The 124,318-nt window shown below is 43.5% G+C and overlaps 2 protein-coding genes across 4 annotated transcripts; both read right to left on the reverse strand.

The window, feature by feature from the left end:
• Positions 1–22,192: 22,192 nt before the first annotated feature.
• pex6 (peroxisomal biogenesis factor 6) lies at positions 22,193–52,283 on the reverse strand. 3 transcript variants are annotated; one of them, XM_038714768.1, is made up of 18 exons: positions 51,768–52,283; positions 50,080–50,697; positions 49,296–49,465; positions 45,064–45,147; positions 42,677–42,791; positions 40,126–40,259; positions 39,942–40,044; positions 38,266–38,468; positions 37,888–38,074; positions 37,549–37,625; positions 37,354–37,471; positions 34,799–35,004; positions 32,470–32,531; positions 30,520–30,628; positions 30,206–30,322; positions 29,744–29,821; positions 29,367–29,506; positions 22,193–22,565 (listed from the first exon to the last, which is right to left on the reverse strand). In XM_038714768.1, exons 1-18 carry the CDS (start codon positions 52,257–52,259, stop codon positions 22,429–22,431), a joined length of 3,150 nt encoding a protein of 1,049 aa, XP_038570696.1. In that variant the 5' UTR covers positions 52,260–52,283; the 3' UTR covers positions 22,193–22,428. The 3 variants fall into 3 exon arrangements, with proteins under 3 accessions (XP_038570696.1, XP_038570695.1, XP_038570694.1); XM_038714767.1 differs by having other exon boundaries at positions 39,942–40,047; XM_038714766.1 differs by having other exon boundaries at positions 39,942–40,065.
• A 2,462-nt stretch (positions 52,284–54,745) lies between these two features.
• On the reverse strand, positions 54,746–117,858 carry ttbk1a (tau tubulin kinase 1a). Its single transcript, XM_038714809.1, is given in 16 exon segments — positions 54,746–55,908; positions 56,025–57,484; positions 76,690–76,871; positions 78,136–78,476; positions 79,045–79,218; positions 79,600–79,836; positions 81,496–81,650; positions 81,744–81,869; positions 83,740–83,832; positions 84,063–84,128; positions 100,573–100,677; positions 103,259–103,399; positions 104,549–104,622; positions 107,792–107,939; positions 110,575–110,733; positions 117,732–117,858. Coding segments are annotated over 15 exon segments (3,813 nt in total). The 5' UTR covers positions 110,683–110,733; positions 117,732–117,858; the 3' UTR covers positions 54,746–55,505.
• Positions 117,859–124,318: the final 6,460 nt, after the last annotated feature.

A 124,318-nucleotide genomic window follows, 5' to 3' on the forward strand; every position in this document is an offset into this window, starting at 1 on the left:
CCCCAGCAAAAAGGGAGTACAGTGACCGAATGTGTCACTACTTTGGTCATGGGTTTCAGATGGGGGACCCTGGGACAAAAGTCCTATCAGATGGGGGACCCTGGGACAAAAGTCCTATCAGATGGGGGACCCAAGTCCTATCAGATGGGGGACCCTGGGACAAAGCACTATCAGATGGGGGACCCAAGTCCTATCAGATGGGGGACCCTGGGACAAAAGTCCTATCAGATGGGGGGACCCAAGTCCTATCAGATGGGGGACCCTGGGACAAAAGTCCTATCAGATGGGGGACCCAAGTCCTATCAGATGGGGGACCCTGGGACAAAAGCACTATCAGATGGGGGGACCCAAGTCCTATCAGATGGGGGACCCTGGGACAAAGTCCTATCAGATGGGGGGACCCAAGTCCTAGCAGATGGGGGGGACCCAAGTCCTATCAGAGGGGGGACCCTGGGACAAAAGTCCTATCAGATGGGGGACCCAAGTCCTAGCAGATGGGGGGGACCCAAGTCCTATCAGATGGGGGACCCTGGGACAAAAGTCCTATCAGATGGGGGGACCCAAGTCCTAGCAGATGGGGGGGACCCAAGTCCTAGCAGATGGGGGGGACCCAAGTCCTATCAGATGGGGGGGACCCAAGTCCTAGCAGATGGGGGGGACCCAAGTCCTATCAGAGGGGGGACCCTGGGACAAAAGTCCTATCAGATTGGGAACCCTGGGAAAAAAGTCCTATCAGAGGGGGGGACCCAAGTCCTATCAGAGGGGGGACCCTGCGATCCAGTCCGCGACCTTCAGATTCTGTCGGTAAACCTCGGGAGCAGATTGCCAAGATTGGCAGGAGGGCGAATCGAAGCCAACACGGGCCCAGTTATCCTTCATTATACACGGTCCTGCTGTTGGTAGGAGACAGGTTGTGGTTTTTGGTGTCAGGGACCTGAAGGATCAGCAGGAACATCATGTTCACACTGAAACATGACCTCTGTCACCTCCCTGTTCCTCGTCACTCTGCACTGATGAAGAAACAGGAACTATATAATAAATTATAGTAAAACAGGGAGGATAAATATTCAGATCAGTTTCTGTTCAGACTGAAGTGAATTTTACCTGCTCGTCTCTGAAGCTCCCAGCTGGACTCTCCTTCTGGATCTTTTCCAGACCAGCAGGAATCCCTGAACCTGAAGCTGAACCCCTCTGCAGCTTTCTGCAGAGCTGTAGCTCCCTCCCTCCTTTCCTTTCTCTCCACCCTCTGTTCTCCTCCCTTTCTCCCTCCTTTCCTCTCTGTTTCCTCCCTCCTTTCCTCTCTCCCCCCTCCCTTTCTCACTTCCTCCCTCTCTGTCTCCCTCTCTGTCTCCCTCTCTCCCCACCCTCCGTTCTCCTTCCTCCCTCCCTCCTTTCCTCTCCCTCCTTTCCTCTCTCTCCCCCCTCCGTTCTCCTTCCTCCCTCCCTTTCTCCCTCCTTTCCTCTCTGTTTCCTCCCTCCCTTTCTCCTTCCTCCCTCCTTTCCTCTCTCTCCCCCCTCCGTTCTCCTTCCTCCCTCCCTTTCTCCCTCCTTTCCTCTCTGTTTCCTCCCTCCCTTTCTCCTTCCTCCCTCCTTTCCTCTCTCTCCCCCCTCCGTTCTCCTTCCTCCCTCCCTTTCTCCCTCCTTTCCTCTCTGTTTCCTCCCTCCCTTTCTCCTTCCTCCCTCCTTTCCTCTCTCCCCCCTCCCTTTCTCACTCCCCCCCCCCCTCCCTCCCCCCCCCCCCCTCCCCCCCTCCCCCCTCTCTCCTCCCTCCCCCCCTCTCTCCTCCCCCTCTCTCTCCTCCCCCTCTCTCTCCTCCCTCCCTCATTTGATGTTCTGCATTGCAGTGCCAGACCACCTCCCCCTCCTCTCCTCCTCCAGGTTGATCTCTGCAGCAGTGAACAAACAGCAGGGCGATCCTCTCAGCCTGAGACCAAACATGCTCCTCCTCCTCCTCCCCTCTGTGCTCTCCTGCAGCCACAGCGCCCTCTACTGAGCAGACAGAGACACTACAGCCAGCTGCTCCTCAGCACCTGTGTACTTTTACTACTGATACAAAACTACATGAAGCTGAGAATACTTCAGTACTTTTACTGCTGATACTTTAACTACATGAAGCTGAGAATACTTCAGTACTTTTACTACTGATACAAAACTACATGAAGCTGAGAATACTTCAGTACTTTTACTGCTGATACTTTAACTACATGAAGCTGAGAATACTTCAGTACTTTTACTGCTGATACTTTAACTACATGAAGCTGAGAATACTTCAGTACTTTTACTACTGATACAAAACTACATGAAGCTGAGAATACTTCAGTACTTTTACTACTGATACAAAACTACATGAAGCTGAGAATACTTCAGTACTTTTACTGCTGATACTTTAACTACATGAAGCTGAGAATACTTCAGTACTTTTACTGCTGATACTTTAACTACATAAAGCTGAGAATACTTGTGTACTTTTACTGCTGATACTTTAACTACATAAAGCTGAGAATACTTGTGTACTTTTACTGCTGATACTTTAACTACATGAAGCTGAGAATGCTTCCTCCTCCTTACTTAACACGTACTAAACCTGAAGTTTCCCTTCATCTTGATATCAGGATGTATTTTCAGCTACAAATCACTGTTGCTGGAACCTTTAAAACAGCTTCACGCTGCCTGCAGGTGACGTAGAGGTGAAACTGCACCTTAACAACAACATGGAGCTGAATTCAAAGCCACACAGCGGAGAGACGGTAAGACAAACTTTTACTGTCGTGTTTTTAAAGTTTACACATCGGTGTCTGTTTCTAGGTTTTTCCAGGTGTTGGCCACTTCTATTCAGAGATGCTCTCAAGTCTCTGAGCTAGAGTCCAAGTCAAGTCTAAAGTCTCTGAGCTAGAGTCCAAGTCAAGTCTCAAGTCTCTGAGCTAGAGTCCAAGTCAAGTCTAAAGTCACTGAGCTAGAGTCCAAGTCAAGTCTCAAGTCACTGAGCTAGAGTCCAAGTCAAGTCTAAAGTCACTGAGCTAGAGTCCAAGTCAAGTCTAAAGTCTCTGAGCTAGAGTCCAAGTCAAGTCTCAAGTCTCTGAGCTAGAGTCCAAGTCAAGTCTCAAGTCTCTGAGCTAGAGTCCAAGTCAAGTCTAAAGTAACTGAGCTAGAGTCCAAGTCAAGTCTCAAGTCTCTGAGCTAGAGTCCAAGTCAAGTCTAAAGTCACTGAGCTAGAGTCCAAGTCAAGTCTCAAGTCTCTGAGCTAGAGTCCAAGTGAAGTCTAAAGTCACTGAGCTAGAGTCCAAGTCAAGTCTCAAGTCACTGAGCTAGAGTCCAAGTCAAGTCTCAAGTCTCTGAGCTAGAGTCCAAGTCAAGTCTCAAGTCACTGAGCTAGAGTCCAAGTCAAGTCTCAAGTCTCTGAGCTAGAGTCCAAGTCAAGTCTCAAGTCACTGAGCTAGAGTCCAAGTCAAGTCTCAAGTCACTGAGCTAGAGTCCAAGTCAAGTCTAAAGTCACTGAGCTAGAGTCCAAGTCAAGTCTCAAGTCTCTGAGCTAGAGTCCAAGTCAAGTCTCTGAGCTAGAGTCCAAGTCAAGTCTCAAGTCACTGAGCTAGAGTCCAAGTCAAGTCTAAAGTCACTGAGCTAGAGTCCAAGTCAAGTCTCTGAGCTAGAGTCCAAGTCAAGTCTCTGAGCTAGAGTCCAAGTCAAGTCTCAAGTCTCTGAGCCAGAGTCCAAGTCAAGTCTAAAGTCTCTGAGCTAGAGTCCAAGTCAAGTCTAAAGTCACTGAGCTAGAGTCCAAGTCAAGTCTCAAGTCTCTGAGCTAGAGTCCAAGTGAAGTCTAAAGTCACTGAGCTAGAGTCCAAGTCAAGTCTCAAGTCTCTGAGCTAGAGTCCAAGTCAAGTCTAAAGTCTCTGAGCTAGAGTCCAAGTCAAGTCTCAAGTCTCTGAGCTAGAGTCCAAGTCAAGTCTCAAGTCTCTGAGCTAGAGTCCAAGTCAAGTCTAAAGTCACTGAGCTAGAGTCCAAGTCAAGTCTCAAGTCTCTGAGCTAGAGTCCAAGTCAAGTCTAAAGTCACTGAGCTAGAGTCCAAGTCAAGTCTCAAGTCTCTGAGCTAGAGTCCAAGTCAAGTCTCAAGTCTCTGAGCTAGAGTCCAAGTCAAGTCTAAAGTCACTGAGCTAGAGTCCAAGTCAAGTCTCAAGTCTCTGAGCTAGAGTCCAAGTCAAGTCTCAAGTCACTGAGCTAGAGTCCAAGTCAAGTCTCAAGTCTCTGAGCTAGAGTCCAAGTCAAGTCTCTGAGCTAGAGTCCAAGTCAAGTCTCAAGTCACTGAGCTAGAGTCCAAGTCAAGTCTAAAGTCACTGAGCTAGAGTCCAAGTCAAGTCTCAAGTCTCTGACCTAGAGTCCAAGTCAAGTCTCAAGTCTCTGAGCCAGAGTCCAAGTCAAGTCTCAAGTCACTGAGCTAGAGTCCAAGTGAAGTCACTGAGCTAGAGTCCAAGTGAAGTCACTGAGCTAGAGTCCAAGTCAAGTCTCTGACCTAGAGTCCAAGTCAAGTCTAAAGTCACTGAGCTACACTCCAAGTCAAGTCTAAAGTCTCTGACCTAGACTCCAAGTCAAGTCTAAAGTCTCTGAGCTAGAGTCCAAGACTAAAGTTACTGAGCTAGAGTCCAAGTCATGTCTCTGACCTAGAGTCCAAGTCTAGTCTCAAGTCTGTGACCTAGAGTCCAAGTCAAGTCACTGAGCTAGAGTCCAAGTCAAGTCTCAAGTCACTGAGCCAGAATCCAAGTCAAGTCTCAAGTCTCTGAGCTAGAATCCAAGTCAATTCTAAAGTCTCTGAGCCAGAGTCCAAGTCAAGTCTCAAGTCACTGAGCCAGAGTCCAAGTCAAGTCAAAAGTCTCTGAGCTAGAGTCCAAGTCAAGTCTAAAGTCACTGAGCTAGAGTCCAAGTCTCAAGTCTCTGACCTAGAGTCCAAGTCAAGTCTCTGAGCTAGTGTCCAAGTCAAGTCTCAAGTCTCTGAGCCAGAGTCTAAGTCAAGTCTCAAGTCACTGAACCAGAGTCCAAGTCCATTCTAAAGTCACTGAGCCAGAGTCCAAGTCAAGTCTCAAGTCTCTGACCTAGAGTCCAAGTCAAGTCTCAAGTCACTGAGCTAGAGTCCAAGTCAAGTCTCAAGTTTCTGAGCTAGAGTCCAAGTCAAGGCTCAAGTCTCTAAGCTAGAGTCCAAGTCAAGTCTCAAGTCTCTGAGCTAGAGTCCAAGTCAAGTCTAAAGTCACTGAGCTAGAGTCCAAGTCAAGTCACTGAGCTAGAGTCCAAGTCAAGTCTCTGACCTAGAGTCCAAGTCAAGTCTCAAGTCTCTGAGCTAGAGTCCACGCCAAGTCTCAAGTCTCTGAGCCAGAGTCCAAGTCCATTCTAAAGTCACTGAGCCAGAGTCCAAGTCAATTCTAAAGTCACTGAGCCAGAGTCCAAGTCTCAAGTCTCTGACCTAGAGTCCAAGTCAAGTCTCAAGTCTCTGACCTAGAGTCCAAGTCAAGTCTCAAGTCTCTGAGCCAGAGTCCAAGTCAAGTCTCAAGTCACTGAGCTAGAGTCCAAGTCAAGTCTCAAGTCACTGAGCTAGAGTCCAAGTGAAGTCACTGAGCTAGAGTCCAAGTGAAGTCACTGAGCTAGAGTCCAAGTCAAGTCTCTGACCTAGAGTCCAAGTCAAGTCTAAAGTCTCTGAGCTAGAGTCCAAGTCTAAAGTCACTGAGCTAGAGTCCACGCCAAGTCTCAAGTCTCTGAGCCAGAGTCCAAGTCCATTCTAAAGTCACTGAGCCAGAGTCCAAGTCTCAAGTCTCTGACCTAGAGTCCAAGTCAAGTCTCAAGTCTCTGACCTAGAGTCCAAGTCAAGTCTCAAGTCTCTGAGCCAGAGTCCAAGTCAAGTCTCAAGTCACTGAGCTAGAGTCCAAGTCAAGTCTCAAATCACTGAGCTAGAGTCCAAGTGAAGTCACTGAGCTAGAGTCCAAGTCAAGTCTCTGACCTAGAGTCCAAGTCAAGTCACTGAGCTAGAGTCCAAGTCAAGTCTCAAGTCTCTGAGCTAGAGTCCAAGTCAAGTCTCAAGTCTCTGAGCTAGAGTCCAAGTCAAGTCTCAAGTCTCTGAGCTAGAGTCCAAGTCTAAAGTCACTGAGCTAGAGTCCAAGTCAAGTCTCAAGTCTCTGAGCTAGAGTCCAAGTCAAGTCTCAAGTCTCTGAGCTAGAGTCCAAGTCAAGTCTAAAGTCTCTGAGCTAGAGTCCAAGTCAAGTCTCAAGTCTCTGAGCTAGAGTCCAAGTCAAGTCTAAAGTCTCTGAGCTAGAGTCCAAGTCAAGTCTCAAGTCTCTGAGCTAGAGTCCAAGTCAAGTCTCAAGTCACTGAGCTAGAGTCCAAGTCTAAAGTCACTGAGCTAGAGTCCAAGTCAAGTCTCAAGTCTCTGAGCTAGAGTCCAAGTCAAGTCTCAAGTCTCTGAGCTAGAGTCCAAGTCAAGTCTAAAGTCTCTGAGCTAGAGTCCAAGTCAAGTCTCAAGTCTCTGAGCTAGAGTCCAAGTCAAGTCTCAAGTCACTGAGCTAGAGTCCAAGTCTAAAGTCACTGAGCTAGAGTCCAAGTCAAGTCTCAAGTCTCTGAGCTAGAGTCCAAGTCAAGTCTCAAGTCTCTGAGCTAGAGTCCAAGTCAAGTCTCAAGTCACTGAGCTAGAGTCCAAGTCTAAAGTCACTGAGCTAGAGTCCAAGTCAAGTCTCAAGTCTCTGAGCTAGAGTCCAAGTCAAGTCTCAAGTCTCTGAGCTAGAGTCCAAGTCAAGTCTCAAGTCTCTGAGCTAGAGTCCAAGTCTAAAGTCACTGAGCTAGAGTCCAAGTCAAGTCTCTGACCTAGAGTCCAAGTCAAGTCACTGAGCTAGAGTCCAAGTCAATTCTAAAGTCTCTGAGCTAGAGTCCAAGTCAAGTCTCAAGTCTCTGAGCTAGAGTCCAAGTCAAGTCTCAAGTCACTGAGCTAGAGTCCAAGTCTAAAGTCACTGAGCCAGAGTCCAAGTCAATTCTAAAGTCACTGAGCTAGAGTCCAAGTCTCAAGTCTCTGAGCTAGAGTCCAAGTCAAGTCTAAAGTCTCTGAGCTAGAGTCCAAGTCAAGTCTCAAGTCTCTGAGCTAGAGTCCAAGTCAAGTCTAAAGTCTCTGAGCTAGAGTCCAAGTCAAGTCTCAAGTCTCTGAGCTAGAGTCCAAGTCAAGTCTCAAGTCACTGAGCTAGAGTCCAAGTCTAAAGTCACTGAGCTAGAGTCCAAGTCAAGTCTCAAGTCTCTGAGCTAGAGTCCAAGTCAAGTCTCAAGTCTCTGAGCTAGAGTCCAAGTCAAGTCTAAAGTCTCTGAGCTAGAGTCCAAGTCAAGTCTCAAGTCTCTGAGCTAGAGTCCAAGTCAAGTCTCAAGTCACTGAGCTAGAGTCCAAGTCTAAAGTCACTGAGCTAGAGTCCAAGTCAAGTCTCAAGTCTCTGAGCTAGAGTCCAAGTCAAGTCTCAAGTCTCTGAGCTAGAGTCCAAGTCAAGTCTCAAGTCACTGAGCTAGAGTCCAAGTCTAAAGTCACTGAGCTAGAGTCCAAGTCAAGTCTCAAGTCTCTGAGCTAGAGTCCAAGTCAAGTCTCAAGTCTCTGAGCTAGAGTCCAAGTCAAGTCTCAAGTCTCTGAGCTAGAGTCCAAGTCTAAAGTCACTGAGCTAGAGTCCAAGTCAAGTCTCTGACCTAGAGTCCAAGTCAAGTCACTGAGCTAGAGTCCAAGTCAATTCTAAAGTCTCTGAGCTAGAGTCCAAGTCAAGTCTCAAGTCTCTGAGCTAGAGTCCAAGTCAAGTCTCAAGTCACTGAGCTAGAGTCCAAGTCTAAAGTCACTGAGCCAGAGTCCAAGTCAATTCTAAAGTCACTGAGCTAGAGTCCAAGTCTCAAGTCTCTGAGCTAGAGTCCAAGTCTCAAGTCTCTGAGCTAGAGTCCAAGTCAAGTCACTGAGCTAGAGTCCAAGTCAAGTCTCAAGTCTCTGAGCTAGAGTCCAAGTCAAGTCTAAAGTCTCTGAGCTAGAGTCCAAGTCAAGTCTCTGAGCTAGAGTCCAAGTCAAGTCTCTGAGCTAGAGTCCAAGTCAAGTCTCAAGTCTGAGCTAGAGTCCAAGTCAAGTCTCAAGTCTCTGAGCTAGAGTCCAAGTCAAGTCTCAAGTCTCTGAGCCAGAGTCCAAGTCAAGTCTCAAGTCTCTGAGCTAGAGTCCAAGTCAAGTCTCAAGTCTGAGCTAGAGTCCAAGTCAAGTCTCAAGTCTCTGAGCTAGAGTCCAAGTCAAGTCTCAAGTCTCTGAGCTAGAGTCCAAGTCAAGTCTCAAGTCTTGAAGAGTTATTTTAGATCTTTAAGTAAAAGTACTAAGGGGTGTGTATGTGCAGTATATAGCCTTTGTGTATAAATAACCACATTGTATATTTTGTTTTACCATATTTTAATACACAGTTATTTTTCGGTTAAGTTCTGAGTGTGTAGCATGACGGGACTACACACTCAGTATTGTATAATGATAAATAAAAAACTTTGTACCTTTATATTACTACAGTGTAAAATAATAAAAACTGCATTCAAAGTATTACAGTGGCTTTAAAATATTCTCAAAAGTCCCAAAAGTAAAAGTACTCACAATCCAGAATGCTCCATTTCAGAATAATCTTATATTACTGGATTATTATTATTGAAGCATTCATGTGCTCATCACTTTAATGTTGCAGCTGGCGCTCATTTTAATGACTTTATATTCAGTTTTCTTCTGACGTGTAGTGAAGTAGATGTATAAATATTCAAGTACAGTACCCCAAAATTGTACTTAACTACAGTACTTATAGTAGCAGCAACAAATAGGCGCTCCTCCTCCCCCCTTTTCCCAGTCAGTGCAGTCTGCTCCCTGATTGGCTGTGTGTCCGGGGATCACTCGTTGCCGTTTGCAGTCAGAAGTGCTGAGTGGACCCTCCTTTCTAAAGCACCCCCCTCCCCCCGACTCCTCCTCCCCCAGGCCGGTTCATGGCCTCCTATTATTTAGCAGATTTTGTTTGTGCGTCCCGGCTGAACCTTCTAGTGTGAGCGCTAAAAACTGCAGCAGGGATCATATATGTGCCTCTGCAGGGACGCGGGGGGCATAACCTAACAAATGTGTGGGGTCAATTGGTAAGGACTGCTTTCTGTTGTGTTGGCTGTGCCGAGGTAGAGAGGCGGCTAAGTGGTGTGCTGAGAGGTGTGAGAGGGTGGAGGTGATGGGGAGCTCGGATGTGGATCACATCGACCGGGACTCCAGGTTCCACTTTTAACTAACAGCTAACTTTGACGCTGGATATATTTCAGAGCCTCGCAGTGAGAACTTGGAGTCTTGATGAATTTAAGGCAAGTGTTTTGGTTCGTCGGCGCCGTCTCGGCTTGGTAGCAGCTCAGTTCTCTCCTGGCGAGTGTTGTGTGAAAATAAATTTCTCCCTCGGATTACTACATTTTGGGATGAATGGTTCTTTTCATGGGAGCGTTCGTGACGTTGCTCTGATGGTGATCTGCCAGCGTGTTTGTTGGGTGACTCAGATATTAAGAGCGAGCTCCTCTCGCTAGCTGCTGCAGGCCGGACGAGGACGATGTCAAAGTTACCTGGTTCCTCTGACTTGAAGGACGCCGGCGACCGGTCAGTAACAGAAAACATGTCTGCTGAGGAGGAGGAGGTAGCAGGGTTGGGTAGAGGGGGGGAAACAACTAGAACCTGACAAGACAAACAACAGGGGGAAGAAAACAGCCTCTACGCCAGGAAGGGGTGATTTATAACGAGGAGTTTTAAATTGAAGGGTAAGCTGCCGAAACTGCTTCTATTAGATCTGCAAAGAAAGACGAGAAGATTTCTCGAGGGGGAAAAGAAAGTTAAGGACCAGGACACGAAGACCGGACAAAAGAAGAGGAAGCGTGAAAGGTTAAAGTCGAGGTCATTCCTCGAAACCATCTTCCAAGGAGCTGAAGACGGTTTAAAGATCCTCAAGATGGATCTGAAACCTCCAGGAGCAAACCATGAGGACAATGAAGAGGGCTACAGGGGGGGAGGAGGGGTGAGGGGGGGCAGGTTCAGCTACACAAACAATGTTCCCCTCGGTACATTAAACATCGAGCCCCCGCGGGCGACAACAATGGCGTCAGCAAGGCCCTTCCACGTCTACGTGTTGCTAGATCTCTCTCTGGCTGGGTTCAGTGTGCTCGAACAGCACAAAGTGCAAACAATCGAGAGGGTTTTTTCTCTTCTGTTTCCATCGCGCTCAGCAGGTCGCAGCTCCTATAAAGACACAAAGGCTGCAGCTGCCGCCGCGGCGTGGCACGGCGCTCCTGCAAGGCTGACTGATGGTCAAAGAATGTGAAGCTGGCGTCTGAAGGCGGCTAAAAACAAAAAAACGCTTGCTATGGTGCTTCGGTGAGGAGTGTTAGTGGTTGAGGTACTGTCCCGCTTCCTAATCCGGGCTTTATCAGGCGAGGGGAGGCTGAAGCTGCGAGAGCTGTGGCTGTGATTGGTCGGTCAATTTTTTGGCTGCAAGGCGTTTAAAATCCCGGATTCAGATTGAAAAAGTGGTGACGTCAACAAAAGGTCGCATCTGCGAAATCTGCTGAGACTTTAATGATTATTTGGTGTAAAATATTTTCCACTTGTTGAGCTGCTGCAACAATCAGTTGTTTAATTAGTCCATCGGATATTAATTTCAACCATTGTAGCTTATTCATTTAATATTTGCTGCTTCCTGCTTCTCATATCCGCCTGTACATGTAGTAAATGTTTAAGTTTTGGACGAAAGGACGTCATAGTTATCGACTAAATGAAATGTTAACAGATTATTACTGACATGATGATCGATGGAAAATTGTTTTTGCCGAGACATCTACGTCGCCACCCTGAATGTGGATCGTGTTTCCTGGTTTTCAGACCAAAACAATTACCTGCCTGATTCATTGATCATGAAAATAATCATTATATTTGTCGAACAAGCTTCTTTCCTGGTTTGTTCGTGTCGTCCATCTTATTACAGGATCTCTTACGGTTTATCACAACTTGGGCCGATTCTTTATGATCTTATTGGACTCATCAAAGGTAGCTGCTGAGATCTGAACAGACAGTTCGGGTCGTAACTTTACTGTCCGACCTCGTTTCTGAGTTTAAAAGCAGACGTCCGGACGACTGACTGAATATATAGCAATTGTAATCTGTTTGAAAAGAGAATACACCGATCAGCCATAACATTATGACCACAGACAGGTGAAGTGGATAACTGATTACCTGGTCACCTGTCAGGGGGCGGGATCTATCAGGTGCAGCAGGTGAACGTCATGTCCTCAGAGTTGATGTGTTAGAAGCAGGAAAAATGGGCAGCGTGAGTATTTGAGCGACTTTGACGAGAAACTGTGATGGCTGACGCCTGGATCAGAACATCGCTAAACTGGCGCGCAGGAGTCAGTACCTGTCAGAAGTGGTCCGAGGAAGGAGAAGAAGTGAACCAGCGACAGGGTTTCGCACGGAGATCGTGCAATAAATGCAGAAAGAATATTCACCAATACGCTGCATTCGTTCATTCATACTAAACAACTGTTTGCAGCATGATATATTTACCAGCTTTCCGGAACCAGCGGCGTGGAAATAGACCGTTACGAGTAACAGCACCGGCTGTGTCTTTTCACACGGACATAGTTTTGTTACTGCCAACGTTTCCGGCTCAGAGGTGGATCAAACCATCCCGGGGAGCGAAGGCTGGCCCGCGTGGTCCGATCCAACAGCTGAAATAGTTGATGCTGGTTCTTATAGAAAGGTGTCAGAACTCACAGACGCCACCCAAAGGAGTCCATGCCTCGACGGGTCAGGGGTGTTTTGGCGGCAAAAGACAGACCTACATTACGACCAGTAGGTGGTCATAATGTTATGGCTTTTGGCCATTTTGCAGTCGGTTTCCATTCTTTTCTGTTTGTTAGAAACACAATCCGTTTGCAGAGACTTCAAAATTGCTTGAGAGAGGCGACAGTCAAAGACACATCCTCCGGTTTCCCACTGATCCCCCCTGTCCTCCGGTTCTAACACTTAGCAGATTATTTAGCTTTCTTCACTGTTTAACGGTGAATATTCTGATGTACTTATTCATTAGCTGACGCTTTTCTCCAAAGCAACTTACAATTGCTATATATGTGTATATTGACCACCACCCAACAGCTGCTGAGATGAGTTTGAGTCTGAAACAAAGATGTTTAATAGAATTCGATTTATTTCTATGCTTTCTTGGAAGGCTGTAAACTCGCCTGAAATGTTGCTGTTTTCTCCCGGGCTGTGTTGTCTTCGCAGTAAATGAACTGTATGAAATCCTCCTGGCTTTAACTGACTGTTGTTCCCGCAGGTTTCCCAAGGGGACGCTACTGAGAAGCTGGCTCACCAAGTCGCGGCCCAGGTTGCTGCTGCTGATCGCGGGGTTGAAGAGGCCTCAGGTGACCCTCATGAGGAGGAAAAGGATGAAGCGAACAAAAGTAGCAAAGGCCACGTAAGCGGTAAATATGGCTTATGTTGCATGGAGGAATGCTGAACGGAAAACACAGGGAGTGGTTAGAGAGGAGGAAAACGTAACGATACCACATCGACAGGTTACGTCACGGCTGCATTCTTATCACAAAATAACATCCGACACGCTGAACTGCTGCGTATTTTAACATATAAACTAGTAATAACCACAGGCTGGTGCAGTTAAAGATATTAACAGGACGACACTGAGATTCAACATCAGGCTTAAATACCTGTGAGGTGGTTCCAACAAAGTGAGCCTGCTCCTGGCAGCTAAACCATGATTCATGTTGTCTGCGGCGGTTTTCAGTCACCCAGGTCATAGACATCCAAGGAAGGTTCTAAATCAAGGCCAACTTGAACCTTCCCTGCACGAATAATCTTGTTTCGGTTCTATTTAGGCAACTCAAAGCTATTTGCTAATGTTCTGGAAAGATTGTGGATAAATATTTATATAAGTATGCTGAGACAAGACGGGTTTCTATCCGAGTAAAACGAGTATCCGGTACAGATAATGAACTTTTTACATGAGTTAAATGTGTCAATATTTGTTTTCTGATAAACAATAAATATACAGTCCTTTAAAACGAATAGTTGTAAATCAAAAACGTTGCTCTGAAGCTGTTCTGTAAATAGTTTTCTAATAACGTCCGGTTAGCCCCGCCCATCCCGATTATGGATACAGATCATTTAATAGGTTGAACAGGTACAGATATTGGTGTACTCGCTCATTCCCAGTTTCTACCCTTTCCTGAAGTTGGCGTGTTGATAAAAGCAAAACGTGACAAAGTGCAACGGAAACAGACGTAGTCAAAGGTGAAAGCATCAGCTGTGTGTAGCGATGAGGAGGGTGGAACTTTCCTCACTTTAACATCTGAAACTAACAGAGGTGTCCGGTGTCGCCGTGTTTTCCACGTGGTTTTTCAATCGTTTGAGCTTCGACGGCTGCTCTTTTAACGCCATCGCCGTGTCTTCTTCTTCTTCTGCGGTGGTTTAACGGCAGCAGCTGGAGAATCAGCTCCAGTGACAGTAGTGGAAGGAAACATTAATTTGCGCTCTTTTGGATGGAAACTGACCGGAGTGCTATTTGCTTCCGTATATTTACGTGTTTCCTGTTAAAACACAAAGCTTGGGAGGGACTTTGGGAGAGTTTGCTGTAACCAATTGCGCTGAATGGGCGTTACGCCCCCAAACCGTCATGCAGACTCTGGTTCCAGCTCCCGACGAGTGAACACGGCAGCCGGGACCAAATACCTCCTCCGAGGTACCGAGGTGGTTTTCTTGCCGGGTTTGGCTCTTGGCACCCCGGGACCAGAGTCAGCTAATAGGACCGCGAGCAGCTCGGCTAACATTAACCGAGCTAGTTAGCTACAGATGCAGACAGATACAGTTGTGACAGCATTTAACCGTTTAGCAAAAAGTAAAACCGTCTCTCCATCCTGAAGTTCTGTAAATCCCCTCGGTCCTGTATTCCCTGTTGGTCTCGGAGGCTGTGTTCGGTCCTGTTCAGGCTGTGTTCACTGGAAGGCTGCTGAACGCGGTTTCGTCGCCCACTCGCCCGGCTTCGGCGCTCACTCCGGGGGCCGGTACCCCCATCACTCCCTGCTGGGTCCCCCGCCCCTGGCCATAAACTTTACAACCCCCTGACCTGAAAACTTAACTAACACTCCGCTGTTCTCTGAGCTCCCAGTCCAGGCAGAGCCGGCTAATATGACCGCTAACTGAGCTAACGAACAGCAGCTAGTAGCAGTTAGCTGTTACTTTAGCATCACGTAAAGCTATCTGTTCATCAGCGAACTCCGTGAGGCGGAGCAGCCTCCAAAATCAGTTAATGAAGATGTGCTTTTGTTTTTGTACGGACATCAGTGAGGTCCGGTGGTCGGCACTACACTCTGGTGACGTCATAAAAATGAGCTTTTCATTGGACGCTCACTTAATACACGCCCTCGAGTGCAGGATGAGTCATCAACATTTTAAAATCGTTTTCCAGGAACTGTCAAACTCTAAAATACCTTCAAGAAAACCTACAAAACAACGTTTATCACCGTCGTTGGGCCAGATGCTGGTGTATCGGTGACGTGTAGCGCAAGGCAGATGCAAGAAGAACAAATAAACATCGACTTTGATTTCATGTGTTTTAGTTGCCTAAAGCTAACCTCACACCACATTCACCAGCTAGAAGAGTCCATTTTGCACCGTCGTTTGAAGGCATGGTCTTATTGGGGTTTGTGTTCAGCTTGTTGTTGTTGATTAGAAAAAACGTCCAGTTATGTCGTCGTGAACGCTTCACACAGTCTGTTGGGATTTTCCTGCTTGTTTTCTCTGTTCTGAACAAAGGAAAACTTTGATGTTGTCCGTTACAAAGCCACCGTTCCTTCTCTTTCAGAACCTGCAGCCGGATGCCCCACTTCACCTGAGTCCTTGACGCAGAGGATCTGCTCGTTAGATATGGAAGACAAAGAAAAGGAAGACCTTTTTGTTGGATCTTTGCCCCTACAACGAACTAAAATCCAGGAACCACAAAACACAGCGACGTCAGAGGACGAACCACAGAGACTGAGACCACCAGACTAATCCGGATTACACCTAGACCTGGACTACCAGCTTCTACCCACGCCCTTTCTTCAACCACACATCTGCTTTGGCTCATTAGATTGTAATGACTTAAAGACAAACTGTTGGTAGAACAAACACTGCTGTCCCTGTGCTCTTAGACTCTTTCAGGTTTCCAGGTCCAAGGAGTCCAAAGTAGTTTAGCTAATTAAACTCTGACGGGACGCCGACTCCTGCCTCACATTCTTCTGCCAGACCAAAACCTGACAATATGATGCTTTACAAGATGCGACCACCACAACATCCAAGCCTTGATGGAAATGTGCGACGTCAAAATTCAGACACAGCAACCTGGAAAACTAGGTTGCTAATCGTGACACTGTTTGAAACAGATAAAAATTTATCTCTGCTGTCCCTGCAATTTAAAGAATTTGAAGTCCTTAATTTGCGGACTGGATCTTCTAGGTTATAAACTTAAATGTTTTGTTTCCCGCAAAATTTTATTTTATTAAGAAGAAGTTTAGGGACTAAACACTCCGTCGTGTTCAACCCATCACATGTGGACGCTTGGTCAACACGCCTTGGTGTCGCTTTTTTTTTTACGCCCTGGGTTCCCTTTAGCGTCAGTTTTGAGTGCAGAGGGCTCAGCTGTCAAGTTAGCAATAATAAATATGCAACATCAGGTGAGTATTTTAAAATGAAACTCGTGGTTAATGTTGTAAAACATCGTAATTTGGTTAAGTTTAGGCACCAAAACTACTTGGATAGTTTTAGGGAAAAATCATAGTTTGGGTTAAAATAACTTTGTTACTTATGTAACTTAACTTACGCAAGTTAACTAATGTACTGACTTCATTAAAAACAATCTATGCTGACTTTTTGTTTCACATGGGAAACAAACCCTCCACCCTAACCACCTCCTTTAACCGTATTTATACTTCTGCGTTGAATCTACACTGCAGCCTGATGCGCACCTCCTCAAAAATGTGGTTGCAGCGACATGGACCACAATAATTGTGATTGGTCGGCTTGGTAGCACCACATTTCCTCCAAGCCTCCGGGATCCATTCGGTCGATAACATTTGGAAAGTGTAGAGGAGCCGCACGACTATCATTTTTCTCCTTTTCAAGTTAAAGGAGACCTATTATACCGCATTTCCAACCCTATATTGTAGTTCTTAGACTCCTCTATGGCAGCTTTGCGTGATTCAAAGATCAAAAGACCAATTTTCTTTCTTACACCGGAACTTCATGTAGGCTCATTTCAGCCGCTGTCTGAAACAAGCTGTAGATGCCCCTGTCTCTTTAAGGCCCCTCCCTCCAAAGCCCACTGTCTTCTGATTGGCCATTGTTTTATGTGTTTACCAGGTTGCCGCAGGGATAAGGCTGCTCATTCCTTTGTGGGCGTGGCCAGCATTCTCTGCCTGGAGCAAATGACCATATATGGAAATCCGTTGGTAGAAAAAACAGTTTTAAACAGAGTGTTCAGAACAGGGGGGATATCTGAGGTTTTGGCTCACAGGGATTTCTTTTAAATACTTTAACCTCATAATTTGAAGCTTTGGCCATGTTTAAAATGAACATTGACATTGTAACATTATAGAAATGCCAGAAAATATGAAAAAGCATAAAAGGTCCCCTTTAATGTAGGACTAAACCGGAAGCTAGCCGGCTCGGCCAGGAGAGGGCAACACAGTGGACGCTATAACGCTGCTGCCAACTAGCGTTTTGGTGGTGTACTAGCAAAACGATGCACAAGAAGAAACTGCAACGTAGCTACCGGCGTACCTTACACCGCAGGTTACGGCGTAAACTCGAAGCAGAAGTATAAATCAAGCCTTTCTCGGACTTTTCTGTTATTTATAATCTACACCTACTTTTAGCGTTCACAAATGATACTGAAGGGCTTTTTCCCCCAGTGCGCTGAACTATGGCGGTAAGGTGCGTTTCAACCTGACAGCAAGGGGTCTTGACCATGCATCCATGTGTGGCAACATGGCCATGAGAACAGGTCTTTGTGTTTGTCAGAATGTAATCGTAGCCACACCACCGGCTCAAATGGTGGCGTGCCCGGAGAAATCAGCTTCAAGTGGGATCCCACGTGAAGCTGATTTCCTGATCTCGCTGAGCCGACTGACTGATTATATTTTCTTCCAACCCTCAGGAAAGAGGGTTTGTGACTGGGTTAGATATCCTTCCACTGCTTGCAACAGCAGCTTTGATGCCAAAAAAACATACGCAAATTTTGAACGGCGTCTAGCCGAAAACATCCTTTAACTCAGTGGTTCTCAAACTAGGGGGCAGGGGGGCGTAGAGCCACTTCAGGGGCGTCGTGGATGTTGAGCGGACCTTAAGTTGCATGAATACGATTCATGTGGTGACATAAACAAACACAAGCTATCAAGGCTATTTTGCTAATCTGAGTTTTTCAGATGCCTGTATTGTTAATGATTGATCCGCTATTGCTGGGGTGGGGGGCATGATGTTTCTGATGGGGGGTGAAGTTTGAGAACCACTGCTTTAACTACATTACTTTTTAAATTTAAGTGATTAAGAATTTGGTTGGTTGAGGAAGGCCTCAGCCAGAAACTCTGACCAACAGGGATGTAATGGTGTGCTTACAGACTAGCTTGATTTATTTGATGCAAAGAAATTATTCAATAAAATGGAAACTCATTTTTTTGACCAAGTGGAGCCTTCATTTTGTTCTTTTAGCTTTCAGCACCACGGATAGACCGGCATTCAAATTATTAGAATAAGTTTTGTTCAGCATGCTAACTAAGTTGTGAAATCTGACGGTTGCCTATTGTTAAGTGATATTACTCGGTACATTGTCACGGCGGATGTGCGGATTCACTTCAAAAGAAATGTGAAAAAACCAACGCATTCTCATCTCAGTGCTTTCAGATAGCGTGACAAAGCGTAATGATTTGACACCCTTCAGCATCCGTATGAAACGTCCCCGTTTGCAGCAACACAAAGGAGGCTAACTGGCTAACGCTGCGCACGGCCGATGTGCTTGCAGGTGGGGTTAGCCGGTCGATAAAGTCAGTGACTTAGGTTTAGGCAGTAACATTTCTGATGGTTATGGTAAGTGTAGGGGGCATCGGGGGGCTGTCAACACCTTTAACGTGAACGTAGCTAGCCATCTAGCTAGCTTCTGGTCAGTACGGGACGCCCCAGAGCTTCTCATACAGACTCATAGAGACGTTCTGAAAGCGTTGGTATTGGACGCCCTGAGATGGGAACCAGCTGAAAAAACCACACCCGACATGATGACACTTTATATTAAGATCTCTACTTCTTGTGTTTTTTTATTGCCTGTCATTCAACTTTTTAAAAGATTTTAAGAAATCTGATAAACGTGCATTCTAGGCAATTCCTTAAATCTTTATAGTGACGTCCATCAAGGAAACCTATAATCTTTGTTGACCATATGGACTTGCTGTTAAGAGTGAGATAATAAACCACTGCCTTAATATAAAGTGTCACCGAATATTTATTGATTAACAGGTTGGCCAAAATGAAATGAATTATGTAATACACCATCTCAGAAGCTTCTGGATATGTTTACTCCTGAGGTGTCTTCAGATTTCATACGCTATCTCTGCTTTACTTTGCCATGCCATGGCGACTCTGAGCATCAAAACCAAACTTTCAGATTGTTTAAAGAAAGTTATGGGAACTTTTTTTCCCCGAATGTTCTCCGACAGGCTAATTCACTTCTTGAAAAAACGCTGATGTTTGACAGGTAACAAGAGAACATTTGTTAGGTAAGCTAAATGTTACTACCATCTGTGGTGTCGAATCCAAAATGCTTCTTCACACATGGTTTGGTGTAATAATTCATTCAGCTAGTTTTCTCCATTTAGCATTTTACTACCTTACAAAACATAAAGCACAGCCAAGTTTTAAAGTTGGACAGATAATTTCCCGCATTCAAATGATTTTTTTTCTCCATTGAGATCGAAAATCTCTTTTGTTAGTACACTTACATGCAGTACACTGTGTAATATGTACTTCATTGCGTACGTTTTGTCAGGGTAGTGTCAAACACTGTGGTTGTGCACTAATCAATCGATCAAAAAATTTCTTCTTCTTCTTCTATTTAAAGGTCGAATTGTAGCCGGACGGATCATTATTGCCATCATTTGACCGCCATTGTCACTTATCTGCCAGCTTGTTTGCTCTCTTGACTTCAAGTCAGTTTTATTAAAAAGGAATTAAAACAAACTTTACTTTTTGCAATCACAGCTGCTGCAGCCTACCATTTTCACAAGTTTGAAAAGACATTGGTAGTCACTTCCCCTCTGCTACGTAGCCAAGATGGCGACTGTTGAGGGTGAGAAGTGCAGCGTGCTACACAGATCCTTATGACCGCTATAAGTGCGTTGCATTTTGCCATACTTCTCAGTTATGCTCTTAAAATAGTAAGTGTAAGTATGGAAGGGTGCAAATTAAGACTGGCCAAGGTAGCAGAAGTGGCAGCTAACAAGTGAGCTCACTAGCCAGTGCTAGCTCTATGGCTAATGACGATGAAGAAATGTGTGATAACATGTTATGACGTATGGTAGAAGTAATGCATCAGTAACTGTGATGGGGTTGGGGGGGCTTTCAGGGAGGAACGAGCAGGAAACATCTAGTTGTTATGCTACCTGTACATGTTAGCTTTCCAGTAGTAGTACAGTTAGCTAACTGGCTAAACTATACTAACAGATGCATTTCACAGCAGAATGTGAAAAACATCCTGACATGCTAATGTGCTTCAAGATTTTGAAGGGAACAAGAGCATCTTTGACTAGTAGCAGTGTGGCATATGCATTTACTGTTTACTGTATTTTTCAGCTGACATTTTGTTTAGAGGCTGCTCGCCACCGGACGGGGAAAAGTTTAGTTACATCTATTACTGCTGCTGATAATTTTTGCTGTTTGGGTTCCTCTTTTCTGCACTGCTTTATTTGTTGAGGTGATTCTGAAAATAAAAGTGGCTAGCTGTGTATAGCGTAGCATCCCAGCATGACTTTGTAAAGCAAAAACTTCCAGTTGCCAAAAGTTTTTCGAATGTCGTGCAAAAGACATTTTCAGCAAGAGTTAACAGATTATATTGTCCACTGAAATTTAATAACTTATGTTATAGTCTTATTAAGTAAATAGTTGTATGCAGCGGCCTTGATGATTTGATGTATTTTGATTGAATCTCGTAGCAGCTTCTTCGTTGTCTGACCACTTGCATTTAACAGAACCATTTATACTGGATAAAAAAATACTACATTTTTAGTTTTGACTGAAATGATAAAAATCAGAATCATTATTTTAAGTTTCATGACTATTTTCTTTAACTTACATGACAGCTCTCACATAATTGACCCTTCGCTAAGCCACGCCCCGAATATGCAGCTGGCCAATCACAGCACAGTATAGGTTTAGCTCTAACTGAGCGACACTTTCATGGCTGCGCTCCGTTCACTCTAATGCAAAAAGAGTCGTTTTCTAGCAAACGCTGTTCCTGTTACAGCAGCTACCCAGAGAAGTACGATTTATTCTCTTTCCTCTTTCCTAAAACAAATTCCGAAAAATGTCGGCTGTGGCTTTTTCTTAATGTAATGTTAGTTGGCTAATGCTAACGTTACCTAACTTACTACTGAAACTAACGCTAACGTTTGAGCAAAACACTTAACCCATCGTTGCTCCAGAGGCGTACGAACTCTGACATATATAGTAATTGTAAGTTGCTTTGGATAAAAGCGTCAGCTAAAAGAATAAATGTACTGTATATAACCCTACTGACTAAATCTAGTTTTACTCATAAATCTGAGTTTTAATTTGTACATTTACCACTTTTATCTCAGAGAATTTCCAAGGTTTTTAGTCGTAAATTTGTGAGGTTATTTTACTTATAAATTTGAGATTAAATGTGAGTTTTACCTCAGATATACTTTATCTTCTAAATATACCACTTTAATCTCAAAGAATATATAAGTTTTACTTGTAAATTTGCCACTTAGAACTCTTTTTGATAAAAAATTTGAGTTTTTGACTCAGAAATTTACCACATTATTCTCAGACTATCAAGAGATTTTATTTTGTAAATTTGCAAGTTTTTTAAATGTAAATTAGTTTTTTTACTCGTAAATTTGTTAAGTTTTATTCTGTAAATTTACCACTTTTAAGAATATAGAATAACCACTTTACTATTAGACTATCAGCGATTTTATTTTGTAAATCTGAGTTTTTTTACTTGTAAATTTACAAGAATTTGTGCATATACTGATACATTTATAAATATTTATTCTTACATTTCTGGGCTTTTTTACTATAAATTTGTAATTGTTTCAAATTTTTTACATTTGTAAATTAATGGCTACCACTTTTTATAAATGAGTTTATTTTACACATTGTTGAAAAAAAGTTTTTGAATATCAATATTTTGTAAATTTGTGTTTTTTAATCGTAAATAATTTTTTTACTATGAAATACGTTACTTTTATCTCGTAAATTTACCACTCTAATCTCAGAATTTGTACATTAGTTTTTACTCGAATTAAATTTTTTTGCTTTATCTTGTTAATTTGCCACTTTAATTGCAGAGAACATCACATTCAGTCAGTTCTTAACTCGTAAAATTGAGTTTTATCGCGTAAATTTATAACTTTAATCTCAGAATTGTTTTTTTACATAAATTTGAGATTTTTTTACTCCTAAATTTACCGCTTTAATCTCAGAATGTCAGGTTTTTTAATTGTAAATTATTTTTAAAAAACTTTTTTAATTTATTTTAAGCACTGCTTAATTGTTGGAGATTCTGGTGTTGAATGTCATGGTTTGCTCAACACAATTTACGCAAAGGTTGACAGATTATGATACTATACTATATGATCCACTGAAATTTTCTATCTTTATACTATAGTTTTATTCACTGCAGTGATTTGTTTACAACATACATCACTGATTCAGTATAATTAACATTGGTTATGGTCATATTAGTAATAAAAGCAGAACAGGTATGTCACCATATTAATCCAGTAATTGTTAACGAGAGTTATTTTTTTTGAAAAGCCACACAAACCTTGTCTGGGGCATGAAGAAACTCTCAACCTTATTGGCTGATCTGACCCTTTTGATGTACTGTCAAAATAACCTCAAATCACACGTTTAATTTAACTTGTGTACATTACATTTCACAATTGTATAACTTCTCCTCTTGTTTACATCATTTACATCATCTACAGTTTATCACAATGTTGATTTCTGGTGGTTGGCACTTTAATTAGACCTTCATCAGTTCTTAAAACATCCCGTAAGGTGTTGAAGAGTGGTCATCATCATGATCATCATCAGCGACTGATTGATGACGATTTTCTACGAAGTTTCTACTTTGCTGTGAGTCTCTGTTGAATGTTTTTGTATCGCAGCAGCTCCTGGTCTGAAACAGACGGCTTGAAGTTTTCTAATGCTGCCGAGAAATCCTCAACGGAGACGAGTACAGGCGAGTCCTCCGAGTCCAGACCTGAGAGAAAGACCGATAAAGTGTGAATGTAGACAGACGAGCCTCGACTGCACATCTGGGCTGAACCAGGTCCACTTATTTTCAATTTACTTGTAAATTTTTTAGTTTTATCCTGTTAATTTACCACTTTACTCTCAGAAAATATAAGAGTTTTTATTTAAAATTGTGTGCTTTAATCCCAGAATATCAGAGATTTTATTTTGTAAATTTGTGAATTTTTTACTCGTAAATTCACCACTCTAACGTCAGAATATAATTTTTTACTCGTAAATTCACCACTCTAACCTCAGAATATAATTTTCTACTCGTAAATTTACCACTCTTACGTCAGAATATAATTTTCTACTCGTAAATTTACCACTCTAACCTCAGAATATAATTTTTTTACTGGTAAATTTACCACTCTAACCTCAGAATATAATTTTCTACTCGTAAATTTACCACTCTTACGTCAGAATATAATTTTCTACTCGTAAATTTACCACTCTAACCTCAGAATATAATTTTTTTACTGGTAAATTCACCACTCTAACCTCAGAATATAATGAATCGACTGGTGGCAGTTTGGGACTGCATGACGTGCTGACGTATTGCGGTAAGCGTGTCGACTCATTTCCGTTTCCGGTGCTTGTGTGTTGGTACCGTGTTGTTGCTCTCGCTAAATAACAGTTACATTTGTTTGATTACAGCGGCCAACTGTTCGCTAAACACTTATTCTTTACAGTAATTTTGCCTAAGCACTCACAGTTCTTTCCATCTTTTAGTGACTGCTGTTCAATCTCATAGTTGTTCTAAAGTTTTGGTAGCTAATGCTGCAGTACTTTAGCTTAGCCGTTAGCGACTTTAGCTTAGCAGCTAGCGATGGCTTCTCCTTCTCCCTCTCTCTCTCCTACTTTCTCCTGCTCGGTGTGTCAGATGTTTAGTTACTCCTCTGCCTCCTTTAGCGGTAATGGTACATGTAATAAGTGTAGTTTATTTATAGACATGGAGGCGAGGCTCAGTGATTTAGAAGTTCGGCTCCGCACCCTGGTAGATCAGTCTTTAGCTACTGTAGCTAGCCAGTCCCCGGTAGTCGGTGCGGAACGGCCTGAGTTAGCCTGTGGTAGCCGTCCTCCGGCATCTCCTGTGCAGCCAGGAAAGGGGGGCTGGGTGACTGTCCGAAGGAGGAATAGTCGTAAGCATTCAAAGTCCACGGGGCATCATCAACCTGTTCACGTTTCTAACAGATTTTCCCCACTCAGCGACACACCCGCTGAGAAACCAACTCTGATCATTGGCAGCTCCATTTTGAGAAACGTGAATTTAGCGAAGCCAGCGGCCATAGTTAAGTGCATCCCTGGGGCCAGAGCGGGCGACATTGAGTCTTATTTGAAACTGCTGGCTAAGGATAAACGTAAATACAGTAAGATTGTTATTCACGTCGGCGGTAATGACTACCTGTTACGCCAATCGGAGGTCACTAAGATTAATGTTGAGTCGGTGTGTACATATGCAAAAACAATGTCGGACACCGTAGTTTTCTCTGGACCCCTGCCAAATCTGACCAGTGATGACATGTATAGCCGCATGTCGTCATTCCGCCGCTGGTTGTCGAGGTGGTGTCCAGCAAACGATGTGGGCTTTGTTGATCATTGGCAGACTTTCTGGGGAAGACCTGGTCTGATCCGGAGAGACGGCATCCATCCCACTTGGGAAGGAGCAGCTCTCATTTCTAGAAATCTGGCCAAGTTTATTAGTGGACCAAATCCATGACAACCCAGAGTTGAGACCAGGAGGCAGAGTCTCAGTTTAACACACTTCTCTGCCCTTCTTTTCAGCAGTTACCCACCCAAACCCTACGCAGAGTCGCAGTCTAACACACTTCTCTGCCCTTCTTTTCAGCAGTTACCCACCCAAAACCCTACGCAGAGTCGCAGTCTAACACACTTCTCTGCTCCTCCATTTCAGGAGTTACTTAGTGAAAACCCTATAGTGACGGTGTCTGTCCCCCGACCATCGAAATTATTTAAAAAGGTAAACAGAAGAGGAGCTGTGCATAAAAACCTTATAAAAATTAAAACCACAAGAGCAATAGTGCAAACAAATAGGAGAGTTAAATGTGGACTCTTAAACATCAGATCTCTCTCTTCTAAAGGTGTACTAGTAAATGAACTAATATCAGATTATGATATTGATTTATTTGGTCTTACTGAAACCTGGCTGGGTGATGGAGAATATGTTAGCCTAAATGAATCCACCCCTCCCAGTCATATTAATACTCACATTCCTCGAGGCACAGGCCGAGGAGGTGGAGTTGCAGCTATCTTCGACTCTAGCCTACTAATCAGCTCTAAACCTAAACCAAACTATAACTCATTTGAAAGTCTTGTTCTTAGTCTTTCGCACCCAAGTTGGAAATCACTGCAACCAATTCTTTTTGTTATAGTGTACCGAGCACCTGGCCCGTACTCTGAATTCTTATCTGAATTTGCAGAGTTTTTGTCAACTTTAGTCCTTAAAACGGACAAAGTTATTATTGTAGGGGATTTTAATATTCATGTGGATGTTGAGAATGACAGCTTCAGTACTGCGTTTATCTCTTTGTTAGATTCCATCGGCTTCTCTCAGAGTGTTCATGAACCGACTCACTGTTTTAACCACACCCTTGACCTTGTTTTGGTGTATGGTATTGAAATTGAACATTTAGTGGTGTTCCCACAGAATCCCTCTTTATCCGACCACTGTTTGATAACTTTTGAGTTTGTATTGCTGAACTACTCGCCATTGGGCAAAAATTTCTATACAAGATGTCTGTCTGATAGTGCTATAGCTAAATTTAAGGATGCGATTCCATCAGCTCTAAATACATTATCTAGTCACAAAGTAACGGAGGACTCCTATGCTAATTTCAGTCCCTCCCAAATCGATCATCTTGTTGATAGTGCTGCAGGCTCGCTGCGAATGACACTCGACTCTGTAGCCCCTCTAAAAAAGAAAACACTAAAACAAAGACGGTTAGCTCCATGGTATAATACTGAAACTCGCAAATTAAAGCAAATATCACGGAAACTTGAGAGGAATTGGCGTTCCACCAAAGTGGAAAATTCTCGTTTAATTTGGCAAGATAGTCTTAAAACTTATAGGAAGGCCCTCCGTAATGCCAGAGCAGCGTACTACTCGTCATTAATAGAGGAAAATAGGAACAACCCCAGGTTTCTTTTCAGCACTGTAGCCAGGCTGACAGAGAGTCACAGCTCTATTGAGCCAAGTATTCCCATAGCTCTCAGTAGTTACGACTTCATGAGCTTCTTTAATGATAAAATTCTAGCTATTAGAGACAAAATTCACCAAGACCTGCCCTCAACTGGCACCGACTTATCTCTAACTCAGGAACCTTAGAAACAGCTGTAGAACCAGATACATGTTTAGACTGTTTTGCTTCCCTCAATCTTTACCAACTAACTTCAATAATTTCTTCATCTAAACCATCAACCTGCCTCTTAGACCCCATCCCGACTAGGCTGCTTAAAGATGTTTTACCCTTAGTCAGCACCTCTATACTAGATATGATCAATCTATCTTTATCAACAGGCTATGTACCACAGTACTTTAAAGTAGCTGTAATTAAACCTCTTCTGAAAAAGCCCAAACTTGATCCGGATGTTTTATCAAACTATAGACCTATATCTAACCTTCCATTTCTCTCTAAGGTTCTGGAGAAAGCAGTTGCTAAACAGCTGTGTGACTTTCTACAGAGCAATAGTTTATTTGAGGATTTTCAGTCAGGATTTAGAGCTCATCATAGCACAGAGACAGCACTGGTGAAAATTACTAATGACCTCCTTATTGCATCAGACAAAGGACTTGTCTCTGTACTGGTTTTATTAGATCTTAGTGCTGCATTTGATACCATTGACCATCAGATCCTATTGCAGAGACTGGAATATTTCATTGGCATTAAAGGAACCGCTCTAAGCTGGTTTAAGTCCTATTTATCAGATCGATTTCAGTTTGTACATGTTAACGATGAGTCCTCCATGCACGCCAAAGTTACTCATGGAGTTCCTCAAGGATCTGTCCTTGGACCAATCCTCTTCACTTTATATATGCTTCCTTTAGGCAATATTATCAGGAAACATTCCATAAGCTTTCATTGTTATGCAGATGATACTCAGTTATATCTATCGATCAAGCCAGATGAAACTCATCAGTTAGCTAAACTTCAAATGTGCCTTCAGGATGTTAAAACCTGGATGAGCTGTAATTTTCTATGTTAAACTCAGATAAAACTGAAGTTATTGTTCTGGGGCCTAAGCACCTCCGTGACGCATTATCTAAAGATATAGTTTCCCTGGATGGCATCGCCTTGGCCTCCAGCACCACTGTGAGGAATCTTGGAGTTATCTTTGATCAGGACATGTCGTTTAAGTCCCACATTAAGCAAATTTCAAGGACCGCCTTTTTTCACCTACGTAATATTGCGAAAATCAGGAACATCCTGTCTAAAAATGATGCAGAAAAACTAGTCCATGCATTTGTTACTTCTAGGCTGGATTACTGCAATTCCTTATTATCAGGCTGCTCGAAAAAGTCCATTAAGACTCTTCAGCTGATCCAGAATGCTGCAGCACGTGTTCTGACAGGAACCAGGAAAAGAGATCACATTTCTCCTGTTTTAGCTTCTTTGCATTGGCTTCCAGTAAAATCCAGAATAGAATTTAAAATCATTCTTCTTACCTACAAAGCTCTTAATGGTCAGGCACCATCTTATCTTAAAGAGCTCATAGTACCTTACTACCCCACCAGAGCACTGCGCTCCCAGAATGCAGGGTTACTTGTGGTTCCTAGAGTCTCCAAAAGTAGACTAGGAGCCAGAGCGTTCAGCTATCAAGCTCCTCTCCTGTGGAACCAGGTTCCAGTTTGGGTTCAGGAGGCAGACACCATCTCCACATTTAAGAGTAGGCTTAAGACTTTCCTCTTTGATAAAGCTTATAGTTAGGGCTGGCTCAGGTAGTCCTGAACCATCCCTTAGTTATGCTGCTATAGGCCTAGACTGCCGGGGGATTTCCCATGATGCACTGAGCTCCTCTCTCCTCTACTTTCTCTCCCTCTGTATGCAACCTTATCCCATTATTGCATGTTACTAACACAACTTCTCCCCTTTCTGGTAGTCTTGTGCTTTCTCGTCCCTCTCCTCTCTCCTCCTATCACTTCCTGCAGGTTTTCTGGCTCTGGAGCTGTGGAGTCTGGATCTGTGGCTGCGGGTCGCCTGCTGCCCCCGTGTTCCTGCTCGACACCCTCTACTGCAACGACTATTGTTGCTAGTCTTATTGTTATTATAATCATTAACATTACGATGGTTACCATTAACACTATTATAAATATCTGTACCATTTTTCATTTAGTTTATAGCAACATTACCTTCACTGTGTGTACCTCTGTGTGTATATTGTGTAGGCTGCCTCCCTCCCCTCTCTCTCTCCTTACATCCCTCTCTCTCTCTCTCTTTCTCTCTCTCTCTCTCTCTCACCCCAACCGGTCGAGGCAGATGGCCGCCCACCCTGAGCCATGGTTCTGCTCGAGGTTTCTGCCTCTTAAAGGAAGTTTTTCCTTGCCTCTGTCTCCTAGTGCTGCTCTTGGTGGGAACTGTTGGGCTTCTGTAAATATCATCACAGAGTACGGTCTAGACCTGCTCTTTTATGAAAAGCGCTGTGAGATAACTGTTGTTGTGATTTGGCGCTATATAAATAAAATTGAATTGAATTGAATTGAATATAATTTTTTACTCGTAAATTTACCACTCTAACATCAGAATATAATTTTTTACTCGTAAATTTACCACTCTAACATCAGAATATAATTTTTTACTCGTAAATTTACCACTCTAACATCAGAATATAATTTTTTACTCGTAAATGTACCACTCTAACGTCAGAATATAATTTTTTACTCGTAAACTTACCACTCAAATTTTTTTCTTGTAAATCTTGCAGGTCCACTACCATCACATCTTTAACCCCACAAATGTTTTCTGTTTCTAGGGTAAAAAACAGCTGTTTTAAAGTTTTTTTTTCCAACAACGTTGCCGTGTTCACAAATCTTATTTCTTATAGAAACGACGGACGTTCAGTTACCACCAATAAAACACTGACCCAAATCTTAAACAAATAACACATTGTGTATGTAAATATTACAGCCCGTTTCTTTATCTCTCCTAAATTAAAAAACATATGACATTAAATAAGGTAAGTCGAGTCAGTTTAGAGACTTTGCTACAATAAAATACTTAAGAAATCATCAAGTTAAACTAACATCATGATTTACTATAATTATGCAACAAGTGTTTTTATCTCTGTGGATTAAAGAATCTGGAAACTGTCCACAGAATAATCTCATGTACTTTGTGGCGTCCGGTCTGATAAAAGCTGACAACACGAAGAGAAGTGACGGCTGAAGATTTAATATGCATTTTCTTATAACATTACTGACGCTAATTATTATTATTATGTCAAGTAGGTGATGACTAATAAAGCAGAATGTTTCAAAAACATTAACTGTGACACGACAGACGTCAACCAAGATCAAATACAAAGTCTAAAAAAGGCCTCATAGATTTAAACCATTATATCTGGCACTTTGATTTAACGGTTTGGTGAGTTTATGAGCGAGTGCGCTGTGTAATAGAGGCACTGTTGGAGCTCTACAGTCGTTTGAACCCTGTTCACCTGTTGCAACAACAAAAATAAGAAGCGTGATCGTCTCTGTAGTTTTTGTGGTTGAAAATTTCAACTTTAAATCCGCTTCTTTTTTGTGTTTTCTCACCGTCGTCGATGAGGGCGATCTTCCTCTTGATGGCGGCCGTCATGGCGTCCGAACAGAGAGCGTACAGGTCGGCGCCGGTCATGTGAGCGGGGCAACGATCCACCACATCATGCAGGTCCACAGCAGAGTCCAGCTGGAACCTGGAGGGATTGAAGGCATCCAGTTTCAGACACAACACCATTAAGACTAATCACACGTGGAGCCCAGTTATTATGTTACTTTTCATTCATTATCTTTGGTCCCAGGATTCAGATCTTGGGTGCATAAATTCTTTTTTAAAAAAACCGAATCATCTCTCAGGACTTCATGAAGTTTTTTTCCTGATCCAGACCAACTGTTCGTGTGCTGTGGTCCGGTAGGGACCGCGCTGTTCTTACTTTCTGAGGATGGCCTGCAGAACCTGCAGCTGAGAGACCCGGTCCTCGTTGATCCCAACATAGACCAGCTTATCAAACCTGGAGGGGACACGAGAGACGCCGACATCATGCGTTTTATTTTAAGACAAAAACCTGACCGGTGTTTATAATGCACGAGTTTCCAGACTTTCAAGGTCAAATTTGATTCAATATGACGGATGATAGATGGGATGCAGTCGGCGTTGCAGTCTTTATATAGTTCTGCTATTTTTAATTTGAACTGCAAGTCTGCATTTCTTATTTTACTCATCTGTACATTTTTAACAATTCTTCATTCTATCTAGTTCAATTTCTGCTTGTTGAATTCTGATGTACAGTAAATGGAAACGAGCAGAAAGAATAAAAGATATCTAAAGACAAGTTGAGCTTCAGGTGAGTCTGAGTCGACAGCGTCACAGCAGACACAGGTGTGCGACCTCTGACCTGCCGGGCCTCAGCAGCGATTGGTCCAGCAGGTCGGGACGGTTTGTGGCTCCGATCACAAAAACGCCGACGGACGAGTGCAGAGTGTCGAGCTCGGCCAGCAGCTGGGACACGACTCTGCACAGGGACATTCAATCAAACTTTATTGAAACACGTTGCAGGGGGCTTCACAATAAAAGACAAAGAAAATACAAAAAGCAACAAAAACACAAGATAATGATCCATAAAAGACGTTTAATAAAGTAATTCAGGATATAAACTACTAAATGATGTGGAAAGCGCGTCATGCAGAGAGTGAGCCGGTAAACACTCACCTGTCCATCACCCCTCCAGAGTCTCCAGTGCGCCCCCTGCTGGGAGCCAGAGAGTCCAGCTCATCGAAGAAGACGACGCAGGGAGCTGCCGAGCGCGCTCTGCAGAACACTGAACACAGCATCAGTCTACAGTCTCACAAACATCTGGTCAATCAAGTCTCTGTGACCATCACAGGTCGTAAAGCGCCGAGCGCTCCGCTCAACTGAGATTTTATTTGCAGACAATACAAGTTGTCTCAAGATAAATAAACTCTCACTCACAAACTAATTAAATTTAATTTGGGCCCAACTCAGTAAACACTTATATTAAATTTATATTGTGTTGTACGTTTAATTGGTTTTTATTGTTTGTTGTGACGTCCTGCTGGGGACTAGGGATCCAACGATTACAGATTTTGTTGGTCAGTAAAAATAATTACGGTTTCACGATTGTTACGCATTAATTAATTTAATAACACTAGTAATGATTATTAATGTAAGAGGAATATTAACTTAATTTATCTCCCAGGGGAAATTATATTAAAGGAGGGGAATAAACTGAATTGCTGTCATCAGCATCACACGTATGTTTTAGTGAAAATGAGAACGTCTCTCTTGCGGTGTTAATAACTGAAATGCAGTTAACTGGAAGTCTTCAGTCCTGAACGTTTATAAGCTCCTGATGTTTTGTTAGTGTTTTACACCAACACAGACAGGAGGAGGCGACAGCTCGATTTAACGTTAAATGTTCAGTGACTGAAGGTCTGCAGTCCATAAAAACTTAAAACCATAAAAGCTCGCCGTGCGCTGAGCTCGCCGTGCGCTGAGCTCGCCGTGCGCTGAGCTCGCCGTGCGCTGAGCTCGCCGTGCGCTGCTTAACGCAGCAACAAACCGCCCGAGCGCGGCACAAGCTATTGAAAATAACGGGCCTCATAGCGCAGCGGTGCTGTCGTCTGAAAGGCAACACCTGCTTTGTTTGTTTACGCTGCACCGGAAGTTCGACTCTCACCTCGACTGTACGCTATTAAACTCCGTTATTATGTATGACCTTTACTTGGGCGCCGCGTGCAAAGCTGGGCGCTGCATCAAGTTTAATGCAGGTATTCGCTCCTTTAGCAGGAACCTTTTAACAGCAAGCTTTTAACTGTGATGTTTTAAAGCAAGATTAATAGTGAAATCCTGTAATCGCTGCGTCCCTGCCGGGGACAACAGATGGGAAATAGACTTTGGGCTAATTCTGGCATATTTACATTGCTGAAACAACATATTACTAAAAACAATGCACTTCGTGAAAAGTTGGTGCATGAAGCTGAACTACAGTAAAAGAAGGAAACAGATTTTTATTTTGAAAGTCTTCAAGCCAGCCATAAACTCCTGTTACATTCTGAGGCTTTTATTTTGAAAACCTAGCCTGCAGCTGGTGTTTTTGTTGTTATTTCAATAGTTTTTTTTAAAGAGAATCTGAAATTCAGTTCATTCTTTTTATGCTTTATCGTTTTATTTGATGTTCAACAAACAAACATGCACAACTACAGGAACAGCGAGTCAAAGGTTTAGCAGGAAGATGAATCATTGTTTTACTGTTCGTCTCAGTTTTCTCTTCCAAAAAGAGTTCACAGATCTCAGATATCAAACTTTTCTGTCTATGTGAGGTAGAATTACTGTTTTTATCAATGCAGTCTGGTGGCTTTGACGAGAGCGATAGAGCTGCTGTTTCTGGTTAAACAAAAAAGATCTCTTTAAAAAAGTCTCTTTGGAGGGATATTTTCATAAGTTTGTAACAACAATCTGAGCCTGTCCGCCGCAAAAAAAAAGCTTGTTTCATGGACGTACTCTGAGCCGTGTTTCGCAATACTACCCTGACTTCCAGGTTGAAGCAAAAACAAAGTTTTTCACTTTGCATTATTACTACTGATAGAAAAGATGAACAAAAGTGTACAAAATAAAACTCAAATCTAGCACAATACAAACCTTCTCTGATGTTCTCTTCACTCTGACCCACGTACATGTTGATGAGCTCCGGACCTTTAACACTGAAACACAAACAGGTTCAAGGAATTTAAAGTCAGCTGCATTAAAGTGGCTTCAGGATCTTTACATGTTCTTACACAGCCCGCAAAAAAATATGCAAATGTAACAGAGAAAAATGCTCTTTCACACACATTTTATTTATCACTTAATGGTTTTATTGAATATTTGTGAATTTTATCTCATTGAGTTATTTATATTTCTCTTCATTTTTGCTAATGATCCCTGTGGAAATGACCCTAGCTGCACGCCATCCCGTCTGAACCTCCTAGGCTTCCGTAGCGCTCTGTCTCATTTTGCACCGCTGAGGGTGGAAAAGTGCCGCTGGGCCAACGTACCGTTTTGTTTGGAAATTGAACCATTTACGTTATAACTTTCAAGGCATATTGTCTGATGTTACGTATCAGTGTTTCTACGGATTTGTTGCATTTAATATTCTCTGGACAGTGTTAATGGCTCTCTGTGAGCACTGTGCACATGATGTGATGTTAAACTAATGTATTTGTGATGTATTTTAAAACATGAAGCTGTCTGCAGTCTCGTTTTCCACCGCTGAGGGACCAGGTAGCTAACAACAACAGCGGACCCAGACGTGTTAACGGAAGCTGCTGAGAAGCGCGCGCAAATTGTAATTTACTAAAAGCAGTTGACTCTGAGCTCCTCCTGCGGGTAAACGGCGTAGCTGTCAGAGCAGAATCCAGAACGACTACGGGGGTTAATCTGTCTGAAAGCTGCAGCGCTGCTCCCCGTCGGCCAGCGGATTGTCACGACACCGCTCGTCTCGTCCTCTCCAAGCAACGCTCTGAAGCCGCCGGTGACGTTTGGACAATCTCACCGCTGATTGGCTTTTGCAACATCGCGTCAAGCGAATTTCTCACCCAAGTTGAAAAATTTGACTCGTGCGAACCAGCGGATGTCGCGACAAACGCCTCTTTCGCGCCGCCCGGAGCGAATTCGCAGGAATTAACACAGCTTAAGAGGAAGCCAGAAGGCCATTAATAAGTGCATTGTGTCTACAGGAGCCTGTAAATTGTGAAAGAGAAGCCATCTCTCTCTCTCTCGTCCTTCACACGCCCTGTGACAACCTGTTGTACTCAGAATGCACCGCCCTTGTGAGGAACGCCGACAACGCCCACCCGCTCTGATTCGCTATGCGCCACAGCGGTATCTTCCCCGTGAATAAAGGAGCGAAAGGGGAAGAGGACAGTGAATTGAGCCTGATTGCGTCGGAGTAAAAAACTATTTTTTCTTGTGAGTAAACGTGTGTAAAACAAGATTTTAATCATCTACACAAGCTTCGGCCTCGTTACTGTTCGTATCATCCCGCATCTACTTACCGGCATAAAGCCAAAACGCCGTAACCAAATGCCCAGACCAGGATCTTTCTGCCAGCGGACCGCCAGAAAGCATTTTCTTTGTTGCCCAGCTGGTTTTTCTTTCTGTGTGTGTGTGTTGCCACTCGAACCTTAATTTTGTGATTAATTGATTTTGCTGGAAGACTGGGATGAATTTATGTTGTTACTTTGAATGAACTGAAAAGACCAACTTTTGTGCTTTTGTGAATCGATTGGAAAGAACCTATTTTGTGTTTTTTCCTTACCAAGAGAATACTGAACGCCGATACTCTGAGAGGACAATTTGAGTTTTCTTAAAAAGCATTTTTGTTTTGCGTGTGTGCATTAAAACTCCTGAGGTGTGGTTTTCATTACACTGTTGGTGTCATTAAACGTGGGGGGGGATTAGCATTAGTATCTTATATGTCAGGAGAAGACCTGACTGGCACATTTAAAAGCTACTAAACAAGCTTTAAGAACTTCCAGTTTGTACTCCGGTAGAAAACAGAACAAAGCTTTCTTTCTTTAGCTGACAGAACAACAGTATCCAGGAGGCTTCCTCCTCTAAACAAACTCAAGGCGACAGCACACAGAGCTGCCGTCTCTTCATTTCCAGCCACAAGGCAGCAACATGAGGACAAAACCAAAATAAATGCATCATGTCCTGCGGATCAGTTCTGACCGTGTTCTAATATTTCAAGTCCTGGTATCAGACACACAACCTGCCTCCAAGGAAGCGGTTTATCAAACGTGGAGTAGAGTTCAATCATATTATTTTAAAAAGGAATTATCCACGTACAGATTCATCTTTTAAGTAGTTCCCTCTGGTTCCTTTAATCCAGCAAACTGCAGTTAGAGACTGATTAGATCTGAACAATCTCAAGATGTTGGGATCTGTTTCCTGCCGTCTGTGTCGAGGAAGGTGAAGGTGTTCCTACCTGAGGAAGGTCATGGAGCACTCAGTAGCCACGGCTTTGGCCAGCAGAGTTTTCCCCGTCCCTGGTGGTCCGTAAAGCAGGACTCCGGTCCGGTTCAGACCCAGAGACAGGAGCTCTGGACGCTGCAGAGGAAGCTGAACAGTGTCCAGGATCTCTTTCTTCACCTGCTGCAGACCTCCAACGTCCTCCCAACGCACATCAGGGATCTGATCACACAGAGAGTTAACCAGCCGCTAGGGCGACGGGTAACCAGCCGCTAGGGCGACGGGTAACCAGCCGCTAGGGTGACGGGTAACCAGCAGTTAGGTTACAGTTAATCAGCAGTTAGGTTACAGTTAATCAGCAGTTAGGTTACGGGTAACCAGCCGCTAGGGTGACGGGTAACCAGCCGCTAGGGTGACGGGTAACCAGCAGTTAGGTTACAGTTAACCAGCCGCTAGGGTGACAGTTAACCAGCCGCTAGGTTACAGTTAACCAGCAGTTAGGTTACAGTTAACCTGCAGCTAGGTTACAGTTAGCTAGGTTACAGTTAACCAGCCGCTAGGGTGACGGGTAACCAGCCACTAGGGTGACGGGTAACCGGCAGTTAGGTTATAGTTAACCAGCCGCTAGGGTGACGGGTAACCAGCCGCTAGGGTGACGGGTAACCGGCAGTTAGGTTACAGTTAACCAGCCGCTAGGGTGACGGGTAACCGGCAGTTAGGTTACAGTTAACCAGCCGCTAGGGTGACGGGTAACCGGCAGTTAGGTTACAGTTAACCAGCCGCTAGGGTGACGGGTAACCGGCAGTTAGGTTACAGTTAACCAGCCGCTAGGGTGACGGGTAACCAGCAGTTAGGTTACAGTTAACCAGCCGCTTGGGTGACGGGTAACCAGCAGTTAGGTTACAGTTAACCTGCAGTTAGGTTACAGTTAACCAGCAGCTAGGTTACAGTTAACCAGCAGCTAGGTGACAGTTAACCAGCAGCTAGGTTACAGTTAACCAGCAGTTAAGTTACAGTTAGCTAGGTTACAGTTAACCAGCCGCTAGGGTGACGGGTAACCGGCAGTTAGGTTACAGTTAACCAGCCGCTAGGGTGACGGGTAACCGGCAGTTAGGTTACAGTTAACCAGCCGCTAGGGTGACGGGTAACCGGCAGTTAGGTTACAGTTAACCAGCCGCTTGGGTGACGGGTAACCGGCAGTTAGGTTACAGTTAACCAGCAGCTAGGTTACAGTTAACCAGCCGCTAGGGTGATGGGTAACCGGCAGTTAGGTTACAGTTAACCAGCCGCTAGGGTGACGGGTAACCGGCAGTTAGGTTACAGTTAACCAGCCGCTAGGGTGACGGGTAACCGGCAGTTAGGTTACAGTTAACCAGCCGCTAGGGTGACGGGTAACCGGCAGTTAGGTTACAGTTAACCAGCCGCTAGGGTGACGGGTAACCGGCAGTTAGGTTACAGTTAACCAGCCGCTTGGGTGACGGGTAACCAGCCGCTAGGGTGACGGGTAACCGGCAGTTAGGTTACAGTTAACCAGCCGCTAGGGTGACGGGTAACCGGCAGTTAGGTTACAGTTAACCAGCCGCTTGGGTGACGGGTAACCAGCCGCTAGGGTGACGGGTAACCAGCAGTTAAATTACAGTTAACCAGCCGTTAGGGTGACGGGTAACCAGCAGTTAGGTTACAGTTAACCAGCCGCTAGGGTGACGGGTAACCTGCAGTTAGGGTGACTGGTAACCAGCAGTTAGGTTACAGTTAACCAGCAGCTAAGTTACAGTTAACCAGCCGCTAAGTTACAGTTAACCAGCAGTTAGGTTACAGTTAACCTGCAGTTAGGTTACAGTTAACCAGCAGTTAGGTTACAGTTAACCAGCAGCTAAGTTACAGTTAACCAGCCGCTAAGTTACAGTTAACCAGCAGTTAGGTTACAGTTAACCTGCAGTTAGGTTACAGTTAACCAGCAGTTAGGTTACAGTTAATCAGCAGCTAAGTTAAAGTTAACCAGCAGCTAAGTTACAGTTAACCAGCAGTTAGGTTACAGTTAACCAGCAACTAAGTTACAGTTAATCAGCCGCTAGGTTACAGTTAACCTGCAGTTAGGTTACAGTTAACCAGCAGTTAGGTTACAGTTAACCTGCAGTTAGGTTACAGTTAACCAGCAGTTAGGTTACAGTTAACCTGCAGTTAGGTTACAGTTAACCAGCAGCTAGGTTACAGTTAACCAGCAGCTAAGTTACAGTTAATCAGCCGCTAGGTTACAGTTAACCAGCCACTAGGGTGACGGGTAACCAGCAGTTAGGTTACAGTTAACCAGCAGTTAGGTTACAGTTAACCTGCAGTTAGGTTACAGTTAACCAGCAGCTAGGTTACAGTTAACCAGCAGCTAAGTTACAGTTAATCAGCAGCTAGGTTACAGTTAACCAGCAGCTAAGTTACAGTTAATCAGCAGCTAGGTTACAGTTAACCAGCAGCTAAGTTACAGTTAATCAGCAGCTAGGTTACAGTTAACCAGCAGCTAAGTTACAGTTAATCAGCAGCTAGGTTACAGTTAACCAGCAGTCGGGGTCTCATCACCTTGGGGGCTCCGATGGCCGTGGACTGGGCGTCCTGCAGGGTCTTCAGGGCGGAGGTCAAGTCCTGGTTCAGGATGGTCACTCCACTGGAGCACAGATCCTCCTCCTGCCGGCCTCCACTGGGAATAGAGCAGGACTTTAAAAAACGACACCGAGTTTAACCGCCACAGCTCTTATTATCTGTCTTTAGTCTCACCAGGTGAGAATCAGCCTCCTGCAGGCGGCTCGACCTGCCGCCACCAGCAGAGCGCTCAGATCCCCCAACACAAAACCCTGAGGAGGAAGACGTGGAGAAATCACCGTTACTGAAGCCAGATGTTTCACCCAGCACACAGGTTTTAGTTTGTTCTCAACATTTACAGACACTCTTTTGGTCCCTGAGCTGGTCTGGACCCTGATCTGGACCCTGATCTGGACCCTGATCTGGACCCTGGTCTGGACCCTGTGCTGGACCCTGATCTGGACCCTGTGCTGGACCCTGATCTGGACCCTGTGTGCTGGTCGTCAAATTGCTGATGTTTGAACAGTGACGTACCGCAGTGAGTTTGGACAGTCTCTCCAGGTCGACGTCTCTCCCCAGGTGAAGGTCTCGGCTCAGGCTGACCAGCATCGAGTGCCGCTGCTCCTCAGTGGGACTCTCTAACGCCACCTGGTGGACAAACGACGCCATGACACCTGCAGACAGATCCCGAGGTCTGCTGACCGTCGCCACCACCACCACACTGAAACACAAAGACAACCAGGGTTCACTTCCTCTGAACTGAACCTCAGCAGGATGTGAGCAGGTGAGAGTTCAGGGTCAAATGATGGCGGGCAGAGGAACTTCCTGTCGTGGGTTAGAAAGACCTCTAATTTCTGTCTCCACCTGCAGCAGATCAATGTTACTGTAGGAGGGTTAAAGGCAGTCAGTGACCTGGTGGGGGCGCTGTGGAGCAGCTGGCAGAACGCAGCCGGGACCCTGCCGTCCTCCTCGGCGCCACCACGAGGTCTGAGCAGGAGCTGCAGGTTCCTGAGCAGCAGGATGCAGGGCTGCAGGGCGTCGGCCCGCTGAAACACCGAGGTCAGCTTCACCTCCGAGGCTGCAGGAGTGTCAGCGCACACGCTCACGCAGTCCACCTGCACACAGGTAACAACAGGAAGTGGAACTGAAACAACGTGTAACAGCACCTCCTCCTCCAGCCGGTCCGGAGCTGCTGTGCAGACCAGATTTAGCAAAATCCTTCCAACACATGATACCTGAATAAGACTCTCACAGTTTCCTTCTTTCTTTTGGCTTTTCTGTAATCTGAAGCTGTTTCAACAACGTTTTATGTTTCGGGTTGTTGAAATAAGCCATAAGTGTTTTCTACAATAATAAATAATAATAAATCACGGACCATGACGGATAAAGGATGTTGATCAGCGACTACTAAACCTTTTCTCTCTTATGGCCTTTATCTTAAACTCTCCACAATACCTGAGACCCGTGAGCTGTTACTGGTCTTGTCACGTGATCAAAGTGAGGATGACGTTGCAGCGTGCAGCCTCACGTCATGTCCCGCAGCCTTCAGTCCCAGATGCTGACACCCCGGCCTCCATCAAGGCAAAGATCCAGCTGGACGACCTCTACAGGAGGCGTTTCCCACACACTGATTTATTTGTGGCGGCCTGACACATTATCAAGGCTGATTTAACATTTAGTTTCTATTTAAAACGGGTCAAATCCTATTTGATTACAGAGCATTTATTCTCTCTCCCTCCCTCAGAACAGCATCAAACTTGGAAACCAGGACTCATTTTAACTAAACATTAGTCAACAACTCATCTAATTTTCTGTGATCTTTACTAAGTATATAGATTTAGTTTAAGTCTCTTAATAATCACACGAGAAGTTTCTGTAATTTAAATGTCTTTGGATTTCAAACTTCCCACAAGAAAGATGCTTTAGTCATTTAAAAAACATTCATCTGTTTCACAGATACTGAATTCAAATCTATTCTTTTATAGTGCAGGAGTTAAATATCAACATGTATTTAACAAACTATAAGAAGCTGTTTAAAGTGTCAAACAGAGAACTTTGCATAAATAAAATATAAATCTATCAGAGAGCCTGAGGAGACACGAACTCTCAGACAGTTTTTACTAGTGGTGTGGAAAATAAATGGCTGCAGAGTGTAAAGTGCGTAGTTCAACACGTATCTGACTAATAGTTAAGAACAGCAGCCTCATAAATAAAAACAGCAGCAGAGGTCAGTAATAACGCTGTAATAATGTAATGTTAGCTACAATTACATGAAGTAACATTAAATATCTGCATTTCAACTACTACTTTGGATTGTTACAAATACTTTGATTACTTGGTACTTTGAAAGCAAACAGTGAGTAAAATACATCTGTATCCTGTTTGTTTACAGTTGCATCGTAGCCTCATAATCGTAATGAGGTGCCTAGAAATTCCCGCCCTTGAGGTGACGCGTCGAGGAATCGAATCGTGAGACCAGTGAAGATGCACAATCCTAGTTTTTACGCTTTAGTCTACGGAGAGAAGAAGAAGAAACACATGTCTGAACAAACGTGAGTGTAAGTGGAGGACAGGATCAGCTGTTCTACCTTCAGCAGGTGGAGGTTCAGTCTGCGACTCGCCGCGCCGACCGCCGTCATCTTACCGCTTCCTGCAGGACCGTGAAGCAGGACGGTGCAGCCTGACAGGGAGCTGCTGCAACCACACAAAACACTGACATCACCGATGACCACATGTCCCATCATGCTTTATGAGAACAGGCCGGTCAGTTACCTGCGGTGCAGGTGCGGGAGGATGATGCTGCCGAGGAGGTCGACGGTCTTTTGGAGGCCCGGAGGAGACAGACTGCTCCACAGAGACGCTCCGTCCACAGAGCAGCAGGGGACGGGGCTGTTGGTGGATGCTCGCTGAGGAGACACAAACTGGGAGTAAGATCCTGATTCGTACGACAGTGATTCTGACACGTGGGCGGATCAATTCAATCGAAACAAACGCACCTCCCTGAGCGGCATCAACCCACTGATGGTGAGGAGCAACACGGGATGCACAGATCTGATACCGATATCGGCCCCATACTGACTCAAACAGCTGGATCGGTGACGAGGGGGACGTCCCAAGCAAATGCGTCAGCAGCGGCGTCCGGGTCCAGCCTGATGTCGCCTCACACATAACAGAATGATTCCCAGTCTCGTCCTCAGAGTGAGGAACACAGCTTATTCATTTTCAACTGATCTCGGATCTGCGGATCCCCAAAGCCCAGTTATCAGGACTCAAAAGGTCACATTGGTGCATCCTCATGGTTCTTTCAGACCAAAAGCGAAGTGAGCGCTGGGGGCGCTGCGTTTACATACAGTAGCAGGAAAACGTATGTGAACCCTGATGAATTACCTGGATTTCTGTGTAAATTTGTCATAAAATGTGATCTGATTTTCATCTAAGTCACAACAACAGACAAACACAGTCTGCTTAAACTAACTCCACACAAATAATGACATGTTTTCATGTTTTTATTGAACACAGCGTGGAAACAGTCACAGTGCAGAAACAGTATGTGAACCCGTCAGCTAATGACTTCTCCAAAAGCTAATGGGAAGTCAGCCAACCTGAAGTCCAATCAATAAGACGAGATTGGAGGTGTTGGTTAGAGCCGCCCTATAAAATAACACAACTGTTCCCATGAAGCATTGCCTGATATTAACCATGCCTCGACCAAAAGACCTCTCAGAAGACCTCAGATTAAGAATTGTTGACTTGCATGAAGCTGGAAAGGGTTACAGAAGTGTCTCTAACAGTCTTGATGTCCATCAGTAAGACAAACTGTCTATAAATAGAGAAAGTTCAGCACTGTTGCTGCACGAGCACAGCGCAGAATGCTCAACGAGGTTAAGAAGGATCCTAGAGTTACAGCTGAAGACTCACAGAACTCTCTGGAACATGCTCTGTTGACGACTCTCCGATACGTAAACACTAAACAAGAATGGAGTTCACGTGGAGGAAGCTACTGCTGTCACAAAAAAAACAAACACTGCTGCACGTCTGAAGTTTGCAAAAGAGCGTCTGGATGTTCCGCAGCACTACTGGCTAAATATTGTGTCAATAGATGAAGCCAAAGTTGATTTATTTGGAAGGAACACACAACCCTTATGTGTGGAGGAAAAAAGGCACAGCACACCAACATGAAAACCATCCATCCCAAATGTATGGTGGAGGGGGCATCATGGTTTGGGGCTGTCTCAGGGCCTGCAAGAGTTGCTATCATCGACGGAAAAATGTATTCCAAAATTTATCATGACATTTTGCAGGAGAATGTCAGGCCATCTGTCCGCCAGTTGAAGCTCATCAGGAGATGATGCAACAGGACAAGGACCCAAAGCACAGAAGTAACCAACACCAGAACGGCTTCAGCAGAAGAACATACTCCTTATGGAGCGGAGTCCTGACCTCAGCCCGACTGAGATGCTGTGGCATGACGTCAAGCGAGTGGTTCACACCAGACATCCCGAGAATATTGCTGAACTGAAACAGATATGTAAAGAAGATTGGTCCAAAATTCCTGTTGTTCAGGTCTGATCTGCAGGAAATGTTTGGTTGAGATTGTTGCTGCCAAGGAGGGTCAACCAGTTATTAAATCCAATTACTTCTTCCAGCCTTCCAGATATAATTGTTTGTGCAGAGATAGTTTAAGCAGACTGTGTTTGTCTGTTGTTGTTAGCGTCGGTTGGCACCTCCAGCAACATGTTTACTTTGGGTTCATACTGAATGCACAGTTAGGAACAACCAACACACATATCCACCCACAGTTCTCACAGAGCATTTACATTTACTGTAAAAAGCTGCTCTGTGGTGACGACAATCAAAATCACCTGCAACCAAAAGTAACAGAGAAAACCTGAAACGTCACAGAAACCAGCCAAAGAGACGACGTCCAGCTTCAGGTGAGCTCTGTATTAGTTACAATTTAGATCCCTTTTTAAAGAGAGGCAGCAAACTACTTTGGTTGTTATGAGCCGTCCTTCACCAGCTGATTTCTGCCCGACGACAACATGAACTGCAATAAATACTTTTTAAGGATTGTGGGAGAAAGTCATGATTCTCATTGTGACTGGAGTCGTGCAGCTATAACTGAATACCAACAGGCTGAAGGTCCGAGGCGCTAGTCGACTGGGAACCGGAAGGTCGCCGGTTCAAGTCCAGCACGGACCTGAACCCCTAACTGCTCCCCGGGCGCCGCACAGTGGCTGCTCCCAGTGAGGACGGGTTGAATGCAGAGGACAATAAATTTCACCTCAGGGATCAATAAAGTGTAGGAAAGAAAAAAGGTCACCATGTAGAGTGAGGTGTGCTGTCTGTCGGCCAGGTAAGCTCCTCCTCCTCCTTCTTCTTCTTCTCTTTCTGCAGACGGACATACTGTCTGCACTCTGAAGAACAGCACTGGACACCTGACAGAGGTCAAAGGTCACACAGACTCATCACAGAGCAGGTCGACGAAACACTTGAACTCATTTCCTGTTTATTTATTACAAGTGTGACGAACTGTTCATGTTCATATTAGTGTTTAAGACCCGGAGCAGCAGAGAGGAACGTCTGGAATCACAACTGAATGATGAGGTTTTGTGTCGCAATCAAACGCAGATCAGAGCTGATCAGGTCTTTAGGATTATCTAATGCACGCCTCAGAGACCCGGGGGGGGGGGGGGGGGGGAATGAATTCTAGCCCACGAGTCTAGAAAACTGAATATAAACCAAATAAATCTTGTTCATTTTAAGACGAAAACACTGATGTGAGAATAAGATAAATGTGAAGAAAAGGACACTGGAAGCAGCTGGTCCTGGTTCTTGGGGGGTCTTCATAGATACCGTTTGACTGCCTGGCACATATACAAGCCATAAAATGATTCGCCTGTGCTTTAACTCTGACGACCTGCGTTTTAAGACTGATAATTGTTGACTGCTTAGCTCCGTTTGCAAAAGTACAAAGTTAAAGTAAGAAATGTTTTGTCTGATGTACCGTTTTATATTTGAATGCGTCTCTGCGGTCTCTTGTGCCCTGACCTTTGCTCGACCTCCGGAGACCTGTGGTTGTACGTGATCAGATTTCAGAATAGATGGTGGTTTCCAGTAAAAAAGAGGAATGGAAAGTCGGCGCTTGCTGGACACTCGGCTCTTTAGATAAATAAAAAAGGTCTCCCTGAGGGCATCTGTGCGGATCTCGCTCACATGAAGGGAGGCGAGAAAAGAGGTGTGAAAATAAGACCAGGGTCAAGTTTTCATCTTTTAAATCTATATCATTTGAGTTCATAATATTCATTACTACATTTGAGATAACATATTTTATATGTATCCCCTGATGATGTCTGGATGATTGTTTTGATCAGCAAAGAAGGAGCTTTGTGCTGATCTGACAGCAACAGGGAAGGCCTTTCTCTGCTTTTGAAGATACCAAGCAGGTGATTGATTTTCGCTGTTCTAGCCGTTTTCAGGGCAAAAACAGCGGTTGTTTGTGTCAATAAAGACCGTCCTCGCAGGCCGCCATCTTGGTGACGTCGGCTGAGCTGATAAGTTTTGTTTCTGTCGTCAGATTGAAGTAGAGAAGAAGAGTTTGCTTTGGCGGAGGCGGTGTTTATCGGCCTCTGCTGGCGACCAGTAGGATGTTCTGTTCTCAAGCTGCGGCCTGTAAAGCGTGTGAGTGCTTTAGGTCACAGGAATATTGACCGTTTTTATCAATATTTCAAGGTTTTGGAAGCTTTATGTTATTTGGAACGTGGCTGTATGGAGACAAATAATGTTTTGAAGATAACTCCCAATAAAAGTGAACATTTAAACAGTAAATATGGACAAAAATGGACATTCGCCTGCTATATTTTTGAAAGATTGTGTAATAACTGTTCTTTTCATCAGATTTACAGTTACAGTTGTGTTCCAGGTGCATTATAATCTACCTTAGGATGGTTTTGATGGTTTATTGCATTAAAATAGCTTTTTTTACCAGGCGAGGATGAAAATATATATATTTTTTCTGTATTTCATCTCCATGTAGTCTGTAATGGTAAATATGTGAATGTACAATGGATTTATATTCCTCAGCTTCTGACCTTCCAAAGGAGACCAGAATTATGAATCTAGGCCTGATGGTTGAGGAGATATTACCGATTTATTTTGGGTTTGTTATTTTAGGCGTTTTTCCTGGAAGTAGGTGCCGGGGTCATGAGTTAGAGAGACCTGCATGAGATGTTTTATTACCTTATTAGGAGAATTGTTTGTAAACTGAAGCAAAGGGGAGTTGCGACTACAGGACACAAGGAAGTAATGTAGAAACCTTCTGATAGCCAGTGATTGTTTGTCCATTTCTTTATGCACGTTGCTGCCGTTAGAGCTCGGGGCAGAAGTGTGAGTTGATGTTTGATTAGATATAAGCTTTTTGCCCTGCTGTTAATTCCTTTTTGTCTTTTAAATAAGCTCACTGGTGAGGCGGAACAGGTACTCCTTTTTAAAAAGGGAGGACTAAACCTCCTGTCTGAATTTAGTCGGTCAGGCCAGTACCTACTGTTGAAACTAACTTCAGAGGTCGGCCTTCAGTGGTATCTGAATTTATAATGGCGAAGGGCGCCCGGTTCCTTGCGGTGGGCCACTTGTCGCTACAGCACTAAGAAGGCAGAATAATCTCCTGCGTCCTCTCCGGTGTTCAGCTGATGGGAGTGTGTGTTTGTGTACCTGAATATTCCCTCTGAATTGTTCTCCAGCAGGTCCGGGTGGTTTTCGGCTGGAACTGTCAGGATGTCGCCCTGAGAGACCAGTCTGCACAGAGAGAAGACAAACTGGGAGTCAGATCAGGACACGCGTCCACCAGCAGGTGGCGCTGTGCGTTTGGGCCGCAACTCCCGCAAAGTACAGCCGCGTTGACGGCGAATCAAAAGTGCGTTCAGACGTTTTTGGAGTTGAGAAGCTCCGCTAGTGCCGACGGGAGGCTGCACGGCAACACAATGGAGGTTAACCCACCTGCTAGCACGTCTGCCGTGAGGCCGATGGGCACCGCTGTAGGGTTAACCGGTCGACGTCCTGTGATGACTATAGTAAAGGAAATATTAACGCATAATCTACACTGATTACTGCGTTGACACTCATCTTATTTAACGGCTCTGCGTGAGCCGAGCGGCTGCAGGTAAGGTTAACCTCCATTGTGTTGCTGTGCAGCCTCCCATCGGCACCGTGGTCGGCACTAGCGGAGCTTCTCAACTCCAAAAACGTTTGAATACACTTTTTATTTGCCGATATTCAAAATCTACACAGTTGATTTCTCGCCTAAAAACTTCTCAGAAGTATATCTAAAGTTCTGTTTTTGGCCTCTAAAGAATAAAACGCTTTGCAGTAGGAGCTATATCGTACGCGGGACGAGATTAACGGCATCACGTTTTGTGCGCGGAGGCTTCTGGGAAGAACCGTATATGGAAGTTCAACTTCCGTCAACTTTGTCTGCAGCTGGATCCTTCTCGTTTCCACTGCAGCAATTTTACCCAGGAACTAAGAACCTTTTCTACAGCAGAGACTGGGGGGGGAAATCGATACAGCAGAGTATCGCAATATTTTACGTGGCAATATTGTATCGATACGCGGAGGTCAAGTATCGATTTTTTAAATATAAATTGTACATGAGAAAATTACTTTTTGGTACTATAATAATAAAATCAATTGCTTCTTCAGTCCACGAGAAAAAGAGTTTTCCTTTGGGGAAACAATTTGAAGTTGGAAAAAAGGTAATATATTCTAACATGTTTAAAATCGCAATAATATCATATCGTGACATACGTATCATGATACGATCGTATCGTGACATAAGTATCATGATAATATATCGTGACATAGGTATCGTGATAATATATTGTGACATAGGTATCGTGATAATATCGTATTGCAATAATATCGTATCGTGACATAGGTATCGTGATAATATATTGTGACATAGGTATCGTGATAATATCGTATTGCAATAATATCGTATCGTGACATAGGTATCGTGATAATATCGTATTGCAATAATATCGTATCGTGATATAAGTATTGTGATACTATTGTATTGCAATAATATAGTATCGTGACAATATCGTTTCGTGGCATGAGTATTGGCGACATAAGTATCGTGATAATATTGTATCGCGACATAAGTATCGTGATAATATGTTATCGCGACATAAGTATCGTGATAATATCGTATCTTGATAATATGTTATCGTGACATAAGTATCGTGATAATATGTTATCGTGATAATATGTTATCGTGACATAAGTATCGTGATAATATCGTATCGTGATAATATGTTATCGTGACATAAGTATCGTGATAATATGTTATCGTGATAATATGTTATCGTGACATAAGTATCGTGATAATATGTTATCGTGATAATATGTTATCGTGACATAAGTATCGTGATAATATCGTATCGTGATAATATGTTATCGTGACATAAGTATCGTGATAATATGTTATCGTGATAATATGTTATCGTGATAATATGTTATCGTGACATAAGTATCGTGATAATATGTTATCGTGACATAAGTATCGTGATAATATGTTAACGTGACATACATTACATTACATTTACTGATTTGACGTCTGACGTTTTTATCCAAAGCGACTTACATTTGAGGAACAACATACAAGTATCAACTACAGATCTACAACTGACAATACATACTAGTAAGAGCTCACAGTTCATATCACATCAATGGGGTAGATACCGAGGGAAGGAAGTAAGAGTTAACAAAAAGTGCAATCAATACAAGATCATTGTAGGGGATAGAAGAAGAAGAGCACAGGAAGTGCATGTTAGAGGTGTTATCAGTGGAAGTGTTCTCGGAAGAGAAGTATCGTGACATAAGTATTATGATAATATCGTATAATGGACAGTGTCGCATAAATAATGACGTTTTGTTTGGCATACCACAAAGTCGGCTCGTTAATTTGCCTAATCTTCGCAGGTCTTCAGACAGTGGTGGCAACAACGGGCAGGAAGTTCCGGGCACTTTCAGTGGAAACGCAGCTTATGTCGCACTTTCAAAACCAAAATTACATGAAAGCATTCCCTGAATTTAGCTGTAACTTGTGATGTAGGCAACGACAGAGACCACGTCAAGCTGTGGGTGTACCTACAGTCAGCAGGGAAACATTTAGCAGGTCAGCGTCTATCATCAGTTTAAAAGTACTGGACAGGTAGACTGGTGCTGTCTCTGCTTTAGATGAGATGACGAACTGATCAAAAAGCTGTCGAGACAATTTATTGTTGGACTGACAGAACCTCCAGCTGGATTATGCATGAAATCAGGAGCATCAGCCAGAGGGAACGAACACTGACCGTCCACAGCGGGCCGGTCGCTCTGCACTCTCCTGTCCCCGTCCTCTCCTGTCCCCGTCCTCTCCTGTCCCCGTCCTCTCCACTTCCTCTCCTGTCCCCGTCCTCTCCACTTCCTCTCCTGTCCCCGGTCCGCTCCTCTTCCTCTCCGGTACGGGTTGTGTCACTATTGTGACTGACACGCTGTGAACGGTTGGTGATTGTTCCCTCTGGCTGGATGAATATCACCATGATCCATGCACTCCTGCAGCTTGGGCCTCTCTGCAGCGCCACGCTACTTTCGAAATGCTTCCCTCTCACAGAGAAAAGAACATAGCTGCAGCTGTTGTGTGAAGCGTAATTGTAGCAAAATGGCTACATATGATAATAAAATAATAATATAAAATAAAAAGACAAACATGCTTGAGCTCCTTTGTTTTCAGTTATGGGTTTTTCCGATTTGGTTTTGAAACGAAATAATGAAAGAACCATACACAGATTTCCTAAAACGTTACGATTAATAGTAAATGGTGGCGACACAGATGAAGAAAGCTATCAGAAAATTCTTCTGCTTGTGATTTTAACCCTTACATGCATCAGTTATGTCAGCCTCTGTCAGGATTGTTTTCCTATGGGTTTTTTTTTTTTGCACTTTAGGTGTGAAAAATAAAATTAGAATATCACTAAAGTGCAGCAAGGAAGAAATATTTATTTAACAAACCAATGAAGAAAATTATAGTATATAAAAATACATCTTTAATGCTGTTAAACTAATGTGGTCACATATTTTAACATATTCTAATACAGTTTAATGCAGTGCAAAAACGCTGAACCTCACTTCTGACTCCACCTTCACTGCTGCTGGCACTTGGGCATTCAGCCATTCATCATCACTGCCACGAGTATTCTCCTCAACTTATTCTGATGGAATTTGCTTCACCGTCCTGAATGCATTTCTATTACTGGCTGCAAAACACTAAATGTTACTCACATAATGTAACTAATCTGCACAAAATATAGTTTTTGTTATAAAAACTGCAAGTGTAACATAAATCCATTGATTTACATCCAAAACAAGTTGGTGCACAATAAGTATTTTCAGGAAAAACAACCTCAGTAATAGTTGAAATATAGCCAGCGATGCATAATGTCCAATCATAATTTCCTCCCAACATAAATCAATATGTGGAAATTTTAACAATTGTTTTACACCTTAGTTGTAACCAAATTTTATTTACCTGCAGGGGTCTCCTATAATTGGAGGAGCGGCAAGATTTACCCGAGCTGCTCAGCGTTTCTGATCATCTGTCGGCCATCTTGGTTTGCACTTACAACAGCTTACCACAGGGGGGCAGCGTATGGCATGACGCACAAACGTCCGCTGTAGTGGCTGATGTGCAACTAGACCATCAGAACCTCTGCCCATTCAAGTAAACGGCTTCTGAATAGCTGTGCGCTGTAGTGAGCACTATGTGCGAAGGTGTTAAAGCACACGCAGGTTTGATTTCCTGTTAAGCAGTAAAAGTATGTTGATTTCTTGAGTTCTACCTGCAAACGCAGCACATTATAACCATCATTATAGTTAGTATACAGTGAATGAAACGACATGCTGACCTGGGCGTCCTGAAGTGTTCAGACAGCAGGTTGTCGTAGCAGCTGAGGTTGTTGTACAGCGGAGAGACGACCGGCTGGATGTGAAGCTCGCTGGCGAACGGCGGAGAAGCTGAGCGGCAGAAACTGTCAGAGCGGCGGGCGCCGGGCACCGGAGGTGACGGCCTCCACCTCTGAGACAAAACAACAAACCCCCAACTGGTGTTACTCACTTCTTAACGCCACAGTAAAAGTCTTCTGGCCTTACATCACGTGTTTATCATGTGACGCATTAAAGTAGGATGTTTTACGACCTCGCCTTTATTTACTCTCATAATTCTGGCTTTTACACCATAATGTGTTTATCTCAGGTATCTACGAGGGTACAGATACCGATTCCACACATACAGCCGTGCACATAGGTTTGCATATTCGTTCGTTACGCTACGTCCCCTGATGACTTTCACACGCCGACTCTGCACAACCGGAGTCAGCAGAGACTAAATGGCGTTGCACGCTGCGAACACTCTGAGTGACTGCAGACAACACGGCTCGCACATCTGAAGTAACTGAAGCTGTCAGATAAATACAGGGAAGTAAAAAGTACAACATCTGAGATGTGGTGCAGCAGAAGTAGAAAATACTACAGTACTTAAATGTACTGTCAAATACAACAGGGTCGGTCTGCAGGTGAGTGTTTGAAGCAGTTTGCCTGTTGGGCCTGCAGAGGGTGCAGATGACCCTCGCAGGGGCCCCGACCCCCAGGTTGGGGGCCACTGGTGTGTGTCGTGTGAGTGTGTTGAAGCACCTTCATCCTCAGTGTGCAGCTGTTCACGGGAACCTCTTCTCCTTCAGTCATGTTGAACCACAACGTTCCCGATATGAAACCAACTTCTCCGTTCTGGTTCAGGTCTGGACTCTGTGATAAATCCACCGCCAGCACAGAGACCAGTCGCTCTCTGCACACGGGGGCCCCCCTGACCTCGGTCTGGTCAGCAGGAGGTCTGGAGGACCCGCCCGGCCTGGACAGTCTCACCCACTCCTGGTGAAACAGCCCCAGCCTGAGCAGCAGCTGCTTGCTCACAAACACACAGCTGTCCGCGTCCACGGCCGCGCCCCGCTGACCTCCGACCCCGAGCCACCGCCGAGCGTCCGCCACCCGGACGTCCAGCCTGCACTCCAGCGCCTGCAGGACCCCCGAGAACCCCGAGCCCAGCAGCTTCCGGCTGTCCAGCAGAGACCGCCCCCCTCCGAGGCCGTCGGCGTAATGAGCGAAGTCCGACACGCACAGTCTGAGCGGTCTGCAGGGCGGGGGGGCGCCCGGGGGGTCCACCGAGTCCCAGCAGTCTGTCAGAACCAGAGACGTGTCGGCCGTGATCCGACCCTGCGTCACAGGACTGCAGTCCAACACCAGCAGCTCCGTCAGCTGGAAACAACGATTAGTCGATTAATCGGTCGGTTTTCACGAAGCATTAAATCGAGAAAATAATCAGATGGATTGATAATAAAATAATCGTAAGCAGGAAACAAACTGCCGCCGTATTTCAATCGTTTATTAATAAACATATTAGTGATTTAAAATATTTTCCGTTCATGTTTAGTTTCTGTGGATTGTTGGGACGGCTGCACGTTACGGTCACATTTTATTTGTCATATAAAACATTAAAACAGAACATTTAAACTCAAAGAACAAATATTTAGTTTATGTCCTCAAGAAAACCTCTTAAAAGCTTTTTACTAGTTTGTTGAGACAGAAAGTTTTCAGACCGTTTAAAACGTGATCTTGGAAAAAGTGAAGAGCATCTGTCCATATTTTAACAAATATAATATTAAATTTATTGAAGATTTATCCAAAATATTTGATTAATCATAAATTTGTTTTAATAGTTTAAAACATCTTTTGCTGACACAAGGAACAAAACTGGTTTTAAATTAAATTATTAAATAAATGAAACTTTATTTAAACCAAATATAGATGTTTAAAAGGAAGTTTTTATTCGGAATAACCTCAGAGATATTTCATTTAACATTTTTCATGTAAAAATATTTCAGGGTCCACAGATGTGAAGATTTGCTGCTTTTCCTTTTAACTAGTTTAATTTATTTGTAATAAAGTTTAGCTGAAACACTGTGATGGAGTCACTCCGAGTAACTGTGACGGCATCTCTCACTATTTTCAGAATTAAAAAAATAAATAATTGATAAATAAAGACAATAATCAGCAGATTAAAAGTTAAAATGAGCTCCAGCTCAGCAACCTGCTTTACACCAGTGAGGAGGAAAACGAAGCTGATGCTATAATACCATCTGGAAGGGATATTAAATGCTGAGAACATTTTGAACACTTTCTGCACCAATTTATGGTGGAAACTTTCTTATTTACACAAAAGGAAACACGAACTTTCCTTTTTACTTTTCATTGTTATTGATCATTTCTTGTGCACATGTCCCCTGGGTCCCCTGGGTCCCCAGAGGAAAAGACGCCCCTGACTTTACCTGTCCCGGCTCGTCTCCCAGCAGCAGCGGCTCTCCCCGCCGGGCCAGCAGCCACTGTCCCGGGCGGCAGAGCTCCAGCAGCCCGCCGGTGAACCGCTCCGCTCCGGCCCGGCGGAGGCTCTGCCTGCTGCGGGCTCCCAGCACCACTCTGTCCAGGCTGACGGGCTCCAGAGCCCGGACGGTCCCCGTGCTGCCGAGCCGCTGGAGCCCGTGGTGCCGCGTGAAGAGGCGGCTGGCGAACAGCCGGACGCGGCTCCCGGACTCGGCTCCTCCGCAGCCCGCGGTCTCCTCCTCGGTGGTCGGGTGAACGCGCAGTAAAATGCCCGGCGGGCTCCCGGGACGCGGAGGCCGCTGCGGGGTGAAGAGGACGGTGGGAGGGTCGGTGTCGTTCCGGAAAACCGAGTCCAGGTGAGACTTTAACATCAAAACATCCAGAGGACTCAGGTGCGACGGGAAACTCTCCAGACTACACAGCTGCACCTGCACCGCCATCTTGGACCTGCGTCATCAACGCTGCGTCATCACGGTTTCCGGCGCGTCATCGTCGCCACCTGGTGGACGATGAGAGGAACTGCGACCCAAGACTGACCCTGTTCCCCAAATCCAGCACAAAACAACAACAATGCTGATAATAATAATGATGATAATAAATAATAATAATAATGATGATAATAATAATATAATAATAATAATAATAATAATAATAATAATAATAATGATAATAATAATGATATAATAATAACGCTAATAATAATAATTATTATAATGCTAATAATGCTATAATAATACTAATAATAATATGATAATAATAACGCTAATAATAATAATAATAATAATAATAATAACGCTAATAATAATGATAATAATAATAATAATAATGATAATAATAATAACGCTAATAATAATAATTATTATAATGCTAATAATGCTAATAATACTAATAATAATAATATAACGCTAATAATAATTATTATAATGCTAATAATAATACTAATAATAATAATGATAATAATAACGCTAATAATAATAATAATAATATATAATAACGCTAATAATAATAATAATAATAATAATAATGATAATAATAATAACGCTAATAATAATAATTATAATGCTAATAATGCTAATAATATACTAATAATAATAATATAATAACGCTAATAATAATAATAATATATAATAATGATAATAATAACGCTAATAATAATAATTATTATAATGCTAATAATGCTAATAATAATACTAATAATAATAATGATAATAATGATAATAATATTGCTAATAATGATAATAATAATAATAATAATTGTCTTATTGTCAGCAGATATTCCCACATATTTCTAAAGACTACACTACACTATGTGGAAGCCTATATACAGTATATGCAGTTTAGTTAGGTTTAAGCACCCAAACTACTTGGTAATGTTTAGGTTGAATTAAGTACATTAAGGCAGATGGATTAAATTAGAGTTAGGGTAACATGGGGTGATGAGACGGTTATTCTAACAAAAAATAGAATTCAGTTTATTTCTACAACAGTCTATAATCCTCTTGCTTTTAACCAGCTACGTAGTTTATTTTTATCTGTAATTTGCACCTATTGAAGTGATGTCACACCATGTGTGTGGGGGGGGCATCTTACCCCACTCTACCCTACTTAAAAGCCCAGGGCGTCTCATACGGACTCTGAAGGGTAACTTACGTGTCAAATACAGATGCTTTGTCAGGCTTTCTGGAGGCGTCGGCATTTGATGCCCAGGTGTCTGCACCACGAAGCAGGATCTGAGTTTATCCGGGTAACTTCGGGGTTAACCCTGCTGGCTTTTCAGCACCACGAAGGTGGTTCACTTCTTACTGTGATAGATCTCCATGGTAACTGATGCTGAACGGCTGACCTGCTCCGGAGGAGAGATCGACTCTGTAAAAAAACCCGCCTACTGACCAATCAGCTCTCTTGGAAAATGACATCACCACCTGTAGGAAATCCCACAGACTGTTTCAGCCAAACAGGCTGCTTGATGTTTGCAGCGGTGATGTGGAGAAACTCTTGTAGGCTAAAGCGACATCATCCTACAGAGACTGATTATTGTTGAGGAGAGTTTTCAGCAGCTTAGAAGTTCAGATTCAGTCTTTCAGCCACTATCTGAGCACATTTTATGGCATGAATGGATTTTTCGTTTCGTTGCTTTATGAAGTTAATTTAAAACAATGTTTGGACACTTTGAGTGTGTTAAATAAATTAATCTAATTTTTGAAGTGACAAGAAGTTTTTTAAAGTGAGGTGGAATGAATATTTAGGCCTATTCAGTGCCCGAGCCTTTTAATGTGGAAACACAGCCGAGCTGAACAGAACAAGGCTGATACTGTCAAACAAAAGTATTGTCCTTTCAGGGGCTCAGTATAAAACACGAAACCTTAAAAACTTCCGAGGGGGGAATACTTATGAGTGAAGGTTACTCTTTATTGGACTTAAACAGACCTGAGGCCAGTTGTTGAGAGTCTGGATCTAGATCAGGTTGTGTCCTTGGGTTTACTGGAAACCGTTGCGGCTGTGGCTCATGAGGTAGAGCGGGTTGCCCGTTAATCGGAGCATGTGGAAGTGTCCTTGGGCAAGATACTGAACCTTGAATTGCCCCTGGTGGTGGTTCCGCTGGTGTGTGAATGTTAGTTTCTGTTTGAGCACTTAGGCTCAGTGTGTCGCAGAGACTAGAAATGCATTGAGAAAAGAATGACAAGACACCCGTCCACATGACCAAGACTTTACTTCACAGCTCAGTGCCCAGCGACCCCGTACGAACACACCGTGGGCTCCCAACAACCAGCAGATCTTTGCACTGTCAGCAGAATCCAAGCAGGTATAACTTCCTCTCATGGTTAACCCTGTTTTTCTCATGCGTAAAAAAACAGGCATAGTGCCAACACACTGGAACAGAAGGTTAAAGACTTGAAATTTACATTTTGCTTGGCAAGATAAAAATAAAGATGTCTTTATGGGAAATGATTCTATTATATACAATTCAGAGCATAAAGAAAATAAAAACACCCAGAAAATAGAATGATTAAAGCATGCCCATTGTCACACCATGAGGAGGAGGCGAGCGGCCGAGCGATTTATTTTGTGTTCACATCCAACTCTCTTTATCTTCTATCCAAGGCCATAATGAGTACAGGATATAATTAGGAATCTACTATCATATTAACATAGTTCGGGCATTCAAACCAGTCCAATCTGATCTTTTCTTCTTGGCCTGTTTATCCCAATAGGACGGGGAGAACTATATCAAATTATTTAAAGGTACAGCTTTTTGTACATGTTGTTTTCCCTCTACAGATTGAATGTATTTGTGATATACTTCACCATGCAGTGTGAACCGAGCGAGGTCCTGTCAATAGAAGAGTTGTATAGCTGTGGACAAGCTGGTAGTGCTGTGTGAGGTGAGAGGCCATGATTCCCAGCTCCAGAAACCAGTCTAATCAGGGATTAACCAGGGAGCGGCAGACGTATTCATAGCACCATGGCGGCAATGCTCCTGTACGACAGTCAGCTAAGATTACTGGAAGCCCATGAAGATAGTTCAGTAAGCTGTCCTTATATAAGAGGTCCGTATACATTAAATTAATTGAAGGTGGTCATTGTAACATTACAGTGTAACATGGAATCAGGTGAGAACCTTTGAGGCGTAGCTTGTCCGAAGACTGATTATACACAAACATGTCTCAGAGATGAGTCTCTTTGTATTATCTAGCGGGTACCGCTTTCTCCCTGGCATTTGGCTTCCCCTTGGCTGCGGCGGCTGGTTTCGGCCTGGTCCTGGCGGGCGTGGTGCCAGAGGACGTCTGGGCGGTGGCTTCCTGCGAGGCGCTGCGCCGCATGGTTGATGTAGTCCTGGGCGGTAGCACGGGGACGGTCGGGGCTCGAACCGAGAGGGGCTGCCTGGATGGACATACTCTCTGAGGGGAGGGGCTGTCAGTCCTGCAGTGGGTGGAGCTAAGGCTGCGTCGGGTTCCAAACAGGACTCGCAGGGGCATTCGAGGGCTGCCGGATGTGGCAGGGGCAGTGGCGGGACGGGGACATGAGGAGGAGGACCTGGGTGAGACAGGTTTGGATTTGCGTTGAGTGCTTAGTCCAATTTTCTGATTCCTGTGGACAAAAGTGTAAATTGAAGGTGTTATTTCTTTAAATTTTAGCAACATATTTAATCAAACTGCTTCAAAATGAAAACTTGTATACGCTAAAAGGGACAAACTGAATCATACCCGTTTGTGAAGGATGATGCTCCTTTGGTAGTGCTGGAGTCTGGCAAGGAGAGAGGGGAAGGAGCAGCAGCAGCAAGCCCCACTGAAGGCCTCTTTATGGGAGTGACGGGCCTAGGGATCCTGCTCCGGCACTCCTTGGAGCCTTGCTCTTCAGTCGGTTTGAGACGGGAGCTCCTCCTGGACTCGTCCGAGGTATGCGTGTCCTCCTCTGAGCCAGTTGTAGACAGTGTTTCCGAAGCCCTTCGGCGCTCATCGTCCCCAGAGGACAGTGATGACGAAGTCCCGGACAGCATCCTCCTCCTCATCCAGCGACCCTGTTGCTTCTGCACCAGCATGCGAGCCAAGTCCAGCTGCCTGGCCCGCTGCTGAAGCCGAGCCCGAGCCGAGAGGGAGGAGGACTGCTCCGAGCCCGAGTCTTCTTCAGAGATCAGTATTGGAATTCGGCTTCGGATTCTGGGCTTTACGGCAGCCGGTTGTTCGGAACTGGTTGTCTGAAGCTTGGCAGCTTCTTCGCTGGGTGATGGCTGTTTCTTATGTTCCAGTGACAAACCTTTGTGTTCAAGAACTGGTGACGTGGCTTCTGGGACAGGCTCCAAAGACTGGACCAGGCCAGTTGACGGACCATTCTCAGTTGTGGTATGTTTATCAACGGCTGCAGTTTGGTCTGGTACGGACTCTTGTGGTGACTCTTCTGTCACTGGTGCTGGCCCCTGCTCATAGGTGTCCTCCTCTACAGCCAATGCATTCATGATGTCCAAGACTTCCCGGTCACTGTCCTTGGCAGAGTGGCCATTTGAAGACATGACATTGAGGTGTGATGTTTCTGCAATATGGATGAAAGTGCGCTCAACTTTGGTGAAGGGTGGTGATGCAGGAGCGATGGGAGTGGAGGGCCTAAGGTCTGACCTGAGAGCAGGGGACAAGCGGCCGGTCTCAGAGGGTTCAGGCTGGATCCCCTCCCCGACCAGGAGGCGGTCGTTACGGGAAATGAGGGCACATGGTGTGGCCAACTCAGCCTCTAGAACGTGATCACCACCAGAGGGAGACTTGCGAGTGTCTCCAGGTGAGAAGAGGACGAGGGTTTTGGAAGCGTCCTCCAGGTCAGGGTCTGCATCAGCAGCTGAGGCATGCTCCCTTTGGCCCCTCTGGTCCTCGGCCATGAGTGTTGAAGGCGCGGCGTCCTGGCTACGTTCAGTGCTTTTCTGACTGGCCTCGCTGTTGGACTCACTCTTTGTGACGTCGTCATCCTTTGGCCCTGGAGGTTCTGGGACTTCTTCTTCCGGCGTGGCAAAGCTGCGGCGCTGAGGCAAGGTCCCAGTTAGCATGACGGTAAGGAAGTCGGCCCTCTTGGCCTGGAGCTGAGGAAGGATGTGGAAATGCTCCTTCTCGTCACTCTGGCCCTTTGTCCGATAGTCTGGGGAGGGTGGCGACGGGGTGCTCTGCTCCGTGGGCGACAACACCTGGAAACAATCCAACAACACTCTTTATTACAATGGCACGCAAAACAAGACATCATGGATGGAGTTTACTGATGAAGCTTTTTGACACACACAATGCATCAACTCAAGGCCTCACACTCATTAGCAGCTTATAGACTTTCAACAAGTATAATCAATAAAACCATATTAGGAGTGGAATTCATAAATATTAATTCAGGATACAGAATCAAAACACACAATTTTTCAGCACACCTGTAACGGACAAACTGTAAAGAAAACAAACCCCTGCTGAAATAAGATGGTAAAACAATGAATTGAATCCATTCATCATCTTCAACCTTGCAGGGTCGGGCTGGATCCAATCCCTGCTGACAAGAGGCGGGGCTGACACATAGACAAACAACCACACACATTCACACTCAAAGAGGTGGTATTCTGCTTTTTCCCTCTCCTTTATTGATTTATATCCCTTTTTTGTGCATGTAACAGGTTCGCAAAGTGAAAAAGCCCAAAGGGAGTTCCCATCTCACAGAAAACTCTGCTCTGAACTCTGAAAACAGCTCGTTTGTAGTCCAGCCGCTTCCCAAAGCTAAATACGCCTCATATAACGCTCGCCAAGCGGCCACTCTGACACGCCCTCAAAAACGCTGGTGGAAAAACAGTGAGCTGCAGCACACACCTCTCATCTCCCTTCCAAACACTAGCTATCCTAAGTGGCTAGTAGTCCTTAACTAGGAACTGCGCATGTGCAACTCCCAACAAAGATCATTTAGAGACAAGATGTATCACTAAAGGAAGGAAACGAAGCCTTCAACACAAAAGAGGAGCTGCAGCAATGTGCAGTATGAAAAAAAGATGGTGTTTTTTGAAAATTAAACCATGTAAACCTGCTCTGGTACAACCTCTAAATAAGATGATGAACCTGAAAATGAGCATAATACCACCTCTTTAAGGGCAATTTAGAGTCACCAGTTAACCTATGGTGCTTCGTTTAATCCATATAACTATATAGCACGCTGTTTCGCACGGATATTTATTACTGTCGCACATCGCGCTTCCGCTGTGTGACCACGACGTGATTATGATGCTGCTGTTTGCAAAGTGGAGGAAGAGAGAGAAAATAGCGAGGGGCGAAGAAGAAAGTGTCCAAAATCTGGGAAGCAAAAGTACTTCTTAAACGATCTATAGAAACTTTGAGTACTAAAATCATCGTTAGCTGCAGCCCTACATGGTATTAATATGATATTAGTTAAAAAGTCGGAAGGGACAGCTTTGTTTGGGGGTGAAGGTAGTGAAAGCAGTGTTTTCCATAATTAGCCTATAATTTGGATAATTATCAATGCTGCAACCAAGGTTTTCTACCAACAATGTGTTGTAGCGTGTGACACTTTTCAGACTTAATAAACCACACAAACCCGTTGAAACACGTGCTAGCTAGCTACCTAGTTACAGAACAAGTGAACGATGACCCGTTTCTTGCAGTACCAACAACTTTATTTTTAAACCATAGTGAGTTATGACAAAAAAGAAAATAAGTTGTGTGTTGATGTTTTAGAGGAGGCTAACATGTGTAGCACTCTTCAGTGCTTCAGCTAACCTTTCCCACACAAAAAAACCAGCAGGAACTGATGTATTTGCCCCCAAAACCATTTTAATGTCATTTTGGTTGTACACAAGCTTTTCAAGATTGTCTAGATTACATACATTGATATAAAAGGCACAAAAAATGCATTGCAGAGTTTATCCTTAGACAGCACGCAGTCTGATATCAGGTGATTTTCAAGTGTTTCCCTTCATAAATATTTAACATACAGCCTGTACATACATACTAAACCCCGCTAATTATCATGCTATTAGAGATTAACTGCAAACTTAATTACTTTCTACATTTCTGTATATATGTACACAGTTATCATTTGGATTTACAAAAAGTTTAAAATACATGCTTTACCTGTAAATTATACAAGCAGTACTGTACAATCATATAATGCTAGAAAAAAAAAAACGCTTACATGTATTATACTGTACACGTGAAAGACACTCACGGATCATCACACCGAAATAACGCTGTGAGCTCTTCAAACCTCTTTACCTCGACAACAGAAACTCTGCTGTTATTGCAAAAACTTTGAAGGAACATTCAGACAATTTATGAAACACTCTTTGTTATTTTGTCGTCCTCAGAGTCAGATGTGGACTGTGCGGCCAACAGGAAGCAGTGGGGTGAACGGTTAGCTTAGCTCCATCAACTGAGAAAACAATTCTACTTCCCAACAACTCCAAAGCTATCTGATTTATTTTTCAATAAACAGACAGAAAAAGAAAAAATGACCGACTGACTGATACCAGCTTCCCTTCTGCGTGCCCTTTAAAGAAAACCATAGAGCCTAGCTTAGCAGAGACAATTAGCATGTTAACAAATACTGGCCCGGCTAAATTAAAGCTAACATTTAAATAAAATCCACCTTCCAACAACCTCAAGTCAGTCTGATTTACATGTTGTGTCTTGTTTATTTAAGTGTGGAAATAGAAATAAATACAAATGACAAATTGCGTTGTTAGCTGCAGTTAGCATTGGAGCTATCTGTTAACCAACAACCGCTGGGAGCAGCATCTCCTGAACAACAGTGGGGTTTTTGGTTTGAGCTCTGTCCTAAATCTACTAACCCAGCTGACTGCAGGGTGGACTGTTGACTAGCTTGTTAGGATAGGTAGGAGATAAGCTAGCAGTCCCCCCCACTCCCAGTCTTTGTGCTAAGCAAGGCTAAACAAGTCCTGGTCCTCTCTCTGTGCTGGACACACGGAGACGAGGGTGATTTCCATCTTCTCTGGGAAAATGACTTCAGGCTTAAAAAGGATTTCTTAAAATATCTGAATGTTCCTTTGAGAATCAACTATTAGTGACACACAATGAGCGTGTTAACAAACTGGTGAAAGTGACTTACAGTCTAAACAAAACTAACATGGAGACGAGTGTTCACACAATGCAGTTTTGTTCTCTCTGCAGACACATTTATCTGTATAATATCACCCTGTTATTCCATAAAGATCAGCGCTAACACATCAAATACACAAATAAATGTATGTTTGGGAGGAGCATTATACACTTTATTTATTTTTTACATTTATATAATTCTAGTGTTTATCTAGTGATTTATGAGGTATAAATGTTTTGTGGCAGACTCTGAAAAAGGTTTGCGGGACAGTTTCTACTAAATCTGCACTCATCTAGTTTTGGAGGAAAGTCTAAAGGCTTCAAATTAGGGGTGGGGGGTAAAAATCGACACAGCATAGTATCGTGATATTTTCCGTGTCAATATTGTATCGATACACAGACGTCAAGTATCGACCTTTTATTATTAGAAATTGTACATGAGAATTTAACTTTTTGGTACCAAAATAATAAAATCAGTTGCTTTTTCAGTCCAGTAGAAAAAGAGTTTTCCTTTGGGGACACAATCTGAAGTTGGAAAAAAGGTAAGAAATTCCAATATATCGCAATATGTTTAATATCGTATAGTGACATAAGTATCGTGATAATATCGTATCGTGGGGCCTCAAACTTTTGACGGCTCAGACAGGTAGCCTAACTTTTAGTCTGACCTATTTACAGTAGTACTGTTAACAAGTTGTAGGTTTAAATCAATTTAAACAAAGACAATCATATATATTTTTTAGTTTGAACAACATGAGTAGCAGCGGTTAGACACGTCACTCCAAACTAGATTAAACTGAATGTGTTCTTACAGCCATTAAGGCCTGGTAGAAAACACCATTTTTTGGCATGTTGGCAATATTATCATTTGTTAAAAAACTGTAGGAGTTATTATGATGTAAGCTTTTTCTCTCAGCACCATGTTGAGCAGCAGTCGGACAGAACACATTTTCATTTGTCAGCCTTGCAAGTCTTTAAACTTGCACAACAAATGTAAAGGATTGAAGGAACGTTTCTAAATCCTGGTCTTAAGATTATTGTTTTGGCCATAATTCCTACAGACCACAACGTATAAATGAAATTAAAGAAATGCCATTTCAGTGGTCGACTGACCTGCAAAACTGCTTTAAGTTCAGTACAAACAAGGATGGAACTCTTCAACTGTCGACTGTTTATGGTGGACAGTTTGAGTAAAAACTTTAAAGTTCCCATTGGTTTTGTTGTTGCGACACTTTACCTCTGCAATGAAGCTGTCGAATCAAATCCTATTAGAACTGAGGGGAATTATGTCCAAAACCCAGACGCATCTCATCCAACCAGCTCAAAAGTCCACGATGTTTTAAGAGCATCACGACTTCCTCCACTAACAAACAAAACACTGGAAGTATACGTCACAATAAAAGATGTGATGAAAGATTATGGATTCTGTGACTATCAAGACTGGACTGCTCTGATCCGTGAGCATCCCCTCTACTAGCGGTGGGAATTATTTACAAAAAAAATCACAGACGTTTTTCAGTCAGAGGTGTATATCCACCGTGTTTTTGTTGTAATTACAGTACAGTGCTGTTTTCAGTCATATTACAGTCAGAGGTGCGCGTCGTACAAACAGTAGATCTCATGCAAAGAGTGGTGACAGTCGGTAAACAGTCTTTTGGTACGACGTACCGTCAGTAATGCTGCAGAATAAGCACACTCAAAGCTTTCCACCGCCTGTTTTTAACTGAATGTGGCACTGCATTCACGGTGACACAGGACAAAACATCGACATGTATCAGTGACAATCTTGTACGGCAGGTGAATCATTTTGCAGGCGTGCAAAATAAAGTTAGCAGCTAGTCCACTTCATACATTCTCTAAGTGGCTGTAGTGTAATGCTATGCTAAATATAAAACAGGTAGGACGTCCTGAACTCAGCATGAACACAAACTCAGGCTGGAGCTGAAATGAGCCTCAGCACAAAAAGGGAAATCTCCTGCTTAGGCTGAGCTAATGGTAACGCCTCAAGCTTAATGAAACAGCAAGTGGTGCATATTTAATGTAGCCCTTTAACACATTGAGGAAAGCAAACGTTTGGCTTTCATTGCACAAAATGGCCGCCCTAGCTCATCTCACGTAGTGTGTACTCCGAAACGTTTTTGAACATGTTCAGGAGACACAGCTCTGACTTCGGAGAATGCTGTTGGATTGACATTCAAAGCGTGGAGCGCTGCTTTGGTACGACGTCTAACTAAACAGGGTTCCACAACTCGACGCTCCTCCACTGGTTCATTGTTCTTACGGAAAACACGTTGGAGACCGCCAACCATAAACTACCTCGAAAATGTTTGTAGGTTTTCTGCAGAAAGCCTCCATCTCTCAGGTCGGAACAAGCACTGATTTCTTCTAGATAAACTGGAGAAATGTATCTGTACACGTCAAAATCAAGACGAAGTGTTGGCACCTCTTGCTGATGTCTTTTGCTGCAATACGATGAGAGAACACTTACTGTTCTAAACGCACTTTGTTGTGACGGCTGTTTTAATTTTGTTGTAAGACATCTGATTCCGAATGAACTACATGGCGTTCAAAAGTGTGCAGACGCTACGTGGACAGTCAGTGACGGGCGAACCTTTGAAATCTGGACACTGAACAGCTAAACAGATTGTTTGAAGCTACATTTAAACAAGTTTTTGTAGTGGTAACTTTAACAGGAAGGAAGAGAAACACCCAGTGCGGTGAGCTAATCTCACTTCTAAAACAAAACAGACTGCTTCAAGAGTTGACTCATGGGAGTTTGGTGGGGTTTTTTGGTGCAGGGAGGTCACTTCATCTTCTACAGCAGCTTTGTGATCAAACTCTGGATGTCCCTCGAACTATAAATGTCTGACAAACCAGTTTTTCCACCTCGTCCGTCTGTGATACTTCAACCAAACACCGTGAACGTGTGATCAGAGCACTTCTGCACAGCTTGGTTGGTTGATGTAACAGCTGATTTACTCCTGACTGTTGGACACTCCCCCCACCTAATAAACCTCCAAAATACAATTTCTGACAATTTTCTTTTAACATTGTGTCACAGACTCTACCGGGAACTAGCACTTCCAACACGGTGACACAGTAACACAAATATCCAAAGAAGATTAAAGTCAAGGGCAAACTGGCCCGACTTCTTCAGTTCTGACTGACTGGCAGGGAAACTCAACATCAGTGGGGTCGTTTGCCAGGATCGTCGATACCGCTGGTTCGTTAGTGTTCCTGGTTGCTGTGACGACAGTCGTTACGGTCGTTAAGACTACCTGTGGCCGAGACTGAACGACCATCGTTGGTATCTTCACCTGAGGCCAATAGGTTACGTTTGTTGAGTTTCCTGGGAAGTGATGAAAGGACAGCATTGTAAGTGGGGGATAAGTGGTGGCATAGACCCCCTCCTCTGTTCAATGACGGCTTCTCCACCCTGGTGTAGATGCTTCCTTGACACCTCTTTCAAACCATCCATCTTCTCTGTCTAAAATGTGCACCTGGTGGTCCTCAAACGAGTGTCCTCTGTCCTTCAGATGTAAGTAGACTGCAGAGTCTTGACCTGAGGAGTTGGCCCTTCTGTGTTGAGCCATGCGTTTGTGTAGTTAAATAGCTGAGTTTTTCTGCCAGTCACTCAGAACTGAAGAAGTCCTTTGGATGAGGGACGAAAAGTCTTCCAGTCTCTTCAACAAGTCCAGTTGCCCTTGACTTTAACCTTCGTTGGATAACTGTGACCTGGATGACTGAGAATCTTCACAGGTAACACGAATACTTTCACTAAAACCAACAAAGAACACGTCCAACGGACGGCTCGTCTCCCGCTAATCAACACAACACTGAAACAGACATTTACTTTGCTTACGACGCAACGTTACCGACTGTAACGTTATTCTGTCTCATTGCTTGTGAAATGGAGAATATGGCGCACTGCGCTGTGAAATAAGAAAGTCCTCGCTTTGCTTATTTTTATTTCATCCCATTAATTACTTTTCATTCATATTGTTTTTTAAATCTTCCATGAGGTGGATTTTCTTCCTTCCAGGCAGAAATTCATCACAGATATATTTTATATCATCATGTTTTTCTGGCATCTTAAAACTCTTCCTTGGTGGTGAGTTCAAGGACGCTTCAAGTCTCTGCAAGTTAATGAACTGAAACCAATAACTGCCTGGAAGAAAGAAATCTAAAAATCTAATCGTAGACCACCAGGAAGTCTCTTTTTTATTGTTCATCCCACATCTCATTTATTGCATCTGCGTTTTGCATCCATATAGTGAGACCCTCGGCCCGGCCTGATCCCCCTCTCCGGTTCACTCAGTGATAAAGTGCAACAGTGATGTCCAGCGGTCAGAAAATAGGGATGGAAGAGGAAGCACAATGTAAAAAAGACGGCGATCCAAACACATGATGTCAGGAACCAGGAAAACCTCACCAGAGAGAGCTGCAGAACCGATTTCGATACACAACGAAGCTCAGAGTCTCGCTGTCACGCTCACTGTTTACACAACAGACAAAACTCGACGTGCACAGACGACCGAAAGAGCAGAAGATGATCCTTAAGTCACCTTTCCACCTCTTCAATGGGTCAGAGGCCGATAACAAATGCAGTAACCAAGGACCGAACTCGAGCCAACACGGCAGCCTAACTCTACGATCCGATGGACGGAACATAAACAAATTCTCCTGATTGCGTTTTCAGCTGACAATCGTGAATGAAAACAGGATCGACCTCGTCCTCTGGAAGACCCGATTCAACTCAAACACACCAGCACGTGTGATGATGAGACTTTATTTCTCCACGAAAACCCTCTGAAGCTTTGACTGGCTGTGCTTTCTGAAAGTGTTCTGAGCTCGTTAGCTTGAGATTATGACTTCTAATCATCTCATTATCTTTAAAGTGTCTCTAACAGTAACACAGTGTGTAACACAGTGTGTCGGCCGCCTTCTGTCTTCAAGTTGAGACGAAGACGCTCTGATGAAATGGACATGGACAGAACAGGAAGTACAGAAAGCCTGTTGTCATGAGTCCTGATCAATACTAAGCTTTAAATATCTACAGAGAACCTGTTCATTAAATCCTGATCTCAGGACAAGAACCTTAAACGAGGCTCAGAGTCTGCAGCCATGCTAGCAGCTCTGTGAGGATGTAGTTGGTTGGCTGCTGTAAGCTAAATGCTAACATTAGCATCATGCTCACAGTGACAATGCTAACATGCTGATGGTTAACAGGTATATTCTGTATGTTCTCCATCGTAGCATGTTAGCATGCTAACTAGCAGTAAACACAAAGCACAGCTTCCACACATTCAACCCGTCTCACTCCCAAGTCGTCACACATGGACACATGGTCAAGACCCGTTGGTGTCAGTTTATAACACACCGGGGGAAGCCATGTAGCGTCATTTTTGAATAATAAAATGGACTTTCAACCAAGAGACCGTTGTTCATTTCCCATGTGAAACAACAGCTCAACATTTAATGATCAAGTAATGTAAGTTGTGTAAGTGACGCTACTTAACTTAAGAAAGTTAACTGATGTACGTAATCTTTTGATCTTTTCCTAAACCTAACCAAATTGCGACATTTCACGTTAACAACCGCCGTTTCAAAATTGTGATGTTTCGCAACGTTAACAAGTACTTTCATTTTGAAAGTCTAACCAGACGTTGAGTGTTTAATTTTGCTAACTTGACCGTGGAGCCCTAAATGTTGAAAATCGACACTTAAAGGGTACCCAGGGCGTTAAAAAATTACATCAAGGGGTCTTGACCAAGCGTACATATGTGGCGAGTTTGGAATGAAAATGTGTTGAGACATTCAATGAGTCCAGTAGATGTTCGACGCCACTTTGTGAAACACTTTGTGTTAGGATGAAAATGAAGTCAAAATCTCTATAATATAATAAAACGGAAGCACCACAGCTGCTCAAACTCCACAAGCAACAATCACACGACAAACTGACAGAAGGACCAGAACTATTCTATTCTGTACTTAAACAGCTCGACCCCTCCTACACGCTTAAAGCTCCGCCTCCATTTTCAGTACCCCGACCAATCACACAAAGCTTAGTTAAAAAAAGTGTCACACTGACTGCAAAGACGCAGCTCTGTGTGCGGACTGTTACTGGCCTCTAATGCTTCTTCTAACAGAAAAATAAACAAAACTTAAACAGGAATCAGAAATTTGCAAATTGCTACATTCAACAAAATAAAAAGTCAGAAGTCGTCACACAAGTTTCTGTTTTGTTTTTTTGTGATTTACAAGTTTGTTAATTGATTTTGCAAAAATACGTCTTTGTTGTGTTCATTTGTTTGGGGTGAATGTTGGGTTGTCTACAGCGTCAATTTGTTTTCTTTCTACTCATTTTTAATATGTTTTTTTTATATTTATATAAAATTAATATTGCGATGTACTTTAATTTGTTTGTTTGTTGTGTACGTTTTGGAGTTGTGATTGTATTTAGTAAAATGTTATCATTGTCTTTTCACTCTTGCTAATCCATTATTTTTTTAACCATTGCTGTTTTTTTTGGGGAGGTGTGTGTGTGTGTGTGTGTGTGTGTGTGTGTGTGTGTGTGAAATTTTGCACTTCAGGGCCACCATACTTTCTACCCAAAGACCCAACACAGTAACAGTTTTTGTCATTAAAAGGCTGTGATTAGAGATCAAAGTGATTGATCGGTTATCACACTATCAGAAAAACCTTTCCGCAGAGAAAACTCACACTTCTCTCTTCATACACAACATTTAATGATGAAGCTGGAATCAGACCGAGACGTTTGGATCACTGGGGGTTTTGTGTTGGCGCTGTATTGCTCGGTGGGCGGGATGATCGGAGGGGAAACGCCGACTCCAAAGTCTCCGCGCATAAACGTGACCGCCGGCTCGACCTGCATTCCCCGTTTATCCTTCATTTTTCAGCAGGAAAAGCAGAAAAAAATAAATAAATGCACAAATACTGTAACAGTCTGTTAGCAGCCCCGCTCTGTTTCTTCTTCACAGGAACACGAAAGGAAATATTCAGTTTCACATTATCTCCTGCAGTTCGCCAGGTCTGTGGCGTGTGCAACTTAAGGTCTGCAGAGAGGCTTTGAGAGTTTATTGCAGTGGAAAATTTTTCCTGTCGTCAGCACTTTTCACCTCTTCTTCAGTTCCTCTGCTTGAAAAAGTAGTTGGTAGAGCTACGTGTGTGTGTGTGTGTGTGTTTACCAGCGCAGCCAGTAATATGGCTTGTTGTGTTTAATAACGTGTGGATATTATCTGGCTCTCAGTGCGCTGCGTTCATGTGTGTTTGTATATGCAGAGCCTGAAGTAAACTAGCCACCAGGGGGCCCCAAACCAGCAAATTACAAATATGAAATCAACCGTTTGTTTACTTTTTTTGTGTCTTTGTTATATAGAGAGCCTAAAAGGTATTTATGCTAGTCAACAGCGAGAGGCAGCTTATTTTTTTATCCTGTTTGAACTGAGCCATGAATCACACACGATGTTTGTCAATTTAAAAGATAATTTTGTCCGTCAAAGTCTCAGTTTGTCGTAAAACAGTAAAGTTACATGTCATTTTGTGTGAAAACAGTTCAGTGAACTACATCTCGCACAATATACGTCACCAACATGTTGGTGCGGTGATGCTAGCTTACGTTTGGTTGCTGCTAGCTATGTTCCACGCAGAAATATATCTCACCTGATTAATCCGATGACTCTCGTCCTTTTATCATCCTGTCATGTAAGCTCTTTGACGTTAGCTTCAGTAACGTTAGCTTCGGTCATTGAGAAAAAAAGTTACGACGTCACATACACAACTTTTGGGTTTGTGGTCTTTGTCATTATGTATTTTCAGTCTTATACCTCAACAGTTTTACGAGAAACCGTGACTTTCTTGACTTTAAAATGTATATTTTATAGCACAATTCAAACGGGATCAATAAATTTGTTGTCTCTCGCCGTTGACTACCGTACGTAGGTGGTCCGAAGTAAGGTGGTCCACCGGAAGGGGAGGGACTTAGGCTCTCTAGTGGACTCCTTGAAAACACAAGTTGTTGTTATGTTTGGAAAGTAAAGACAATTAAATGATTTAAGGAGATTTAGGGGAACTTTTAAAAAAAGTTTTCCTTTGGACTCTTGATTGTATTTAACCGTTTAAATACATTCAACCGTTTTGATTGTTTTTAACCGTTGTTTGATTTTATTGAGGATGAATCAAATAAATTTACAGATAATAAAATAACTGCTGCCCAGTGACAGTCCCTCAGTAGCTGATCTACACTGGGTGTAGTCTGGTTATGTGCTGGGATACCAGGGTGGGGCAGGGGGCCAAATTCTGCCCGGGGCCCTAAAAATGGTGTGACAGACCTTGCATATGTGTGTGTATATATATATATATGTGTGTTCTGAGTCCGTCTCTCAGTCCTCTCAACTGTTGTTCTTGTTCATGAGCTTGGCTAACATATGCTGCAGCTGCGTCCTCGACACGTTCAGGACCGAGTGTCTGCTCCGCGGGCTGCCCGGCGTCGGCAGGGTGCCGGCGTGCCGGCGCCGGACCGAGGCGCTGGCGGCAGTGATGTGGGCGGGGCTGCTTTCGGCCGAGCGGCTCCTCTGGATGAAGCTGCTTCCTCCGTGGGGATACTGCTCTGTCTCCAGGGTGGAGGAGGAGAAGACGTAGGAGGCCAGCCTCCTCAGCTGATTGGGTCGCGGTTGGTGCCTGTCCTCTTCCAACTGCAAACAGACCAATCAGAGAGAGGGAGGGAGGTTAACGAGCAGGAAGCGACTCTTTACACACAAAAAAAAATGCTTTAATTAATTATTTTTTCTACGGCTACGTCCCAACACTCTGATTTGACTTCCTGCCCTCGTCTCCCTTCCCTTCCCCTCCCTGACCAGACGTTAGACAGGAGAGAGCTGATTGGTGCTCTCGCACATCTAACACTTTAGCTGATTGGTCAAAGGTTTTGAGGGGAGGGGCCCCGGGAGAGAAGCTGGAGTGTTGGTGTTAATCTGGCACTCTGTCTACAGCTATCAGATACTAGTTAGAAGCTAAAAGACTTAACATGACAGTTGAGCCAATAGACTGTTAGCTGTGTGGGTTGCCAGATTGGTCAGACTAGCATCCCTCTAACTGCAAAAATGGTGATGAAAATACCCCCTCCCACCCCAAAAGGAAGCACTTTAAAAGGACACCAGCACGAACACTGCACATACTGTATCTCACTAGTCTACAACAGTCTGAGCCTGGACAACTGACAGTTTGAGCTTTTGCTTTCTCAAAAATAAATATGACCACTGGAGATGCAAAAAAGAAACAGGGAGCACAAAAGAGAGATGGATTCATCAAGCACACAAAACACAGACACACGACGGAGGCAAAAAAAAGGGAGGAAATATGTCTGAACAGAAGGAAAAGGAAGAGGAGGAACAGAAACTGAGTGAGAGAACAGAGGTAAAGGACTGTTCCTAAACTGTGCTTACCCCGAAACATCACTTTATTTCTTCTTGTGTTGTCCCAATGGCACCCTCGCTCTTTTCTCTGTCTCCTCAGGTGAGTCAAACTCGACATACTGTGTACTTTTAAAGCGATAGGTTGGGGGGCAAAGGCATCAGTAGTTATGTGGAAGGGGGGGTGGGGTGGGGGAGAATTGGAGAGGAGTAAAAAAAGAGAGTGGCAGTCCTCGATGGTTGGCGGCGGAGAGCTCAGAGTCTAGCGGTGACGGTCGACACGAAAATAAACGAAGCAGAGCTCGCTAAAATATCACTAAGAACGTGTCTGCACGTTTCAGCACGGACGAAGCCTTTGAAACGGGAAGATGTTACAGTGAAACATCAGCAGCCACCAAGTATGGAGGACCAAATCTGACTTTTTAGTAGGAAAATTAAATGAGTGCATGAATAAATCAAATGGTCACATGAATGTATAACTGAACTAAAAAAGGAGAAAGAAAAGAATCGATAAAAACCACCACACCCATGAGGAAAATCCTGTAGACGGAAAACAAAATTTAAATCCTGAAGTGAAAATAAAACGTAAAATAAATGGAGTCCACATCCACTCTCATGAAATCAGTTGTGCATATTCAGACTCCCCCAGAGATTAAAGCCTAAAGATTCTGACCTTTCCTCTAGCGCCACCATCAGGAGAACGTTTCCATAAGGAGTTTTACAGGAAATACACAAGCACACACACAAAAACATTCAAAATATCAGGACATTTCCTGATCTCTTTCCTGGTCTCTGAGGATGAACCCTGTAGATGATCCCATTTTACAGTTTCAGCTCCACCACTGTTCAGAACGGATAAATATAACTGCCCGTTCTCACTCCCAGAGCGTCAAACGTTGTCACGTCTGTTGGCGTCCGGTACCGACGCACATGGCACTCTTTAGCGCCATTGTTCAACACTAAAAGGAAAATAAAATTTTGATTAAGGATTCGGATTTTGTTTCCCGCATGAAACAAAAGTCCTCATTGATTCCCTTTAGTGATGTTACGTAAGTTAAGTAACGCTACTTATGTAAGTTACGTAAGTGGCGTTACTTAATTTACGTAATTTAAGTCATGTAAATAACGTAGTAATTTTAACCTAAACCTAAACCACTAAAGTATTTTTGGTGCCTAAACCAAACCAAACTGTGATGTTTCACAATGTTTAGTAGTTTTATTTTGAAAGTCTAAAAGGACTTTGCATATTTATTCTTGCTAACCTGACCGTGGAGCCCTAAACGTGGAAAAAAAGTGACGCCAAGCCCTGGGATGAGAACGGGTTGAATATAAATAACATCATATAAATTATAAAAAATTATTTAAATATTAAATATTAAATATTTTATTTGAGTTTTATTTACTCAGGTTTTTTTTCCTAATTAGTCAGGTTTGGTCCTCCGTAACAAAGTGCAAAAGGATGCTGTTGTTGTTTCAAAGCCCATTCATTCACCAGAACCGTTTACTGTTAAAAAGTTTACTGTTTAGACTTTAACCTTAAAAACAAGTGTTTTCAGTTCAGTTTCAGTCACAAACTTTAGTTGCTTTTTATTTTTAGTAGCTTCATCTTTAAGCTACGGAGGCTCAGAAGTCCTGAAAGGTAATTTAAAAAAATTATAATATAAAATATTATATATTTATAAAAATATTTCTGGACTTCGGGGCCTCCATATGAATATCACAAAACACTCTTAGAGCATTGATCTTTCAACCGATAGCAGCCAAACATATGTCATTTTTCTATGACGTGTGTTTGGCAATCTATTGTTTATCTGGATGTTTCTGTTGTTCGTGTGCTGTTGAGTGAAGGTGTGTGTTCATGACCAACAACATTTAGTTTCAGGTTTTTGTTTTGTTTAAAGCAGTCAGACCACAGTTTTCACTTTAATGCAAAGCTCCAGCCACCAAACATCAACAGCAGTCGAGTCTTTAACCGCATTAACCACCCAGTTCATTTTCCAGCAGTTCGTTTTGCACTCTGGCCGACAGATTCATTATCTACAGCCGAAGATGTCAACCTGGACACCCGCAGGCTAACACTGAGAGGAGGATCATCGGACACACAAATGAAACCTTCGAGCGTCATTTGATCACCAAACACACATCTAACTGTTGCACCTTGCAGGACTTCCCAAAACTGAGGCCAGTGCACCAGAGTGTCGTAGTTTCACATGTGGAAAACCCTGAATAAAACCTTAAAGGTTAACCGGCTCATTTGGCGTCTTTAAAACCCAAACTGTCCTCACAGCTCACAGCTGATGTTGTGAATATAAGATTTTAGGATTTGTCGTCTGTTGGACACAATTACAAAGTTTACTGTTAACCTAACCACCAATTTATTATTTTATAACGTCATGAAACTAAATCAACCTTAAAATAAGGAGGTAAAAACTGATTAAAATAGACTTTTTTGGCCTCGGTGAGAGAAGCTTGTGTTCAGGACGAGCTGGAGTTAATATCTGCGATAGTTCTACAGTTCAGCCAAACTGTGACAGAAAATAAGTCTTGAGGATTTACAGAAACCAAACGCTTTGGCAAAGAGCACCAACCCTGACCGAAAGACTTCTCCAAACTAGTCTTTCCTGATGCTCCCACTCCGAACCACCACTTCATAATACCCAAGGAAAGTTCAGATCAAGGGCAACTGGACTTGACGTTTTGCCTCTCAGACAGAACTGAAGAAGCCTATTGGAGTCCAGCTGCCCTTGTTTTTAACCATCCTTAGGCTTGGAAATCTATGACCTGGATGATACGTGTATTCGTACCAAACCTTTTCGGTACAGGACTTTCTAAACGGTGCACATGTGCACCAAATGCAGTCTTTAATGTTAAATATTAGATTTGTTTTGTGTGTGGAACATACGTAAATTCCGAGTTTCTACACAGACATATTAAGTGGTGGACCAAATCTCTGCCTTAAGTTTGATTTATACTCCTGCGTAGGGTCTGCGTGCGTAGCTACTCAGCCAACCAATGACAGAGCTTACGGTTCGCCTCAACTCGACGTGTAGTTACTTTTTTGAGGAGGTGCAGGTCAGGTGACGGCGTAGGCCACTGGGCTGAGGGATGCTAACGCTAACGCTCGAAGCAGAAGTATAAATTACACTTTACGGCACTACAGCGCTACACAAGGAGCCGCTTTAGGACCCTCCCTTATTGTTAAGGTCTTCTGTTTGGGAACACTTCGGTTTCCAGTGAAATACAACAACGGACAAGTCGATAAGACGACAGCAGCGGGCCGACATTTCTCAGTAGTGATCGGGTTTGTTTCTGGCAATGTGTCGAACTTGCTAACTCACTAGTGGTATCGCACGAAGGAGAACGTCACTGCAACAAGGGAGAAAACAAAAACAAGCCCAGTGCAAACGCCTTTCGGCCTTTAAACAGACTTTAGACTTAGGAAAGGTTTTATTTTTATCTGAGCAGGCCTTCAAGCTGGGATTGATGATGCTCATAGACGGAATAAAAGAATAAGAAGAATGCTGCACTGTAATCCATATTATTATATTTATTATTATATTTTATTAGCTATATGTGCTACACAGGATAGTAACACGGGTCACGTTAGTTGGTGAAGTAACGTGGAAAGCAATATAACTTTGCACCAGATAACATTAGCAACTGCTTGGCGTTAGCCGGCGAGCTAACGTGACTTTCTCTGTGTTTCTGCAGCTTTACTAATACTCACTTTCTTCTTACAGCATTTCTAAGTGAGATTTGATCCCATTGATAATAAGGAAATGAAAATTAGATTTATTAATAAGGTATTTTATTGAAAAACTACATAATGCCCATTTAACTTGAAATGGAAAGTAGTATAAATGTTAGGTTAAGTAGTTCTAACTTGAAACTCTGAGTTAGAATAATACAGGTATTGTGTTGGACTAGCTAAGACAAGTTTTCTTGTATTGATAAAGAAAAATAATGATTTGCTTTAACTCAAAGTGTGAAGATTACAACAAGTTATAAAAACAACAGCGTTGAGACTACAACACTGTAGTTTTATCAACTTTATGAACTTAGATTTGAGAGTTGAAATTAAGGCGACCTTAAAGTTGAGCTAACTTGCATTTCTCCACCTTTACTTTCCCCCCCGACGCTGAACATTTGTCACGGTTTTAGTTTTGTATTTCCTGTTTTATGTTGAAAGAGTCCTTCCCCGTGATTGATTAGTTTAGTTATCCTCCCTTTACTAGTGTATTTAGTCTGTGTGTTCCCTCGTCTCAGTGTCACTTCGTCTTCGCCCATGTGTTCCAGCCTTTCCTAGTGTTTGTTGGGTTTTTTTTGGATTTGTCCTGCTCCCTGCGGCGTTTCTTTGCTTGTTTTGGACCTCTCTCTGGTTTTGACCCTCACCTGTCAGCCTTTTAACCTCCGTTTTGTTTGATTTATTCTTTGATCTGTCTGCATTGGGCCCAGTCCCTTGTGTTCCTGCTACCACGTTTGGTGACATTGGACTTAAATCGTGAGGTGCGGTGGTTAATCCCAGACTTCGACTCACAGAATCAGCAGAAACGTGTGTGTGTGTGTGCGCAGTGTAAACCCAGGTGTCACTTTGACTCCAGAGAACATGAGAAAACACAGCAGAACAACAGAAGATGAGAACATCATCAGCATCGTGGCTACAGGCTGAATCACACAGGAGCTGCTGTTTCCCTCTCACTCCTTCAGAATAAAACAAACGTCATGGGTAAAAGCAAAGAGATGGAAAAGATTTCTGCCCCGGTGGCGAGGACACAAGGGCAGCAGCGTTCACACAGCTGGACGGTAAAAACTGTGTCACAGGCAGTCGTGGGAGAATCAAACCATCAACAGCGTCAGGCTCAAAGTGAAGCTGAAGGTGACGAGAAACTCAGGAATCTGATCAAAGGTCTAATTCTACATTCTCTTTCTCTCTGAGAGTCAGATGTTCAGTTTGATGCCACTCTCATGTCTGTACAGTAAATACGAAGCTACTGCCAGCAGCTGGTTAGCTTAGCTTAGCATTAAAGACCAGAAACGGGGAAACACTAAGTCTGGCTCTGTGCCAAGGGAAGAAAATCCACCTCCCAGCAGCTCCGTTTGTTTAACAGAGCAGATAACATTTATCATGGGAAATTCCTGATAAACACGTTCATTAGTTTTTATTAGGGAACTTTATGCTAAACTAAGCTAATCTCCACAGTTCAGACATGAAAGCGGTATCAAACTTTTCCTTTAAGTGCTGCAGCGTTTCCTAGCTTCTTTTGCTTTAATAAAAATAACAATAATAATAATGCATTTTATTTGTCAGCGCTTTTCAAGGACACTTTGAAAAACCAGGTGATACAGGAAGAGAGAAAGGAGGCCTAAAGAAAAGGATCAAATATTCTGCACTCCTCTAACACATTTTCTTTCATCTGCTTCTCTGACATGACGTTCAGCAAGTTTTCAGTCCTCGTTTGAATTCTTCCTGCTGGAAGTCAGCAGCAGAGTTTCTCTTCAGAACTGAAGTAAATATCGAATCTCTGCGATGATCATTTGGACAGAACGACTGCATGTGACAGGTGTTCAGCTGCAGGACGCTGCTGCCGTAAGCCTGCAGACAAACTCCTGCAGTCCGTCTGCAGGGCGTCACTGTGACATCTCTGAAGGACAACTCCAGCACGAGTCCAGATGTTCTGCTCTTTATCTCCACAGACTAACTGCACCTAATATCTGCACTACATCTGAACTTCCTGACTACTTTCTGAGCACTAATCCATCTGTATCCGTAGTCCAAACACGCCCAGGTGAACTACAGACTTTAAAACAGCCGCAGGTGTGAACGTGAAGGTGCCAGCCCCGTGACGGAATGGCGACCTGTCCAGGTACAGATAACACAAGGATGTTTATCTATTCGTTGTGAGATGTTTCTTGATTCAAATCACCAGTTTGTTTATATTTTATTCTATTTAGTGAAAACAACAGAAAACACTGAGCACTGATGTATTAAAGGTTTGGTTTCCTGTTCTGAATTAAAAATGCATCTCTAAGGTGCACAACAAAGGTTTCAGCACATAACCACAAAGCGAATATGTAAAGGAGAAAATCCCTTTAGAATTTTATGGCAGATTTCCGACATGTGGAACAGACTGTTAGTCACACAGAGCTGCTCTGCGCAGGGCCTCCTGCCAGTCACAGCCCAGGGCCACATATGTTGGTGTTGAAAGGACTTTAGGTAGAAAAGGTTTTGAATCTGTGTAGAAGATGCTGTAGCGGCACCTCAACCAGTCAACGTAGAGGAGCTGCAAGCAAGACTTTATTTCCTAATGTTACTTCAATACAACAAACTCCTCCCCCTCGTTTCCACCGCTTCCTGCAAAAACTCGCCTCTGACAAGATTTCAGAGCGAGACTTCAGTTTCCTGTTAAAAACAAAGGGGGTCACCGGGAGTCCCTCGTAGGGATCTTTTCCATGATGCTGTCAGACAGCTGCTAAAACAGTCTGAGGCTGTCGCTGGCAACAGGAAGCTCTTTCTGTGGACGCCATTTTAACCGGCGCAATCGCCCCGAAGGAATACGCTGCAGCCGGTTCAGCTGCCGGGGGAAACGCCTTGTAAGGAAAGGGCTGCACCTGATTTATCCTGAACTGACAAAACCTAAAAGCTAAGTCTGTCACTTTAACCCACGACAGCCCGCTGCAGAATCATCACCAAAGAAAGAAAAAACCTCCGGTCGTGCTGGATTTGTCCTTTCAGGTGCATGTTGGCGGGCAGATGAACGAGGCGGGGCGGCTGCTGCGGAGCCCGTCCACTTCCTCACCTGTCCACCAACACGCCGTCAGAGAGCTGAGCTCTGCTCTGATTGGCTGGCTGGGTCTCTTACCGGTCTTTGAGGTCCAATGGGCTCTGACTCTCTTCGGCGGGGGCGTCCTGACGGCAGCGAGTGACAGGGCGACTGGGCGGGGCTCCCGCCACTCCTTCTCGACGCCTCCTCCTCCGTTAGCGTTAGCATCCCTCGGCTGCTCTCCCTGGTGTGGGTCTTTGGACGAACCACCAGCTCCCCTCCTGCAGGACAACGAGACGTTAACCAGAGTTACAAGAAATCTTCCCATCTGTGAAGCCATGAAATGTTTTTACATGAAAATTAGCTAAACCGTCAAAATAGTTGTCCAATAATTTTCTCTCAACCGACTAATCGTTCCAGCTGTTCTTGTATAAACTGTTGGAGTTTAATTTATAACAAATCATCATATTATATAAAATCTGACTTTGTGAAGTACCTGAAGCTGTCAGATAAATGTAGTGAAGTGCAATATCTCCCTCTGTGATGCAGAAGGAGAAAGAAAATACTCAAGTAAAGTACCTCAAATTTGTACTTGAACAGGGCTGGGAATTAACCCGGGTACCAACAGGTAACAACCACATTCATATAAAAACCTTAAGGTAACTAGTTATGACCTGCCATAGAACAATTCTGCCAGAGTAGGGGAGAGTGTTTCATATTTTCTGTTTATTTAACGGCGACGTATGAGCGAGAAAACAGCTGAATCTAATTACAGATGATCTGTGACTGAGTCCTTTCAGGTGTTCACTGATGCAGAAATACATTTTATTATCATTCTGCAGTACTCAATATTGAAATGAATCCATGGCAGAAACATTTAAAGTTTGAAGTAAAGTAGCCTAATTAATGTCTGTTATTGTTATTTTCACAACACATCAGTGACGAGGAAATTTGATGCATTTTAAGATTTGCTGCTATTGTCATTATTCTAATGTGCTTCATCAGGATGACTGAATAAAATATAGATTTATTGATTAGACATGTTTTTGATATTTATTTTGGATAAATTGGTTTGTTAATCGAGTAATAGGCAACTTTTCTTTCTTTAGAATAAACAAAATTAGTTAGATTAATCGACTAATTGAAAAAATAATCGTTAGATTAATCGACTTGAAAAATAATCGATATGTACAGCCCTAAATATAATATAATAGAGAACATGATGACGTCTATGAGTGATAGGAAGGGTTCACGACCAACCACAGATCTATAGAACATGTGTGCAAAGACACGCAAAGCGTTTCAGTGTTTTTGTTGTAAATGCATATTACGCATTATTTGTGCAGACTCATTAGAGGGTGAAAACAACGCAACAGGATCATGTTGAGGCCGACTTTGTATGCAGAAAGAATTATTGTTGCTGTGCAGGAAAACGGGAGAAAAACAGGTTTCTCTCTCTTTGGTGTTCAGAATTAAGGTTTCACATTGAAAACGATAACCAGCCCTGACTGACTTTTCTTTACCCCGGTGAAAAGAAGCTCCTACCTGCAGCCCTGAGCCTCCTCCTCTCCTCCTGCTCCTCCAGGGGGCGGAGCTCCTCTGGCTCCTCGTCAGTGGTTCCTGACGTGGTTGGTTGGAAGTCTCGTAGCTCCGCCTCTTTGTCGATGATCACCCACTCTTTGCTGTCAAAGTCCTCCTCCTCGGCCAGCGGGACGGAGCGGATGAAGGCGTTGCTGTGCGCCTCCTGGTCGACGGACGCCACCGACACCTCCTGACGGCCGCTGACCTGACGGTCGCCGCGGCACCCGGGGTCGACAGACAGCATCTGAGCCGGCTGGGAGGAGTAGACGTGACGAGACGGAGAGCCGAGGATGTCCATCCTAGACCTGGAGGTCACAGAGACAGAAATACACGGGGGAACGTGACTCCCACAGCTGTTTGTTCAAACTCATCACCCAAAGTCCGAGTATCAACTAATTAAGGGCAAAGCAAAATCAAGATAAGTCTCAAGTCTTCCATGTCAAGTTCAAGTCTTGTCAAAGTATTTCTCAAGCCTGAAGGAGAGGGAAAGACCAAGTCATGTCGCAAGTTCTTGAGTTTAAGTCTTGTCAAAAACGTCTCTAGCCCCCCACGTCAGTGAGGCAGAGTCCAAGTCAAGTCTATTGTCCTTGAGGGCAAGTCTATGTTTTCAAAGGAAGTCTCAAGCCTGAAGGCAGAGAGCGCAGGTCCAAAATCAAGGTTAGAACTGAAGAAGCCTCTCGGATGAGAGACGAAACATCTTCAAGTATCTTTAACCAAGTAAAGTTGCCCTTGAATTTAACCTTCCTTGGGTAACTCTGACCTGGATGACTGAGAACCTTCACAGACAAACCCAAATTAATATTTCCCACTTTAACTTGTGTTTTCAAAATGTGAATCTAAAAATAAAACGAAACTCTGTTCCAGTGGTTTCACCTCTGTCCGTAGGCGTCGGGCCGGCCCTCAGCAGCAGACAGACGGTCAGATTCGGGGCTGTTGACCCGGCGATATCGTAAGGACCGACCTTGACCTGTCGGTGACTCCGGGACTCCTCCCCGAACCGGCGACCCCGGACACGCCCCCCGACCCACCTCCTCCTCCTGACCCCCCCTGAGGAAGGACAGGAAGTGATGTTTTATGGTCCAGCACAGCAGCCATTTAAACACTCGGCTTGAAAGCGTAATGAGAAAAATTTAAAAGGTAGGACAGAGAATAGTTGAATTGTACAGATGGTAAATGTTGTTAGCTATGAAATCCCAAAATTACTAGTTTAATAAATATAAATACTTAAAATAGAGAGTAAGAAAAAGAAATATACTTATCCTTTAACCTCCAGTCAGTTGATACAACAAGAGAAAAGCTTCTAACTTTTAAAACAAAAGTTTTTTATACTTAAAAACAAAATGGAAATACTCAAGCAAAGTACAAATACTAAAACAATGTACTTCCACTTCTGCAAAAATCTGAACTGAACTACACAACAACTCGTACGTCAGCTTTTCTACACCAGTTCAAACCTTGTTCAGGCTGATCCTGAGTCTGTTGCGGTTGAAGTCCGTGTCCTCCCAGGCCTCTCCTGGCTCTCCGCCGTGCGAGACGCCCGTCTCCCCGGGGGGCCGGGGTGGCGGGGCTGGCGGGGCGTTCTCCTGATCACTGAGATGTTCGTCCTGCAGAACGTCGTCAGTGTTCTCCCGCTGAAGATCTCCAGGAACCGGCGTCACGATGGCTCTGTGGTCAGAAAATGTAAGAGACTGATGTTTCAGAAACCATTTGGAAACTTATGATATGATGATAAATGAGATTCTGGTGGTTTAACGAACTGCATTCAGACTAAACCATTTTCCAAATGATGCCTTAGATATAATCAGGCCTTTGTTTGTAGTTCGTGTGGGATATGGAGCTCGAATTGTGTCTTTATTACATGCGAGAAAATAAATGATCTGAGAGAAAAAAAAAACTTTGAGAGAAAAAGTTTTCATACAAATAGCAAAAAATAATATATTTGAGACTAAAAAAAGTTTTGAGAGAAAGTATTTTCTCATAGAACATAAAAAATATAAATTTTTAATTTTAAAAATTATTTCTGAGAAATAAAATCTCTCTCAAAATACTTTGAAAAAAATCAAATATATACTTTTTGCTATCAGTGTGAAAACATTTTCTCAAAAAAAAAAAAAGTGGAAAAAAGTGTTTCTCTCAGGATTTTGCTTTCGCTGTGAAAATTGCGTCATGGGCGGGGCCACGTTCTTATTGGCCAGTCGGGTGAGCATCGTCTTGTCTTGGGAGTCGAACTGAACCATTACACCATTGTTCGGTTCACCCAGATAGATGCCAGTGTGACAGTTTAACTGGTGGCAAAATTAACTGGTGAAAGTCCCAGATGTGCCGTAGGCGTGGCTACAGGATCCATTGACTGCAAACCAGGAAATACGTTCTGATACTTTGTTTATCTCCGTAATGTATCGTCATGTAGATAAATGCTTCTGAGTGTAGTTTGCAGGCTACATCGTTAGCTGCATGATGATTCACAGGGACCTCTCCCACCTGCAAATGAGTTCAAAGCGAGGACTTTGAGCGTGATCACGGAGGCGACTGTGTCGCTGTTCAAAACACTAGAAAACCTCAATAAACCGTCCAAATCTTCGTGTTGTCTGTCTGATTTGTGCCACGGTCGGTTTAAATGTGTTCTTACTTGGGAAACAGGCTGAGGTGTTTTATGGAAAAGAAATACCGAGTTTATAAAAAGTGACACAGATTACATAATTTGTTCATTTCCACACCTGTTTCTATAAGGAGTTTTCAACATCTGGGGAAATATAAAGTACAGTGCTGAAGTCAGGATGTGGATAGCGTAGCTTAGCATAATGACTGGTAGAAGAAGGAAACAACTAGCCTGGATTTGTCCAAAGGTAACCAAATCCACCTTTGGTCATTTTGGTTCTTATTTTGAAAGTTTTCAGTCTTATTTTGGAAGCTTTCGGTCTTATTTTGGAAGCTTTTGGTCTTATTTTGGTCGATTTTGTTCTTACTTTGATGGTTATGGGTCTTATTTTGGTGGTTATGGGTCTTATTTTGGTAGATTTGGTTCTTATTTTGGAAGTTTTCGGTCTTAATTTGGTAGATTTGGGTTTTAGTTTGGTACTTATGGGTCTTATTTTGGTAGATTTGGTTCTTATTTTGGAAGATTTGGTTCTTATTTTGGAAGTTTTCGGTCTTAATTTTGTAGATTTGGGTTTTAGTTTGGTAGTTATGGGTCTTATTTTGTCGAGGTTTGTCCTTTCTATCAGTAATGTGGGAGGTTTTTGAGTCAGAAAGTATCACACGTGAACCTCTTTAGGTTTAGGGGGCGAAAAACGGCTCTGAAACAGCTGATGGTTCTGCTCTTACCCCACCATGGCGGCGGTGGGTCGCGTGTTGTGCTGTGGTTGGGTGGAGGCACTGGTCGACAATGTGACATCACCTCCTCCCTTCTCCCAATCAAAAGGCTCGTTCTCGGTGATGATTCGCTCTTTCATGCTGTTCTCGAACACCGACATGAGCAGCTGGATAAAATAACAAGACACAGTCATGAATCTGAACTCATGTCCAGGACTCGCAGCATCCTGCAGACAGACAGTTCGCTTCACAGTGCATACCTGGTAGTCTGGTTTGGTGTAGTAGTCCAGAGCCAGGACGTGGTCCAGGAAGATATTAAACTCTGAAGGCATGTGTTTGAGCAGCATCCGATGGTCATAACGCTCTTTAATCTGACCAACTTGTTCCTGGAAAAATCCCCCACCAAAAATCCCTTTTAGCTGCAGCAAATTAACAAAGATTCAGCTGAAGTTTTAAATTCACACCTTTAATATAAAACAGGTGATCATCAGGCAAACAGGACAGCCAAAACCAAAATATAAACCGTTTTAAACCTCATTTTAATACAAATGTAATAGTTTTATGAGGGGTTTACATGGTTCATGTAAAATACTTAGGTGTGAAACCTGCATTCATTGATTTTTTTTATCTAAACAAACTGTGGAAAACATCTGACATGTTGCCATCTTATAAGTTGTAGAAGCTAACTACTTTCACACAAGCAGGAACCTTCAGGTCTGAAAAGAGCCTTAAAGGAGACCTATGCTTTTCCAGTCCCATATTCTAGTTCTGTGACTCCTGTATAGCAGCTCTGCATGATGCAAAGTTCAAAAAACCATTTTATTTTCTTATACTGACTCTTCATGTAGGCCTTCATTTCAGCCTCTGTGTGAAACAAGCTGTAGATGCTCCTGTCCCTTTAAGGCCCCCCCCTCTCAAAGCCCACTGCCAAGACCTGAAGCATGTTACCAGGCTGTTGTTGTTGCTGGGCAGAACAGGCAGACTGAGCCGTTGCTGGGCCGTTGCTATGGGAGCACATGCCCATATATGGGCACCAGCTCCATATTACGCCGTTGGTGGAAAAAGCAGTTGAAAACAGGAAATCTGAGGTTTTTGCTCACAGGGATTTCTTTTAAATACTTTAACCTTATTATTTGAAGCTCTGGCCATGTTTAACATGAACATCCAACATTATAACATTGTAGATAAGTCATAAAATGTGGAAAAGCATAATAGATCTCCTTTAAAGCTGCATCCTCTCTAGCAGCCAGCAGGGGGCGCCTCCACCGGCTGCAGAAAGAAGTGTGATTGTATAGAAGTCTCTATACTATATATATATATATATCTAAAATGTTTCTACTTCTCAGCTGAATAATTCCCTCAGTAAACACTTGCTAGTTTCAAGTCTTCTTCAACACAGCATGATGTTCATTTAGTAAATTATGGTCCCATTTAGAGGAACAGAGACCAGGAAGCAGGGGAGGCTTTAGGGGGCTACAAGCTGATTGACAACCTGTCAATCAGGATAGAGGCGACTCGTATCCGCTGCTCTGTGTACATTTAACCAGCGCTGCGTTTAGAGTCGGCTGGTCATTTTTCAGTAAGTATGTTTAGTTTTAAGCCTGTTTGTCGCTAGCTCCACCTTGTCGTCCAAATATGGTCACGTCTGTTTCCAATGAAACAAGATAGCGACGGCCAAAAATGCCAAACTGCAGGCTTCTTAACTGCAGTCCACAAACCAACGGGTGACATCACGTCTGTGCTTTCACATCCAGCAGCTACAGAGCAACATAATCATACCATTGAACTGATGAAGGTGAGTCCAGTGTTTTCTCTCTGTTAGCTCTGTGTTTGGTCTCCACCAGCTCCTGAGGGAAATATCTGGCTCTTTAGCTGCTAAACGCTCCACTATGTTCACCAGCTGCTCTCTGACTGAGTCTGTCTGCTCGTGTACGGCGGCTTTATCAGAACCAGATAGGAAATGTGCCGCAAAACCAAAAGTAGGAGCTAAAAGAGGCTAAAAAAACTCCGTAGAGCTGCAGAGATGGTGATTATTACAAACCTATCACATTATACATATTCATTTGATCCATTAGTAAATATATTATTCAGTACAGCTTTAAAACGTGTCTAAAACATAGGATAGGGTTTTATGAAGCTATAAAATGAAGCTATGCTCACAGGCTACACTCTACTGTTAGAAAGTCAGTAACTGTGGAGGTACATGTGCGCGAGACCGGTTCCTGGTTTGTTCATGTTCCGGTGAAGCAGTCTGACCTTATCTTTTATCTTTCGCCATGGCAGCTGTCCCACAGCAAACTCCACCAACATGTAAAACAATGACCACAGGTCATCGTGGCGACCCATTTCCTGCAGGAACACAACAGAAACACATCATTAGGACGTGGTCGTTCACCATTCGTGGACCGTCTTTGTGTCCTGAACCACGACTCATCAAGCACCGACAGCAGAGCGGCGTCACATATAAACTCAGAGCGCCAACGCTGCTGCTGGTGAATATTTCATCATTCACCAGGATCATCAGAGTCACTGTGGTACTTTGTGGTTCCAGTTGTTCAAAGACAACAAACAGCACTGACCTTGTTTTTATGAGCGTTGACTGAGGCGTAGCGGACTGTCCCTCTGAAGCCTGCCACGGTCCTCGGCTGAACACAAGACGAAGAGAAGTCAGTCAGCGGTCACATCAGCACGCTCCCTGACCACAACTCACTAATGAATCTTCTATTCCTAGACGACATACTGCTGCTCCAACACATAAAAACATAAAACTTGTCCCCAAACAAACATCTGGAGACAGCTGGTAAAGCCGGGAGTGTGAGCAGTGAAATCTTTTCATGACAACTATTTGGTTTTCATGTTCTCTGGATCTTCTTCTAAAATACAGTGTATAACCACAGCATCATGGACAATACAGACTAGTGAAAACACAGCTTGTTGTGGCTGAATCCAAACAGAAAAGGCTTAAATGAAAGTTAACGACCTGGACGTCATTAGCTACGCAGAGACAGCTACATTTGTGTATTTTTTTCTATAAGGCAAATGACCAAATTACATTAGTAGCCTCTTCAGCTTTGCAGTCAGTACTCATCGTACCCAGTCCAGCAGGCAGCTGCTTTTAACCCAGGATGACTTCGTTGTTGGGAAAGACTGCCTTGTCATACTGTGCACCGTCTACTTGGAACTCCTTGCAGAGATGAGTGTAAATGTTTTAAATAAGCAGGCTTTCCATTCGTGTTAATTTAGCATTCCCGCTATAGACTTTCGAAGGCCTTTTGTGTGACTTTGCGCAAGCTTTTCTGATAGTTGTGATGTTCTTGGGCATTTTATTGCGTTGAAATTGTGGGAATAAGTGCAAACTGCAAAGGTAGATGTGATATTTTTCACATTAGAATTATAGTTGAACCATTAAACAGTCCCTCCAGGACTTTGCAAGCCTGACCCTGACCCTAGTGTCTTTTAGCGCTTGCAGCTGACCGGGATGCAGCAGCCTGTGTCTCAGTGTCTTTCTGATGTCCTCCATGTGTTTCTGACATTCTCTCCGTATGTTTTGAGGCGGCAAAGTGTTTGTCAGCATACGATTTCCTTTATGTTCGACCGCGATACTGCACGTTCTGCAGAACAGTTTCCCCGCTTTGAGGAAAGAAGATCTGCAATTGTGAGACGTTGCTATCACACAAGGAAGTGAGTTTGCTGACATACGACAACATTTTGGGAATGTGGGAAATGCATAGACTGTATATAAGAAATGGACGTAGTCATTGTGGACTGCCGTTATGAAGCCTCGAGTTTGGCCGATAGGGGGCCGCCATGTTGAGTTTTTTGCAACCAGGAAGTGCCCGGAAGTGATGATACAGCGGAGCTAACGGCCGTCATTTTAACAGGGCTGATAACTTTGTCTAGTGAACAACAGGCTTAAAACTAAATGTACTCACCAGAGAAAGTGAACAGCCAACAACTAATAAGCTTTTTCAATGGTGCTGGTTAAATTTACACAGCGCTGAGGGTACGAGTCGGCTCTAGCCTGATTGACAGGTCGCCATTACAAAGACTTGTCAATCATAGATAATCCCGCCCTGAAACACACTCTGCTTTGTGGTCTATTTTAAAAATAAATGGGACCATAATTTACACTAAATGAGTCATTTTGTGTTGAAGAAGACTTGAAACTAGCGACTGAGACCATAAACTCATCAAGTGTTTACTGGGGTAATTATTCAGCTGAGAAGTAGAAACATTTTACCGTTATTTCTAATGGAGCTGGACTTCTTTTGCAACCAGAAGAGTCGCCCCCTGCTGGCCGTTCGATAGAATACAGGTTTAAGGGTGTGCATCACATCGCTGACCGGAAGCTTCCCGCTTGCCGAAACGGCGATAAGTCAAATTTGCAGTCGTGCTGAATTCACAGAGATTTGTTGAATTTGTGTTAATAGCTGCGAAATCTGGGAGGGACTGATTTAGTTGCTTGAAGATGTTTCAATGTGATGTTTTTTATAGTATTCTGTTAATGTTTTAATGATATTGTTCTCATTCTACGTCTGTAATGTCAAACTCGCTGTCCTGCTGCCTTTCTTGGCCAGAGCGCCTTTGAAAAAAGAGACTTTATCTTGTTAAATAAAGGTTAAATAAAAAATAAAGAAGCTTGCTGCTACGTAAAAAATTCCAGCCATATTTGGATTCAGCCATGTCACATACTGGGCGTGTGGATCAGCCTGTGTTGTCGACGCTGAACTCGGTTCACGTGGTATTTTGTTTTCTGGCTGCAGCCAGAAACCATGAGTCATGAAAATCCAAACAAAGCACGAGCTGCTTGTGTAAAATTATTACAATCTAATTATCCTGAGATCATCATTAGATTCAGTCACAGACTTTATTAGACTGCACTGAAACGTGATGTGGCGTCTGAGCTGCAGCAGCTCCGTCCAGTGAAATCTCGTTTCTGATGTAAACTAAAACCAAAACAACCAAATAATGACACAAACAGAAACATCAGCAGAGGGTCACACCGCATCAACAGCCTCCAGCCTCGCCAGGAAACAAGCGCTCAACGACATGTTCCATGGTGATGTACTGGTGAGCAGGACACGATGGCGTGCAAAGTTCTCCCATGACAACTGAGAGACACGTGCTGACTTCGACAAATGGATGTAAATCTTGATGTCTTTATGACCTTTAAACTCGAGCCCGGGTTTATTGGAGGAAAGTTTTGTGGTTAACAAACTAAAGTTACGTCCCCTCATGATTGTTGACTTTTTGAATCCTTTTTATTGTGTTCACCATGTTTAGTAGCTAGCAGGCTTCTTCTTCCTCACTTTTGTTGGCATACGCCTGCATTTCTTGGTGCTGAACGAAAACGTACGAGTCACGAACAGACTCTTTAAGGTGGAACACTCGTTTGACCTGAAGTCATAATCACACCTCCATGCGAAAGAAATTCACTGAAATGAAATATAGAACTAAGACAAACTTGCAAAATTGATAAACTATATTGATTTATTTATAGCTTAGTAAACTCCTGCCTGTCTGCAGGTCCCAGTCCAGGATCGTCCTCTAACACCTAAGCCCAGAAAGGACAAATGAACAACAACAGGAGGACGGAACAAAACGTTCCCTGCTGTTCCTCGTCTCTCCCCGCCTCTTCTCAGATGCGTGTTGCACAGGAGAAACCCTGATGAATACTACTAACTCTTAAACTTTTCCCTTTCCGCTCTTGTGTTTACTAATGAGGAAACAGCTGCGGTGGTGGTGGCGCAAAGCGAATCAGTGAGCAGGTGCGAGGTATTAGCGCTGTCGCGAAAACCTGCAAAATTGAGATACCGCTCTATTGGTCAAGCCTGCCACGGAGAATCGCAAGCACCGCAACAACCGCACTGTCCAGACTTTACACTTCAGGGCGTGTTAAATTAATAAATCACTCTGTAACAGTTCAAGGACGGATCGCCGTGGGCTGAACAAAAATGTTATCACGATAAAAACATTTCATATCATACTGATAATTATCACGATAAATGTCAGGATTTCAGGATTAAGATTTTTGCTCCTGAGTGAAAATTGAAGAAACCGGATGGTTAATTATGTGGTTAAACTTTTCTTTATGGTCAGAACGGGACAAACACTTGATGCCAAACAGAGCATCACGAGTTAGAACATTCAAAAAACTATTATGATAAAAATTTAAAGTAATAAATAAATAAATATTTTAACAGAAAAATAAGTGCTAATTTGTTCATGATTCATATGAATTTAATTAATAATTGAGGAAAATTATATTGTGATAATTATCATTATTGTTTTATTGCCCAGCCCTAGCTGTGCCTGACCCGACTTAAACCTTAGAAGCTGCAAGTGTTGCCGTGTTTTGTGCTGTTTAACTGTTTATTTTAAAGGTTAGCTAACTTGGCGTTAGCAAATTGCGCGGCTAATGTGGCTAGCAGGCTCGGCGATGTTGGACTAACGTTGTGATCCTGAGGGACAGTCGAGAGAAACTGAACGGAAAGCCTCGTTGGAAGCTCACTAACTGACAGTGTGTCGGATGCCTGCAGCTGTTTTTCATGTTGCTTTCTGTGGAAATTTAGTTGTAACGTTACGCAGCGGTTAGCTGAGGACGGCCCATTCTGCTCCGCACCGGCGTGTGTTGGTGTTTTTGCGGTGCGTAAATTGACTTGATAGACAGGCCCTGAAGGCGACGATGAAGCTACGTCTGAAAAAGACAAAATCAAAGGACAGAAATGAGTTTGCTTGGCAATGTTGTTGACTAGCACCCAGCAGCTAGCTCGCGCCAAATGACTTTGTTAATGAAAAACCGCGCTGTTGAGCCCAAACATAGTACCACGGGGGAAATGACTTCACCGCGACAGCCCTAGGTGGTATCGGCGGTCCTCACAAGGGCAACGCACTTCACTTCTGAAAGCCGTACAATGAAGCCATAAGATAAAGTGATACCGACACACCCGTGGGTTTGGATCCTCCAACAACTGAACGCACTTCAACCTCTGATGGCGGCTAACGCGTTTTTGCTCTTTGTGGTGTCGGCTGGTGATGCGGCTGTGACCCCTCTGCTGCTATAAGAAACACTCACATCCCTGGATAACCATGGAGATGATGGAGAAACGGGAGGCATGCACGTCAAAATCATAAGTCCAAAGGAACTGTAAGAAAAACAAAAACAAACACTGAAAACGTAAAACGATGAAGACAAATCATTGATAAAAAGAAGTGATGATTGGTGATCAGTACAGGCTGAACATCATGCAAACTGTTGCTGCATTAAACCCGGGGATCCAAAGGTCATTTTAAATACAGCTGATTTCTGTGGAGAAAAACTCAAAAGATTTCAGAAAACACTGCTTGTACACAGAAATTATGGCTTAAATCACAAAACTTTATCCTTTGTTACAAATCTGACATTAATCTCAGAGCTTTAAAGGGTCAGGGTTAAACATGATGATCAGAGCGCATCCTGTTCAACACGCCACACGTTCACGTCACAGGCCTCAGTGTTCCAGCCGTCAGAGGCAGAAGCAGCAGAGCTATTTATTCCACCACGATGATTTATTCATCGGTCCATCAGGGCAGAGAGACAGCTGATCCTGGAGCAGCATGTTTTTGCGTCTGTGTGACTAATTGGGTCGATTTTCTTTGAAACTGGTCCAGTATTGAGCGAGCTGCAGTCAGCAGCAGCAAAACAGGTCTTTGTAAGTGTCTGACAGCATGATGGAGAGGATCCCTCCAGAGAGAGAGCTTTATATAAAGAGTAAGATCCTTTCTGTTTAACCAGAACCTCGTCAAATCCACCAAACTCTGTAGATAAAAATACAAACCCTGTTTCCAGAAAATGTTTTTCCAAAATGCAATAAAAACAAAAATCGGGATTCGTTAATTAATGTAAAGCTTTGTTTAACTGAGAGAAGTACAAAGAAAAGATTTTCAGTAGTTTAACTGACCAGCGTTAATTGTGTTTTGTAAATATCAACAAAGTTAGATTTCATGCCTGCAACACGGTCAACCAAGCTGGGAATGAGGCGTGTTAACATCGTGTCGTGTCTTCAGCTGCTCAGCCGTCTGTGGTCGCCCTCTTCATGATGCGCCACACATCTTCAGCAGGAGACAGACCAGGGGCCTCATTTATAAAACCGTGCGTAGAAACCTCGCTAAAAGTGCCAGAAATGGTGTACGGCAAAAAATATTCAGAGTTATAAAACCGTGCGTACGCACATCTGTAAGCAAGCTCCGTTTATAAATCACAATCAGCTTGAAATGTGGCCCCTGTGAGGGAGCTCCATGTCCGGCCCTCCAAACGCTCAGTGAAGCTCATTAATATTAATCCGTCCTGACTGCAGGAAGAGAAGGAGGCGGACTCTGACAGAGAGCGAGGCTGGTGAAGCTGAAGCTGTTTGGTGGGTAAAAAACGCACTTTCACCAACGCTTGTGCACCGGAGGAAAGGAGGCCCGGAGCTCCGCCCATTTATAGCCGATCTGCAGGAAGGGGCCTCCCTCGCTGGCTGGAGGGGGCCACACAGACCCAGGTACTGATCTGGATTCCCCCATTTGAACAGAGAGGAAACAGAATGACTTCCTCTGTGTCTAAACATTTAGTCGGCTCGCTGAACGAGGTGCTGACGAGGTAAAGAAATAGGACTTGTTGGAAAGATTTCTTTAATATAACAGTGTTATACTGTTCGTAACGCCGCGCAGCGCATCACATCCACACGCTGGCGCTCAGCGTTTGGCTCATAAGGCGACGAACATGTGAACATATGAAACTCTGCTCTCGTATTTGCTCGACTGACGCTCTGAAAACAGCATCAGCTCAAATGTAGTTTTTCTCCTGTTCACCTTATTTAGGAAAATAAATAAAGTATTAATTAATCTGATTCCTGATTAAACTGTATAAAATATTTGAGGCTGTTTGCAGAAACAGAATCTCTGTTTGGGTTTATGATCCTGAATCTGGATCTTTTTGTGGCTGTAAATGATTTTAATGATGTTTTTCGGCCACTTCAGGGAAAATCAGTCAAACGGGTGTTTGTTTATTTAGAAAGGCTTTAAGCCTTTTTAATCTCAACGTCTCAGCGATGTGGACTCGCATTTCTTGACGCGGGGTCAGACTGTGTTCTGAAGTCCACCTGTGGCTTTATTGGTCCTGAACCTGAAGGCTCGAAGGTCACGCACCTTATGTACGGTTGACTTTAAAATATCTAAATTCCCTGCAATCTTGCGTTTGTGTGTTATTGTGTTGACTGTTTTTTTTAACCCTTTAAAACAACAAAGTCACTCAACAAACCGGCCGAGGCAGCGGCACACCAGCGACTCCCGAGTCCTGCCGGGTTAAATTGTCTGGTGGCTTTGACGAGAGCTACAGAGTGACTGTTTCTCTGTGGGGATCCTCTCCATCCTGCTGTCAGACACTTACAGACCTGTTTCCCTGCAGCTCGCTCGCTCAATACTGGACCAACCTTTAGTAACATAGACACAAAAACACAGGTTGACAAATAGCTTTCCCTGCCAGAGCAGGTAACTGAACCCCAAACTGCTCCATCAGATTGATTAAGGCAGCGCAGTCCTTAGAGCAGGGACGGAGAGCAGAATGAGTCTAATGATCTTCTATTCATTTCTTTTCATAATCAAATCTCTTCTTCCTGTTGTCCGCAGTTTATTCTGACTCGGCTGAATAAAAGCACCCTGTGGAGCTCTGGGGCGCGACGATGCGGCGGCTCTGGACGCGTCTTTCACGCTGGTTTAACCCGGAACCAACGTGCTAAGAAAGGCAGCTATGCACCAGGACAGGTGAACAAGAAGACCGCTAGCAAGCAGACGCTTATTTCAACACCGGGGCCCGTATTCATCAAGCTCCTCAGGCCGGTAGGGGCCCCGTATGTGGGCCATAAGATTAAGCTCAGTGGATGTGAATGTGGACGAAACAAGGAAAATTCAGGAGCTCTTATCAGACGAAACAGTCGCTTCACTCATGGTTTCAACGGTAACGGAGACACGTTTTAATAAAAATCAAAGTTACATTTGTATTTCAAAAAAATGGCAAACTTATTAGCAAATAATTCTGGAATTCTGAGAGACGGACGTAGACTGAGCCAAGGGTTTATTTACGGCGTCCGCCGGAAGCCTCTCAGAAGCGTTTCAGCAGCGGAGCGCTTTCATTCCTCAGGTGCATCTAGCATTTACCACAGGAGCATTTCAGAATAAGAGCGTTTTGCCTGCCAGATTTTGCCGACACGTTTACATTTAGTTGATTTGGTGATTAGTGCTTGCTTGAGCTACGTAGTTATTTTTATTTATCTTTTGCTGATTTTACTGTGTTTATTGTTTATATACGAGTGGAAGTCTGTCCCGGGTATTTTATTTTGAAAATTTACCGGATTCTCGCCCGTTTTATGTGTCGGACTTCCTGCCGTGTTCATCTGCTCTGTGCTGCTTGACGCTGGGACGCTTCTGGTGTGAGCACAAACATTTAGTAGAGTGGCTGCGATCAGCTCCGGCAGCAGCGAAGCAGGTGGGCCCCGCGATGAAGCTCCGCCCCCACTGTGCTGAGAGTCCAGCTCCGCCCCCGTGTAGGACTAAATATTAAGTATCAGTCTGAGAGCTGATTCACGACACAGGACCAATCAATGAAGAGATTTCCTTGTTTCAGAATGTTCTCAGATAAATTCACACTGAATGGTGAAACTCGTCAGAGGAGTTTACGTTCAACAGACAATAATCCATTTTCAAGAGAACACATTTTGACACACACATCGGAAATGAAAGTTGATCTTTATATGAGCGCCATCAATTGCACCCACTGCTCCTGGGAAGCCCGCTATTTGCATGGATTGTGTTTGCGGGAGGTGTGTGAAGCTGTGAGAGCCACAATTGTTTCCATGACAATTAGGCTTATTGATGGTTGTGACGGCCCTGGACCATCAGCACTGCTGCGTTTGTCCTGTGGCAAAACAACGAAGCGTCATCACCACCGCGCTGCGTAAAGTCAGTGGTGAGATGACGTCTTATTAACCGCGCGTCGTCAAATAATTCAGAAACATTCTTCCTCTCCTGAAATCACAAGCACCTGCTGGCAGCTCCAACCACCTGACAGGCCTCTGGAGCTTTAAAGGTTCAGTGTGTGAGATTTAGCGGCATCTAGTGGTGAGGGTTGAGAACTGCAACCATCTATCCAGTCTACCACTGCCCTCTAACCTTTCAGAGAGCGCAGGACACCACAGTCCTTTATAAACCACACGTTAGATAAAGTTTATACAAACACTGAAAAGGGAAACACGTTGATTCTCTCTGTGATTATGGATCCTCGCCAAAACTGCCGCCAACAACAATATCTGGCCCGCTGCCAGATTACGGTGCTTTGATAGCGGCATTAAATATAAATGAATAAACACTTTGACAGCTGCTGAAATAGATCTCAGTCATGACAGTTACTCACATAATCACTTCCTCTTTAGTGGTTCTGCCTACAAAATAAAAGCGCAAGAAGCTTGTTTACTGTAATGCAGTATTTGGAGTTGAACTGAGCTTTTACTTTGAAAGAGTCTCTGAAAGAGCCGTCAGAGAACGTGATTCCCCTAAATGTTCTCTGCCTGGAGATACTGGGGAAATGAAAAGCGTCTGTAGGTTGATGGATGAGGATCAAACACCGAAACACAAACAGTGCAGCGCATGCCGTGACCTCAGAAACATGCGCTGCTGAATCTTTTTGTCGGAGAGAGAAAAAACAAAGTTGTCTTGAGGTGGAATCAAACCCTCAACCGACTGAGGAACACTGTACGACCCCTGCAGTATATTATTACTTCTTACGTGTTCAACACATAGTTATGGATCTTATATTGCATTTCTGTCCGTAGATCATCAGAAATATTACAGACTGGTCCTTTAAGAAGTTTTATAGCTTGCTTTTATACCTTAGTTTGAAAGTAGGAGTAAATTTCATGAATTGTCAGCACTTGAGAAGATAAAAATACATAATAAACCTGGTCATGTGACCTGATGTCAGGTGGGAGGAGCTTCTGTATTATCAGAGCTGATGTCACTCTGAGAGTGAGAAAAGAGAGGGGGAGGGGTAAACCGGGGGGGGGGGGGTCCTCTCAGATCATTGGACAGAAGCTGACTCAGCTGCAGAGAGAGAGAGAGGCTGGGAGTCTGAGGTCTCTCGCCCGCTGACGCATGCAGGAGCATCAAATATTCATCACTGCTGCAACAGAAGGAACGCAACACTGCAGGAGGAGCAGGGGGAGGGGGGGAGAGAGGGGAGAGAGGGAAAGAGGGGGGAGAGGGGAACGAGGGAGGAGGAGAGAGGGGGAGAGAGGGAACGAGGGAGGAGGAGAGGGGGGAGAGAGGGAACGAGGGAGGAGGAGAGAGGGAACGAGGGAGGAGGAGAGGGGGGGAGAGAGGGAACGAGGGAGGAGGAGAGAGGGAACGAGGGAGGAGGAGAGAGGGGGAGAGAGGGAACGAGGGGGGAGGAGAGAGGGGGAGAGAGGGAACGAGGGGGAGGAGAGAGGGGGAGAGAGGGGAGAGAGGGAACGAGAGAGGGGGAGAGAGGGAACAAGGAGGTAGAGACGGGGAGAGAGGGAACGAGAGTGGAGAGACGGGGAGAGAGGGAACGAGGGAGGAGGAGAGAGGGGGAGAGAGGGAACGAGGGAGGAGGAGAGAGGGGGAGAGAGGGAACGAGGGGGGAGGAGAGAGGGGGAGAGAGGGAACGAGGGAGGAGGAGAGAGGGGGAGAGAGGGAACGAGGGGGGAGGAGAGAGGGGGAGAGAGGGAACGAGGGAGGAGGAGAGAGGGGGAGAGAGGGAACGAGGAGAGGAGGGGAGAGGGAACGAGGGGGGGAGTGAGGGAACGAGGAGAGAGGAGGAGAGAGGGGGAGAGAGGGAACGAGAGTGGAGAGACGGGGAGAGAGGGAACGAGGGAGGAGGAGAGAGGGGGAGAGAGGGAACGAGGGAGGAGGAGAGAGGGGGAGAGAGGGAACGAGGGAGGAGGAGAGGGAACAAGGGAGGAGGAGAGAGGGGGAGAGAGGGAACGAGGGAGGAGGAGAGAGGGGGAGAGAGGGAACGAGGGGGGAGGAGAGAGGGGGAGAGAGGGAACGAGGGAGGAGGAGAGAGGGGGAGAGAGGGAACGAGGAGAGGAGGGGAGAGGGAACGAGGGGGGGAGTGAGGGAACGAGGAGAGAGGAGGAGAGAGGGGGAGAGAGGGAACGAGGAGAGGAGGGGAGAGGGAACGAGGGAGGAGGAGAGAGGGGGGAGAGAGAGAATGAGGGGGGAGAGAGGAAACGAGGGAGGAGGAGAGAGGGGGGAGAGAGGGAATGAGGGGGGAGAGAGGAAACGAGGGAGGAGGAGAGAGGGGGAGAGAGGGAACGAGGGAGGAGGAGAGAGGGGGGAGAGAGGGAATGAGGGGGGAGAGAGGGAACGAGGGAGGAGGAGAGAGGGGGAGAGAGGGAACGAGGAGAGGAGGCGAGAGGAAACGGGGGAGGAGGAGAGTTTTTTTAAATTTACGTCACCAGGCAAGTCAGTTAAGAAGAAACTTGTTATTTAGAACCACGGCCTGGCGAGAGGAGGACGTCCTCCTGAAGGGACGGACACACGGGAATAAGATAAAGAGGACAATCAGATTACTGATGAGACGATACAAGAAACATAAAACACAAACTCACTTCACAACAGGAAGCAAGTTAAAAGATAAACAGGCCGTAAGGTTAACGTTAGAATAGGTTCTAAACAACTGCAGACCTCTGAAACGTCTGCAGGAGATTTCCTGAAGGCAGATACGGAGATGAAAGAGTAGTTTTAAGATCTTCTGTAGGTCATTCCAGGGCGTGAGGAGCGACGGGAGTTTCACTTTAAGGCCTTGATATACTTTCTTTTAACTACGCATATCCTGCGTTCCTTTGGAGCGTGGGCTGAGCGCATCTTCACGTCCTCAAGATGTAGTTCAGCACATGAACGTGTATCAGGATCTGACGATGGCAGCAATGCAATGCAGGTCAGCAGCTGACTGAACAAAGGAGAATAACGGCGAGATGTTTTGAAGCTGGAGCTAGTCCACAATGACCGACATCTTTATGATGTCTCATTAAAATCACAAACCTCCTCGAGTGTCTTTTGTTTTCGGAAGTTACAGAGGAAGAGAGGATCCGGATCCTACTGGATATTCGTTTAATCTTCCAGATACGCGCAAAGTACGCAGGCAAGTATGTGAACAATGCCGTTTGAGTCGCCGCCGCTTAAGTATATCTGGCGTGCAATGGATAAGACGCCTGCCTTTGGTGTGAGAGACCCGGGTTCAATTCCCCACTGTGACCCATCCACCATTGTGTCCCTGAGCAAGACACTTAACTCTTAGGACATATAGAGCAATTGTAAGTCGCTTTGGATAAAAAGCGTCAGCTAAATGATTAAATGTAAAAGAGGAGGATGTGTGCAACAAGGTAAGGAGGCGCCTGACCAAGCAGGGTTTTTCAGTGGTCTTGTTTGGGGCACTTTGGCAAATCTGACGGTAGAGAACGTCTAGCAGCTCTGCAGCGCTCTAAAGCTGTGTTTCCACCAAAGGCACCCGGGACTTTTAGTCCCTGGATCTACTTCCAAGGAACCAAAAGCTTCCTTCAGCCCTTTGTTCTGTGTGTTTCCACGGCAGTCTGAAGACCTGCGAAGATCAGGCAAATTCACCAGCTGACGTATGTTCTTATGTTCTCAGATGTCCATGTGCGAAATGTAGACATGAACATCAGATTTGATGGAAAATATAACAAAAGAGATGAAGCTGCTTTATTCAGTGTCTTTAATGTCTTGTTTGTTTTGGAGAGGAGACGACCTCGGTGGTTATTCGTCTCATGGTAGAAACTTCCAGAACGTTCAACACCGAAGTAAAAAACACCTGAACAGAACACAAACTGAGCTAACGCTAGTCGCTCAGCGAGCAGCAACGGAACGACTTGTGAGCTATCTGATTTAAGGTTATTGGAGATATCACAGTCAACGGTGGATGAGACCAGCAGTAGCAGCAAAGCAGATTAAAAACATTAGTGTTAGCATAGATTAGAACTCGTGTAGATTAGAACTCGCGAAGATTAGAACTCGCATAGATTAGAACTCGCATAGATTAGAACTCGCATAGATTAGAACTCGCATAGAATAGAACTCGCATAGATTAGAACTCGCATAGATTAGAACTCGCATAGATTAGATCTAGCATAGATTAGAACTCGCATAGATTAGATCTAGCATAGATTAGATCTCGCATAGATTAGAATTCGCATAGATTAGATCTAGCATAGATTAGAACTCGCATAGATTAGATCTAGCATAGATTAGATCTCGCATAGATTAGATCTCGCATAGATTAGAACTCGCATAGATTAGAACTCGCATAGATTAGATCTAGCATAGATTAGAACTCGCATAGATTAGAACTCGCATAGATTAGATCTAGCATAGATTAGAACTTGCATAGATTAGAACTCGCATAGATTAGAACTAGCATAGATTAGAACTCGCATAGATTAGAACTAGCATAGATTAGAACTCGCATAGATTAGATCTAGCATAGATTAGAACTCGCATAGATTAGAACTCGCATAGATTAGATCTAGCATAGATTAGAACTCGCATAGATTAGAACTAGCGTAGATTAGAACTCGCGTAGATTAGATCTAGCATAGATTAGATCTAGCATAGATTAGAACTTGCATAGATTAGAACTCGCATAGATTAGAACTCGCATAGATTAGAACTCGCATAGATTAGAACTCGCATAGATTAGAACTCGCATAGATTAGAACTAGCATAGATTAGAACTCGCATAGATTAGAACTCGCATAGATTAGAACTCGCATAGATTAGAACTAGCATAGATTAGAACTAGCATAGATTAGAACTCGCATAGATTAGAACTAGCATAGATTAGAACTTGCATAGATTAGAACTTGCATAGATTAGAACTCGCATAGATTAGAACTAGCATAGATTAGAACTCGCATAGATTAGAACTAGCATAGATTAGAACTAGCATAGATTAGAACTCGCATAGATTAGAACTCGCATAGATTAGAACTAGCATAGATTAGAACTAGCATAGATTAGAACTCGCATAGATTAGAACTAGCATAGATTAGAACTCGCATAGATTAGAACTAGCATAGATTAGAACTAGCATAGATTAGAACTAGCATAGATTAGAACTAGCCAGGGTCGGACTGGCACAATAATTTAGGCCGGGATTTTGACTCGACCTCAGGCCACTTTGTTCACACAAACCACCAAACCGTTACTTTTACCCCGCGGGGTCGCCGCTTTAGCTGCTTCTAAGCTGCTTAGATCGTTAATACAAATATTAATGTTTAAACAAATGATCAATATGTCAGTGTGGACATGCTGCACATCATTAGTTACAGTTCATTTAACGGAAACAACGAGCCCCAAAGTCTAATTCTTATAGCTTTAGCGCTGTAACCTGCCTGGCTACAAGAGAGGAAAGGAGAAAAGTGCTGACTCCCTCAGTAATCTTCCTTCAGTCTGTGAGGGTCTGCCGATCAAAAGAATCAGCTTTTCATAAAAATGAATCCACGTTGTGAATCCTGTCATGTGAAGTCCGTCGCTCTCTGTCTGCTAACTTCTGCCACACTTCTCTTACGTTGCTGCCTTCAAAATAAAAGCCCATAAGCCGTCTGTCAGAGCTAAAACAAAATGAATGACGTGTATTTGATATTATTATTTATCATAGTAGTTTCAGTTCTGTGCAAAACGAATTAAAGGCCCGTCCCAAATATAGGCCGGGTCAAATCAGTGATTCTAGCAAATAAAAGGCTATTATTCAAAGTTTTAGTAGTAGCCTAAGTCCGCCCCTCAGATTTCCCATGATGCATAGCGGTGGAAGGAGTTTTGTTAAAATTTGCTCATAAGTTTGCCATTTGTTTGAAATACAAATGTGACTTTATGATTAACCTGTTAACACTCCAGCGGCGGCAGCTCGGTCTGTGCACACAGCTGCTATGTTAACTTCACGCTCATATGATCCACCGTCTGAAAGCTGAAGTCCTCGTGATTCGACCAACGCAAACCATTTCAAGATACCATCACCACAGCGCGTCCAATCAGCGCCTCTGTCAGACCAGGCAGGACGATCAAAAGTGACGCGACTCACAGATGAAGCCTCACAGTAACTTAATCCACCGATCGATTATATTCCAACAGAAACGTTGTCAAAGGTCCAGACGATCCAATCCAGTAAAGACATTTAGTCCAAAACACATGATTCCATCAGTAAATCCTCAGGGACGGCTGCCGCATCGCTTCAGATCTGCCGGCAGGCTCGTACGTCATTATAACCGGAATAACTCTGATCTGAATGTAAACAGCTACGACAGCTTGTATTCAGATTAGCCGCTGAACTCTGACCTTTCGACTGACAGCTGATCTGACCCAATAGGAGCTCACATGTCCCTTTCGCAGCCTCCAGCAGCCAATGAGAGCCCGCGCTGTGAGGAAGGGCCCCGTTATTTCCTGGGCAGGCCGAGCCAATAGAGCCGATGACTGGCGCTTCCTGTAGCCAATAAGATTCTGAAAATAACGACATCCAGCTTTAAGCAGGAAGTTCACGCGTCTGCGTGGAGCTGCCGGCTGATACGGAGCAACGACGACGCAGCAGCCGCCTGCCGCCAAGGGGGCGGGGCTGTTTTAGAAAAAACACGCTGAGACAGACACTCACCATTTTTCATGGTGTTGGTATGAAATGTAAACTTGTTCTAGGTAAGGCTTTCTGCTGCAGCCTACAGTGTTTCCCAGCTGAAGCTGTCTGCAGGCATCTGTTACTATTTTCAAGCGGATTTAAACTTATATTAATCAATTCCAGTAGCTCTTACAGTCATTCTGACTTTTGGGTCAGACTCTCCAGAGCGTTTCTTTCAGAGAAGCCCAAAACCAGACAGACACGCCAGATGGTTCAAGAACTACATTCAGTTTACTTTGGATCTGCCTTGAAGAGGTTAATGTATTTTAAAACCTGCCTGCTTAGAATATAATGTTTTTGTAGGTAATTGTCATTGTTGTGGTGGTTTTACCTTCGAAACCAGGAGTGAAGGGACTTTTTCATTTGATAAGAACAGCAAGTGTGAGTCTAGCGGTGCGAGTGAAGGAGGAGCGCTGTCTAGATGCAATTTTGTGACACAGTAAAAAGGTGAGGAGAGGTCAAGAGAGGAGATAAGAAACAAGAGAGGAGGAGGCTGCCAGTAAATGGAAGCAGCTCACGCACTCGCTGGTCTAAAAATATCTCAGCCTGGTGGAGAGACATCATAACTGAATGAGAGAGAGAGAGACTAACAGCAGACCTGATCGTTGACTGACGACCAATAACGTCATCTGGAGGCATTTTCACAATAAAAGCCTTCTTTCCATTCAACCCCCTTTAAGCAGCATCAGGTGAAACAATAAGACCTGATCAGTCCTTATTGATTCCTGTGAATCACTGACACATGCAGGACGTCTGGCTGTAATGTGCTGCAGTGCAGCGAACACACCCCGTCTGTCCGTCACACTTTTATTTAGTTTATTTTTTAAGCAGCTTTAAGGAGACTGAACCACAGATAACAGTACGTGTTGTGTATGGGAGACATTTCCTACCAAAACATTATGAGATTATATATGTAAAGAAATTATGCAAAAACAAAAATGATTAAAATATAAAATAATAACAAATAAAGACGTATGTTTTTTTGGATTTAAAATCTGTCTCAATACGGCGTAAAGAGATTTTAATGACATTTTTTTATTCAGTTTCTCACAATACTAATAATTAAAATCATAGAATTTAGAAATCAAAAGACGGCCTTTTATCTAATGATGATGAAAATATAAATCATTAATTTATATTCTGTTTCTAATTTTCATCTAAGTTTCCTTTTTTGTAATCCTGTCTTTTTACTCCAGTCCAAAGCCACTGTTGTGATTCGCTATCTCAAGTCTCTGTGAGTAAAAATCATTTTTATTTTCATTATTTCTGAATGTTCATCCATTTATGTGGGTGGCAGGACTGGTCTTCCGTACCACAACAGTCTGGAGTCACTTGTTACCGTCAGTGTGGATGTTGTGAACAAAGTTTCTTACCGGTCGGACCTCTCCGGTGGTGTTGGTGTACTGCCGCGCCAGACCGAAGTCTAGCATGTAGCACTTCCTGTAGGTGGAGGGAAGCCGGCCCATCGCAAAGTTTGACTGCAACAAAAGGGAAACGAATCAACTTTTGCATGTACGGTTAGATTTTCAAAATAAAAAAGAAACGTCACAGTGTGGTTACGTAAAGTCTACGAAACAACTTATGTTTAGGAAAAGATCAGGGTTTGGGTTTTATAGGGGAGACACGCCACTCATCCTCAGTACAACTCTAGGGGGAAAGCCCGTAACGGCAAAGATGGCAGCTATCCCACCCCTCCCGCTAGAAAGCCAATCGGCCGCTTTTGACAGCCAAAGCGGGAAACCTATTTCAGCCAATCGCGTGAGGTGGTGACGCATGTGCAGTAGAAGTAGAACCGGTAGGGAAAAAATGCATTTTAAACCTTATTTTGGGGCAAAGTCATCAAACTTTTTCAGCAATTTCTATCAGATTTTCCTGCTGATTCTATTCATCTAGGTTTTATGTCCCGGTGAGCAGAGAAAGTGCAGTTCTGGCTCTCTCCCCGTTCATTCACCTGGTCTTGTTAGTCCGAAATAGCTGCCGGGAGGCGTTGCCAAGATGGCGGCCTAGTGCCATAATAAACGCCGGCCTCTTGGGGTGAAAGCCCCAGTTTCTGACCCGTCCGTCCACCCCAACCACCTCCTGACTCTGACTTTTCTTCTATTTATTCTAGCCCTACTTGTAGCGTTGAACTCTGAGGCTAAAGCCTGGCACAAGTGTGGCTACTTGACGCGCTGGGAAAGACAATCGGCTCGTTTTCCCGCCTGTATATTTAAGTCAGTGTTGTTCCCTTGTCTTTTGTCGCCTTGTCTTCGTCTCTTGTCCGGCGTCCCTGCCTGCCTCCTGTGGAACTGGATTTGTCTGCCTTGTGTTCTGGGTTTGGGTCCAAATCCTTTGTTTTTACGGCTGCAAACAAGGAGACACTAGACAAGAAAGCTGAACTCACGCCGGATGCTTGAATCCTTTTTACAGATAGAACCTCTCTACGTTTAAGAAGTAAATAAAGTAAATGCTTGTAGTAGAGTTTTTGTTTTACTGACTCAGTACACAGTCCATGTAAAGACAAGACTGCAGGTCACGCCTGCGAGAGTGAACTGAACCAAACCACAGCGGGAGAATCTGAATAAAAAACTACTTTTTGTGACGAACATGAAAAACGTTCAGTTGAGTTCAAGTGGATCTCAGTGTGTGAAATGTGATTGCTCCTCCACTGTCTACACCGAGTCCTGATCCAGACTGAACTGAGCTAGCGAAGCCGAGGCTAAGCAGACGGTCTGACCTTCCCGATCCACAACACTCATCAGTGTTTGTCCTCCAGCTTTTGTTCCAGCTCTGCTCCTTATTATGTAAATATATTCAGCACCGTGCCCCGAAATCCTCTTAACCCCCACTCCTGTCCTCCCCGTTACCAGCTTCTGTTCAACGTTCAGACCTTCGTGCATCTTTCATATTCTGAAGTACCAAAAACATAAAACCAAATAAAACTTTTAATTTTGTCTGTGGACCTGGATGACGGTCATAGTTATCCAAGGAAGGTTAAAATTAAGGGCAGCTGGACTTGGTTGAAGATACTTAGGGTGCGGTTCGCCTGTGGTGTGAAAGCACACGAACCAACTGCAGGATTTTATGATTATGCAAATCATTCCCTGATTAATAGGTCAATAGCTGTTTGAAAAGGGGCCAGTTCTCTTTGTAGCCTACTTTGAGTCCATAAAACATTTGTGACGGCAATAAGCTCCGAATTATTACTGACAAGACGCCTCGTCTCCGTCCTGTTTTTACCTCATTATTCATAATATGTGGTCAATTTGGGGTCTAAAATTACTAATCATGCTTATAAGAACTTATTTCTTCATGAGCTCTTTGCGATTCAGATCAGAAACGTTAAAGTGCTGCGCAAACTTCTGTCACTTCAGAGGTTTGATTTCCCCACGTGGGTCCTGATGATGCAGGGTGAGCTGTCCAATAAACAAGCTACCTGTCAGTCTGCGTAACCTCATGGTTACTCCTCTTGGTTCGTTTGTAAACCTGTATCAATTTTTTTTCACTTGGTCACTTGGTCACTTGGTCAAATGGACCAAACTACAGGTGGGAAACCCCCCTCACCTGAGAGGCTTCTTCAGTTCTGACTGGCTGGCAGCTATTTATCCTTTGTGGGGTCGTTTTCAAGACGATCGATGCCGCTGGTTCGTTAGTGCTCCTGGCTGTTGTAACGACAGTCGTTATGGTCGTTAGAGCCACCCGAGGACGAGTGACATCCATCGGTGGCATCTTCACTCTACACGTTTGGCCTCAGGTGAGGCTGCAAACGATGGTCATTCAGACTTGGATCTCCAATGAACATCACCCAGGAGCACTAATGAACCAACGGTATCCATCATCTTCACGACGACTCTGCAGAAGATAAACAGCTGAGTTTCCGGTCAGAACCAACGAAACCTCCAAACGTCTTTGAGTATCTTCAATCGAGTCCACTTGCTCTTGATTTTAACCTTCCTTGGACTTCAAATTAAAAACTCCCATGAACAAGATCACAGACTGCCAATCAAATGCCCCCCCCACCACCACAGAAGAAAACAACAACCTCATTGGCCCTTTAAAGAAAAGCTGCGTTCACCGTACCGGTTTGATGTCGCGATGCAGGAAGCCCACTGAGTGGATGGCTTCGATGGACTCCAGGATCTGCTTCCCGAGCCGCAAGGTGGTGCTCATGGTGAAGGTTCCTCGGGGCTGACTCCTCCGCAGGTCGGCCAGGTTACGACCCTGCAACGCGATCATTAAACAACATGAGGAGGAAGTGTAGAGGAAGTAAACTGTGATGGTGCACACTTGTTTCTGGGAGAAGCATGGTGTTTGTAACAGGGTTCTATGGAAAAACTCCCTGGAAACGGTCAAAATGTAAACATGGCCAAAGCATGGAGACTGCCTGGGTATATCTTTATAAATTTTATCTGTATAACTGTTGTATTTTAGTTTTTTCATCAAATGTTCAGCTGCAGTTGTAGTCAAGGTGTAGTAGAAGACATTCAGGTGCATTATTATCTGCACGATCTTGGTTATGATGTGATGCTGCCTTTGAAATTTAAATGTTATAAGGCCGATGATGAAAATGTCACATTATCCCTTATTGCATCTGCACTTACTCTGGAATAGTAACATAAATATGTTTACCTACAACGCATTCATATTCCTGAGCTTCTGACCTATCAAAGGAGACCAGAAATATGCATGTGGACCTGATGGTTGAGCAGTTAATCCTGATTCAGTTTGGGTGTGTTAGTTTTTTCATGGGGACAGGGGCAGCAGAGGATTTTTACATTTGAACTGTTTTTGCCCAAAAATATAAGCGGGAGATCCTGAAGAGCCTTTTACATGTTAAAAAGAGTCAACAAAATGAAATAAGGGTTATCAGACAGGTGGGACCAAGTCATTGTTTTACAAATCAGACGGAAAGCACGAGACACATCAAGTTGACGGATCCCATTCATTTTGTACGGAGAGCAGGTGATCTGGCAAGCTGAGATAAACACGAGTCGTTGCCGCCAGGAATTTTGGGCCCCATGACAAAAAATCAAATTGGGCCCACATTGCATGTGATATATACGTATATACTGTGATATACACAGTATATATATTAAATTACCTACAGTTCTGTATCACCGCCACTTGATTACAAACATTAGATATGATCGATTTTTTTTGTTTGTGTGCAAGCTTCTCAAATAAATTGGCCTTCATGATGGGAAGAATAAAGTCTGTATCTACAGATGTCATTTAACGGGCATAATTCAGTCTAAATGAACGTATCAAACTGGATTATTTTAATATTGTCTGTAACTTACATGCAGGCTGAGGTAAGGTAATTTATATCCTTCACAATAAAAGCCTCAGTCTGTAGTCGTCCACGCTCACCTGAAGCTGCATGACCACGTAGTTGAATTTGTCGTTTCTCCCGCAGCCAATGAACTTGCAGACGTGGTTTTTACCTGGAAAGAAAAGGAAAATATTGTATGTAGAGATGTATTTCTAGTTATCTTAGTAGCATATTACCCAGCAGGCACTCTGTTTGCATTAAATCTCTGCAGAAACCTGTCGGGATAAAAATAAAGACGTTTCCAGCAGTGCTGGCCGAGACTTCTTGCAGCTGGAGAAACTCAGCAGGACAGTTAGTTTCTTTTGAAGGTCACCATTAAATAACCCGGCTGAATCCCTGCCAGTAACTAAGGATGAGATCGTCTCTTCGGTGCAGGTTTGTAGAGTTTATTTCACACACAAAGTAAGTGTGAGGGTGTGGCAGAAGCCTGTAATGACTTATACATTATGTACAGCCATACGAAATCACCAATACGTTTTAAATATTGGCATAAAAAAAATTGCGTAAAGTTAAAAATGCAGTGAAGCAGGAGCGATTGCTTTATTTAGAGCAGAGTGATCATTACTGAGCTTTTTGTAAACAGACGACACAGATGAATCGATTAATGCTAATTTTTATTCCATGATATTTAATAGAAAACTGACCACAGGATGTTTTATACAAAAGGAAGACGCAGCTTCCTGTCCTGGTAATCTTTGCGGTTGAACTGCTGCTCAAACAAAACCAAGTTGAGCTCCAGAAAATCTATTTCATTGTGACAGTAATGTTCAGGTTAGTAAATTATGAAAATAATAATTAGCAGCAGCCCAAATCTGTTAATTAAAAAACTCTGCTCCTGATATTTAGTTTCTATAATTCTACTAAACTGATGCACCTGAGCCTCGGTTTAAATAACTCTCCTGGCTGAAAGCTCCAGAATCTAGTAGGTTAAGAAAGCATGTTGAGGAACATGAAGAGTGACCGGTCCTCAGCTGGAAGCTCGAGCTGCAGTGACTCAGTGAAAGCAAACCGACCAATTGCTGCTGTAGTTCACCAGTGACATAACACTGTTACGCAATCTCCAGCATCATTTATCTCTAGCATTAAATCCAACATGTGGAAGGCTGGAGGACTTTAAAACATCACAAACAGGAAGAACTACTTTGGTTCTTGTGACTCGAACATCTCAGATGACAGAGATGTTCCAGTTCTCCAGACAGAGCCAAGAGGCAACAGCTGGAACTACAACACCCAGAAACACTGTGCAGCGTCAGTGAACTACGACCTCCTGTCTGTCAGTGAACAACGACGCTAAAGGGCTGACTTACACAGAAAGAGACACCAAACATCAGATTGTTTCTCTCCAGGTTCTGACTTCAGTTTGAATCCGTCACAACTGATTTCCCTTCCAGCTGGATTTCATTTCAACAACACAAACAGGATGTTTTTAGCCAAAACCTCCGACCCGTCCATCCTGAAAGTTTAAAACTAGAGTTGCAGATATTATCGGCCGATATGAGCTAACTGCCGATAAATCGGTACGGGAGTTTATATCAGCCGAGAAACAACGATTAAAAAAAGAAACAGAGAGACGAAGACACATCCTTCAATCCAACCCGTTCTCACCCCCCGACTCGCCACATATGGACACATGGTCAAGACCCATCGGCGTCAGTTTGTAACACACTGGGGATCCGTTTAACGCCATACTTCAGCGCAAGGGGGGAAGCCCTGTAGCGTTGGTTCGTATCCCCGGTGAAACAAAAAGTCAACATCAAATATTTTTATTGAAATTACGCGAGTTACGTAAATTGCGTAAGTTACGCAAGTTCACTTACGTGTTAACTGACGTACGAAGTTATTTTAACCCAAACCATGATCTTTTCCGAACCTTAACCAAGTAGTTTTTGTGCCTAAACACAACCAAACTGCAACGTTTCACAACTTTAATAACATGCCCTTTCAAAATGGCGATGTTTCAAAACGCTGGCGTTTTATTTTGAAAGTCTAACCAAACGTTGCATATTCATTGTTGCTAAGCGTTGCTAACTTGAGCGCGGAGCCCTAAACGTCTAAAAATCACGTTGTTTAATCACGTTATGAGTGTTGTTGCATAGTTAGTCCAACAGAGGGCGCTCTGCAACACGTGTTGATGATGAACGCCACGAATCCACCACAAAACACAGAAATCAGCCTTTAGTTAAAAGTACTATTTATAGCTATGAAAAAAACATTTTTTAAAACTGCGTTATGTCGTGTTTACTTGGTGAGGTCTCATAACTACACCAGGTACCGTCACAAAGCTGGTGTCACCAGAGCACCCAGTTATCCCAGTGGGCGCGTCGCTCGGTGGCCGCTTGATGTCAGCAGCTGGAGCGGCGAGACAGCAGACCGTAGGTAGAAGATAAGGAGGTTGTGGGTTTGGCTAGCTGGCTTTATTAGCTCTACCAGATGCTTTTTGTTGAAACATTTAATAAAATCGACACGCTCGTCAGTTTCACTTTTCCTCAACTGATGAATCACAGCCTGCATGGGGCGGGACATAAAAACAGAGTGACGTGCTACAAATGTTGAACTCATTCTGCATGAATGGTTTTTAGTTTGTTAGATTTGGCTTATTATTCGAATTGGTTGGCATTTATCTATATATTTATGAAATGTAAAGTTTGGTTTTGGGATTATTATTATTATTATTTTTGTTATTGTTGTATTTTGCACGCTATTGGCACCTGCGCAGGGACTGCAGATGGGAATTAGCTTTTAGCTAAATCTGGTACAGTACATATACTGTGCATTGTCCCGGTTAAATAAATAAAAAAGATTTAACTTTTTATCTAATGTCATTATAAAAGCTTCGACAGATTTTTAAGGCCAATGCCGAGTTTACCTATCCAAGGGTCTTCACTTCCATATTTTTCACACCATAGCTGAACACAAAGAGAAGGAGCACACACGTAGTATAAATATGTGTATAGTAAATAGTTTGTTAAACTGTGTGTTACTTGAAGATTTTTCAGTGTGCTCCTTGGGGGGAAAAGGTTAGCGAAGAGCCCTGTACACAAAACAGACATCAGGGATAATCGCTGTTTATGTTAAGATTTTAAAATCTTTAAAAAATCAAAATCAGTCGGGCTCTATTTAAAACCCCACAATTTATCTCTTACTTACCCTTTAGCCCCACCAGCTCTGTTCCCTTTTTACTGAATAAAATAAAAAATAAAACACATTTCCCACCAAACATCAAACTAACGCTCGGATCTAATCGCCTGAAATGGTTTAAATGTGTGTTGATGGCGTCTCACCCTGCAGCTTCTTCAGCACCGCCACCTCCATCTTCAGCACCTGCTTGGGCTGCTGGGCCGACTCCACCTTCAGCGCCACGTTCTCCCGCGTCAGCAGGTCCAAGGCCTCGTAGATCTCCCCGAACCCGCCTCCACCGATCTTCTTCAGCTGGGACACAGGAGGCAGGACAGACTCTGGATCAGTTCATCTCTCCAACATCAACCAAACACAGGAATAAAATCTCTTCTGGTTTCAGCAGCCAGTTTCCTTCAAATAGTTCGTCCCTGTATCTTCCTATGCTTCCCTCTCTCCACTCTTTTTCTCTGAGATTATTAATAAAAATAAGAAACATTTAATAATGGACACACACAATGGATCACTGTTGATAGACTGACCCCACCCCACATCATCAGTTCCTCCTGTCCGCCAACTCAATGACTTGGGTGAAAAAGTTTGACTCACCTGAGCCTCTGTATAAGACTCGTTAACGAGTTTGTCCAGGCTTCCCATAACGACACACATGACCGTTAACTAGGGCTGAACGATTTAGGAAAAAAACCTAATTGCAATAAAAGGTTTGGTATCTTTCGATATCGATAATTATCACGATAAGTCAAAAAATCGTTATTTCTTCCAAGTTTAAAGGCTGATGAGTGAAAGTTGAAGAACCCAGATAGTTAATTGTGATTTAAACTCTTCTTTGTGGTCAGAACAAACACTTGATTACAATCTGTGGATCACTTCACAAATCTGAGGCAGAACATTGAAAACCATTAAGATAAAACCTTTGTCAAAAAAATGCACGAGAAAAATTAAGTAAAAGCTTTTTTTCAGTCATTTTTTCTCAACAAAATAAACATCGGTCCCTAATAAAATAAAATAAATACCATAAATAAGTAACCTCTTTTAGCCTCAGTACTATATAACCACAGGCCCATATCAAAACGTACCTTTTTTAGGAAAGATCATTGAAAAAGGTTGTTTTTCAGCAACTTTACATTTTTCTGGTGCAAAACACTTCTTTTGATGCCTTTCAGACTGGACTTCGAACACACCACGGCACTGTCAAAGTTTTAAACCATTCATCTGAGCAGTGACATAAATGTCGGATTTGGTATTTCTGGATCTCAAAGCTGCATTCGACACTCCTGACCATAAGATGCTGCTCCAGAGGCTACTACTACTTTCTGACACTATGCTAAACTGGTTCAAATTATAGCGACAAGATAGGGACGGCTTTCTGTCACCTGGTAATCATGAATCTGAGCCAACAAAAATCACACGTGGAGTTCCTCCAGGTTCCATTTACAGGCCCCTTCCTCAGATTATGGGACATCTTATGCAGACGACACCCAACTCTACAGAACAGTGTCACAGTGTCAACCACATGACTGCGGTCCTTTACGTTTGCTGAGTAAGTGCGTTTTAAAAGAGTGGATGTGCCAGAACTTTCCATGAAGAAGAAAGATTACAGTCGGTGTTCACCTCAAATCCACGACACTAAAAGCCAGAACTCTTGGTGAAGATATGGACTTAAATTTCATCAGCTGCATAAAGACAAAACAGAATTAAAGGATAGACGAACATGTTTCTTCCCAGCAGGCAAGTTCTCCACAGGTCTTAGTAGTAAGAAATCAATCCTCTGAGAGGACCACATTACACCGGTCCTTAAATCACATCACTGGCTTCCTGTGAGTCAAAGGGAAGATTTTAAAATCACACTGAATGGTCTCAGGCCTGAATAAGTCTCTGAGTTACCAGCTGGGTGTGAAGCAAACAGAGCCCTCAGGTCATCTGCAGCAGCATATGAAGCAGCTTTTGGTTTCTATGCTCTCCACCTGAGGAACAAGCTTATTATATTTGCTTTAACTTTAGTTTTTATTGTCTTTTAAATGCAACTTTTTCCAGATGCACAAGTGAAACCACAAAGTAAGAGAGAAGAAGATCTGTTTTTTAAGCAGTAATTAATTGATTAGAAAATACAGAAATCATTTATTTAGAGAACTTCCCCTTTTCAGTTTATTGTGTATACAGCATATATTATATATATATAATATAGTGTGAGTGTGTTGAATCTCGGCGTTTCAGTGGACAGTAAATTGATCAGTGAAGTGTGCAAACAGCCTGCAGGCTCAATGCTGCGATCTGATTGGCTGAGACAGGAGCTGCATTATGTAACTTATTTTTTCAGAAACCAAAGCACCACAGCGCCGGTTTATATATAATATATAATCTGTTTTAGTCACATGTTCTTTACACGTATCTAGTCAAAGGTGTGTTCAGTTCAGGTGGTGGAGCTGAGAGCAGCGACTGTCTGCTGCAGAGTCTTATAATTTTTATGGGATTTAGAGATGAGAAAGAGTTTCGACTGTGATGGATTCCTGATCTGCAGCCTGGCTGGACTCACGTCAGGTCCACAGACCTTTAACCTTGTGAATATAAAAATATATTATTTAGGTAGATGGAATGAGGATTGTTCCTCTCCCAGTACATTTTCTCTTTTGTCCTTTATTGAGAGTGCACTGGTAGCTGGAGAGGTGCCAGTTCATCCTCTGACTGCTGCACAGCGGCCGCCCCCTGCTCCCAATTAGGATGGGTTATGTGCATAATTGAATGTGATCAATAAAGATGATTATTATAATTTTATGTCATTTGTTTGATGGCTTTTACGAAATAAATTAAAATTATAAATTAAAATACAGAAACAATACAATTTCTTAAAAAATAGCACAATGAAATTTCAAACAGTAAAATCTGAAATAAAACAGATGAATTTCAGCAGAAGCTGATCTTCCCGACTCACCACTTTCCAGCGGTCTTTGACCATGCAGTTTGGCGGCAGGATGTCGGCCTGCTCGGACGTCCCGTTCATGTTGGCGTTGTCCTGGAGGCCGGGGACTAGGCACTGCATCTGCCAGCCAGACAGAACACGAGCAGCTCCCAGCTTAAAAGAGCCATTTATCTGTGAGGACAGGGGGGAGTGGGAGGGGAGAAAACAGAAGGGGGGGGAGGCAGAACAGTCAGTGGATTAAAACCAGCACCTTGTTACTGGGAGGCTCCCAGTCTAACCACACCTCTGAGCAGTCCAGTATAACAACAGGCATTAGAGATGGCTGGCTGCCATTAGAAGCCATTCTTCAGCTGGATCAGGCTACAGGCCGGTGGGGTGGGGGGGGTTTGGGTTAGGGGGTGTGATGGTATTTGCAGTAACTGCAGCAAATATCATGTGTGCAGAGGAAGCAGCTGGACGCTCTGCGCTCATCCTGACTGCAGCTGCAGGCACGATGCTGCGACGGCCCGGCGGCCACCGACTCCACCGAACCATCAGACATCAGCACATCTGAACTAACAACCATCAGCACGGCTCAGCTACACGATCTACGAGCTCTGAAGGGACTCAGACAGAACCAGAACAGTCTTTAACCTTATTTTACTGCACGTTAAAGGAACCATCTGACACTCAGTGAAGTCCTCTTCTTCTCTTTCCCTCTGAGAGTCAGATGTTCAGCTCGATGCCACTCTCATGTCTGTACACTAAACATGAAGCTAAAGCCAGCAGCCAGTTAGCTTAGCTTAGCATTAAAGACAGGAAACGGGTGGAAACAGCTAGCCTGGCTCTGTCTAAAGCTCCCTGATTAACATGTTGTGTCTCATTTGTTTCATCTGCAAACAAAAAAACAAAAATTCATCATTTTACGGAGTTCAGTTTCAGTTAGCAGTCAGTGTTTAATGCTAAGCTAAGCTAACCAGCTGTTTGGCTGTTGCTTCATATTTAGTGTTAAGACATGAGAGTGGCATCAAGCTGAACATCTGACTCTCAGAGAGAAAGCATGACGAGGATTTCAAATTAATCAAGGCAACTGATTCTGAAAATGGTTGAACCTCAATACTTTATCAAAAACTGTGAATTAATGAAAGCTGGTGTCAAATGTCTGCAGTCCAAAAGTTCAGCAAGGCTTTATCTTACAAGTCTGTCATTTCTTAGAGACAGAGGTTCATCTTCAGAGAGAAAAGACTTGTTTTGGTGTTTTATCAGCAGCGACAGCAAACAGCAGCCAGATTCATTTTGGAGCGCAGTGATAAATAACACGTATTTAGGTATTTGTTTCGTCAAAGAAGCTAGCCACCAAGTTGTTCGTTTTTTTGTTTTTGCCCTGAATATGGCCTGGCAGGTAGTGTGCACTCCTTCCCAACAAGCTCCATAAAATGAAAAGGTTTGATGGAGTCTGGGTCGAAGGTTAGAAACGGATTTCTGAGAGCGCATTCAAACCAGAACAGTCCGCTAGTTCACTTGCTTTGGTCAGGACCAAATACAATGTTGATTTTTGCCCTTTTTGCAAGTGAACCGGAATTTGTATACAAAACCACGTGTGCTCAAGTCATCTATTCATTGGACAGAAATTGTGCAGCGGGGAAAAGTAGAAAGCAAATTGAACTATATCATATAACGAACCATACAGAGACCATCTCTTAGCTGGGTCTCGGTACGGTGATTTGGTTTGCACCTGAGTGCGACTGCTGTATTCACACCTGCGCAAATGATCCACATCCAGGCGGGAAAACCAACTCTAGTGCGGTTCAATCAAACCAAACAAAACGGGTACACCATGAGATTTGATTTGGAGGAGCTTGTTGGGAACCGATCGGCCCTGGAGTGATCTCTGCCTGAGAGGACGACTTCAGGGGAAAGAAGTCCCACAGACCTCTACATGTTTGGAAAACGTTGACTTGTTGAGGTCTGTGTTTGAGACTATTTGACCTGAGCTCAAAGAGGTTACACTACACTTTAATATTTTATATGAAAAGGGTGTTTCTGATTTTTTTGGCCGCAGCGAAGGCTGAAACGTGGACGCTCCTGCTAACAGGTGGGGACTGGCTGAAACTGGGTTCTAATTCCAAGTAAGTACTGAAAACCTGGTGGAGCCGATTAGCCTGAACTAGACAACGATCAACTCCTGAACAGTGAGTATGGATCAGTAGTGGCCCTGTTCAGCAGGCCGGTGCCTGAAAGTACATCCTTCTGTAACCACCGGTCACCTTAACGCGGACCTGGACTCTGATACAACATATCTGCCATGAATGGTTATCAGGCTCCAGCGGATCCGTGGCGTAATTTTAAAGTGATGCATGTCAGTCCTCAAACCATGCTGTTCTGCATGCAAGGCCACGGGCCGTCATCAGTGCATGCAGAGCTCAGGCGGACTGCAGGTATAATGAAGAGCGTCCGCTGGGCTTCCAGTCAGACCAGCTCTGACAGAGGACTGGACGGACTGGGGAGGAGGCTTCTCTGCACCTGCAGTGATACAGCTCTGTTACACAGCAGCACAATCATCATCATCAGCTGACCAGCAGCTGGGAGTCACTGTAACACTGGAGATGTAGTGAAACCTGCTGCAGGCCTCAACACGCTGCTGAGCCGCCAATCACTGCGGAGGGCGGGACCACAGAGTTCCCCTGAATACACCGCAACAGCCTAGAGAGTAACCGGCCAATCAGATCTGCTATAATATACTAATACAATAGTATTATATATTGTTATTTAGTGCAGTAGAGAGCTCAACAGAGGTATGATCTAAGCAGCTCAGGCAGGTGCTTTTATTTCTCTACGTGAAGTCACACCTGGCCAGTAAAAGGTTCAGGTTTCTAAGTGGAAATAGGCTTTTAATTGAAGTTTTATGGTATATCTGAGCCATCACACTCCCGGGGAACCCGGTAGATCCGACGCTGCTGGACACCCGAGCTTTGACTGCAGGCAGGGACAAAGCTCGACGTGTCGACGACGACGCAAACTACAATTCATCAACAATGAGAAGGATTCAGTTCAAGAAGAAGCTAAACTATCGTTTGGTTGGAAGTCCGTGGAAAAGGTATCACTCGCAACGGTTTATGGGATGAGTAGTCCCTTCACTCATTTAAATAATTATTTTGTACAGTCTGTACCTTTTTGCTCCTATTCAGATTTTTTATGGTCAGGATTAATTTAGTAGCAGGTTGGATCGTTTCAAGGCTTAAAACTCTTTATATAAGAAAAGTCAATGGATTAAATAGTTGGGGGATTTACTTGGAACTGGAGCCGTATAAAAAGTGTTCGGCCACTGTTGAGCTCTACAGTTAGCATAGAGGACAGTTTAATGTTTAATATTCTAATATTCTAAATATACAGTATCTCACAAAAGTGAGCACACCCCTCACATCTTTGTAAATATCTGATTCTATCTTTTCATGTTTCAACACTGAAGAAATGACTCTTTGCTCCAGTGTTCAGCTGGTATAACAGTGTAAATCTGCTGTGCCCTCAAAATAACACATCACACAGCCGTTAATGTCTAAACCGCTGGCAACAAAAGAGACTAATGACTTAAAAAATGTATAATATGATATATACAGCACAGTGTAGTACAGTATAACATAGTGTAGTATGGTATTTGTACATGTAGCATAGCATAATAAAAGTTTGTATATAGTATTTGCACTACAGAAAAATAGGTTTATATGAATACTATTTTATTATCAGTTTAAGTAATATATCAGTATATTAAAGTACAGTATAGTATTTGTACGTACAGTAGTATAGCAATGTATATATGTTTGTATATTATTATCAAAACCAATGTACGAGACGGTATAGTTTTATATAGATAGAAGTACAGTATATATATATGGTGTTTTATATTATTGTATTTTTGCACTGTAGTATAGCAAAGCATAGGTAAGTAGAGTATACTACTTATATAGTACAATATGTAGTATACTATATATAAACACATGTTCAGGATGAATACAAACAGGGATTATAGACACAATGCTAGAAATAAATAATCTTAAATTATTGGCCCATGGTTGACCCCTGACCCCTGACCTATAGGACGGTATTATTATTATTATATAGAGATGTTGAGAATGAACAGTGGAGTGTAGAAGAGAGGAACTCTGTGGTCCAGCAGCGTCTCAGCAGCAGATCAGAGAGAAACATCCTGACAGACACGTTCTACCTTCAAACCTCAGTCTGCCCTTCTTCTTCTTCTTCTTTGCCTACAAACTCTTACGGGGGTGGGGGAGAGGAGAAGGGGGGGAGGAAGGGTGCTCTGCCAGAAGCCAGATTTGCATCATTCCACTTTTGACCCGATGAAGTCAGTCAGAGCTCACCATAGTTCTGAGCTCCCGGAAAACCTGACGGCTTACAACAAATCCTGAGCGGGACAAAGCCCTTCCTGTTCCTGTGTTAGCCTACAAGCCAAAACAGAGGGCACAGTTAACCAAGACAGCGAGGAAGAGGAGGACGGCGACCGGTCCGACCTGCACACACACGCTCAAACAGTGACATCACAGAGGGGGGCGGAGCATGGAAGGGCGGGCCTTCATACACCGAGAACAGCAGCTTCAGATCCTGGTGTCTCCAACGCACCTGGATTCATCCACCTGGTTCACCTGAAGCCACGTTCACAGAGACACTGCGAGGTCACGCTGAAGGCTAAAGGCGCTTTGGTGACCCCGTTTCCTGTAGCGCCACCCTCGGGACACACGTCACACTGTTTGTCATGTGTAATAATCATATAAAGTTTAAACCTTTAGTCTGGTTCAGGTTTGCCAAGATAGAAAAATAAGAAACGCTACATATCACTGAACACTGCCAAGACAGAAGGAGTCAACGTTTGCTGCTTCGTCTCGTCAAAGGCTAACTACTGTTACAGTCGAGCTAACCGCTAGCACGCTAGCCAGCGGGGAACATGTTAACACTAGCCAAACAGAATATTCCTCGGAGCTTCTTTTTGTTTTCTGTGTTCTCAAACCGTTACCTGCCCCTGACGTGTTCTCTGGATTATCCATTGTGTTAAAGAGGTCATATTCTGCTTTTTCCATTTTGTTTTATTGTGGTATATGTTTTTTTTGTGCATGTAACAGGTTTGCAAAGTTAAAAAAAGCCCAAAGGGAGTTCCCGTCTCCCACAGAAAACTCTGCTCCTGAACTGAACACAGCTGCGTTGTAGTCCAGCCTTTACTTCCGTAACTTCTCTGCGTCACTATGTAACACGCGGCGTAACGCTCGCCTAGCGGCTAGCGTGGCTCGCCCTCAAACTAAGCTAGTTAAATATTAAATTAAAATTATATTAAAATGTTATGAAAGATAAATGTGTTACGGATTAATAACCAAACATTCCCAACTCGTCACAACCCTTGGCGTCGCTTTTAAACATCCTTCGGCGTAATTTATGGATGCATAGCCACGTCGTTAAAACAAAACGACTGGTTTAAATTGTGAATGTTGTTCACATTCTTAAATGGTTCGGTCAGGTTTAGGCACCAAAAGTACTTTAGTTAAGTTAGGTCTAGAAAAACATCACGGTTTGGTTTCCTTACGTGACTTTACTTACGTACGTTAAGGAACTTTACTTACGTAACATGTATCAAATAAAACCACTCACAGTTGACTAGCGGTGGGAATCGCAGGGTACCTCACGATACGATACTCGGCTCTCGACACCGATAATATCACGATACAGCAATTCTGCGATAATCGATATATCGCTAGACAATCCTAAAATGATACATCACGATATCTGTCCATTAACGCAAAAATCCCGCAAATCCAAACTGTTAGCAAACAGCACAGTTCTGCAGCACAAGTTTTTCCGTCCGTAAATTAAAACTACAGAGAAACTATGGAAGTATTATAAAAACATGTGTGTTTATGTAACTTTGTGCGCTGTTGCTTTGTGCCGGGGCACAGCGATGTGGTCGTGTTGCGATTGTCTTGGTGGACGTCACGATATGACTGGGATGCTGTTTGGCGATGTCGTGATCTCGGTGGCGTTCTAATGAACTAGACTTAGCAAATGTATTAATTACTGTATTGTTATTAACCCCGACCTGCCAACAGGACTGCAGATGTGAATTAGCTTGAAGCTATAATCTGGTACAGTGCATCAAATGGTAACGTTTGTGTTTTACCGTACGCTAACAATTCTTTACAAAAGGCACATAAAAATGCAAATTCACTGAATTAGAAAATGGGCAGAATGTGACCTTTTAAGAAAATCACAGAGTTACTGAAACGACCTCTCTGACCTACAGCCGCCTAGCTCTGTCGCTAACGGGACGAGCAGCTCGCAGTTTAACGCCGTATCAGCGCGACGTCCTCCCGTCAGGGTCCAGATGTTGTGATGCGTTACATAAAAATACCAGAAAGTTAAATATTTAAATATGTAAAGTAAGATTATTAAACACTGTAATTTGAATGTGATTATCTTTATGTACTTTATTCTAAATTACTTTATTTCTTCTGTGTTTGTGTCAAGAAAAATCTGAACGTAATAAATTAAAAAAACAACAAACACTGACGGCTCAGATTCACAAAATCACACCAAATAAAATTCAAGTTTCTAGAAAAGGATTGTTATTGTTGATGGTTTCCACACTGTGTAAATTATTTATGAGCTGTGTCATGTGACTCTGCTGTGTATGTAAAAATAACAAATATATATAATATAAATAATAATTGATCTGGTAATAAAAAAGAAAAGGCAATCTTAAATTTACAACAACAAACTCTGGCTGCTCAGAAACAATAAAGAACACACCATTAAATTAAAGTTAAATCAGCTTTAAACATAAAAAATGTTTTGTTGTTTTCTTGATATTTAAAATAATAAAATATAAATAACCCCCCCCCCCCCCCCCCCCCATATTGAATCTTTTCCTCTCTGCAGTGCACAGTCATGGGTCCGCTGTGCGCATGCGCACCATCACATCCCAATCAATAAATCTGACCCGGGTTATGGATCAAAGATCGGTCCCGTGACCCCCTCGGTCCTGGTCTACATGCCCACCAGGCCACGTTTTGATCAAACATCCCTGATACGGATCAATAATAAATTCACTTCCGTTCACGCATCACTGCGGGACTCACACACACCCACTGATCTCTGTAGTCCGGACCAGAGCTGGTCCGGATCAGGCCTACCTGGCGCACCGTCCGCTCCTTTTCCGCCTTTTGGGAATCTTCATCTGGGATTTTATTTCGGCACAAAACGTCCTGGTCCAGAAAACCCACCGTTCCTGTAAAGGGGGGCCGGGGTTTGGGCCTCAGACTCCCGCAGGACTACACCACCATTTAATTCTCCTCTAACAGTCCCCGATATCAAACCAGACCGGGTCCGTCCTCAGCAGAGCAGACCCGCTGCAGGACCGGGACGCACCGGGTCCAGAAGGAAACGAAATAATAGATGTTACCCCCCCCCTCTGAGTCCAGGAGCGCTCGTTAAAGCCTGTCCGGGTCCGCTGCAGCTGGGGAGGAGGAGGAGGAGGAGGAGGAGGAGGGTGGGAGGATGCGGACCGGTCCTCCTCCTGATGGACCGGGTCTGGGACTCAATCCCGGCACAAACCCAAATCCAGAAGCCCGGCTGAGGCTGACCCGGGCCGTCTCTCTGAGGCGGTCTGTGGGTGTCGGGTTCTCCGGCTCCAGCCTGTTTGTCCGCACTGCAGCTCCGCATCCACCCGCGTCAACCGCATCACGCAGCACAACATCCGGCTGTGACTTTCACAATAAAACGCCTCCGTGAACAAAGAACAACCGGAAGTTTGGTTTCTTTTACTTTGTTAATTTAATCAATATTTTAATATTGTTTAAATGTATATAATGTTTATTTTAAACAATAAATCCACCAGCTGCTGAGTTAAAAAACACCGGAAGTCAAAGGGTTTTACAGCCTAACCAGTCATTTCAAAGTAAAAGTATTTCTTTGTATTTACAGACAAAGAGTTTTTGTCTTCTAGGAGATCCGAATAAAAATGTGATTTCCTGTTTTAGCGATATATAAATATTCACATTGATAATATCTGACAGATGAATTGTATAGCTGCTGATTCGGCTCCTACGAACCCGACAAATCCATCCTCATATCGCTCCGTTTCAGTTTTCGGGGCTTGATATGAATATTTTTTGAGAATTTTTGTAAAATCTTTCTCGTCCACAAGAGTGCCGAGTTTTCAGAAGACATGCATGTGTACTTTTTACTTTACATTAATACTGCGTTAATACTTCTTCCTCTTCTTTATTTTCTCAGCTTCCAACAACCTGGTGAAGGTCTGGTCCTCTGATGGAGCAGGGAGACTGAAGCAGCTGCAGTTTACTCATCGTTTTAACATGAATATATTTATATATCTCCACGCAGCTGTTTCAGACTTTCACAATAAAAGACTGCTCATACTTCCCGATCACTTATTGATCACCCGCTTCAGAGCTGTGACATCACTTCCTCTTCAGGGGATAATGAACACCTAACTGAGCAGACATTAATAATCCTGCAGGCTGCAGTACTGCGAAGTACATTTACTTAAGTGTACAATTTGGCAGTACTATATACACTTTACTTGAGTGTTTTTATTTGAAGCCACTAAATACATCAAGCTGAGAGTACTTGTGTACTTTTACTGCTGATACTTTAACTACATGAAGCTGAGAATACTTGTGTACTTTTACTGCTGATACTTTAACTACATGAAGCTGAGAATACTTGTGTACTTTTACTGCTGATACTTTAACTACATGACGCTGAGAATACTTGTGTACTTTTACTGCTGATACTTTAACTACATGAAGCTGAGAATACTTGTGTACTTTTACTGCTGATACTTTAACTACATGAAGCTGAGAATACTTGTGTACTTTTACTGCTGATACTTTAACTACATGACGCTGAGAATACTTGTGTACTTTTACTGCTGATACTTTAACTACATGAAGCTGAGAATACTTGTGTACTTTTACTGCTGACACTTTAACTACATGAAGCTGAGAATACTTGTGTACTTTTACTGCTGATACTTTAACTACATGAAGCTGAGAATACTTGTGTACTTTTACTGCTGATACTTTAACTACATGACGCTGAGAATACTTGTGTACTTTTACTGCTGATACTTTAACTACATGAAGCTGAGAATACTTGTGTACTTTTACTGCTGACACTTTAACTACATGACGCTGAGAATACTTGTGTACTTTTACTGCTGATACTTTAACGACATGAAGCTGAGAATACTTGTGTACTTTTACTACTGATACTTTAACGACATGAAGCTGAGAGTACTTGTGTACTTTTACTGCTGATGCTTTAACAACATGAAGCTGAGAATACTTGTGTACTTTTACTACTGATACTTTAACTACATGAAGCTGAGAGTACTTGTGTACTTTTACTGCTGATACTTTAACTACATGAAGCTGAGAATACTTGTGTACTTTTACTGATACTTTTACTACATATACTACATACAATGCTGTCTCCAACTCTAAACGAACGCACGTGACTACTAGTACTTTTACTTTTGATACTTTCAGTACATTTTCCTGATAATACCTTTACTTGAGTAAAACTTTGACATTGTAGTAATAATACTACCATCGATACTACCAATGATCGATGGAGTGAAAACTGACGCCGATGCTGTAAAACAGTGAAGCTGCTTCCTCTGCAGGAAACAGGTGAGGACTGTTAGTACTTATAGTACTTATACACGCAGGCCCCGGCGCTCCCTCTGGGAGGGTATCTGGGACTACCAGGATCAGGTCTCTAAATGAACGGGCAGAGAGCCAGACCTGCTCTTTGTCTGGTCTCCGGGACAAAAAACCTGAAACAGTTTGATGACTTTGCCCCAAAATAAGGTTTAAAAAGTGTTTCTCCCCGCAGCTTGTACTTCTACTGCACGTGCACAAGCTTTCACCACACTGGCTCTATGCAGAGCGCCGGGGACGGGACGCCGTGACCTCACGCCACCTCGCACAGATGCTAAGCTAACTGAGGTTATGCATACAGTATTTTCTAACACATTCTGTAAGTACTGCAGATCGCATTCTTTTTAGCCGACATGTAGCTCATCTGATCTGGTCGCTCCTCGCCGCCACCTCAACATCTGAAACTGACGTCAGAGGAGCCACACGATTGGCTGAATGTTTCCCGACATGTGATTCTATCAGGTCTCTTAAATCGCCTCTGGTTTTATTTATTTCAGTAAATTTAAAAACAAACTCACGCTGTAAACAAAGTGTGTTTTTATGACACCTTGATGTTTTAATAGTTTTTTTTAAATTATATATTCAATTCTATATATTATTGTGGAGTGTTGTTTTTATTTTGAAAATACAGACCGGACGCAGAGAGGTGCACTCATCGTTTTCGTCTTGACAGGAACTCTGTGTCCATTAGCAGTTCAGTTCAGTCCCACCCTCTCACCGGCACCTGAACGCCTCACCGCCCTCTTCACGGTCGGGCCTGTTCTCTGGTTCTGCTGCTGTTCTACCGCCGCCCCCGGGACACGTGACCCGGGGTTCCGGAGCAGCGGGAGGTTTTTATCTTCCATGAAACACAAAATAAATGGATCGTGTTTTCTGAGGAGAGTCAGCTGATCCGATATCCTGCCTGCGGCCTCACACACACACACACACACACACACACACACACACACACACACACACACACACACACAGAGCTTCGGGTCGCTTCGGGTCGCTTCGGGTCCCTCGGGTCCCTGTCTCATGTTCGCCTCGAGCTCGGTTCGGTTCCGTGGTTCTGATGTGTGCTGGTTGTTTTCTTACCTGGGTGTTGTTCTGGGTCCGGAGCCGAGCAGCATCCTCCGCCTCCGCTCCATCCCTCCAGCATCAGCACCACACGCACACGCGCACACGCGCTCTTCATCTGCGGCTGCGTGTTAAAGCTGCAGCTGCACAGCGGCCCCTGCAGACCCGGAGGACCAATACACGACCCGGGTATTATCAGCAGTAAAAGTACACAAGTACTCTCAGCTTCATGTAGTTAAAGTATCAGCAGTAAAAGTACACAAGTACTCTCAGCTTCATGTCGTTAAAGTATCAGCAGTAAAAGTACACAAGTATTCTCAGCTTCATGTAGTTAAAGTATCAGCAGTAAAAGTACACAAGTATTCTCAGCTTCATGTAGTTAAAGTATCAGCAGTAAAAGTACACAAGTATTCTCAGCTTCATGTAGTTAAAGTATCAGCAGTAAAAGTACACAAGTACTCTCAGCTTCATGTCGTTAAAGTATCAGTAGTAAAAGTACACAAGTACTCTCAGCTTCATGTCGTTAAAGTATCAGTAGTAAAAGTACACAAGTACTCTCAGCTTCATGTCGTTAAAGTATCAGTAGTAAAAGTACACAAGTACTCTCAGCTTCATGTCGTTAAAGTATCAGCAGTAAAAGTACACAAGTATTCTCAGCTTCATGTAGTAAGAGTATCAGCAGTAAAAGTACACAAGTATTCTCAGCTTCATGTAGTTAAAGTATCAGCAGTAAAAGTACACAAGTATTCTCAGCTTCATGTCGTTAAAGTATCAGCCGTAAAAGTACACAAGTATTCTCAGCTTCATGTAGTTAAAGTATCAGCAGTAAAAGTACACAAGTATTCTCAGCTTCATGTAGTTAAAGTATCAGCAGTAAAAGTACACAAGTATTCTCAGCTTCATGTAGTTAAAGTATCAGCAGTAAAAGTACACAAGTATTCTCAGCTTCATGTCGTTAAAGTATCAGCAGTAAAAGTACACAAGTACTCTCAGCTTCATGTAGTTAAAGTATCAGCAGTAAAAGTACACAAGTACTCTCAGCTTCATGTAGTAAGAGTATCAGCAGTAAAAGTACACAAGTATTCTCAGCGTCATGTAGTTAAAGTATCAGCAGTAAAAGTACACAAGTATTCTCAGCTTCATGTCGTTAAAGTATCAGCAGTAAAAGTACACAAGTATTCTCAGCTTCATGTAGTAAGAGTATCAGCAGTAAAAGTACACAAGTATTTGTGTATTTTATTTTAACATGTACTTTTTAAAGGTAAAGGAACTAGTATCTCTGGCTATCTGATAAAGTAAAGGAAATACTACTTAGTACTGCACTTGTGTAAATGTACTCACTTCTCACATCACCCCGAGCTCCTGAACCAGGAGAGGAGCCCTGCTGGTCCAGCCTGGACTTAGTTCTGCTGCTGAGGAGCCGGTCTGGACCACATGGTTACAGAGACCTGGTCAAATCTGATGATTCGCCATGAAAAGGAAGTAGCATGTAAACAGACTAGAGATGGTCAGATCTGTCCTAAAATCACATGTCAGCCCCTGAGAGACTTACATGTCGATATCCCGTCCTAGTGATGGCACCAACTACTGGCATTTGGAAAGGACATGTTTCAAACTTTATCCGTTTTGGTACCTCACATACAGTGGATAGAAAAAGTCTCCACACCCCTGTTAAAATGGCAGGTTCTTATGATGTTAAATAATGAGACAAAGACAAATCATGTCAGAACTTTTTCCACCTTTAATGTGACCTATAATGTGAACAATTATATTGAAAAACAAATTGAAATCTCTGAGGGGGAAAAATTTTAAATTACAACCCTCAAATAACCTGGTTGCGTAAGTGTGCACACCCTTACACTTTGTTGAAGCACCTTTTGATTTTATTACAGCAGTCAGTCTTTTGGGTAGGAGTCTATCAGCACGGCACATCGTGACGTGGCCACATTTGCCCACTCTTCTTTGCAAAAGCGCTCCACATCTGTCATATTGCGAGGACATGGCCTGTGCACAGCCCTCTTCAGATGTTCAATCGGATTCAGGTCTGGGCTCTGGCTGGGACGTTCCAGAACATTAATCTTCTTCTGGTGAAGCCGTGCTTTTGTGGATTTGGATGTGTGCTTTGGGCAGTTGTCGTGCTGAAAGGTGAACTTCCTCTTCATCTTCATCTTTCTAACAGATGCCTGAAGGTTTTTTGCCAAAATTGCCTGGTATTTGGAACTGTTCATAATTCCCTCCACCCTGACGAAGGCCCCGGTTCCAGCTGAAGAAAACAGCCCCAAAGCGTGATGCAGCCACCACCATGCTTCACTGTGGGTTTGCGGTTCCTCGGGTGATGTGCAGTGTTGTTTTTGCGCCAAACATACCTTTTGGAATTATGGCCAAAAAGTTCTACCTTGGTTTCATCAGACCATAACACATTTTCCCACATGCTTTTGGGGGACTTCTGCAAACTTCAGCGGTGCTTGGATGTTTTTCTTTGTAAGAAAAGACTTCTGTCTTGCCCCCCTAACCCATAGCCCATCCATATGAGGAATACGGGAGATAGTTGTCACATGTACCACACAGCCAGTACTTGCCAGAAATTCCTGCAGGTCCTTTAATGTTGCTGTAGGCCTCTTGGAAGCCTCCCTGACAAGTTTTCTTCTCGTCTTTTCATCAATTTTGGAGGGACGTCCAGTTCTTGGTAAAGTCACAGTTGTGCCATATTGTCTTCACTGTGTTCCAGGTTATATCTAATGCTTTGGAAATTCTTTTGTACCCGTCTCCTGACTTATGTCTTTCAACAATGAGATCTCTCTGATGCTTTGAAAGCTCTCTGCGGACCGTGGCTTTTGCTCGGAGATGCAACTAAGAAAACATCAGGAAAATCCTCCTAGAACTGCTGAACTTTATTTGTGATTAATCAGAGTCACTTTAAATGATGGCAGGTGTGTAATGACTTCTAGTTAACCTGAGTTTGAATGCGATTG

Source organism: Micropterus salmoides, unplaced genomic scaffold, assembly GCF_014851395.1.
Source record: "Micropterus salmoides isolate LMB-PRFRI ecotype aquatic unplaced genomic scaffold, ASM1485139v1 Ms_hic_scaffold_12, whole genome shotgun sequence".
Taxonomy (NCBI): domain Eukaryota; kingdom Metazoa; phylum Chordata; class Actinopteri; order Centrarchiformes; family Centrarchidae; genus Micropterus; species Micropterus salmoides.

What these genes read in the sequence shown, in the direction of transcription:
- pex6 (XM_038714766.1), bottom strand. Translation starts at nt 52,259, where the DNA reads ATGGCGGTGCAGGTGCAGCTGTGTAGTCTGGAGAGTTTCCCGTCGCAC. An exon ending in TGGGAGACGAGCCGGGACAG is followed by an intron (nt 50,698 to 51,767) that starts GTAAAGTCAGGG and finishes CGTTGTTTCCAG; the next exon opens with CTGACGGAGCTGCTGGTGTT. An exon ending in CGGCCATCGGAGCCCCCAAG is followed by an intron (nt 35,005 to 37,353) that starts GTGATGAGACCC and finishes CTGTGTGATCAG; the next exon opens with ATCCCTGATGTGCGTTGGGA.